Source organism: Ambystoma mexicanum, chromosome 2q, assembly GCF_040938575.1.
Source record: "Ambystoma mexicanum isolate Mex_15411 chromosome 2q, UKY_AmexF1_1, whole genome shotgun sequence".
Lineage (NCBI taxonomy): Eukaryota > Metazoa > Chordata > Amphibia > Caudata > Ambystomatidae > Ambystoma > Ambystoma mexicanum.
This window is the reverse complement of record NC_090924.1, coordinates 1,167,613,879-1,167,758,057: the sequence shown is the minus strand read 5'-3', so window position 1 is coordinate 1,167,758,057 and position 144,179 is coordinate 1,167,613,879.

Sequence of the window (144,179 nt, the reverse complement as noted above, 5' to 3'; positions counted from 1 at the left end):
CTCCTGTGCATCGGCACCACGATGATGTCCAGCCACATCTTCTTAATCCCCTTCATCTTCACCAGGTGGTAGCAGTTTAATGTCAGGGGGCAGGGGCACATTCCGGCAGATACACATATTGTGCAGCATGACACGTGCCATGATGATCTTGGCCACCTTCTCATGCCTGTAGAGGAGTGCCCCATCTGACCGGCTAAGGCAGCAAAATTGTGCCTTCAACAGGCCAAAGGTCTGCTCGATGACCACACGGGAACGAGTATGGGAACTATTGTAGTCCTCCTTGTGCCTGTTCTGTGGGTTTCAGACAGGGGTGAGGAGCCACGACTTCAAGGGATAGCCACTATCACCTGCATGAGAGGCAATAAAAGGTAAATGTTAGTTGATTCATGATGGACAGCTGTACTAGTCACACATGCCTGCACATTATCGTTGGCCACATACACATGTCCCGGATGTATTTATGCCATTTTCAGTCCCTCAATGTGTCCTGTGCCATGGACTAATGCTGTGGGTTGCATCTTCAAGATGATACATGGTGTGCACTGACGTCTTGTTGCACATGCGTTTACGCATACAGCTGTGTTCGTGTCAAATTTGTGATGTGTTGTGTTCTGTGAGATTTACTTAGAGGGCGCGTTGGCAGTAGTCAGTGTAATATTAGGCAATCGGCGCTGATTATTCCCATGGTGACATGCAGCACTCCTGTGACAGACAGTGGATTCCCTTGTTTGTTCAGTTCAATGCACTCCCAGGGATGCTTGTCCTGTGTGGTGATTTGCTGGAGACAGCAACATAGTGCATATGCACTGCATGTTGCTGGATGGCGTTATGGAGGGTGAGGTCCGCTGATGAGTAGTGCACGTGTTGTGGGATGTGGGGTGGTTTACTGTTAGTCATGTAGTGATAGGTGTCGACCTTACTTCATTCCTATGGGATTTGGGTGTCATGTACCATTTGTGTTGCTTTGGGGCACAGTGTTCGGTGATGTGCACACCGTGCAGTCACATCAACATTGACAGCACGGTGGTGTGTGCATCTCTCCCCCCATTTCAATGCCATGTGCCAGTCATGCAACTTACCAAGCAGCCAGGCACGTCGTCCAGCATGTCGCTCCATGAAGCATGGAGTTCCGCAGGACCATACAGTCATGAGTTGATCCAGGATATCGGGCACAACAATGTGTGATGATCTTGCTGGTGTCGCATACCATCTGCACATTGATGGAGTGGTATTGCTTGTGGTTGCGGTACACCACCTCCATGGCATGCGGGACCACCAACTCCACGTGGGTGCAGTAGAGGGCACCTAAACAATTTGGCATGCCTGCCAGTGCATGGAAGCCAACTTTTGTATCAAAAATCTCCTGGGGAGTCCGTGGTAGGTATATGTAGTCCCTTGTGTGCTTGAGGAGGGCATCCAGCACTTGGTTCAGAATGCGACAAAATAAGGGTTGTGATATGCCATGCATGTGCCCCACTGTGTGCTGGTAGGTGCCTGTGGCAAGGAAGTGGAGCACAGACACTACCTTCAGTAGAGGGGGGATGGCGGTGCGTATTTCAATGAGGCTGACAATGTCGTCGTGTATCATGTCCACGATGGTGGTGATGGTGTCCCGGTCCAGATGGTACAGGGTGTGGATCTGCTCAGGGGTTAGGTTGAAAGGACTGGCTCTGATGTGAGGGATTGGGGGCTGCCTGTGTGGTAATGCTGGCTGCACTGGTGGGGCATGCTGGGCCTGTCTCACCCTCCTTCTCCTCCTGCGTCTCCTCTGGGGTGCCGGCTGTTGTTGTTTGTTGCTGGTGTGGCAATGCAAGCATGTCCTCCAGCTCCAGTAATGCTACTACTATTGGAATCCTCTTGGTGTGGGAGGGGGTGTGCTCCTTTTGTACTGGGCCAGACTCCATTGCCTCCACCTGTGCTGATTGTGTGCACCTGTGGCAGTTGGGATCACTGCACATGGCATTTTACGGTTGGTCAGAGATGCCGGTATTTACGGCATGCCGGTAACCACTTTTAACGCCTTCATAATGCCGGTATTTGCATGTCCGCTTCACTTGTGATCTCCTCGAGTTTACGGCATGCCACTATTGCCGGCATGATGGCCCGCGTGCCCGCGCCCATGCCGCTATTAGAGGCACTGTACTTTACGATGCCGCTAATAGCGGTTAGGCTGGTCAGAATAGCCCTTAGCGGTAAGCAATGCCGGTAATCCTTTACCTGCAACGTTTTTCCCTTACCTCCAAACTCGGAATGACCCCCTTTGTCTTGACCGCAGACCATAGCTACCTTGATTGGTCTGACTTGTCCAGAGGTTATCCTGTTCCGAGAAACTAGGCTGGCCTTCTGAACATCTGGCCACCAGGTCAGAGTTTAGAAATCCGTCTTAACATGATGTCATGAAGTTGTACATTGAAGGATGCAATTTAAAGTGAATTAAACCCGAAGGGAGACTCAGCTTGGAAGAAGACGTGAGCATAGAGGAACTTAAGAGAGCTGCGTGTCACCTGAATGCAGGGAAATGTCTGAGTGCAGATGGTGGGCCTGCTGAATTGAACAAGGTTATACCAGATGAAGTATATGAACTAATGTTGGTCATGTTGCATTCCACAAAGAATAAAGGTTTGCTCCCTCCCACCACTAGACATGCCACAATTTCCTTATTTCTAAAGAAAGGCAAACCCTCATTGAATATAAGTAGCTACAGGCCAATGAGTCTGATTAACACTGACAATACAATCTTTTCAAAGGCCTTGGCTATGAGATTAGAGAACCTTTTACCCGAAATTATTGACCCTGAACAAGCAGGTTTTGTTTAAGGGAGACATGCATCCGAGAACATGTGCAGATTGATCCTGACCCTATATGAAAACCGTAAATTACCAACAGAGGTGGCAGTCTTGTCGTTGGATGCAGGGAAAGCGTTTGATCGCATAGAGTTGGAGTACCTCATGGCTGCCTTAGAAGGTATTGGACTGGGAGAAAACCTAATTCAGTGGGCACAGCTGTTGTACTCGAAACCAACAGCAAGTGTGACTACAAAGGGTCTGTCTTCAGAAGTATTTGAACTGAGAAGAGGAACGAGACAAGGTTGTCCACTCTCCCCACTGCTATTTACCCTTACAATGGAGCCGTTAGCCGCAAAGATCAGAGGGGATCCCAGGATTCAGGGGGTTCAATTTGGAGAGGCCTCACAAAAACTATAGCTACATGCAGACGATATGCAACTGGTGTTATAAGGTGTAGACACATCTTTCCCGGCAGCAATGAGACACATCGATACCTTCCATGATCACTCGGGATACAAAACAAACTGGTTAAAATCGGAAGCTATGCCAGCTTCGGAAGCATGTTCTAGTCAACGGCTGAGTAATTATGGCTTCAGATGGTGCCCAGAGAGAATGTGATATTTGGGCATTTGGCTGACAAAGGACGCAGATTGCATGATGGATGTAAATTTGAATTGTGTAACTGAGAATCTAAAGGATGACTTGACTAGGTGGAACGAACTGAGGCAGAGTCTTTGGGGGAGAGTGAATGCAATCAAGATGACATCTGCTCCACCTATTAATTACATCATGAGAATGGTTACTATGACGGCAAAAAAGAAGGCAATGCAGAAGATAGAGATTTTGATACAGTATTTCTTGTGGGACGGGAAACAACTGCGTCTGAAGTTGTGGAAGCTGCACATATCGACTGAGAAAGGTGATTTGGTAGTCCCAGATTTTGCTAACTAACACCTGTCCTTCGGGGCAAGGGACTTGCTTTCATTCATTGAAAATTTGATGGATGTTTGGATGCAGGCGGAGACGTGCAGGTGTACACCACTGTCACCCAGGGCACTGCTAACGTCAGAAGATGCAAATGGATGCAAATCATATGCGCCCACAAAATTCTTGAGAGAATGTTGGCATAGCCTTATGAAGCTGATCAAAGAAGATGTCTCCTTTTAAAATAAATCATCATTATGGCTGAACCCTTAGATTAAGTTGGAAGGGATAACGCTGTTCTGCCCAAATTGGTTTCTGAGTGGTATCCAATGACTGGGCGATCTATTTGAAGATAATAAATGGATTGTTTCTGATTGTTGAAGTGTTTCTCTTCAAAGGTCTATAAACACCTAGCAAAATACAAAGAGACTAATGGGAAGCTGTTCGATAAATGATCAGAAGTAATAGATTCAGAAATGAGTATGTGCAGGTGGAACAACTTATACAGGAATGTGACCTTGACATCATTATACCTGGGAGAAAGGGCAAAACAGATCAACATTTTGAACACAGTGTACTGGACACCGCAGAAACACTATGGAAGAGGTTTGCTAGAGTCAGAGGCATGGAGATGCAAACACAGAGTGGAATCGTTTGAGTATTTGATGTGGGAGTGTAGCGGTTTAAGGGAATTCTGGAAAGCAGTCACTTTGACTATGAACAAAGTTCTGATGCTAGATGTGGATTATGAGTTTACAAGCATTATCCTGGGGGAAGAGGATTTAATAGCAGATCTGACTTTCCCACAGCGATGTTGGTTCTTCAGGGCATCGTTATCTGCAAAGAAAATTATACTCCCGGATTGGAAGAGCAGCATGTGCCCTCTGCTTGGTTAAGGGATTCATAGCAAATGTCTGCAGTAGAGAGGGTGATCATGTACAGCAGTAAGGAAAGCAATCTTTATGAACAAATTTGGGAGAGTATCATGGAGTTGTAAAATCTATGCATTCAATGACCTTTATATTCAGAGTCATATAGCATGATGATATTGATGGAGTTACGTTACTGATGTTGTTATTCTTTGTTGGCCACAACTGTGAAGGAGGGTGGGTGGGAATGTTTGTGTATTCTGTAAAATGTGTCAAGTTCTTGATTTTAATGTTTATATATTTAATAAATATGTAAGTACAAAAGAAAAAATAAATTCCATTGTGAATTATGAATTGCACCCGGCTGCAGATCAAGAAAAGGTTCCTGTGATATAGCAAAGTGAATCATGTATTCAGCTGAGTATACTAATTCTACAGACAACTATAATATGTGATAATACATACTCTGCAGCTGCCTGTTTGCAAAACTATAGCTGATTATGCACCTGGAGGAATATATTTCTTTTTTCCCAAGCTATCACTAAATAGGAGGCACTTCCTTTTAAATCAGCATGATTTTCTGCCACCTGCAGAACAATATGGCTACCCTAGCCTACCTAACTCTTATTGCATTAAAATTGGTTTCAAACATTTCACTGTTTGTGCTCTATACAAAGGTCAACATAACACAAAATGAGGCTCAGTGTCATCCACATCGACACAGTAGTGGCACTTAATTAATTTGCAATATATGTTTGGAAATTGAGTATTCCATGTCTTCATCTCAAAAGTGCGTTCCTTTCATTAACCTCCAGCAAATCAAGGACATTTTCAAATGTTTGCATAGAGTTAAACGCTAGTCTCTTATGATACGAGCACTCGCACCTTGTTCCATGGCCATATGGAGTGCCTATTCCTTGTATGCGTCTTTTATCATCCTCCTGACCCCCAGGTCGTCCCACCAGTGATTGTCCCATAATTTAGGCAGTCAGATTATAGTTAACATAGTTTTTATGTAATATGCCCCTAGGCAAATCTCCTTCACCAATTGATATTGATATTTTATTTCTATCGTGCTCGTGCACAAGTGTTTCAAAGGTTGCCAGAAAATCCTTTGGAACATGGCAATATAGTAGCAGGTTCGCAATAGTTCAGGTTTTGGCCCAGTAAACAAGGGTTTATATCTGATCATTTAGTTTATAGCTAGAAACTCCAGTTCCATCCTTGTTTGACGTTAAGGGAGAACTATTTTATTCAGGTTATTTGAACCATGTTCATTCTCAGTCGAGGGTCTCCCACACTCTTGTTATACTTTCTTACTTTACCAACTTATGCTTAAATATTATAACCGTATTCCTAGAAAGTATACCAGACTGCTTCAAAAAAGTTACCTCACCAAAGGATAGGGATGTCCATCTAGTCACCACATTGTGTATAGGCGCGTTACAAATACCATATCATATCATTACCTGAAATATTGTTTCCGGTCATTCATATTCACTTGGTCGTATGACAATCTGGTATGTACAGACATCTGCAGCCACCTATTTTGTTCCTGATGTCTCACCAATGTTGCATTCTCAGGAAAAGGAAAATGACCAGTCATATCAGAACCTAAGGTCCACTTCCTTCTGCATATTTATCACTGCTACTTTTGTCTTTCTACCTGTTTTAAGCACTCATGGTATGCTAAAACCACACACCTGCACACTAAAACTAGACATCCCTGTTCCTCAACAGACACCCTGACATCCCCACAATCACCTACATTAGATCTCTCTGCCATATGAAACACTCTAGCCCTCCCTATATCATACAAACAGCTTATCGGAATCCTCATATCAGAGACACAGCCCCCCCCTCCATCCCTGCATCAGGCATCACACCCCCATTTTCCTCTCAGTCACCCAGGGAAACCCTATTGCCAGATCAGACATGCAGACCAACCCAATCCCCTATCAGTCATCCATGTCCTCTCAAATCCCATATCAGTCAGACAGGCCCACCAGTCTCAAACTCTCAATAGCCCTCCCAATCCCCTTCAGACCCAAACTTCCTCTCACTCCCTATCAGACAACCACAATGCTCTCCCTACAAGGTGCCTTAACAGTTACATAGGCTGCTCTCCCCATTTTACATCCACGGTGCTCTCCACAACAGGCACCCACAATGCTCACCCCATTAGACACCCACACAGCTCTCCTCATCAGATACGGCCAGAGCCCTAGGCACACCCTTCAGACATGCACACATCTCACAGCCCTTTTATCACCAGATACCAAAATCCCCAAATCAGACATAGCCACTAGACACACATAAATAACCTATTGCTAATATGACTTTCGGTAACTTTTTTACATGCATTTTCGTTCACTATGTATATGGTTTAAACATGGTAAAACTGTATGGTAATGGTCATTCTGGAAGTGCCCAAATATATTCTGGCATGCTACTTTAAATAAAATGTTTTATTTTATTTCCTTGATTTAATCAAATTAACGATTTTTACAAGCAAAAGAGAAAAGGAAACAAAAATGTCTAAAGTAAAAAGAAAAGAAAATATTTTCTCTACATGGGACACAAATTCAGTTTTTGCTTTTTGAGCAAATGCCCCACAAAGGTGTCTCAGTAGCTGTGCAGTTGCAATTGTCCAGGTTGTTTTTTCCCCACCAATTAATCTGTCCCACCACACAGATTCGTCTTGAGTGTAGGAAGAAGTCAGGTGCGCCAACAGGTATTTAGATCTTATAATCTTAGTTCCAGGGCAATTGAGAAGCAAGTGCCCTATTGTTTCGACCTGATCATCTTTTTTACAGAAACGGCACTTGTTCGAGATTGCCAAGCCTCTAACTGCCAGGATCTCATTTGTTTCAAGAAGGTTGAGGCAAGCTCTCATGAAGGTGTTCCTTACCGACTTGTTTGGGAACTTTTTAAAAGTAGTTCTGTACACAGTTTTGTTTCCTCGCCTGTGGAGGAAGGTGCGATGTCGATTTGAACTTTGTGGCGGAGTCCAAGGTGTTTATCCAGTCTAGTTCTTCCATTTTCCTTTTTATTTTCATAGGATTTTGGATCAGCTCTGCCTCGTTTGTTTGGATTTCATTCAGCTTTGCTTTACAGCCTTGTTCCCATGCTTTCAGCATGTTGCACCTCTTTCCTGTTGTTTCTGCTCTGATCATGTTTAGTATGCATTTTGTCAACAGCGTTTTTCTGTAGAGCATCATGCTGTTTATTTCAATGGTAGATTGGAGGGAGAGGAGGCTTAGTTCCCGTCTGATTAACACCATGGATGAGCATTTCGGGAGGCCCAACACAGATCTCCAAAACTAGCCTTCGAGCCGGATCCATATCTTTTCAGGTGTTTGAGGCATTGCCTCCATACGATAGGTTAGAGATGGAACCACCTTCGATCGGTAGAATCTGATCGTAGGAACTAAGGAAAAACTACCGTATTTCTTGTCCAGTGCTCTCGCTTGGGCAGTCAGCTTTCTCGTTTTATCAAAGAGAGCTTGTTGCATTGCCGTGTTTGTTCTTGAAGAGTCGAGAGTCACGCCAAGATATTTGAATGTGTGGACCTTTTCAAGTTCTGAACCTTCGAGCAACCATTTCAGCCTTTCACATCTCTTTTGCGATTTTTCCAAAAACAGGATTTTTGTTTTGCCGACGTTGATTTGCAAGTTGTTCGCGCATATGTAGGAGGTCAGGTTATTAAGTTGGCGCTGTAAGCCGATTGGTGTGTAGTCCATTAATATCAGATTGTCGGCGTACAGCAAGCGCGTGGTTTTTGTCGAGCCCATTGTGGGCGGAAAAGATCTTATGGTAGCCTCGTAGTCTTTGAAGTCACCTCTATATGCAATGAAGAGAGCAGGCGCTAAGGGGCAGCCCTGCTTAATTCCTCTCGCTGCTGGTATTTCCTTAGAAAGCAAACCCTGTTGGCTTAAACGCACCCTCAGTTTGGTGTTCTCATGGAGGGTGCGAATGGGTTGGAGGATGTCAGAAGGGCATTTCCACGCACCTAGTTTCTTCCATAGTGTTTCTCGATTGACCTGGTCAAAGGCTTGAGCCAGGTCAATGAAGGCCACGAAGACTCGAGGAGCCCCTTCAAGGATCTTGCTCTTCAGTGGGCTCATGAACATGATGTTAGCACTGGTCTTGATATTTTTGGTAAATCCTGTTTGAAATGGATCCGCACAATGTGCGGTGCTCGCCCAGACCTGGAATCGTTTTAAGAGGAGGGCCCCAAAGACCTTACCAATCACGTCTAATAACGCGATGGGGCGGTAGTTGCTTGGCTCTTCTTTACATCCCTTTTTGAATATTGGAACAACGATGGATGAAGTCCAGGATGTTGGTATAGACTTTAACTCCGTACATCTTTTGAAGATTGTGCTAATAAGAATCGCCCATTCCTCTGGATGCTGCTTAAGATCACTGTTTGTTATGCCATCCGGTCCCGGAGCTCTTGATGGTTTAAGTTTACGAATGACACCTGTTATGTCTTCTATATCGCCCAGGTCGGTCCATTGTTCAATTTGGCTTTCTTTCTCTACAGTTGTGGGTGTTGGGGTCCGTTGGAATAATGTTTTAAAAAACTTCACCCATGTCTCCTCGCCGATGTTGTTTAGCGAGGCTTCCTCCGCAGTAGAATCGACAGATCTGATTAGGGCCCACGACTAACGAGGGTTGTGGCCACTCACTTTCTCCAGCATTTCTTCTGCATTCTGCTGGTATAAACTTATGCAGTGGTTCTTCACCCAAGATGTGTACATTTTTACAGCTACACGTAGCTGTTCGAGGTTGGATGTATAAGGATGTTTTTGAGCCATCCGCTTCAATTTCCGAAGGTACCGTCTTTTCCCTCCCAGAATCTTACAGAACGCATGGTTGCGGGAATCTGAAGATGTTTTTTGTTTTTTGTCCGTAGATTTGTAGGGAACAAGGAGGGGCTAGTAGTCCGGCGATGTTGGGGCTTCTTTTGGGTATGGTGCCTCCATCCTCTTGAGATAATTTTTTGTTATGTCCATGATATATCTAGCGGACAGTTTAAGACGATTTCTTTGCAAGTTGCATTCTTGTCATTTGCAGTTTATGGGTTGAGCGAGATTTCCACGTGAAGGCCAGGAGGTTGTGATCACTTGCGTTAGACTTTATTATCTCAAACCAAACAGCTTGGGATGCTGGTGACCTTGTTGCAAAAATGTGGTTTATGTCTGCGTGGGAGTTGTCCCCGAACTACTAGACCAAGTAAAGGACGCCTGCATATACACTAAGTTGGATCTCCGGGGGGCATACCATCTGGTACGTTTGACAGAGGGCGACGAATGGAAGACTGCTTTTCGCACTAAGTATGGGTTATTCGAATACCAGGTGATGCCCTTTGGGTTGTGCAATGCACCAGCAGCCTTCCAATACTTCATGAACGATGTCCTTCGTGAACTCATTGACGTTTGTGTTGTCGTATATATCGATGATATTCTAGTGTACTCCTCTTCAGAATCTGACCATGTGAAGCACGTCCGAGAAGTCCTTGAGAAATTGCGCCAGCACAAACTATATGCAAAACTGGAAAAATGCATTTTTCATGCCACAGAAGTTGAATTCCTTGGATTTATCCTGAGTCCAAAAGGAGTCCGAATGGACTCACGAAAGGTGGACGCAATTCTTAAGTGGCCATCACCGAGTTCAGTTAAAGGAGTACAAAGCATGCTCGGCTTTGCTAATTTGTACCGCAGATTCATCCCGGATTTCTCACATGTTGTACATCCCATCACAGCACTCTTGCGAAAAAACAAACGCTTTATGTGGACTGAAGAAGCTGAAAATGCCTTCCAAGAGCTGAAAGCGAAATTCATGTCTGCATCTCTACTAAAGCAACCACGCCCTGAACTTCCATACATAGTGGAAACTGATGCATCCAGTTTAGCCAGGGGGGCTGTCCTGTCCCAAAAGTACCCTGAAACCGGCCAGCTTCACCCAGTAGCATGTTGGTCCAGAAAGTTCTCGGCACCCGAGTTAAACTATGCTGTTACCGACAAGGAGTTGTTATCCATTAAATCCACCTTCAAGGCTTGGCGGCACTATCTTCTCGGTGCCAGGCATACCATTACTGTGATCACCGAAACTTGCAGTATTTAAAGACAGCCAAGGCCCAATCGTCACGCCAACTCCGATGGGCATTATTCTTTGCCGAGTTCGATTTCGTGATAACCTATCGACCAGGTTGCAAGAACGGTAAAGAAGACGCCTTATCCTGAATAGGGATGGGAGAGGCAGAAGTGAACCCAGAACCACTACCTATAATTTCCGAACAAAGGATTCTTGGCATGACTACTCTACAGACACTAGAGGACATTCAGGTAAAGATCCAGCAACTCTTTGATTCCACAGCCCTGCAGGACTGGGTAAAGAAAGGCCCGGACTGCTCTGTCACCAATGACCTGGCTTATTACCAAGCACGGCTATTTCTGCCACACAAGGAACTACAAGAGCTAGTCATTTCCCATCATCATGACACCCTAATGGAGGGGCACCCAGGTATCGCAAAGACTGAAGCTAAAATTAAGAAACAATTCTGGTGGCCCACCTGGCGAAAGGATATTAAATCATTTGTAATGTCTTGTGGCATTTGCGCCCAAAACAAAAGTCAGAAGAGAAAACCAGCTGGACTCTTACAACCTTTGGACATTCCGCCTACACCATGGCACACCTTATCGTTAGACTTTATTACCGATCTACCTCCATGCAATGGTTTTAACACCATTCTAGTTATTGTGGATCTTTTTTCCAAGATGGCCCACTTTATTCCTTTAAAGGAATTACCTTCAGCTTCAAACCGGCCAAGGAGTTCCTCGAGAACATTGTTCGCATACATGGATTTCCGTCCGTATTGGTCTCTGAGCAGGGCAGTCAATTCAGTTCACATTTTTGGAGGAAATGTTGTCAATTGGTGCAAATCGATGTGAGGTTATCGACCAGTCACCCCCCCCAAACCGATGGTCAAACGGAGAGGACCAACCAGACTCTTGAACAGTACCTGCTTTGTATGTTACATCAGACAGAGTAATTAGAAAGACAATCTTTGGATCGCTTAATATGCATACAATAATTCAGTACATTCTGGAACTGGACAAAGCCCCTTTTATACCTTATATGAGCACCATCCTCGAACCTCGGACCTTGACTCACCCGAACACTTAGAAATGCCCGCAGTGGACCATCTGCACGCTACGATTACACAAGCCTTTAAGGAAGCAACTGCACATTTAAAACAAGCGAAAGAAAAATACAAGAAAAATGCTGATCGGCATAGAAGTGATACTCCACAATACCAGATAGGAGACCAAGTATGGTTGCCCACAAAACACATACCTCTAAAGGGAACACGGACCTTTAACCCCAGATATTTGGGACCTTACTCCATTAAGGCCATTATCAACCCAGTGGCCGTCAAGTTGGACTTACCTGCTAATATGCAAATTCACCCCGTCTTTCATGTGTCACTTTTGAAACCAGTGCACCCAGGGACAAGACTAACCAAGCCACCAGACCCCATCCTTATAGACGGGGAACCCGAATTTGAAGTTAAGAACATCCTGGACTCCAAGCTGGTGAAGTCAAAGCTTTTTTATTTAATCGACTGGAAAGGTTATGGACCACAGGAAAGGTCATGGGAACCTAGTGACCACGTTCATGCACCCCGATTGGTGAAATAATTCCACCGAGATTTCCCAGACAAACCAAAACCACGGGGAAGAATGACTTTAGGCAGGGTCTGGGGGGGGGGGAGTGCTGTCATGATGCCTACCCCCCAGGGATCCAGATCAGGTCCAGCAGCCCCGGAAGCAGGCATCAAGTTATTCCAAGCAAGCCCAACAACCCCTGCTAGGGGCCATTTGGGTGCAGTCCTGGTGTCTATGGCGCAAGGCTCATATGGAGAGTCAGTCCTGACGCCATAGGCACCAGGCTCATAGATTAAAACTTACCTGATGCAGACCATGCTGCAAACTTACCGGATGCAGACCATGCTGCAGAGCTCCAAGCCAAAAGAGGCTTGGAAGGGATTACTTTACCTAGGGACTATTTTTTACTCGGGTGGGGTCGGAGAGGAATACTTACCTGGGACTACTTTGGAGGCTATTTAAACCACGCCCAAACAGCAGCACACGCTTCGCGTTATTCTGTATCCAGCAGCGTAATGCTCACCGTGCCTGCAAGTCTGCATCCAGTCTTCTGCCATACCCGCCTCGAGTCTGGAGCTCCTAGAAAAAGGGAGAAAGAAGGAGAAAAGGTTAGAACAAGAGCAATACCTTTGATCCTTACCTGAATTCCCGATCCACCGCACCTTCGAGCTGGAAGAAAGAAGTTATTTTATGCGCGTCGCCTCGCCTGCTGCAGCGTCGCGCTGAACTCACCGGCCTTCGCAGCATCTTCACTATTCACCGCATCCTTCTGCATGTTCCCACCACACTCCAGCACCTAAGGGGAACACAAGAACAGCAAGGTGAGCCAAGGGAATAAACAGAGGCAATATTATTTACCCCCCATGGACTTACCGGATTTTACCGCTGGGGGTACTATTCCTCTTCACGGGTCGGCGCAGCTTCCACCGCATCTTCGCCGTACCCCGGCCCCTAAGGGGAAACAAAAGGACAGCAAGGTGAAACAAAGGGACAAACAAGGGGAATCCTCCTCACCACAATAGACTTACCTAATTTTACCGCCGGAGGCATTATTCCCAGAGACTTCATAATTTCTCTCAGCACCTGAATAAGGGAGAAAGCAACAGGCTACATACTGACATTATTTTATCGAACTGTGTTGGATAATACAAATCCTCACCTGAATGTTACCGGTTGCCACTAGGAACTCTTCGCTAGGGTCAAGCTGCAACCTGCAAGGAATCGGACAAGAGTGAAAGTCAGACATTTGAACTCTTACGAACTATATACCTACGGCGTCTTGCCGGAAATCTCAGAGTTAATATTGTTCTGGAACACACCTAGTCCTTCGAACCAGTGAAGCAACTGGTTATCTACGGTCCCCTGCGCTCAATGCAGGATGGAGAGCTCATCTTTCCAAACCATCAGGTGAGACTATAAGAGGGGACATTAAAGGTCATCAGTGGGGAGAACAGTGGGGGTGGGGGTTAACACTCAACTCCACGGGTGGTTAATTCCCCTTTCTCCATTTGCAGAAGAATACTACGGGCCAAGCAAACGAAGCTAGGTGGGCCAGTCCAGTCTGTCATCTCGGCACTACGTATCACATTGGTGGAGACCACAGCTGTCCAGTTCAGATCGACGCCCCTGTGGGAGCCAGGTGAGCGTAACACTGGATGGCCATAGAGAAGTTCAAAGGGACTGTAACCAACTCCCTCCTGAGGGACTTTTCTATATGCAAAGAGAAGGCATGGCAGTAGAAGGTCCCACTTTTTCTTAAGGGGTTCTTCTAAAGCACCTATCATGCTCTTCATAGTATGATTAAACCTCTCTACCAGTCCATTTGTCTGTCGATGGTAGGCTGTAGAGAACTTGTAAGTGACACCACCGTTTTTCCACATGGCTTGCATGCAGTGGGACATAAAATTGGATCCCCTGTCGGATATCACTTCCTTAGGAAACCCCACTCTGGTAAAAATACCAAGTAGAGCCTTAGCCACAGCCTGAGCCGTAACAATTCTCATAGGTATGGCTTCTGGGTATCTTGTAGCATGGTCTACTACAACCAGGATAAACCTGTTCCCTGAAGATGTGGGAGGGTCAAGGGGACTGACAATATCAATGCCCACCCTCTCAAAAGGAACTCCCACCACTGAGAGATGCACCAGGGGTGCCACATTCTTGGCTCCACTCTTGCCAGCGGTTTGGCAAGTGCGACAGCTCCTACAGAACTTGTCAACTTCTGAGCCCATCTTAGGCCAGTAGAAGTAGAGAGAGAGCCTTTCCTTGTTCTTTTTGAAACTCAAGTGACCCGCCAAAGGTATCTCGTAGGCTAACTGTAGGAACTGGAGTCTGTTGGCAAGGGGCACTACATGTCTTTTGCAGTCCCCAGGGGTAGACTCAGTTGGTTCACTGTAGAAGAGGCCATCTTCTCAGCTTAACCTGTGCTTTTCAACTTCTTGCCCATCAAGTTGGTTAGCAGCCTGTTGTCGAAGACCTTCAAGAGTAGGACACTCTCTCTGTCCTTTACTGAAGTCTGCCCTGTTGGGTCCACCTTCTGCTAGTAAAGACTGCAGCTCAGGATGTTCAACAGGGTCAAGATCCCCAACTAAGACAATGTCATCTTCCATATCTAACTCTTCAGATACTGGCTCAATCACACAAGGTTGCACCTCACACTCTGCCTCAGTAGGTGGAGGGATCATAGGGGCGATCTTGGACAATCTCGGTGATGTCCTTGTTTGTAGCACAAGGGTGCTGTCTGACTTGTTCCTCTTGGGTTTCCCCTTTGCCTCATTCATTCTAGAAATAGCAGTGAGCAACTCCTGTGGAGTGGGAGTGATAGTTTCCTCTATCAACTCCTCTTTAGATCCTCTCATGGTTCTCTCCCTTGCAGACCTAGTTATCTCCTGTCTCCTCTTGCTGGGAGGTGTAAGAGGATTCAATTCAACACTACAACTAAGTCAACGCTTAGTCTATAATACTGAATGAAAACCCTTATTGATATATCTTTAGGTCCAGTTCATGCGTTCTGGATGACTACCCCTATATAACACCCCTCTCTTGGAATCCCCCTGACCCCACTGAGCCAAGAAGTAGTTCTGTTTTGCAAGTTAAAAGGGTTTATTTGATAATTTAAACAATAGATATATATATGACACTTTATAATAAATTAATAATTGAATATCACACTTAATCTGATATGATACAGATTAACAACAGAGAATCTGGCACTAGCACACTTCTTTATAATTACTAAGGAGTTGAGATGAAATGGATAAGGTAGCACACTGGTAAATAGGTACAGAAGTATAATGTGGTAGAGAATGCTTTATATGGTTCAAGGAAATGCAAGGTTGAATGAATGAAATGCAGTATAGAAAACAACTTGATATGATTTCAGCAAAACAATGTAATCACTTTTCTCTGGCTATTCACTCCCCCCCTCTTTATGCAATGCAAGGGAATGGGAGGAAAGCACACAGTTCTCAGAAATGCAATCAATGTAATCAGTTCAATCCCCCCCAAGCTTAGACAACAGAAGTTTAAAACACAGATAGGAGTTTTGAAAACACAGGCCCAAATGCTTTGATATGTGCTAGCAATGGATGAGAAATATGCTGGAAATGCTTTTTAATTCCCTTTCAGAGGTTCAGGGTGAGTGGTATCTAGTTAATATTAGTCCAGGCTCACACTAGCAATGAGGCAGGGATAGTTAGCAGGTTAAACAAATTTCTGGCAAATGGAAGGCAAGCAGCAGCTGATTTTACATGTGGAGAAATTTGCAAATCGCGGCAAAATTCGCGGATGCGCCGAGCGCTATTACAGAGGAACCACAAGGACTATCTCTATCGTTTTGGGGTCCTAGGAAAGCCTAGGATCTCAGCTTCAAAATGAAAGTTACTGCAAGTCTCTAGCACAAACGGCTGCGGAGATATGAACGATTGAATAAAGGTCGTTTTTCAGATTTGAAATTTTAAACGCACACTTTTTCAGCTTGAAAAATGATGGCAGGATAACACAATTGCTAAGCTGCAGTTCTACTGAGGTTAAAAATGGATTGAATTATATTATTTTAACTAAGAGATGGGTTCTACACAGTTTTACTATGTACTCACACTATATTCTTGAATTAAATGGGCCTCATCACGGATCTGGTCAGGGTTTTAAACTGGACTCTGGTCTGGTCTGGTCTGGCCTCTGCACTTCACAGTGATCTGGGTCAGCTCTCTCTGCTGGTCTGGGTCTCTCTGGGTACAGCACTGCTTTCTCTCTCTGGTCTGGTCTCTAGTTTGGCTTTCTGGAGGTTTGATGGAGGTAAAGTATGGATTTTTCCGGCAGAGCGTCCCGCTGCAGATGGAATTGAAAAGTCCCTATCTGTCCTGTCTGTCTGCTTTTATGTGTTTAGAATGTGGGTGTGTTCTAGCATCACTGACCCTACCTCTCTCTCAGCTTCTAATTGGTCAAACTTCCATTTATCATTTGATTGGGGAATGAACTGTGAGTCAGAGGGATGTCATTTTATGGCTTGCAGATAGGACACTCCTCTGTCAGATTGCACACATTCTATATTTGATAATAAAAGACATATTTCAGAGTTACACAGTTGTTTGAAATTACATATACATGGTGTGGCTGAATTTAGCCATGTCTCTGTCCAAATCTGCTGTTTCTAAGAGCTTGCATTCAGAAATGGCACATAATTGACTTTTTAACTGATTTTTCAATTTCTGACATTGACCCAACTTTACATACATGTGCGCAGGGGGTAGGGGCATTAATTGATGAAGTTTCCGATTTTTAACATGCATACATTTAGAGTAATATCCACTTTTCCGCTAGCACCCCCCTGTACATACCACCGGTTCTAAAAACCTCTTAAACTGTGGGCAGAAAAATCACGAGAATTATGGTATCATTTATAAAATTTTCACATGTCCGCACCATGAGTTATTAATCTTTTTCTAAACAATATTCTGGCTACAAAGGGGTGTGGTTTTCTCTCAGCACAAGGTAGAAATACTGGTTAATCCAGTTCTGCCAAGCCAGCTTGCTCTCACAGGCAGTGCCCCTCCCAGCTCCTGCCAAGAGGAAGCTACATTTTACGACTGCGTAATAAAACCTTTGCCTGAGTGAAGAGGGCTTTGTTCACTCTCCTGCAGAGCACAGGTAATTCAATTATCAGATAGATGGCATATCCTTAGTGTGAGCAGCAAAAGGGCAGCTAGGCCTGGGAACACAGCTGTGACTCAAGTTTCACTCCTGATGGGGGTAGTTGCCAGGCAGAATTCAGTTCCTTAAGCCGGGTTTCAGATAAAATGTCACTTTTTGTTCCCCAGTTCCTGCATTCAAATAAAACTAAACATTTTTACATATGCAGCTAGAATGCTGATTCTAAGTGCAAAACTATGACATTTCAACAGTTACAAAGGCATGTGACACCAAACATAGGTCACTCATTTAATCTAAACATTTTCGATTTTAGTGTCTTTACATCCAGTGCAACTTAAACTGCTGACTCCATAGCTCAGCCAGTTTTGTTATAAGCATTGTTCTGGGCTCTTCATTTCCCAGATTTTGTAGGCACACAAAACTCCATTCTACCAAATGTCTGCTGGTGTCCAGTGAGTTTTTAGATGTGTTGCAATGTTTGAAATAGGCACTTTGGCTTGCCTTCAGAGAAACACCGGGTGGTTTTAAACTGCCGGCTTTTGGATAGTGGTGAGTACTGGTACTGCACCCCTTTTTGGGATTTAAGAAAATGAATTCCCAACAGTTATGGGTTTGCTTTTGGCAATCAGCATTGCCATTCCCAATGGTTTCAGACTACTGTGCGGGTAGTCCAATGGTGGTTTTAGGCAGTGTCCTTCTGTGCCCATAACATCGGCAAAAATGGGTGGCAGCCTATTCTTCCTGCATTTCCCTGTGCATTTTCTGGGAAGCTCTGGCCATCATGATGTTTTCCATGTCAGTACTGCACATTTTTGAGGTACGGCTCGGATGCATGGGTAAATACATCCCACAAGCCCCCCTCTTGCGATGGCCATTCTATTTCACGAATGGGACTCGCAAGACCTGGGATGTTTCCTCATCTTCTTCCAATAAATGGCACAGTTCAGCATCTTTTCCTCCATCCGGTCGGATCGATCGGTTCTCCTCGCCGGTCCTGATGGGAGTATTGGGCGGTCCACTGGGCCCATCGGATCTTCGTTCCCGGTCTCCGGATCGTCCTCCTTGGCCAGTCTCAAGGTCTTCTTTCTCCTAGGACGACAAAGGAAGAGCGGCAATACCTACTCATAGACGTTTTTCCACCACTGTTGAGATGGTGGGACAGCATATGCATTTCATCATGACGAAACAGTACATTCTTATTTAAAAAAAAAAAAAAAAACAGTATAACTAAGAGACAGTTTCATGCAAATCACAATATTTTAGAGACTAGATGTGGTATGTTTTATGATTGGAACAGAATTAGTCTGAGACAGTACCCGCTAGGATTCCAGAGGATTCCTCCAGTTGTTGCAGAGCGTGCCTGGGATGGCAACACTTCAACTGGTTTATGTGGACCCACTTGTCTTCTCCCTCTGCCGAACCGCCTTTGGGGATGCGGATCTTGTAGGCCACAGGGGAGATCTTATCGACGATCTCAAAGGGTCCCTTCCATGTAGGCAAAAATTTGCGCTGCTTGGCCTGGTTCCTTTGGAAGTTGTATAGATAGACCCGGTCTCCCACCTGATATTCCTTCCTGGAAGTTTTCAGGTCATAATGGGTCTTCATGCTATCAGCTGATCTTTCTAGATTCCGCTGAGCATAAGCAAAAGCATGTTGGAGGTGTTTCCTTAAATTCTCTACATACTCATGAGTAGTGGAGGCATTTATCAGTGTCTGCTCTTGGGTCCTGTAGAGCAAATGCTGAGGAAGCACCATCTTGCACCCAGTCATCAACTCAAATGGTGACATTTTGGTTGCAGATGAAGGGGTAGATCTGATGGCCATTAGGACCAGAGGTAATCGGATATCCCAACTTGGCCCAGAATCTGCCACAAACTTCTTTAATATGCTCACAATTGTCCGGTTATATCTCTCTACTGCCCCAGAAGAAGCTGGCCGATAAGCAATATGCAACTTCCTTTTGACCCCCAGTATCTCCCACATCTTTGTCATTACTTCACTGGTGAAGTGGCTACCTCTGTCTGACTCCATCCTTTGAGGTAGACCAAAACGGGAAAAGATGTGGTTAATCATCAAGGCAGCTGCAGTTTCTGCCTTGCAGTTTGGGGCTGGGAGACATTCCACCCACTTGGTAAACAAGCATGTCACAGTCAACATGTACTTATTCCCCCTAGCCGAGCGAATCACAGGGCCTACAAAGTCGATTTGTAAATCTGACCATGGCAGTGTCATCCCCCGCTTTTGTAAAGGTGCCCGGTGTGTGAGGGATGTCGGCTGAAATTGTGCACACACAAGACAACCCTTCAAATATTGGTTGAGGTCCTGGCCCATGTGTGGCCAGTATGCAACCTCTCTTAAGATTTCCAGTGTTGTGTGAAACCCCCTATGACCGGCGGTGGCCGCATCATGGGCGTGACTTAACATCAGGCTTCGGAATGAGGTAGGAACCATCCACTGATCGTGGCCAGCTTTGGATTTCCTTACCAGCAAACCGTCTTGGATCCGGAACATTTTTGGACATTTCATCAACGCTCTTAGGTCCTCTTTCCCAATGTAATCGTATCCGTCAGGGGAAAGTTCTCAGGGTCCTCAAGGTGCTGGTAAAATTTACCAATTATTGGATCCCCCTTCTGAGCGGTGATCAAATCAGCATCAGGGGTCTCCTTGCTCCATTGTGCAATTGAAAGGTCGTTGTGAGCATTTGTCTGGGACCTAGTGATAGCAGTGACCTGGATTTCCCCCAATAGGGACTCAATCTCAATTAGATCCCCTTGGATGGCCCCGGTTTTGGCCAGCTGATCAGCTAAGTCATTTCCAGTTTTGTCTGGTCCCTCTACTTTGGAATGACCCTTGATCTTTTTCCAATAGATGGTCATCTCATTCGAGGTGACCAGATCATCAATGTTTTGGATCAACTTCCCATGTTTCAAGGGTTTGTTGTTAGCACATAACATGCCTCTGGTTTTCCAATTAACCAGGTGCTCCACGAACCTGTTCCGTACATAATCCGAATCTGTGATTATGACCAGTTCATGGAGTTGATGCTGGACAGCAGTGAGGATGGCCTGATGCACAGCCATCAATTCTGCCACCTGACTACTTCGGGGACCAATTTTGTATCCAGCGGAGGGTTCCGGGGACTCATTCACCCATGCATTCCCTACGCCAGCCACCAGTTCTTTCTCCCCGTCGTTGTCAACATGGTAAGAGCATCCATCCACATAGACAGTGGGCATTCCCTCACACTTGTCCTCTTCAAAGACTTTGTGGGGGGAATTAAGGTATGCCTACATGTTGTCCTTTATTTTTAGACTTTCGTCCTCGAGACCGTTTTCTCTGGCACAATCATGCAAGTCAGCCAGACCTTGCGCGAGGGGACTCTTCTTGTTTTGGCCATATCGGACCTCCACAGGAAAGCCTTGCATTGACAGAATCCAGGAAGTAATTCGGGAATTACTCACATTTCCGGCCCGGATTCTGTCACTTTGGAGGTATTGCAGAGGCTGGTGTGGAGTCTCCACTATGATGTGTTCCCCCTGGATAAACGGGCGGTAATTCTTCAATGCCCACACCGTTGCCAGGAGTGCCTTCTCACAATCGTTGAATTTTTCCTCCACAGAGGATAAAGTTTTGCTCGCATAGGAGATTACTTTATTGACCTTGTCATGCTTTTGATATAATACTGCCGTCAAGCACGTATTAGAGAACCCTGTCTCCAGGAAGAACTCCTTGTTTCTGACCGGGTAAGCTAGGCAAGGCGCTTGTGAGAGGCTTCTTTTGAGTTGTTTTACTGCCTCGGCTTGTTCTGGACCCCATTCCCACTTGACCCCCCCCTTCAGGAGATGAATCAGGGGTCTGGTGATCTCTGCGTAGCCCTCAATGAACTTTCTGCTGTAATTAGTCAGTCCAAGGAGGCTCCTTAGTTCCCGCAGAGTTGTGGGGTCTTTCAGTTTCTGAAGTGCTTCCACTTTCTTTTCCTGGGGACAAAGACCCTGAGGAGTAATCTCATGCCCCAAGAAGTTAACACTGGTTTTACACCACTGTGCTTTCTGAAAGGAAAGTTTTGCTCCGGCGGCCCTCAACTGTGTCAGAACATAACGGATCTCCGCTATGTGTTCCTCCACAGATGAACTTTTGATGAGGACATCATCTACATAAGCCAGGTTACCCCTTGCACCCAAGTCGGGCATGGCCTTGTGTAGAAAAATATTGAACTCATTGCCGGAGTTGAGGTATCCGAAGGGAGTCCGGGTCCATGTGTACTGCTGGCCCCCAAAGGTAAAAGCCAGCTTGTATTGGTCCTCCCTACTGACAGGCACGGTCCAGTATCCATTGGTCAGGTCTATTGCAGTGAATACCTGTGACCCCTGAATCTGGGCCAGCCCTTGGTCAATGTAGGGCAGAGGCCATCGGGAAGTATGGACCCGTTTGTTGAGCTCCCTAAGGTCGGCGCAGAGTCTCCACTGGCCGTTTGGCTTCAATATTCCCAGCACCGGATTATTGAAGGTGCTGTGGACTGGACGGATTATTCCCCGGGACTCAAGGTTCTTAATTATTTCAGTAAGGGACTCCATTGATGCGAGAGGCAAGCGATATTGCTTCACAAACACAGGAGTCATGCCAGGGTCCGTGGGGATTGTTGTTGTGTGGATGTCAGTGCGACCACAGTCATATGAGTCTACCGCAAAGAGATCTTGGAAATCCAAGAAAACTTGTTTCAACTTTTGCTTTTGTTCCAGAGTCACACAGGCATCAGCTAGGTTGACTCTCTCTTCCACCATCTGCCTGAAGCCTGGAAAGACTTCTGGTTTGGCTATCTCCGCGGCCTCCTCCAGCTGGGTGGAGAAGTCCCTGGTCAGAGTGCTGATTTGGACCGGAGGCTTCAGGTGGGAAAGGCAGCCCTCATGTACCTGGAAAATCACCACATCCCTCCTGAAGTCACACGTCACATCTTCCTTACCATAGGGGCAGGAAGTGCACCCCAGGAAGTTCCCCCCATGCCGGGTAAAAATCCTGTCTGGTGTTGTATTGTCCTCACTGTCACTGTCAACACAGTCCTTGGGGATTGGTCCTAACAGTTCATTGACAAGATCAATGGAGAAATGTCGGTCATCAACCGCCATTCCAATAATGGTGCCTGCGGCTAGAGTAATACTCTTTAAGTCGCTGTTATCCACCTCTATTGGAATGGTGTCATATTCTATGTTGACTAATGGTGTTGGGTTTACCCCCAACCCTTGCTGTTGGAAAGAAGCATTTAGATGTATGTAAGCATCAGGGTTTTTCAAATGTTGTCCCCTTTTGACTTTCACTTCCAGGGAGACTTTTCGGGTCCTTTCTGGGATGGTGACTTCCTCTTTAACCTGAATTTCAACTGCATAAGGTAGCAATTGAGCTGACCTAAATGCTTTTTCTGGATCATCAAAGCCCATGGGATTATCCGCTAATCGGGACCAGGCTTTGAAGTTTATTAGGTCCAAACTAATGGCAAAGCGATTGAGAATGTCACTGCCTAAGTAAAAGGCGGCAGGGACGTCTCGCACGACCCAACAATTGTGGACTATGCTCTTGTTGCCAATGGAGATTTTGAGCATACACCTGCTTGGCAGGAGATGTTTGGAATTAGGTGCTTCCAGGTCCATTTCCCATTTGTCTATCAGTTTGAAGGTGGGAATGGCTGGATCTTTTGGGAGTTGGCGAAACATGGCTTCACTGATGAAGCTCTTACCGTTGTTCACACACACTCGAGCGAGAACAGAGTCCTTCCCATCATTTAACTGAACAGGGATGAACAACTGCTCTCCAATTTGCTGAATATCAGCCAGGCTCTGAGCTGATTTCACATCTTTCTGGACTATAGGAGTGGGAGTTTCTGATTGTGGATTAGTATAGAATCTCAGAGTGTTTCCTTCCAGCGTGGAGTACCACTTTAGATTGGAAGGAAGGTTGATTTTCAGAAACAGAGAGGACCCCCCATCACCAGTCTGTTGTCCTACTGCTATTACTGTCACGTCTGGAATTTGGCTATTCTGGAAGTGAAATTCTACTTGGTCAGATTTTTGTTCAACCATGTGGCAGGTGCCGTTTAAACTAACATGGTTGACACTCTGTTTTAATTTTATTGGTCGGCTAGTCTGGGTCCAGAGGACCTTGTTTACACAATCTATTAGGGGTGACAACCTTCTCAGGAGGTCATTCCCTAGTAAACAAGGGGTGCCCTCCGGGGTCACAACTATGACCGGGTGTTTCAACTTGTGTCGCCCAATTTTAATGTCCAAGTCTGCAGTCCCCTCAACGAGAATTTCCTTCCCGTCAAAGTTCTGCAGTTGTCCAGGAAGAGAGGTGAGAGGAATTTGGTAATTCTCTCCCCTTCCTGCATTCAGTTCATCAAAGGCCCTTCTGGACAGAAGGGTAGCTTGAGATCCAGTGTCCACCAGTGCCAAGATTGTACCCTGCCCCTGTACTTGTACCGGGGCATAATATCTTCCCTCCTTCTCCTCAAGGGGGCACAGATAATGCACATTTTTGGACAACTGGTGGGCTAACTTTCTGGTTTTGGACATTGCTAGCGAAGAGATTTGGGCAGAATTCTGTGGAGAGTCTTGGGAATCTGAAAGAAACAGTTGGCAACTGGAGATCAGAGCCATTGTGGGTTCCCCTGGCTCCGGTTCCGGGCCGCCCCCCCCTTTTTGGAGGCAGTCACCAGGATGGGTTTGAACCAGGGGATTTTCTTGCTGTTGGTTCTGGGATGAGATGGTGGGCGGCGGTAGCTCAGTCTCCACATCTCCCCAGTCTGGATTTGCATCCCTAGGGACCCATTTTTCTTTGGGAGGAGTTCCCCCCTCTCTGAAGGAGAAGATCCTTTTCCCAGGATCCTCTGAGGATCCCTCTCCCTCAAATTGGAAGACCTGTACCTCCTCCTCAAACTGAGTCTGTTTGGGTCTTTTGTTTCTCCCACCCCCCCTCTGCTCCTTAGGGGGCAGACTTTCAGGGGCAAGAGATTTCGTTTCCGGTTCCTGGGTTTCCAGGGGCTGTTTACAAGTGAGGAAGGAAGCTTCCTCCAAGGCTTTACACCCCCCTTCCCTTTGTGCCTCCTCCCTGGGAACCGGTGTGTTATCGGGGTGCTGCCCCCGTCATTGTTCTGGAGCACCAGGTCCAGAGTTGGGTGCGTTCTGCGCCGGCACGCCCATCTGAGGGTTCTGCTGAGCCCTCAGTATGTGACCCAGGTCCCGCGCCATGTTTTGAACCTGGCGCTCTAACTGGGAAACCCGCTCAGGCTGATACGGGGCCCTGTTTTCTCCCCTGGGCTGATCCCGGGAAGGGTAGCTGTCCCTCCTCTGGTGATACCCCGGGTTGGGAAGATTTGGGTACCCCTCCACCCTTGGCCTCCCCTCTCCCGGATTCAGTGGTCTGGGCTCAGGGAATTGGGGAAAGAAGGATGGATGGTTTTGGGGCTGAAAGTCGGGTGGATATCTGGGGAAAAAGTTCTGCCCAGGGTTTGGTAAATTTCTGCCCTCCTGTGGGAAGTTTGGAGGGAAGTTCCCTGGGTTACGTGCTTGGCTGGATCCCCCCCCTTGGGCTGGAGGAGTCCACACATAACCCAGGATGGGTCGATTTCCCTTGTAACGGGGACTTACATAATCCGGAGAGCGAGGGACCCCATTTGTGGGGCTGCCTCCTTGGCTCCCGGTCTGTGACTGGCCCGAGGACCTTCTGGGCCTAGCATTATTAGGTGCAGGTAGGTTTTTAGGCCCCCCCATCTCCAAATCCAAAACGGGGGTGACCTTTACCTCTGCCACCTTGGCAGCAGCAGGGGTGCTGTTGGCTTTGGGGTTTTTCTGGGCATTACTTTTGCTATCTATCGGTTTCTGCACCTCATAGATCCGGGTAGCCTGTTCAATGACCCAGTCTAAAGATCTTTTCTCGTGAAAATCCCTCACGAGCTGGGTCATGATATATTTGGGCAAGGCATGGAAAAACGTATTAATAAATTCCCTGCTATCCGTGCGCACCCTTCTTGTGGTCTGTGCAAAAGCACGCTTTAACTCCTGCACAAATTCTTGTGGGGCCTGATCCTCCCCACATTGCAAATTGTAGGCTGCCTTGCGAGCCTCTTGAGGATTTCTGTGAACAGAAAAATGTTTCAAGATGGCCGCCTTATAGGTGGACCATCTTAAATGATTTTGGTCCTCCAGCCCCGCAAAGAAACTGGAGTATTCCGGGGAGAAGGTCCACTTTACATATTGAATACAGCTTTGGCTGTCCTTCAAATGGAAAGTCTCCATCATTTGTTCAAACAACTCTAAGTGCTCCCAAACAGAATACTTAGCGTTCTTATGGTAAGGCGTGATGACGCTCCTGATCGCCTTAATCTGCTTTAAGGGGTCCTTAAGCAAGGCCCTTTTTGCCTTATTGGCCTTTTTGGTTCGGGTAACCCTTGTCCATTCTTCCTCGGACTCAGAGGCACTGCTCCCAGAGGTTCCCGTCTGTTCTTCCAGGTTTTCCCGGATTCTGCGAGCCTGGGAATGGCTGGCAGAATGTGGGGACCTGGTCTCCTGTGTCCTGCGCAGTTCAGAGGAGTCTTCAGATTCCTCCTTGCTGCCAGGATTTGATGGGTACCCCCTCCACTGACCTAACTGGGCAGAGGTTTTCAGGATGCCCTTAATGGGCCTACTCTCCTGGGGTTCCCCATTGAACTGTACTGTACTTGGGTGCCCATACCCGGATGCCCACCCCTCCATTCCTGAGTGGTACTGGCCTATGAGCCCCATACTCTTAGCTGGATAGTAATCTGCCATCCCTGTGGCCCTGTGCTCATGTGCGCCAGGGGACATGGGGGTGGTAGAGTCCAGGGACTGGGGGAGATGAAGGCCCCTGGTGTTAGGGCTCCTGCGGTTATGGTCAGGAGTCTCTCTTTCCCAGCGGACCTCATCTCTATCCGCCCCTGCTCCCTGTTGCAATGCAAGAGCCTGCATTTGTGCTTTCAGTTCCTCTGTTAAGGCCTTACTCGACTCTATCAGTCTCTCCTGCATCGCTACCTGTTGTTGGAGCCTATCATTGTGTTGACAGAGGGCCTCATTTTCCCTCTGTGCTTCCTGGTTGGTCCTGGAGAACTGGGCCAGTCTTTGCTGCAGGAGGGTTACCTCCTGAGCTGTGTCCCTATTGGCCTGCTCCTTTCTTGCTAGAGCATCCTCCACCCTCCTGGTGTGCTCTAGCAAGTTCTGGTGTTCTTTTTGGAGGTCACCCAGTCCCTGGTGGGTCAGGTGATTTTCTTCCATTTTACTTTTTAAATGGCAGACTTCCTGGCCTAAGGTATCCCTTTCCTGACTGAGAGCCTGCATCTGTGCCGCCAGGTCGTCCCTTTGCCTTTGGAAGGCACCAGCATTCTGGCGCTCCTGATCAAACTCTGCCTGGGTATCCAGATCTTTCAGAATTAGTTTGTTGCTCTCCGCCTTCACTCTATCTAGGTGGCCTTGCAGGGTGACTACCTGCTCAGCACATACCCTGTTGAAGTCCAGTTGTTGCTCCAGCTTTTTCTGGTTTTGCAGTAGGGAGTCCAAACCTTCTTGGTATTCCTTCTGCAAGGCCAGAAATCTGGTATTCTGTTCTACCTTTTCCTGTTGCAGCACATCCATATCCTTCTTTATTTTAATGATGTGCTGCCTACTATCATCTTCTGACTCCTGGCTCCTCTGCAGCCTCTGCTCAGAAGAGTCCAGATCAGATTGGGCCTTCTGTAATGCCATCTGTTGCCTATTTGCCAGATTTTGGCTTTCAGCACATCTATCCTGCATGTCTCCCATATATAGGTACAGGTATGCTGCTATCCTGGCAATCTTATTGTGTTCCTCTTTGGCTTTAGGAGCCATATATAGTTCACTCAGGGCCACATGTAAGGGACCCTGATCTCTATATATATCTGACCCTGTTTCAGTGACCTGTTGTGTGATGGCCTGCAACCACACATCCTGGCCCTGTTCGGTCCATTCACCTCTCACAAATAGCTTATGCAAGAGGTGCTCTCTGGCTATTTTCATGTCTACTAAGGTCGTCATTCTAGAGATTGGTCTCTGTCCTGACTTACAGAAGTTTGTATTTTATTTTTGCAGAACAGAACTTTTCTTGGAGTGTCCCTTTTGAGGAATGCTTCACAGCGTAATGCAGCGTGGTGATCCGACCGGATGTATGTATCCCGTCAGTTAGCACACTGTATTAAGCTGCACAAGTGGTAAATCTAACCCAACGTCTCGGCTCGAGCCCCCAATTTGTAAGAGGATTCAATTCAACACTACAACTAAGTCAACGCTTAGTCTATAATACTGAATGAAAACCCTTATTGATATATCTTTAGGTCCAGTTCATGCGTTCTGGATGACTACCCCTATATAACACCCCTCTCTTGGAATCCCCCTGACCCCACTGAGCCAAGAAGTAGTTCTGTTTTGCAAGTTAAAAGGGTTTATTTGATAATTTAAACAATAGATATATATATGACACTTTATAATAAATTAATAATTGAATATCACACTTAATCTGATATGATACAGATTAACAACAGAGAATCTGGCACTAGCACACTTCTTTATAATTACTAAGGAGTTGAGATGAAATGGATAAGGTAGCACACTGGTAAATAGGTACAGAAGTATAATGTGGTAGAGAATGCTTTATAGGGTTCAAGGAAATGCAAGGTTGAATGAATGAAATGCAGTATAGAAAACAACTTGATATGATTTCAGCAAAACAATGTAATCACTTTTCTCTGGCTATTCACTCCCCCCCTCTTTATGCAATGCAAGGGAATGGGAGGAAAGCACACAGTTCTCAGAAATGCAATCAATGTAATCAGTTCAATCCCCCCCAAGCTTAGACAACAGAAGTTTAAAACACAGATAGGAGTTTTGAAAACACAGGCCCAAATGCTTTGATATGTGCTAGCAATGGATGAGAAATATGCTGGAAATGCTTTTTAATTCCCTTTCAGAGGTTCAGGGTGAGTGGTATCTAGTTAATATTAGTCCAGGCTCACACTAGCAATGAGGCAGGGATAGTTAGCAGGTTAAACGAATTTCTGGCAAATGGAAGGCAAGCAGCAGCTGATTTTACATGTGGAGAAATTTGCAAATCGCGGCAAAATTCGCGGATGCGCCGAGTGCTATTACAGAGGAACCACAAGGACTATCTCTATCGTTTTGGGGTCCTAGGAAAGCCTAGGATCTCGGCTTCAAAATGAAAGTTACTGCAAGTCTCTAGCACAAACGGTTGCGGAGATATGAACGATTGAATAAAGGTCGTTTTTCAGATTTGAAATTTTAAACGCACACTTTTTCAGCTTTAAAAATGATGGCAGGATAACACAATTGCTAAGCTGCAGTTCTACTTAGGTTAAAAATGGATTGAATTATATTATTTTAACTAAGAGATGGGTTCTACACAGTTTTACTATGTACTCACACTATATTCTTGAATTAAATGGGCCTCATCACGGATCTGGTCAGGGTTTTAAACTGGACTCTGGTCTGGTCTGGTCTGGCCTCTGCACTTCACAGTGATCTGGGTCAGCTCTCTCTGCTGGTCTGGGTCTCTCTGGGTACAGCACTGCTTTCTCTCTCTGGTCTGGTCTCTAGTTTGGCTTTCTGGAGGTTTGATGGAGGTAAAGTATGGATTTTTCCGGCAGAGCGTCCCGCTGCAGATGGAATTGAAAAGTCCCTATCTGTCCTGTCTGTCTGCTTTTATGTGTTTAGAATGTGGGTGTGTTCTAGCATCACTGACCCTACCTCTCTCTCAGCTTCTAATTGGTCAAACTTCCATTTATCATTTGATTGGGGAATGAACTGTGAGTCAGAGGGATGTCATTTTATGGCTTGCAGATAGGACACTCCTCTGTCAGATTGCACACATTCTATATTTGATAATAAAAGACATATTTCAGAGTTACACAGTTGTTTGAAATTACATATACATGGTGTGGCTGAATTTAGCCATGTCTCTGTCCAAATCTGCTGTTTCTAAGAGCTTGCATTCAGAAATGGCACATAATTGACTTTTTAACTGATTTTTCAATTTCTGACATTGACCCAACTTTACATACATGTGCGCAGGGGGTAGGGGCATTAATTGATGAAGTTTCCGATTTTTAACATGCATACATTTAGAGTAATATCCACTTTTCCGCTAACACCCCCCTGTACATACCACCGGTTCTAAAAACCTCTTAAACTGTGGGCAGAAAAATCACAAGAATTATGGTATCATTTATAAAATTTTCACATGTCCGCACCATGAGTTATTAATCTTTTTCTAAACAATATTCTGGCTACAAAGGGGTGTGGCTTTCTCTCAGCACAAGGTAGAAATACTGGTTAATCCAGTTCTGCCAAGCCAGCTTGCTCTCACAGGCAGTGCCCCTCCCAGCTCCTGCCTAGAGGAAGCTACATTTTACGACTGCGTAATAAAACCTTTGCCTGAGTGAAGAGGGCTTTGTTCACTCTCCTGCAGAGCACAGGTAATTCAATTATCAGATAGATGGCATATCCTTAGTGTGAGCAGCAAAAGGGCAGCTAGGCCTGGGAACACAGCTGTGACTCAAGTTTCACTCCTGATGGGGGTAGTTGCCAGGCAGAATTCAGTTCCTTAAGCCGGGTTTCAGATAAAATGTCACTTTTTGTTCCCCAGTTCCTGCATTCAAATAAAACTAAACATTTTTACATATGCAGCTAGAATGCTGATTCTAAGTGCAAAACTATGACATTTCAACAGTTACAAAGGCATGTGACACCAAACATAGGTCACTCATTTAATCTAGACATTTTCGATTTTAGTGTCTTTACATCCAGTGCAACTTAAACTGCTGACTCCATAGCTCAGCCAGTTTTGTTATAAGCATTGTTCTGGGCTCTTCATTTCCCAGATTTTGTAGGCACACAAAACTCCATTCTACCAAATGTCTGCTGGTGTCCAGTGAGTTTTTAGATGTGTTGCAATGTTTGAAATAGGCACTTTGGCTTGCCTTCAGAGAAACACTGGGTGGTTTTAAACTGCCGGCTTTTGGATAGTGGTGAGTACTGGTACTGCACCCCTTTTTGGGATTTAAGAAAATGAATTCCCAACAGTTATGGGTTTGCTTTTGGCAATCAGCATTGCCATTCCCAATGGTTTCAGACTACTGTGCGGGTAGTCCAATGGTGGTTTTAGGCAGTGTCCTTCTGTGCCCATAACATCGGCAAAAATGGGTGGCAGCCTATTCTTCCTGCATTTCCCTGTGCATTTTCTGGGAAGCTCTGGCCATCATGATGTTTTCCATGTCAGTACTGCACATTTTTGAGGTACGGCTCGGATGCATGGGTAAATACATCCCACAGAGGCTTGGGGGTGCTGGACAAAACTCCAAGAGTTTTCAGGTCATTACTCAACAGGACTCTCCCAGGCACTTCACTCTGCACACTAACAGGTATTTTGACAATCATATCATTACACTGGATGAGAGCTGGTAACTGGGGAAGCATTTGCACAGGCCCTCCAGCTAACTTGGTGAGTTGTTTGGGTGCCTTAGCAACATCCTCCACCTTGAAAAATGATTCATCCACCACAGTTATGCTGGCTCCAGTGTCTCTGATGGCAGGGGTTTCCTGACCATTCACAAGAACACTATCTTTGTAATACTCTTTAGTATTATCTGGGATGGAATTATAGACATCTAAATGCTGTTGTTCCCACAAGCCCAAGGATACTAAAGAAACACTAGCTGAGACTCCCATGGCTTCATCAGCCAGTAGGTGAAAGTTTCCATTTGTCATAGGGACTTCTTCCTCTGGGGAGAAGGCTAAGGAGACAGTGTGGACCCCTGAAGGTTTACCCTTACATCTGGGATCCCCTTTCACATGGTCAGTTGACCCACAACCATAACATTTCCCAAATTCCTTAATGAATGTGGGTTTGTTCTGACCTCCATCTGGTTTGGGTCCAGATGGTACACTAGCCTGATTCGGTTTCCTTTGTGGTTTAGCCTTATGTTGTTGTTTGTGGCCCTCTTTTGGATTGGAGGTATTAGAATTCTCTTTGTTGTCCTTCTTTGGTTGTTTTCCCTCATCCTGTTTCTGAGTAGCCCCAGAATCCTTGGGAGTAGCCCTGTTGGCAACCCACAAGTCAGCAGCCTTAGCTAGCTTCTTTGAATCTATCTCCTTATAATCAGCCAAGTGCTGTCTGAGCTCAGGAGAGCAGACATCAAAAATAGACTCCAACATTACAAGATTTCTCATGCCTTCATAAGTGTTTACTCGGTAACCCTTAATCCAACCATCTAAGTTTTTCAAACAGTCACATACCCAGGTAGCCAAAGGGGCACCATCATGCTTTTTGAGGGTCCTAAACTTCTTATGGTACTGGGAAGGGGTCTTCCCAAATCTAGCAATTAAAGCTAGCTTAACACACTCATAATCCATCCTATCTACCTCCCTCAACTCCATCACAACATCAGATGCAACAGTGGGTAGCCTAGAGAAGAGCCAGGGAAGCAATTGATTCCCTGTGAGACCTTGAATACCATTGTTATACTCAAACATTGCCAACCAATCCAAAATAGCGGGTTAGGCTTCTCCAGGCATATGCCCACCGATACAGGCGCAGCGTACTGTACCCTGCAACAAAGCTAGCCGGCAGTCTGCCCCTCGCCACACAGGCGGCCACCTTCGGCACTGCATATAATCATTGAGTGCAGCACTGACGGTTTCCCAGGCAACGACACATACAAAGGCATGTCGCCACTCACCCATGCCCACTGGGGAGACACTAAGCATATACACATGCGCAGTAGGCTTTCCTCCCGCAGAGCTCTATTCTACATTGGAAGCCGAGAGCAGCGGATGCCGCGGAATTCTTTTTCACATCCAGTTCCCCAAGGTGAGCGCATTAACCCGTTACAGGGAGGAGGCTCTGCAGGATACTCTTAGCAGCCCTTCCTCCCTGCAGGCTCTGATCTCATCACGAGTCAGAGCAGCTCATCAGACTTCCTCCTGCCTGTACACCATGACTAAGAGAATAGACCCCTTGCTGACCCAGCTACCGCTGTGTGTCCCTTTTCTTTCTGTCTATATTCCAGGGCACAGATCAAAGATAGACCCTTTTAGCATCCTGCCACTACCATGGATGCCAATACTACTAGCAGACCAGCCCTACACTTGAAAGGCCGCTGCTTTGAGCATACCAATCATCACCAGGAGTGGAGTAATCCCCAAACTGCTCCTAGGAAAGGTCAGTGTCAAAGGCATAAAGGGCCTCCAGCCCGTCACTGGTGTTTTAACCCTTGCACCGAGTAGATGTTTTTAAATCTTCCATTACACTCTTTACTAAATACAGAAACAGCCATGTACTTATTACTAAGCACACATTTGTTCTTTGTCTATCTTTAGGGAGACCTACACAAGGCCCCAGAAGAAGGTTGTGAATTTCAATAACCGAAACGTCAGTGATCCTCATGGCAAAATAATTAGGACCACGGCTAAGGACCACACCAAACTGTCTTTATTTTTCTACAGACGTCGACCAGTCTCTCTTGGTCTTGGACCAGTTGTTGTTTGCTGGCCACTCCATAAAAATCGCTAGGCACAGACGGATGTAATTGCCCGAAATCTGTCGCAGCGCCTCCTGGGCAAACCAGCAGTGCTTATCACCAATAGACTTTATTCATTGAAGCCTAATTCACGGACACTGCTTGTATTTAAAAAAGCAGTTTCTATTAAGAACTAGGAGTTTTTGAACCATATGAAGCAATACTGTGCACATCTCTAGTTCTCCTGCAACTAATAGGATATGTTATGTTCCCACTTTTTATATCTGTCAATCAACTGTATCCTGCACTGTTCACCAATTTTCACATTGTCACAATTTTTTACTTATTGTTGTTATGTTTCAAAATAGGTTGTTTTCTTGTTCTAAACAACTCCTAGAAAAAAAGCTATAATAATAGCCATACAAATAATAAAAAGGCTGCTATAGACCAACCTCAAATGGTGGTTGTTTCGTCCCCTTACTATGAATATTGATTACTAGTGTATGGGGTTTTCAGGAAGGTGAAAATTATAACTGCAAAAAATGACTGCAGACTTAAATTTGCGAGGACAGGATTACCCCGTATATACAAACCGATCCAAAATAGCAAGCTTAACCTCATACATACCCACAATTTCTTTAGGCATACAGGGTCTCTTGGGACTGGAAGACCTAGAGGACTCTGGGAGAGAAGCATTTTCAAGAGACAATCTTTTCATTTCTAGTTCATGATTCAACTCCATTTCTCTGAGTTTCAGTTCTTGATGTTTTTGTTCAGTTTGAACATTTAAACGTTTGAATTCCAGTTCAAGTCTCATTTTCTCTAGAGCAATGAATTCAGGACTGAGTGTAGGTCCTGTAGGGCTCCCAGTGGACAAGGGTTGAGGTTGCTGAGCAGGCAAGGGAGCAGAGATACCTTCATTAGGAGACACATCTACCTCTTCCAATTCATCAGTAACAGATACATTATCATCCTCAATACTTTCCACATTTGCTAAGCAGTCAGACATTTCAGACCCACCCCCTAGACTTGGACTCTTTAACAATTTTTCAATCAATTCAGACTTTTTGCCTTTGGCAGAGAGTTTCCTTTCCTTACACATGTTTCTTAACTAATCAGCAGTGTAACTCAGGAGGGTCTCCTGACTGTGGCTTTCCATATCAGACATGATTGATATTGCTTTTAGTGATGTTATCCTTGTGGTTAGTTGATCCAAGGTAATAGCAGCACTCTAAGTGTAATTACTATACCAACGAGGAACTGGAAGAAGAGGACCCCTACAACGACTGACCCGCCCGGTGAAGCCCTGATGCAGGTCCGAATCTCCGGAATCCGACGACAGAGAAGATCCTCCAGGAAACCTCTTCCCTTGTTCACCCAAACTGCAAGCCAGGACCCCTCCTCTGGTCGAATTCGCTGTACAGAGCTACAGTGGGCCGGATAGCCAGGAAGGTCGGACCCTGCTTGGGTTTTAAGGAGCACACCTTTTGTTTGTTGCTTTGCTCTGCTGCTGGTTTCTTCCCTGGGTAGTGCAGGACCCTCCAGTCTTCCTTCTTCCGGTCAGTCCGATAGTCGCTTCAGGAACCTTGAGCCTGCAGCAGGGTCGGACTGGGACAAGAAATAGGCCCGGACACCCAAAAAAAAGTGGCCCACCCCTCGCCTCAAAAAAGTGGCCCACCACTCGCCTCACGACCCTTGACCTCTGATGACATTACCGGAAGTGATGTCATTTGACCCCACCCGAAAGTAACATCCTGGGAAACGATGAAACATGACCTTTCACCTCTTGACAAAACAGGAATTGGCATCAAATAGCATTGTTCCTAAGTACACCACGAAAAATATGGTTATGATTTCACTAATGTGATCTACATTTCAAACAAGAATGGATCACCATATGTATCATTAATATCTGTATTTATAGATCCATATTGTCAAATTACTTTAAATGCAAGCAGACGACCAAGGCCAAATGATAATATGTTATTGTATAGCACTTACGCTTAAGCTCTTTTTAATAGAACAAATATGCATACAATATCACCCAGCCTGTGTTGGTACTCATTTATCGACCCAAGAAGGATGAAAGGCTGAGATGGCCTTGCTGGGATTCGAACCTGCAGATCCCTGGCCCCTTTGCCAACTTTGCAATGAACCTTTGGTGACTAACTAACCAAACCCACTGTACCATAAATGCGTTTCTGTCCGGCTGCACTCTTTCGTTATAACCCACAACCGTGAAATCTGTGCGCTTCCCAGCATTTATTGCTTCTCTCAATACCGAGACTGGGCAAAATATTTCTAAAACATAAAAAGGAAATGCTGCCGGTTTAAAGGTCCCCCTGGCGGAAGATATACTGTAAACTGTTCGTGTCCACACCAACAGCTAATCCAATCCTTTGCGCGCCGCATTCAAAACATACTCCCCCAACAATTCATAAAATAATGCCCTTTCATAACTCTCATGCCCCTTCTGAATTGCACCCAACAGCATGGTCTTCAATTGGCACTTCAGTAATTCTTGCTCCTATCAAAGTGCCAAGGACGAGTATGCTCGTCCTTTTTGCATAGACTTGCATAATAGCCTGGCACTTAAGGCCCTGCCAAAAGTAAACTACGCTTCTCCTAATGCAAAATTAATCCACACTCGCTATCTTTATAAACAACTGCCGGACCTGCTTCTTTGTCAGCTGTAAAAGCTCCCCCAGCCATAGAGGTTATGTCACTCGCCACCATTTTCCTTGCACCAAAGCGCCACAAATTAAAATTGTGATCTGTTACTATACCCGTTCGTTACCAAACCAATTTGAGTACATATAGCGCAAACATGCCCTGACAGACAGTGCAATGCGTGTTATAATACCCAGCTATGCCTAAGCACCCAGTACCCTGGAAAATCTGTTTGTCCAGATAATTTACCCTTCACGCTCTCTCGAGTGCAACTATACATACAACGTGCGTGGGAGCACTACACCATCAACAGACCACGACACAAGCAAGCAGTAAAGAAAAGCACTACTGGAATCTGACAGAGCAAGCACAAACAAGGCTCTGACAATGGAAAAAGACAGCGGCGCAGAAGTGTGCATAGAAGAGTAGTCAGCACCACAAACCCAAAAAAATTAGGGCCGCCCACGGATAGAGCCCCCTCTCTGCTGACAAACGTTTATCAGCGTGTAACATTGTCAAATATAAACGCCCCTCATAGCCAGTAACATAATAACAGTAGGAACTGAACTAGGATTGTCCCTAGCGTGGGGCTCTTGCTATTAAGGACAAGAGTGCATGCTTTTACCATGTAACCCGTATATTTACTTTCCCTTTCCTTGATACATAATCAAGAAAAACGTTTTCCTCTCAGAAACATATTTTCAGATTGCGTTGAGGTCCCTCAAAAAAGAACACACATTTGCAATAACATTGCCTTATTCGGTCATCTTTGGATGAGATGTCCTTGTGCAAATAGAACAAAGGATACATTCCTCGCAACCTCTACCTGCTTTATCCAGCCAACAAGGGCACGAAAGCCCCAATACACACACTGCAGTGTGTGTACCGGTCAGCAAGAGGAACTGTAGCCACTCCATCCGCCGTACCAACAGGCAAATCCAGAACATCACGCACACTCTATGGAAAGAGCACATGGTGCTCCAACCGGTCCGCGCTTAACCAGCAGCAAAACGGTAATTTACTGTGCAAAACGAACGTTGAAGGCCCCATTACTTTCACAAAAACATTCCTGTCCGGTTTGTGTATTTGCAAGCACAGACTATGGCAGTCCATTGCTGCAGCCACCTAGGCGTAAGGGATATTCATCTCACTTAGGGGCGGCTGCCATAAGGTTTGGCCCTTGCAATTCATGTTGGAACAAGACGAAATGCCCGGGCAATTGTGTCATCCAATGCACTGTTGCAGCGGCAGCTAATGTAAATGTCTAGTATAGCAGCGGTCTCTTGGCTCTACACATGAGTGCAGGCATTACCAGAAGTTGGGCTTTGGTACCTTTGGGATGCACATAAAAGAAAAGTAGGAGTGAGTTACATTTTGAAACCGCAAGCGCTCAACCCGCTGAGCTATCTTTTCCAGCACTGCCCACCTGGTCCCTCAGCAAACCCTACCATGGCGATGCACTAAAGCATAATCTCACACTCAATGAACCATACTGAATCCGTACGTTAACAAAAACCCTGCCATTTACAACGTGTCTGTTCTGGTAAATGACCATTAGCTAACCACGGCCGCACAAGAAAAAAGGGCAGCATTTATGATATGGCATTTACAATGCGCTTATACACAAGTGTTTCAAGGCGCGATTTAATGGAGTTTAGCTAGCCAGCAGCTGCACCAAAAAAAGACAGGCATGGTGTACCTCATATTATATTTTTAGAACCCAACCTTACTGATATTGCCTAGCGCTGAGCTGAGGCCTGCTCACAGTCTTCCAGCAGTCCCTCCATCGTAGTCACCACTTCCTTCCTTGGAGTCCAAATCTGCTCTCAGTCAGCATGTGCTGGGGTATGGTGGCCGCACCGTGACCCAGCCCATTATGCTCGTGGGACATCCACAATGCGCACGTGATTGGCTGCCTCAGCCTGTTGCTACAGCAACACAGCCACACAGCCCCCCTGGACCTGCCCCGAGACGACGGAGCTCAAGTCAGGAGTCAGGCAGGCTGCAGCCACGGGCCAGCCCCTCCCCCCACCCCAGGTAGCTTGCACGCCTGCAAAAGCAAACATGGACTGGACTCGAGGCTCACAAGCTCAGCCTCAGCTCACAAGACTGACCCACCCCCACCCCACCATTTGTTGTTGTTCTTGAGGGAGCCGGAGCAGGGGTAGGGCGGGGCTGCCTGCCTCCTGGCTGGCGCCACGGAGGTGACACTTCCAGCACGGCCTCTATTGTGTTGCATTCATTCATAAAAGCAAAGTAAACACTTAGAAACTAAGTGTTTACTTTCTTTTATGAATGTGCAGTGTACACGCATGAATACATCCATCTGCGTGCCACTGCGCAGCGACGGCATGGCAGGCAACATCATTTATAAAATAAAACCGGCCCCAGAAGTGGCATATGAAACCGGCCCAGCCATTCCCAGGCCAAAGTATTTCGGCCACGGGCCGATCGGCCGACGGGCCAATCCGCCCCTGGCCTGCAGGAACTACCAGGAACTTCTGCCTCAGCTACAGCTCCCTCTCCGTTTTAAGGTACTGTGCAAATCCGGTTGTGCGTTTCGTTCAGCCGCGGTGAAAGTGTTTGAAATCTTTCTCCAATCCGAGATCTTGTCCTTCTCTTCTCTTTGAACTAACTTTTCTACCAACCAACCTCGTGCCACGAACCTTACCCCAAACTACTCTGAACTGTATTATCTTGAGCCAAAGACTTTTGAACCATTGACTTTGGCCCTAAGCCTTCTCTATCTCTCTTGTTCGATTGCCCTGAGTACTCACTTGTTGGTGTGATTCAATTTCTGTTAACTTCTGTTTTTCCCTCCCTTTTAATTTGCTGGTGTGCCATTTTGTCCCACTTCATTTTGTGAGCTTAACTTGCCTAGAATTTAAAGGAAGCTGTGTGGTGTATTAAGAGTGTGATTTTTAAACTGCTTAGAAAAGTGAACTGTTATATAACTGAAGAGTGAAATAAATGTATATTATTTTACTTGAAAACATTGAGTCAGTGTTTGCCTGAATCATAGTAATTGCTGTCCTTTGTGTAATTATTTGATACTGCTCACTTACTCTTGAGATAAGTCTGGCTGCTCCGCTACTGCTACCACTATAACTGTGTAGGACAGGCTTGTACCAAAGGTGAATTTGTACTGTCACCTGTAGTCTTAATTGTGTGTAGTGTTCCGAAAGGGTACTGCATATAATTCAGCCTAACAGCTAGGCTAGCTTTCCACGCAGCCTTATCTGCAGATACACACTTGATGAAGCCTGGTTGTAATAAACATGGCTACATCCCTCACCATCAGCTTTATTTCTGACCCAAAGCTAGATAGCATGAGCCCATACTGGCTTGCAGGAAGCTATCACAGCTGTCATGACACATTGCCCACTAGAAATGTGGAACCCCTTTAATGGTCCTCCACATTGAGCCACCATAACTAGCCCCTTGATATGATATGTTATGATATGGCATTTATAACGCGCCTATACACAAGTGTTTCAAGGCGTGACGAGGCAAGGGAGGGGGAACAGAGGGAAGATAGAGACAACAATCTTACTGGGCCAGGTGACATTGAGATCACGCAAGTGCAGGGGGAGGGGGAAAGGGCAAGTGCGGGGGAAGGGAGAGAGGGCAGTGCAGTACATAGCATCAACAGTAATAAATACATTAAATAAATAAAAATAGTAGGTAAAAGTGCAGCCAGCTAGTGGCAAGTGCAGAGGTAAGTGCCGACATCAAGTGTCAAGAGCTGGAGGTGACTGTAGGGATACAGAAACAGCCCCCAAGTGCAGGGGTTGCCCGGGAGGCAGTGCAGGTGTGCAGCTGGTGGGGAGGGGTCCTGGGCCCAAATCAGTAGGAAGCCAGGTGACCAGTGCAGTTTCAGTTAGGAGTTCAGCAGGGAAGAGGAGGAGAGAAAGCAGAGCAAAGAGGAAGGTCTTGAGGTGCTTCCAGAATCGGAGATGGTTCGCCTCAAGATTCAGGGAGGCAGGGAGGCTGTTCCAGAGAGAGTCCCAGCCAAAGAAAGATCTACCACCAACTCATTGCTTAGAGAAGCGATTGACCCTAAGGTAGTTGGAGGCGGATGAGCAAAGAACTTGAGAAGGAAGATATTTAGGAAGAGAGAGTTGAAGGTATTGAGGCCCCAGGCCTCAGAAGGCCTTGTGGACAATGCAGAGGGTTTTGAACTTAATCCTTGCAGCCACTGGGAGCCAGTGCAGAGATTTCAGTCCTGAGAGATACGATCCCTTGGCATGAGGCCAAGGACAAGTCGCACAGTCCTGTTCTGGATGAGTTGCAGAGGGCAGAGTGTAGAAGCAGGCAGATTTAGAAAGAGGCTGCTGCAGTAGTCCAGCCTAGAGAGAACATGATCTCTGGAGACAGTGAGCTTCTGGGGGAAGGAGAGGAAAGGAAGAATACCTCTGAGGAGGTGAAGCTGGTAGTGTGACTTCCTAGAGATGTCAGAGATGTGAGGGGAGAAGGAGAGTGTGGAGTCGAAGATGACCCTGAGGTTTTTAGCCTCACAGGTTGGGGAAGGAAGAGGGCCCAGGGAGGCCGGCCAGAGAGCGATAGGAAAGGAGGGACCATGTGTGCCGACAAGGAGAATCTCAGTCTTACTGGCATTAAGGCAGAGATCATTGACGGCACACCACTCCTGGATAGCAGAAAGACAGTCAGAGATGAGAGAGGGAGAAGTGGTGGAAGGGAGCCTGAAAAGGAGCTGAGTGTCGTCCGCATAGCACTGAAAGTTGGGGCAGAGAGCGTAAATGCGGTGGGCAAGAAGTTCCAGGTATTGGTTGAACAGCCAGGGAGAGAGGTTAGACCCCTTGGGAACACCACATGCAGAGATAGAGGAGAGGAAGGACCCAAGTTGGACCTGGGAGGGTCGATCGGAGAGGTCCCCCTTCCTCTAAGCCACCCAATACTGGTCATGAAACTGACTGTTCACTAGAAGCTGGCAAATCGTTCATCAGTAAAATACTTTTTAGCATAAATTATGTATGGCCCTCAAACATGTAAGACTTCAATATGTTGTTAGTGCAGTCAACGCCATTTGGTGATATGGCTGTGAAATGAGGCCTATGAGGTTTTTGGTTGGACCTCATCTAGGATATCCAAATGTGCTTTCCAAAACATTCTTAGTGATACAGCCGACTGATTGAACAATTTTGTTGCTGTGGACGATGCGCAGGTGCAATGGTGAATACATGATCTTATAATTCAACCCCAATCTCCATTGTACTTAGTTCTGATTCAAATTCATGAAAGTCTATGCCTACCGACTGGAGAAGAGGCAAGTCTCCCTTTGAGTAACACAGCCCCTCCCTGGTGGAAGCACATTGTTTGCACAATCACTGTTAATAGTATTCCTCTACTGTAAAAGGTAACACACCAATAGGAAAATCAGATACTAGTGAGAGCATGACTCCTAGGCCCATGCATAGTCAACCTCTTCCACAGACAGCGACTAAGCCTAACCCAGAAGCCTGAAGCCAGGCCACACCACGAGAATCACCTACCCCAGCTGATCAGAGTAATACAGTGGTTCAAGCAAACCATAAAGGGCAACGCCCAGATCACGAGTAACCAAGCACACACTTATGGATCACTAATCTTTTTTTTTTTTTAGATTATTGCAGTCAACTACTGTAAAAGTATATCTTGAAATGATTTATTTATTTGCACTTTTAATGCGCTCACACAGCCCGTGGGCATCAAGGCGCTGTTACAGGAGTAGGTTATTTTTTTGGTTGCGTAATTGTTTTTGTCTTAGTTCATATTTATAACGCGCTTAAATACCCAGAGGCTTTACCCAGAGGTTTCTAAGCGCGGCGCCGGGGATCGAACCTGTGTTGCTTCCTGTCCTCTTGCTTCCAAGGCGAACACGTTGCCGCTGAGCTATCCCCCCAGGACAAGATATTTTGATGCAAGATATTTTTATAAATACAAATTGGCCAACATTTACTCAAGTTGAAGGTTATCCCTCATTTGAACCTAAAGGCCATTGCACACTCCTAATGATGTCAGCTTATGCCCAAAAGCGTTCCTCACATCTTTGCAAGGCATGTAACTCTATCACTGCTCTTCCATCACTCTACACATGTTCAGTAGATGCATAAGGTAAGGTCGGGCAGATGTGCCCCAAATTTGAAATTAGTATTGAAGGTGGGCCAATAACCACCCTAACCTGAACAGCCAGGAGGCAGTAGAGGACCACATCTGTTAAATGGGGATAGACTGGTGAATGTTAACGGGAGTATTGCAGCTCCCCAACAGAAAATGCAGGGCCCCCAAAAGCCACCCTGTAACTTTCTTCCCCAATAAAGTAGTCACACATTCTCTTAATTATTAATGCAATGTACCAAAGGCAAAAGGCAGAAAGAGGGAAGCATGCCAGCTGCTGCATGGGGCCTTGGGTGTAAGTAGCCGGGTAGGGTGTAAACAGGCAGAGGCCATGTTTGGGAATGGAGGTCGAAATGCGGGGGAGCGGAAGTGAACATTAGGTGTTAGGACAGAACCCCTTAAAGCCCTATGGTGTTACCATTCCAGCAAGATGTTGTGCCACTAGATTCACTATCAACAATGAACAAGATCAGTGCAGCATCATTAGTCCATAAGGCGTCCTCTACAGTGGGCGCCATAGCTTGAGTGAAAGGTTTCATTGGCCAGAGTGTGGTCCGCTCTATCCTGAGGCAGCACGCTGTTGTGGTCCCATTGCCTTAGGCCACTTTGTGCCCTTTTATTGTCTGGCCAATGGCTCGACCGCTCCTCCAGTGACCCACAAGTTCCCAGAAAGATAAAGGCTGTGAACCGCACCCTAACATGGTGTATGCACACTCCAAGACGTGCAGCAGAGATACCAAAGACCAAGCAAACTCTTGCATGTGAGGCCAAGAACGCTGCCAGACCACAACCAATGGTGCTGGACTTGAGCTGGTGCTGGAGTTGTGCTGTGCTTCTGCGGTGTCCCTGGAGACTTCATTTAGTGCATCAATACTGGTACCATCAGGAACTAGAAGCCAAAGACTCAGTTCCCCGAGTGGCTGGCATCAGGTTCCTATGATACATCAATTCCCACATTCCCTAAAACATAACTTTTAAGACCTGTTAGCATTTGACCTCAAAATAAACACGGAAAGTGTTCTTTCTGGGATGTTTCTTCTGAGGGAAGAAAATGCTGTTTGCATTGTGTATTTGCCCACACATCAATGTAGCTAACAGCGCAAAGCTAGGAAGCAATACTTTGCCGTGCAGCAGATTGTCTACTTAAGAGAAACACAGCTACCCAAAAGTAAAACATTAAATGGGGAAGTGAAGAGGGCCTTTTGCAAGAAGAAACTACAACTACAGCACTTCGAACACACAACCTCAGCCAATTGGCCACTCAAGGACAAAAGGTCATCAACCTTCAGAGAGAGTCACTAGTCAGCAGAGTAAATATTTCCTGAAGGCTTTGCACACAAACAATGAAAAGGCCCAGGGCAACCCGCTGGTTTGCTGCTGGGAGAGTACCGACCTCTACAGTACATTCTTCAGGCACAATAGCAAGAAAAACATCTCCCAACTCCCCCCCTCGGAAAACCACCTAAGGGAAACCTAAGACTTATTTTCATAAACGTAACCTACAATTAACAATTGGCATTGGTGAGCTTTGCATCTCAGCCTTAAACCTCGCAATGTCAGTGAGACAGCAATGACACCAACATGGCACGTGTCCAACGCTTTGCCTACTGGTCTTGAACTTTCAGTGACACAGGACTGCCAGAAGTTCAATGCCAAGAGATTAGAGCAAGTTAGCATTGTATGTAGTAAACACGCTGATCCCTCATGCAGCGCGCTGAGGGATTTGAACTCTGCTTCAGAATGCCAGAAAGATCTGTTTACAGGAGACGCACAGAGGGTGTCACGTCTCTCTTTTCCACTTCTCCAGGGCTCTCTATTATTAAGTTCTTTGAATTGTCAAGAAAACACTCCTGGGGCAATGTAATGGTCGCACAATGTAACAGTGGGCAGATGAGAGGAGACCAGCTCTCAGGGCAGGCTTTGCATTACATTCAAAGGGAGGGGACTTTCAGTGCCAAAGGTCAGCATGTGGGGGGTGCTCCATCCACTCACTACCTAACTTTGTCTATCAAAGGGCAGAACAATGATGCCCTGTTCAGTGGAGGAGTGCGGGGTGTGGTGAATACAGTTTAGTATATTAAGCAAGTCAATTAAGGCGCAATCTGATTATCTATGAAAATTAATTAGCTATGCTCCTGATGCAGCTAACTGTTCCTCAAATTCAAGGTAAGGGGTACATTTAAAGGATTTAAGAGATTTCAAATAGGCAGTTTCACATGTCTTTGTTTGCAAATGTGTGGAACCTTATGGTCCAGTTCTGATTTCTACCAAAACCAGGACAGCTGAACTTGAGGACCTCATTGTCAGGCAGTTTTTCATCAGTGTAAGCTGGTTGTTATGCATCTTTACCTGCCGTTAAGGACATAAAAGTACCAGGCAACCACAAGTCACATCCACATTGGGGAAGAGCTCAAAAGGTGGCTCTGACGGGAGTGTTTCCTTACTTCAGCGAACAAAGTCTTGGGGTTAGCAGCCAGTTTGCAAAGCTAACTGGACTTGTTGGATTGCACTGAGGTCCCACAACATAGGGACAAGGCAAGTGATTAAATAAAAATAAACAAATAAAATCAAACCAGAGGAAGCATGACATAGCAGAACAGATATATGATAAATGTAAAGTCTCCATGGTCTATAGGGGGCTGGCAACATGGGGTACTTGCCACGGGAGGCTGATGGTGTATAGCAGAAAGCATAGTGGTTAAGCCTGCAACTGGATGTGACCAAAGGCTCCGGAGCTTGAAAGCGTACATAAATCCTTGTACTTGTCTATTGTGGTGGTGGGGGCCTGAATGTCCATATGCTGTTTCTGTGACTCTAATGAGTAAACAAGTGCTTCACGCCTATAGAACTTGACTGCATGCTCCACCCAGAATCCAGAATTTTCGGTGTCAGGTAGCACCTTGAGATGGTTGACGACTGGGTACTTTCTGTGCAAAAGAGAAATGTATCCTGGTACTGGGTGATCACAGAGAACAGAGGATGGAGATCAATTATTACTATTTTCCTTATCTAATTTATTTGAATTTTTGTTTAGTGCTGGAACTACCCAGAGGGTCTTGGAGCGCATTACAAGGTTCTGGGGTTCAAAAGATGGTAGGTGAAACAGAAGATACAAAACGTTTCCAGGATAGGTGTCATGCATCACGTCCCCACACCCGCTAGGTTCCCTGCAGCACGCCCAATTCCAACATCGTCCACCTCTAGTACATATGCAGGACGGGGGCCGTGTGAGCAGCTTGGGGCCCGTAATCCTCGATTATGGTATTTATTTATTGATTTTTTATATTTTAATTTTTTACATCTTTAAAGCGCTCACACAGCCTGCGGGCATCAAGGCGCTGTTACAGGAATGGTTTCATTTTTGTTTTTTTTATAGTTGCGTAATTTATTTTGTCTTAGTTGCGTATTTATAACGCTCTTAAAAACCTAGAGGTTTCTAAGCGCTGACCCGGGGATCTAACCTGTGTTGCTTCGTGTTGTCTTGCTTCCAAGCTGTGCATGTTGCCTCTGAGCTATCCTCCCGGGACAATTAATAAAATATATAGTATGCTACATTACAACAGCGGAGGTCATAATCGGTCACGTTTGTTTTCGTTCCGCCATTGGCAACTGCCGTGGCGCATTGGGTCAAGCAGAGTCAGACGGTCACATTCGTTTCCGGACCACGTGACAAGGAGATCCTGATCACGTGACCCTGTTTTGGCAAGGAAACAGTGCCCACGTGACAGGCTTTCCGTGACAACGGGAAAAAGCAGAGTTCCCGCGATCACACATTGCTTCACAGCTGTTTCTTCACGACTCTGTTTGGCGTTTGCAATTCTACCTTGATTCTTGGATAACTCGAACACGGACCTCGAAATACGGACTTCTTTTGGCTTTTCCTTCTGATTTGGCGCTTTTCTTGTGGATATCTGGCTGTTTTGACCTCAGGACTGTCTTACCGGACCTCTTTTGCTCTACCCTGGATTGATCTGATCCTCTCACGAACTTACCTGAATCCTCGTTTTTTGCTTGGATCATTCATCTGGTTGTTTATTTTGTTTCATCAAGGACCACGCCAACAACTGCAGGTGTGCCCAGTAACTGGTGTTCGACATACAGAGCGGTGACCACCCGAATTACCTTTCCAAAGTCACCATTTATTTTATTTATTTACATTTATATAGCGCGCAAGCAGCCCAGGGGCATTGAGGCGCTGCTACTTGCAATAACTTAGTTACATGGTACAGGTATGGTAGCGATTGTTGACACATTATGAATGTTACAGGAAATCATACTGTTATTACAGATATTGCTTTTGGTCATATAATACAGTATACATGAAAAGTATTCGTGCTGATGTGTCTGGTCTTATGTGAAGAGGGTAGTCTTCAGCGTTTTGCGGAAGGTGGTGAGGGAGGCCTCACCACGGATAGTGGGTGGTAGGGCATTCCAGTGAGAGGGCGCGAGATAAGGGAAGCTGGATCCGCCCGCTTTTACTCTTTTTACTAGTGGCACAGAGAGCATGTTGGTGTACGGTGATCTGGTTGGCCTGGTAGTGGAGACGGGGTGTATCCTTTGTGAGAGGTATGCAGGAGCAGTGAGGTGAATGCACTTGTGGGTCAGTGTCAGGGCTTTGAATATGATTCTTTCTTTTATTGGGAGCCAGTGGGCTAGTTTTCTGGCCTCAGAGATGTGTTCTCTTTTAGCAATGCCTTGGGCTGCCCGGAGAGCATTGTTCTGTATTACTTGTAATCTCTCTAAGTTTTTATTGGAGGTTCCTAGAAAGAGTATGTTACAGTAGTCTAGCCTAGAGCCGGTGATGGCTCTGGCTATGTTGGAGCAGTTCTCTTTGCAGAGAAAGGGTCTGACTGCATTGATAAGTTTGGCATGAAATGCAGCTGCAGAGGCTATTGCATTGACTTGTCTGTCAATGGATAGGCTGGAATCCAGATAGACTTCCAGAGTTTTGACAGAGTTTGAAACTGGAATTTTAATGGAATCAATGGTGAAGTGGCTGAATTAGGCATCTAGATTTTTTAGAGTGTCGGGAGAACCAACCAGGAGGAGTTCCGTCTTGTCAGAGTTGAGGCATAGTCCGTTGTCTGCCATCCAGGCTTGGATGGTGTTGTAGAGGTTGTTGACGGTCAGGGAGTCAGTGTTGTAGTTACCTGTGAGAGTGAGGAGGATCTGAGTGTCGTCGGCATAGTTGGTGTAGGAGATGCCCATGGCGTCGAGGATGAGGAAGAGGGGGCGTGTAAAGATGTTGTATAGCGTGGGGGAGAGGCAGGAGCCTTGGGGCACCCCACAGAGTATAATGGTTAGTTATGCGGCGGCTAGGTCAGAGAATATTTGCATGGTTCTGTCTTGTAAGAAGGAGGTGATCCACGCTGTGGCTTCTGGGGAAAATTTGGCAGTGGAGGAAAGGTGGTGGCATAGGACGCCATGATCCACGAGGTCAAAGGCCGCTGATAGGTCGAGGAGTAGTAGAAGTGCTGGTTTACCCAAGTCTCTAGTATCGCCCATCTGGTTTTTCAGTAGGGCTGTTTCTGTCCCGTGTCTGAGGCAGAAGCCAGATTGGCGGAGTCCAAGGAGGTTGTTCTCTTCAATGAAGTGTTGAACCTGCAGGTGGGCTGCTTTGCCCAATATTTTGAGGAGGAAAGGGACAGTGGTGATGGGTCTGTAGTTGTTGGGGGAGGTGGGATCGAGCGTTGACTTTTTCAGAAGAGGGCGGACCCAAGCTTCCTTGAGGGAGACAGGGACTTTCCCTGTGGCAAAGGAGGCATTTACAAAGGCTGTTAGGAAGGGAGCTAGTGTTTCCGTGCAGTCTTTGATAATGGAGGCTGGGCAGGCATCACCTTTGCAGTTAGAGGGTTTGATGTTCCTCATTATGTTGATGATGTCTTTTTCCTGAATGGGTTTGAAGGAGAAGGGTAGGGGGGGATCAGGGGCAGGCGGTGGGACCGGGATGTGCTTGTTCAGTAGGGCTTGTTTAGTGGATAGTATTTTGTTTTTGAGGAGGCTTAATTTGGTTTGCATGGCCTTTTGTATTTCGTCACACCAGTCTTTGTCTTTGGTGAAATTCTGGGGGGCGGGAGTGGGTGTCTCGAGCTCTCTGAAAATGGTGAATATTTCTTTAGTGCTAGATTGGGCTTCCGAGATTCTGGATTCAAAAGATTTGGCCTTAGCTTGGGTGATTGCCTTTTTGTATTTGGTGGAAAGGGCTTTAAAGATCATCTTATCTTTTTCAGAGTGGGACGTTTGCCACTGTGTGAGTGCGGCTTTTTTCTCGTTGCGGAGTGTGAGGAGGACAGGTTTGAACCAAGAGTTGGAATGGGTAGTGAGTTTGGATTTGCGAGGTATGAGCAGGGCAATGGCGTTTATAGCTGCTTTGATGGAAGTATCATAGGTTGATGCGAGTGTTACAGGGTCTGAAGAAAAAGGTGGTCTGAAGGCTGGACCTTGGAGGAAGGGTCATTACCATCAACTGAGGGTGCTGCTCACGCGCCCCACGTAACTGTATCTCAGGCCCCTGTGTAGTTAGCAGTGACCTTACTACTACACTTAGTTAAGCATCTTCTCTGACATTACTAGTCCATTCTGTATACCGTTACTGTGATTGTTTGCACGAATAATTGCTTGCCTTACAGCGGCCTTGGGGTTTCCAGTGTTACGTGGTTCCGGCATTCCAGCATCTCCCACCTGTGGCCTCAAGGATCGCATAGAGAGTCATTTTATCTCTCCCTGTGTGGTACTTGGGGACGGAGGCCCCTCTAATCTTCACAACAATCAAGTCTTGACAATAGGATAGGAAGATTCCCATAGACACCTGGTAGCAGGGGAAATAGAGTGGATGGATTATTTGTGGGGAAAGAGATATATTTTGAGGCTGTCTCTGAAAGTGGTGATGAAGGGTGTGCTTTAGATGTGGAGTGGTAGGGTGTTCCACACTCTGGGTGCCCACTGGGTAAATCCTTGTTTTTGTGCACGTTAGTTTGCAGAGTGGAAAGTGTACATGGTGTGTGTATGGTATTAGTGTGGGTGATGGACACAGAGTTGTAAACCTTGAAAGGCAGAATATTTCTACGTGTGGAACACTGGTGAAAAGATAATAGTCAAATCTTCGTTGGGGATAAAGTGTCTCTTTCTATAATTCCTTAATAATGACAAGGCTGTGGTAAGTTGGGTATTCTGCTTCTAGGATGGAAGCACGGATAATCTTTGTGAGAAGCAGAACAACTCAGGTTTTAATAAAGGCGGTGGGATACATTGACCACTGACATGGATAGTTTCTTTTTTCAAATTTCTTTCCAATCCAAAGCTCTGTCACTTACAAAACACGCATTACCAAAGCCAGTAGCTTCATTTATAGGCATTTGAATCATATGATCACATGCTCACACAATTTCTCAGCTATTGCTATCAAATGCCCAGGGAAAGAAATCTATAGCCGGGTATTGCCATGATATGGCTTGACACTTATATGGCAGGTATTGTATACAAGAATGAAACTACATGGCATGGTACTCACCCCATGTCAGGAATACTGATCGAATTCTACTCACAAAGCATGCCATTTATTCGGAGAAAATGTCCAAATGCTCGCAAAACATGGTAACATGCCAGGTATCTATTTGAGTGGCATAAGCTCACCCTCTGCTAGGTATCCTAGTATTGTTACTAAATGCCCAGAACTCACATCATTTCACAGGTATTTCTATCCAATGCCTAGGTACTGAATTGCCATGGGTTGCCAACTAGTGGCCCAGGGTGTGTGATGGGATGATGTATTTTTGACAGATTTGTTGGAGAAGTATGACCCTTAGTTCAATGATGTGGTCCTGCCCTGCCCTGATTGCACTACTACTGCTGCAAAAACAGGATCTTTGTTACTGAATATGTCACAGCTAAAGATAACAAAAGTGTGCATTTGGGAACAGAATAGGCCAGAAGAAAAGCAGGCATCTGGTTAGATAATATTTACTGTTTTGCTTATTGGTCATCTGCAGTCATTGAAAGAGGGTATGGCTATTTAATGACACATATAATGTATGACCTGACTTTCTCGCGTGTATCATTACCTCTACTCTTTTCCCCACATAGCCATCTCTATTATACCTTTACTTGTTCACTGCCAAACATCTACACTAACTGAATCTTATTGCTTCTCTGTCACGGCCCCAATGTGTATTTACTCATTTCAATGACGTACTCTGTCCCTGTGCCTCTGATCCTGCTCTCAATTCTACACCCTTTGACCTTGCTTCATACTTTAATTATAAGATCAAGAATGTCTGCCCTTCCTTCTCTTCCTCACCACTGTCTTAATCATTACCCTTTCTTTATGTTTCTTCTTGTTTTCCCTATTTCACCCTTCTCTCTTAGTCTGGACTCAGCTGCTACAGCATGCTAACTGCAGATCTCCAGCTTTATACCCGCTCCCATCCTTACTCAACCTATATGTACTCCCACCCTCATTTACGTAGCTTTCCTTTTTTTAAATCCTTGTTCCCCAGCAGCACCCTTTTATGCACACTAATATTCGCCCATTTTTCTTCTTTTCTTTTCTCTCTAAACATCTTGAGCATTCGGGCTACAGTAAACATTCTCAAAGCCTAACAATACTTGATCAAACTAGCTTTTGCCCTTATCAGTCTACCGAAATGGCTCAAATGCCTAACAATGTTCTCTCTTGATCCTTCCCAACCTATTCCCATCTTATGATATTGTTGATTACTCAATTGTTTGCTCTATTGTTTGCTCATCTCTCCACACAACAGATATGTCTGGCTCTCTCCTCTCTTGGTTTTTCTTCTATCTTTCTGACCCTTCCTCTTGTGATGGGAATACTTTCTCTCCAATTTCACAACATTTTTGTGTTTCACAATTTTCTGATCTGGACCCCTTCCTTTCCTGTCTTTACACCATTACTCTCCCTACTATTGGTTGATCCTTTGGCTTGAAATGTTTCTTCGATGCTGACAATTCTCAAATATTCCCCTCCTCTTACTCTTTCACTCACTGGCCAATAATACTCCTATGTTTCTAATTGTCTTTCTGTTACCTGTGAAAGTGGATTCTTTTTCACTTGAATTCAACCTAAACCAAAATCCTTCTTTGCCATTTTTCCACTCTTGCCTGTATCCTCTTATTTTTGTGCATATTTTCTCTCATCCTGATGACTGTTCATCCCTCCCTCTTGCTTCTCTGTACTGGCTTCTTTTTTCTACCCAACTTCCATTTAATTAGCGGTTCATTGTATATAAATGTGTACATGGGATGGCTCCTTCTAACCTGTCTTCTCTTTTAACCCTATAGTCCCCTTTTGTTCACTGTGTACTGCATCCCAACTCCTTTTAGCCACTTCTCCCCATCTCCAGCACTGATGTCCTTCTTTCTTGGCATGTTTTCAAACTTGGTAACAACTGGCACAATTCTGCCCAATCTGCTCTATCCTTGTCATTTCCTCTTCTTTACTTAAGTCCAAAGGCCGGAAGGATAGCTCAAGCGCAACAAGTTTGCCTTTGGGACTGGACAATGCAATGGTCCATGTGTTCTTGGTAGGGAGAATGTAGCCCTTCACCCACCTTAAACATTCCTGGTTGATAAACTGAGTACCACATTGTGGGTAATAAAGATGGCAATATGTATTTTCAAGCACTCTAAAACTGAATTCCTGTTGGAGGTAGAGGCTCTATATAAAACACTAGAATTTTTGTCATTACATCTTTTATACTCTTCTTTCATCATCAGTAATTGGTAACTCTTTGTTTCTGACATTTTTCTTATTTATTTTATTTCTTATGTGGCGTTTTGTATCATCAAGTATAGTTCTTTGGTGAAAGTGCTTTAAACATTTACGGAAATAAATATGTGACCCTATGGGTATTTTGAGAAAATGTAATCAGGTCACAAGGAGAAACCTTCTAAATCTACTATTTGAAAGACATTGGGCCTCATTCCAAGGTTGGGCGAGTGGCAAGAAAATGGTGGTAACGGAATTAGGAACACTTTTACTGCTCTGCCTAATCCCAAGTTTGGCTATGAAGTGCCATGGCCATAAAGGGGAGCATATCCCTCAAACCTAATGCTGGAGGAAAATCCTCCACCTTACTGCTGAAAAATCGGCAAAATTGGCAGAAATCCCCATGAAGTCTTATGGCTTTAAAAAAATGGGGACTTACATTGCCTACGACCAATTGTAATCTCGCAGTAAACTCGCAGGACCAAGTGGCAGTAATGGTAATTCCATTTGGTGGTAGTTTGGCAGAGTTACCCCCGAACTACTGCCATACTCGTAATGAGGGCTATTGTCATGAGACAGATAAAAGAATGAACACTGGTAGGGAGAAAGAGAGAAAAGACACTGAAAGGAAGAACAACGTCCGGGAGACAGAAATAAACATATAGGGAAATTTAGTAGGATGAATAGTGACAGGAAATGAGAGGAGGTGGGAAACTGAAGGGGAGGGGAGGAGGTACATGTAAGGAAGTGAGTGTGGGTGTGTTTGTGTGAGAGATAAAAACAAAGGAGTAGGTAGAAGGTGAGAAATTGACATGGGTGGGAACAGGAAGGCCATTAACGGAGAGCAAAAGTGTCAGAGGGACAATGGGGGTCATTACAAGGTTGGAGGTAGCCATGGTGCTAATAGCGCCATGGCTACCCCATTACCGCATAACGGGTCCAGGTTCCCTGAATGGGGAATTACCGGGCCATTCCAACCTTGGAGGAACCGGTATTTCCCCATTCAGGGAACCCATCCCCATTCCCGCTTGAGCCCCCATAGGGCTCAATGGGAATGGGGACCATGCTAACAACGGGCCCGTTGTTAGCATGCTGGTCCTTTAGCGGCTCCTACTAAGGGCGCCTGGTAAAACCAGCTGCGCTTAGCGGGACACGCTAAAGGACCTCGTAATGCAGCGGTAAGGGGTTAACGGCACCGGCACCTTTACCGGCGCCATTAACCCCTTCCTTCCAACCTTGTAATGACCCCCTAATGAAGGAAATTTACATGAGGGACACAGTGCAAACGAGCAGAAGAGACAATGACAGGGCAACAGTATACAGCGACACGGAAAGGGAGAGCAAGCAGGAGGGTACAGATTGGGTGAGAGAGGCAAAGAAAGATACTGAGAGGTACATAGTATCAGGGACACTAAGGAGGGAAAATCAGAGGAAGACATTGGGGGTCATTACGACTTTGGAGGCAGCCATTGTGCTATTAACAGAATAACAGTGAGATACTTCGACCGTGTAGGGGCAGTCTATGCAAAATGGAAGCGTAGTAAACAAGGAAGAATGCTGATTGTCTATTAAAAGAGCATAGATTAGGATCCATAATGAAGTGTGCAAGGTATGCATAAAAAGGTTGGGGATACACGAAAGAATACTTGAGAAAGTGAAGAAATGATGGATAACATGGAATGGACATTGTGGTGCACAGGGGACATGCAAGGATTCAGGTGAAAAACAGAATGGGCATAGCTGACTCTGAATGTTATTAGAGAATGAGAGTGCTGGCAGGATTCTAAATTTGAAGCTAGGGCATTAATCAGTAAGAGGTGAACTGAGGCATACTAGAGATGATCGATTTAAGTAATAGAACTGGGCAGTGCATGGTATCTAAAACATGGCACTGAAGCTTCGCCCTCTTTGCATTTCGGATCGTTGATGATGGCAGGATAGACAGAAACCTTGCTATATTATGTCCCTGACAATGCAAGTACAAATCCATACAAAAATAACTTTCAAGGAAGCGGTTTCACACAACATCGTTTTCTTGAACTATTGTATTATTTGAGGGCACGTGCAATCCTTTATTTGCGATAAAGTTATGCATCAGCAAGTTAAAGATACATCATATCAGATTGCTGTTACACATCGGGGTGCAATTGCCCTTATCATTGCTAATGTAATCAGTCACATTAGTTAACTACATAGTTTCTACCCTGGTCCCATGTAACATTTTCTGCCACCACTGAACCAACGCCACAAATCCTTCAAGAGCAAGGCTATCATTTTCATCAATCTTGCAGGATCATGAGTAAAGATGGATGGGTTGCGTGAGGTGAAGCGGGATACCAGCCTCCCCAAACATGTGTCCAAAAACATGACAGCACATCACTGGTGAGGCAATTACAATGCAATACAATACAAGGCACTTTATTAGCTTGACAATTATTGTCAAAGAAAATATCAAGGATATACCAGGTAGGTAGAGAGCGCAATGCCACCCTTCAACAAATCACAAAAGACGGAGAAAAGTGAGCGCAAACACTACACTGGGTATCTTTGTTTTCCAATACCTGTGGCTTCCTTTGGCTAGAGCCCATGTTTCAGCAAGTAAAACAGGTTGTCCGGAGGAAGAAAAGTATGGCACATGAGCAGCTGGGTGAGGTTAGGGCACAATGCAAGAAGCATTGTCTCTTTACTTTTTTTTATGACATTTGCATGGTAAGGTCTCTTTCCTTTTCATAACAACAGAAATCAGGGTTGGGGGTCGAAGGACCAGTATCAGTTAATATTATCCCCATCAATAATATCGCTGTATATATGGTCGTGGGTTCAGGCCATAGGCAATATTATTGGTGGGGATAATGTATGGGGGTTTTGGGACCGGGAGTTGCGGGGGTGGCCCCGCTCCATTAAAAAAATGATGGGGAATGCGGGGGTGTCCCTTGCAGGTTCCATGGCTTAATATCACCGCAAAAATATGGCAATATATTTGTATGGCGATATTTTTGCGGGGATATTAACACATGGAACTGAAGGACCTGAGTTTCTGAAAAAATATTGGTAAGGACTGTGCCACGGTTCCCTGTGTTAGTTCGGAGAGGATTGGGATAATCAATCAGCAAATCAGTATTAGGCTATGTGGCCATGTCATGTGTTCATGTGTCCATGTCATGTGTCATTAAAAAAGAAAACTATAATGACCACATAACCAAAGCTAACTCCAACACTAAGGAACTCTTCAACAATCTGAAAGAGTTAGAATCACCAGCCCCACTCCCAGACACCTGTACCAAAGATACTCTGTGGTGCACGAACATACAGAATGCACTCCAAGATAAAATCACTTTGCTCCAAAGCAAAATAGAAACTAAGAAAACTCTTATTAGCAATGCTGCTCCAACTCAGAACCCAGCATCCTCTAACAGGAACGCTCAGACCCAATTTAACTTCACTCCCCTCTCTATCAAAGAGGTTGAAATCATCATTCTAAAACTCAAACCGTCAAACTGTCTGGGTGATTCTTGCCCGGATCCTCTCATTAAGGAGGCCGCATAGGAACTGGCACCCTTTATCACATCTGTAATTAATGCTTTGTTTAAATCCAGCATAGTACCTAACAACCTGAAAGACGCATGGGTACTCCCGCTCTTAAAAACAACTTCTTTAGACCCTAACAATCCATCAATCTACAGACCCATCATGATGGTACCTTTTCTGTTAAAAATCCTGGACCGAGCAGTTTACATGCCGATTCAGCAATACCTCGAATATAACAATCTGCTAGGATTTAGACAATCAGAATTCAGACCCAGACATGGGACGGAAATTGCGCTGATCGACCTTAAGACCCAAATCCAAACTTTGAAAGACAAGGGAAAGATGACACTACTTCTACTCGACCTATCAGCGGCATTTGATCTGGTGAACCATAAAATCTTATGCAAACACCTATCATCTGCCGCTCACTTCTCTGACCAGGCAAACTCTTGAATTGAATCCTTCCTAATAATAGATCCATGAGGGACTTTGCACCTTCAGCCTCCACCACACCTTCTCCGGTCACCTGCGGTGTCCCGCAGGGGTCGTGAGTGCTTGTATTGGTGTGCTTACATCATAATGTTGTCTTCAGGGCAAAGTATCTGTGGCAAGGACAATGGCGTAGTGGATTCTTTGTCTTGTTTTCAGTGGCAGAGGTTATGTGGGTTGCCTCTGGAGGTGGACAGGGAGGCGGTGCATATTCCAGAGGCGGTGTGGCAGCTGGGAGACTGAGGTAAAGAAGCCCTTTTCAACATCATTGTGTGCAGGATTCGAGAGATCATAGTTGTGGTATGTAAATGGTGGTGCGCGGCACTGGAAAGGTTGGGCATATGCAGAGAAGAGGAGAATGGATGGAGATTAGGAGAGCGGTTTGTAAAAAAATGGCAATTGTGGGAAAGCAATTAGGAATGTCCTTCTATGGTAAGTCGTTTTGGTATTTTCAGCCTGTTGGGAGTTACATGTCCAGGCCAATGCTAGGTGGGCAATGAATGCCAAAGGCACAGGGGGGAGGAGGTGGCAGTGCCAAGAGAGCCAGTGTTGTTTGTTAGTTAGATGAGTTGGGGTGCTGGGGGATGTTTATTGGTCTGAGTGGGGACAACTCTGGGTAGGATTGGAATCATATGGTTGTTCTCTGGGTCAGAAATAGTGTCGGAGTTGGTGGCTTGCAGAGATGTGGAAGGTTTGCTATGGGAGGAAGTGAAGGAAGCCAGAGGTGAGCTGGACATGTTCATGAGGACACCCAAAGTGGACCTGAGAGGGGTAGAGGTTCGGCCTCATTGGAGCAGGTGAAGGTGGAGCAGGTGAAGGAACCTATTTCATGCCCATTTAAGGAGGGGAAGAATTTGATAACTGCGAGTTGTATGGGTTTGGTCAAGCACAAGGGGGGGTGTTATTATAGCTGAAGGTTTTGGTGTGGATGGTAGGGGTTTTGAACTCACTTATTTAGGATAAGAGTTGTCTGTCATGGCAGGCATGGTAGGCGATTGGACCTGGGTGAGTGGGAGCAAAAGTGGCAAAAGTGGTAATTAGGAAATTGGGAGTGGCGAGGATATGGGGTCTGTTGGGAGAGAGAAAGGGGAGGGATTGGGATTCGGAGTTGCTGGTAATGATTTTTGTCTCCAGATTGCTCTGCAGGAACAGATGAAAAACTAGAGGCATGGGTTTGTTGGGACTTGTTGGTGAAGTGGGCTCGGCATCATGCAGAGAGGAGAGTGTCAGTGGTAAGATGGACAGGATTTTAGGGTAGGAGATGGGACTAGTTGCTTACCATGTTGGTCAAGATGAAGGAGGGTCTTTGGGAGCCTGTGTCACGCAGCGCGCGCCACTCACCTGTTCTGGGGGTCGGGGTCCTCAGCTGCGGCGGTCTCCCTCCTGGAGATTGTTTCCGCGTTGGCGCCTTTCTCTATGGCGTACCGCGGTCCGGGCTCCTGGCTCCCTGGGCGCGGCCATCTTGAATGTCTTGCGCATGCGCGGAACATCAGTATCCAACGTTTCGCGCATGCGCAGTGACAGCGGCTTGCGTTCCAAGCCTCGCTTTGGTCCCAGGCTATAAATAGCCTTCGCAGACCCGGAAACAACGCGTCTCAACGCGGTTTGTTCCGTGTATACGCTCCAGGAGCCCTACTTTGCCTGAGTCTCTGTTCTGCTTCAGTCCTGTTCCTGTTTCTTCCTCGTGCTTAGCCCAGCGCTCCTTATCCTTTGCCTTGTTCCTTATGCCCTGCACTGCCTTGTTCCTTGCCCTTTTGGGTTCCAGTCTGGTACTTGGTCTTTGGGGTTAGGTAGGTCCCTGCCTGGGTTCCTCTCTAGTCCTCACCATTCCTTGGTTGGGAAGGGGTCCGGTCCTGGGGTCTTCGTTCTCTTCCCCTACTCTTTCTTTCCTCCTTGAAGGGTCTGCCACCCCATTTCCTTTTCTACTGGTCTTGTGCCCTGCCGGTATCCGTGCCATTACTACCACCAAGGAATTACCGAAGATCTGTCCCTCGAACTGCTGGTACCGAAGTGGACTTCACCTGGCCTTCTCTGTCAGTGTTTACACTGTCCTGACAACACGCAAATACAGAGAAGTGCTACCCGTGACGTTGGGAGCTGGTTCAGCTCAATCCTGTCCTTTATTGTCAGGAGGGTGTTGGGTCAGTTCCCCGCGTTGCTCTTTCATCTTTGCGAAGATTCATCGACAGACTGGCAGCCTCATCTCCTCGCTCCCCAGGAAGAAAAGGTAACCAGCGATCTCGTGACGCCTCTTATAACAGATTGAGATGCCTTTCCCCCAGCTCCGACATGGCAGACATGCAAGAACTACGTGAGGAATTACGAGCCATGCGTCTTGAGATGACCACCCTTCGCCAGGAGAATGACACTCTTCGGCAAGCAATGGGTCGAGGATTGAATGTTGCTCCACAACCTGAGAATTCTATGGCCCACACAACTCCTATGAAGTTCGATGGTGATCCACGTCGAGTGGCGGAGTTTTGTACCCATTGCCGGATTCATTTTCAGTTCCGATCAAGCCATTTCAATCAAGACAAGGCCAAGATAGGGAACATCCTAGGTAACTTGACCGGCAACGCTCTAGCTTGGGCTGCTCCCCTGGTTTCCACCGATAGTCCCTTGTTGAGTGATTTTGCTGCTTTTGAAAAGGCCTTTCTGGATATCTTCAAACCACCAAACCTGGCTGCCGTGGCCCAGAACCAGCTGATGGAAATCAAACAGGGATCTGGTGACATCATTAACTACATTAGTCGGTTTCGGCAGCTTGCAACTCATTCCCAATGGCCCAAAATCACTCAGAAGACTTTGTTCCGTCGTGGGTTACGAGACGAATACAAGGATGAATTGCTGCATATTCCTGAACCAGAAACCCTACCCGCATTGTTGGATCAGGTCCTCCGTATCGACCACAGACTGGCTGAAAGGAGAAGTGAACGTCGTCGAACGGAAAGATACCATCCGGGTCTCTCAGTACACCCTTCAGGATCTACAACCCCAACTGACGCGGGTCCTGAGCCCATGCAACTGGGAGTTATTCGCGGACCATTATCTGAGGCTGAGAAGAAGAGAAGACGTCAACAAAACCTATGTCTGTATTGTGGAGGAACTGGACATTATCTAGGTACCTGTCCTCTACGTCCCTTGAAGAAGTCGGAAAACTAACGGGCCCGCTGTGTGGTGAGAAGGCAGCGGTGGGCCGCTTTCCTGATTCAGACCTTCCTCCCATGCACTCGGTGCCTTTGTTGGTCTTGGAAGTCGGTATTGCATGGCAAGGGAAATGCATTACGACCAGGGCTCTTCTGGACTGTGGAGCATCAAGCAATTACACTGATGCCTCGTTTGCGGTTTCCAATGGGATCCACCTGTATCCAAGGAACATCCAGCAGTGGTTGAGGTAATCGATGGTACACCATTGTCTTCGGGTCCTGTGTGCCAACATTCCGGTCAGTTATGGCTATCAGTGGAAGAACATCTTGAACGGATTTCGTTGGATGTGATCAAGTCTCCCTTCTTCCCTGTAGTGCTCGGCTTGCCTTGGCTGCTTTACCACAATCCACAGGTCAATTGGACTTCCCGAACCCTGGTCTTTTCTTCTGCACGTTGTTCTCAGGAATGTCGTTTTCGTGATACCCTTCCGGCGAAATCTGGTTTGGGGCTACCCACTCCTGGAAACACCTCTGTCCGCCTATGTGTTACTCAGTCCATACCTCAGGAATATGCTGAATTTCTCAAAGTATTCTCCAAACCAGAAGACATTCCATTGCCTCCTCACAGACAGTTCGACTGCTCCATTGATATTCTGCCTGATGCAGTCATTCCTCATGGCAAGATTTATTCTTTGACGCAATTAGAAAAGGGTGTCCTGCAGGAGTACATCAAGGATTGCCTTGATAAGGGCTACATTGTACCATCTAAATCCCCCGCGGGTTTTCCGCTTTTCTTCGTCAAAAAGAAAGAGGGTACTTTGCGCCCGTGTATTGATTATCGCCAGTTGAATGAAATCACGTGCAAGGACCGATACCCCCTGCCACTCATCCGGGACATCATTGAATCCTTGAAATCTGCTCAGATCTTCACCAAGTTGGATTTAAGAGGAGCCTACCACTTAGTGCGGATTAAAGATGGTGATGAGTGGAAGACGGCCTTCAAAACACCTTTTGGGCATTACGAGTATAGGGTAATGCTGTTTGGACTCTGCAATGCCCCGGCCGTCTTCCAACGGTTCATGGATGTTGTCTTTTCAGATCTTGTAGGAGTGTCAGTATGGGTATATCTGGACGACATCTTGATTTTTTCTTCTACTCGCATGGCTCATGTTGAACATGTTCAGGAAGTCCTCCGTAGATTATCTGCCAATCATTTGTATGCCAAAGCTGAGAAATGCCAATTTCATCTGGAAAGTGTGGAATTCCTAGCTATGTAATCAGCAGCACAAGAGTTCGGATGGACCCCACGAAACTGCAAGCCATACAGGAATGGAAACAGCCCCATGATGTTAAGTCACTGCAACGGTTCTTGGGCTTCGCTAATTTTTACCGACGTTTCATTCCTCAATTTTCTCACTTAACTGCCATGTTGACTCGTCTGACCAGCAACAAGATTCCTTTCTTTTGGGATTCTCAGGCAGAAGTGGCATTTCAGGAATTAAAAAAAGCCTTTATGTCAGCTCCTATTTTGAATCATCCGGATGACAAAAAACCATTCTTAGTTGAAACGGATGCCTCAGACTGTGCAGTTGGTGCAGTCCTGTTGCAGCATGATCCAGTTACGGAAACAGAACATCCTGTGGCCTACTATTCGCGGAAGCTGTCACCCAGCGAAAGAAACTACGCTGTGATCGAGAAGGAACTTTTGGCCATAAAAGCAGCCTTCGAAGAGTGGCGACATCACTTGCTGGGTGGTAAATATCCAGTGGAAGTGCGCACAGACCACCGTAACCCTCAATTTTTACGTTCCTTGCAATGCAGAACCTCACGGCATGCACGTTGGGCCTTTTTCTTTTCTCAGTTCGATTTCGTGGTGACTTAAATACCTTGCTCTCAGAACATAAAGGCTGATGCCTTGTCCCGATCCTTGGAGGACGACATAGACAGAGCCAAGATCAAGGAACCCTTGATTGCTTCAAAGCATTTTCTATCGATGTTGACTCCTCAGCTTCAGCAACTCTTAGATGCGACTCGGGCGGATCCCTCCAGATCCCTGGTATTGTGACATTATGACATCTGTGAACGCGACGGATTGCTTTTCTTCAAGGATCGCCTGTACGTCCCCACTTTGAATCTGCAAAGGACTGTCCTACAGAATTGTCACGATCCTGTTGTCTGTGGTCATCGTGGGGTCAATACCACCCAAGAATTGGTTGCACGACAATTCTGGTGGCCAGGATGGGCCAAACAAGTCAAGCAATATGTGGATTCTTGCCCTGTTTGTGCTCAGGTGAAGGTTCCACGCAAGAAACCCCTTGGTCTACTGCGACCTACGTCTACGCCACCGTACCCATGGCATACTATTGCCACGGACTTCATTGTTGAATTACCACCCTCTGGTGGGAATACGTGTATCATGGTAGTGGTGGATTGTTTTTCCAAGTTGGCTCACTTCATACCTTTTCCGAAGCTGCCCACTGCCTCCCAGATGGCTCGACGTTTCTTACATGAGGTGTATCGCCTTCACGGTCTTCCTGAGAAGATTCTGTCGGATCGTGGTTCGCAGTTTATTTCTTCTTTCTGGGATCAACTGTGTCGTCATTTGGACATTCAGCGCGCTCTGAGTTCCGGTTACCATCCCCAAACCAATGGGCAAACCGAGCGTACTAATCAATCCCTTGAACAGTACCTGCGATGTTACGCCAATGCCACTCAGGACAACTGGTCAGATTGGTTAGACACCGCGGAGGTGGCTTACAACAATGCTGTTCATTCTGCTGCCGGACTCAGTCCCTTCGTTTGTTCTGTTGGTCTGTACCCCAAGCTGCTGCCTCTTCGTCCGATGCCTCCTAGTGCCGTTCCGTCGGCTGATGCCATGGTGGCTCTCATCCGTGATCAACATCGCCTGGCGGCCAGTACCTTGGCAGTGGCACAAGCACGTATGAAGGCTCAGGCCGATAAACGGCGGAGTCCTGAGCCCGACCTTCGGGTTGGCGATATGGTTTGGCTATCTTCCAAGAATCTGCCTGTTCGCAATTTGCCCGTGAAATTGGCTCCCCGCTTTTTTGGGCCCTTTCGCGTCCTTCAACGCATTTCCCCTGTTGCCTTTCGTTTGTCTTTGCCTCACTCTTGGCGGATACATCCTGTTTTTTATATCTCTCTTTTGAATCCCTGTGTGCCCGATGTTCTTGGCCGTCCCTGTTCCCTTCCTGCCCCGGTGTTGGTTCAGGGGGTCCCTGAGTTTGAGGTAGAGGAGATTTGTGATTCGCGGATTAGGCGTGGGGTGCTTCAGTATTTGGTCAATTGGAAGGGCTATCCGGCTTGTGACCGCACTTGGGAGCCTCGCTCCTTTGTGCATGCCCCGCGCTTAGTTCGGGACTTCTTCCGTCACTATCCCTGGAAACCTGGTGCCCCGGGGTTGTCCGGGAGGAGGTATGGTGTCACGCAGCGTGCGCCACTCACCTGTTCTGGGGGTCGGGGTCCTCAGCTGCGGCGGTCTCCCTCCTGGAGATTGTTTCCGCGTTGGCGCCTTTCTCTATGGCGTACCGCGGTCCGGGCTCCCGGCTCCCTGGGCGCGGCCATCTTGAATGTGCTGCACATGCCCGGAACGTCAGTATCCGACGTTTTGCGCATGCGCAGTGACAGCGGCTTGCGTTCCAAGCCTCGCTTTGGTCCCAGGCTATAAATAGCCTTCGCAGACCCGGAAACAACGCGTCTCAACGCGGTTTGTTCCGTGTATACGCTCCAGGAGCCCTACTTTGCCTGAGTCTCTGTTCTGCTCCAGTAATGTTCCAGTTTCTTCCTCGTGCTTAGCCCAGCACTCCTTATCCTTTGCCTTGTTCCTTGTGCCCTGCCCTGCCTTGTTCCTTGCCCTTTTGGGTTCCAGTCTGGTACTTGGTCTTTGGGGTTAGGTAGGTCCCTGCCTGGGTTCCTCTCTAGTCCTCACCATTCCTTGGTTGGGAAGGGGTCCGGTCCTGGGGTCTTCGTTCTCTTCCCCTACTCTTTCTTTCCTCCTTGAAGGGTCTGCCACCCCATTTCCTTTTCTACTGGTCTTGTGCCCTGCCGGTATCCGTGCCATTACTACCACCGAGGAATTACCGAAGATCTGTCCCTCGAACTGCTGGTACCGAAGTGGACTTCACCTGGCCTTCTCTGTCAGTGTTTACACTGTCCTGACGTCACGCAAATACAGAGAAGTGCTACCCGTGACGTTGGGAGCTGGTTCAGCTCAATCCTGTCCTTTATTGTCAGTAGGGTGTTGGGTCAGTTCCCCGCGTTGCTCTTTCATCTTTGCGAAGATTCATCGACAGACTGGCAGCCTCATCTCCTCGCTCCCCAGGAAGAAAAGGTAACCAGCGATCTCGTGACGCCTCTTATAACAGCCTGCAGTGATTGTATTGCATGTTTGGGAATATTACCTGGCAGAGGACCTGAGTGCTGCACTGACCAAGAAGATGAAAAGGAACCTACTAATAATTGGGAAAGGCTGGCCAAGGGACAGGATATGCTGAACAGATGTAATGCAAGGGCACCAGCGCAAGGCCTTCAACTTAGACAGGGTGAGATGGAATCTAAATAGGTAAATAAGGAAATGATGTAGGGTGTGGGAACTAAGGGTAATGGTGCATCCTAAGAGTAAGTAAAATGCAAGAAACCTGTTTGTAGAGGAATGTGTGCACCGTTCCGTGATGCAGTATGAGCTTTCTATTGTACCTCTGAGGATGGCTTTGGAAGAAGTGGAGCAGAGGTTTCTGAAGGAGAGGGATGGATCAGAAAAAAAAACTCTGGCGGAGGAGTATATTGCATTTAGCTACCCATGAACAGTCACCTCCTTAGACGTATGGCCTAGTGAATACATTCTGTGTTTGTAGAATTGAACATCAGGTAGGTGCTTCTCATCCATGATTGAATGGAAGCAAGTCCGCTCTGAGGTTTGAGCTGCCATGCTGCTTGGAAAGATGCCTTGACTGTCAATGTGCATCTTTGCAATGAAGAAGTCATTCAAGTTAATTGCCTAACATGTTTTGTAGAACTGGAGATTTCTGGTTTAGGTAGCGGCTTTGAGCAGTGCTTGGCTGCCATGAAAAGAGCTTTGATCCCGTTAACTGCTTTTGTGACCGTTGTGGAGGAAGGGTGTGGGCAACATGGATGGGGTGAAGGTGTGGTCTCTCCAGTCAAGTGGAATACGGTTGAGGCATTTGACTACCGGAGATGCATCGGAGATCAGGTCGACTGTGTTGGCCCTAACTTGACTAGGGTTCAAAATAAGCTATCTTAGGTCCATTAAGTTGATGAGGTTAAGAAAAGCCTCCATAGCTTTTAGTGGCACAGATTTCTGGTTAGTTGAAGTCATTAACGAAGATGCTTATTGAGTGTGGGACTAATGTTGATGAGGTTAGTGATCTCATTGTGGAATGCACCACACCTGGGAGGTGTGAAATAAATAAGGAAGGGGAAGTTGCATGTTAGGAACTCCATAAGGTGCATTGCCAGATGTCTCTCTACAGCACAAACCCACTCATGTGGTTGGCATGTCGAATGCTGCTCCCAGGCAGGACAATAATGTCTAGCATGTGATAGGAGGATGGAGAGAACCATGTCTAAGTAACAGAGAGAGCATTGCACTTGTATGTGGTGATGAGGTCAGCGATATTGACGGCGTGAAGGACACCTGAGTGAGTGTTATTAAAAATCAGGTGATGAGAGAGCAGTGAGTATGAAGGTGTTGTGGAGATGTGTGGGATTTGGATATGGATTAAGAGGATTCACTGTGTGATGGTGCAGTGAGTGTTTGTTGGCCTGTTTCCTTGTGATCGCATTATGAAAACTGCAAAAACATAATAATATGCACCCACGAAAACAAACGCTGCAAGAAAATGCAGAAATCTTTTCCATTCCTTCAAACACTACTGCAATCACCTACCGGAAGCCGATATTCCACAATTAGTACAATAATGTCACACCATAAACAGGTTTATAGTGATAAAACACCTGTATAGTGATAAACCAAATCACAACATATTTGACACATATCAGTTGCAACGCAGCCACCCTCACAGATCCATCCTTTCAAGGAAAGAATATGGTGGTCAAAATGTATGTTCCTGTTGGCCACTGAGCTCTCCCGCATCCTCTCATTTCTCAAACCCCCAAATACAAGGATGACGTCCTCCTCTCTGAGATCATCATATTAATCCTGAACCAACTACTCTTGCACCTCCTTCAAATTATTTATCCATCCCTTTTGAAAGGGACCGTCTCCTTTATCTCTCAAAACAGACCTAATACTTCCCATCTCAGAAAAGCTGATCTGGTCCTGGGTAATCCCACAAACTATTTGCCCATTACCAGCCTTTCCTTCCTAGAAACGATCACTGGAAAGACTGTAGCCTTACAATTAAAAAGAAAGGCCAACGGGGGTGCTGTTGTGCGCATCAAGCATGGCAGCCTGAAAGGAGAGCTCCGGCTCTAACGAAAACTCCTGGTTTTAAATATCCTTCCAGTGCCCCTCTACACGCTGTAGGAACAAATATTCCTGTGCCCGAGGGTCTCCTGCACAAACCCTGAATAAATCGGGCGAATCCGTGGCTGGATTGCCGGGTTATCCTACCCGGAAGGCGAGGCGGCAGGGTGGAAGCGGCGTTGCAGCCCTGCAGCTCCGCAGGATATCTACTGGAGGCCAGAGGCGGGATGGGGAAGACCCGGCCGGAGTGGGGGAGGGGCACAGCGGTGAACGCTGTAATGCGGAGCCCCTGGCAGAGGCGGAGTGACTCAACATCCTGAGTCCGGTGCATAGGGAAATTGTTGCTGGTGGAGCGCGCGAGGAGCCAAGCCGGATCGTGCTGTGAGGGGGCTGGTGTGGACATCGGATCGAGCCACCGGCTGGGCTGTGAGCGACTCTGGCTGGCACATAAAGCTGTGTCGGCTTTCGGGGGCCGGGCCTGCTCCCCAGCTTGGGCGCTCCTACGAGGACACACAGGTACGGCACAGAGACACGTGGAGGAGTTCACTCCGGCCCCGAAAGACAAGTAAATGGGGCGGGGCAGGTGAAAGGCCCCTGCCACTGCAACAAAGCCCGAAGCAGAGACGGCACCGGACACGGTGTGAGACACAGGGCAGCCCTGGCGGTGTGGTGTGGGCGGGACCCACGGCAGTGCATGGACGATCATAAGGCCCGGGGGAGCACAATAGAATGCACGTTGTGAGGGAACAACATGGGGGGCCTGAGTGACTAGCAAGGGGCTGCGCGGGCACTGTCAGTGGGGCGCCGAGGACTGCTCTCCCCAGCGTGAGGTGAAACACTGACACTTGGTCCACGAGAACCCCAGCGGTGGCACGGAGGGGCCACTGATAACCTAAGAACGCTCAGGAGTATGAGGCTTGACAAAAACCCAATCTACCCTCCGGAGTGGGCCAGTGAGGTGCCCCGCTGAGAACTATAGTGCAATACCCACCCGGATCAGTCGGGGAGGGTTCGCCTGGTGCAGTCCCTGCTCGGATAGCAGGAACAAGAGAAGAGTACAGATACCCGGTGCAAGCAGGGGGCGAGGAGAATTTAGAGCCTCCATATAATCCGGTTCCTTCCAGCGGAACGATACGTGGGAGAACACAGTCCACTCTAACGCCGTATACTAACCTACATGGGCCGCACCGAGAAGAAGGGTACAGGAGGGAAAAAGACCAGCCCAATGGACTCCTTCGCCAACCCCCAACCATGCAGGGCGCCCGACGGGACGCAACAACCATCAGACAGGCAGGGTGAAGACCCATTAGAGCGCCTGGCAACACTAGTCCAGAACGGGTTTATGGCAGTAAATGTCAAATTGGATGACATAGTGGCAACTATCGGGTCCCTGAAGGCTAGAGTGGAGAAAGAGAGAGCTTGCATATTATGGAAACGGAGAATAGAATCAGCGCCAATGAAGACACAATATCGCAACATGGCCGCGACATAGCCCAGCTCCAAACAGAACTTCGCAAAACTCAAAGTAAATGCAAGGGTTTAGAATCAAGATCTTGTAGAAATAATATCCAGATTGTTGGAGTTGCGGAAACCTTTGGTAAGGGCGACATGGAGCGACAAGTGGAACACCTTCTAAAGTATATCCTAGAGGCTGAGTCTTTCTCAGAACATTTTCGTGTGGAAAGGGCACTCCGCACTCCACACAAATCCGGGGCGCCACCTCGCACCATAATAGCGCGTATCCTTAACTACAGAGACAGGGATGCCATCCTCAGACTTTCCATAGAGAAAGGCACGTTACACTTTGAGCATAACAGGATCCATACATATCCGGATTTCTCTGCTGAGGTGCAGGCGCAATGTAGATCCTACGAACCGGTGAAAAGACAACTAAGGATACGCAATGTACCCTATGCACTCATCTTCCCTGCGAATATCAGAATCCAACATGGTGGGAGAGCCCACTTTTTTGAAAATCCTACGGAAGCCATTACATATGTAGAGGCCTCCATCCCTTTGCCTCCCAGAGACAGAGCAAATGATCAAAATGCCGGAATCCAGCCGGGAGCGGAGAGGCTTGACGCTGCAGACTGACGGGACTACGCCATCTAAGCCCTGTCACAGGAAGACTGGAACAATCGCAGAGAGTGGCCTGGACACAGATTTAATGTAGCTTCGAGCCATGCGCCCCCAGAAAGGTGGCCAGATGGCTGCAGCAGGCTACCCTCAGGAAGGTTCCAAAGTTGGGGGGAAATGCCCATCGGGAAGGTTCCGAGAGTTATTGGGCAACATCGTCGTGTTGGGGGAGATGATGCGGGTGGGGGTCAATTTGTTATGTGAGACTGCATTATGTTGTTTTGTATGGGATTCAAGTTGGGGGGGGTGTTTCGGGAACCCAGTTGGAAGGGTTCTGCAAGTTAAAATTGATGGTCGCGTCGCTGCACATGACATTCTTCCGAACAATACCTGGGACAAGAAGCACGATATTAGCACACAGTCATGACATACACCCGAGCGGGGAATAGGGGTTTGAAGTTAAAACTCCTTACATGGAATGTCCGAGGATTGAACAATCGAACCAAGTCAAGCAAGGTGGGAGCCTACGTCACTAGGCATCATCCACAGGTGATCATGCTGCAAGAAACCCATGCACTCCGAAAGGTAAAAACAGACTTTCTGAAGAGCTGGAGGCAAAATAGATACTATACAGACTACTCCACGCAGGCAAGAGGTGTTCTCACTCTTATACACCCTTCTGTAGGCTTTCGCTTTAGTAGGAGCAAAGTGGACACTCAAGGACGCTATGTCATAGTATGGGGTAGCGTTGCGGGGAGGGAGATGGTGCTGGTAAATACCTATGGTCCGAATTTAGATGACCCTGAGTTTTACATAGACGTGGTACATGAAATAGGATACACAGGGTTTGAACCGATCCTGTGGGGGGGGATTTTAACACCATCCTGGATATCACACTGGACTGTTCCAATACAAAACACTGTGCTCCCTCTAAGGCGGTAGCGATGTTACAACAGATCCTATCACAGTTGACAATGGTCGACGCATGGAGATCGGTACACCAACATAAGAGGCAATACACATTTTATTCATCGGTGCACAACACTGAGTCCAGAATAAATTACTGGTTGGCCTACACAAGCGTGATGAATCAAATGGATAACTGTGAGATACTCCCCCACACCTTATCAGACCACTCCCCTGTCAGAATGGAAATTACATTGGGAAGTATAAAACCCCCAACTAGGAGATGGAGGATGCCACCAGACATCCTCAAGGACCCAGCGGTAGCTGATGCATTGCATATAGAGGTGGAGCATTTCCTCGACATCAACAGGGGTTCAGTGGATAGTTACCATACCCTTTGGGAGGCCTTCAAGGTATGGGTGAGGGGAATACTGATTTCCAAGTCCACAGGCATGTTGAAAGCGGTAAGGGTAGAGCTAGAGGAGGTGGAAAAATGCCTGGGAAACCTGGAAGCACGATACAAGAATACACATGATAACAAAACTCTTGCAGATATCAACTGTAGCCTATTGGAATTCAATAAACTAGCTACTACGGAACTGCTTTATATGTCATCCCCTCATAGAGCATGCAGATATGGAGAGGGAAACAGAGCAGGTCGTACCTTAGCCAACTTACTAAAAGCCAAATGAACACACGCGCCAGTCTCCAGCATACTAACAGGGGAGGGCACAGTGGTTACTAGTGAAGATGGGATAAATAGGGAATTCACCCTGTTTTACTCAGACCTCTATTCTAATCATGATTCGAAGTCAGCCGAGGACGTGAAAATGTACCTCGACAATATCACTCTCCCAACGCTGCCCATGGAATACAGGCTCGCACTAGACCAACCCTTGACTACTGAGGAGGTCGTAGAGGCGATCAAATCATTGGCCAGTGGAAAAGCACCGGGCTCGGATGGACTAGGAGTAGAGTTGAATAAGGAACTACATGAGGAACGGGCCCGATGCTGCTGTTGGTGTGGGAGGAGGCTACAGAACTGGGTACCCTGCCATCATCAATGAGAGAGGCCATAATAACATTACTATTGAAACCTAGACGACCACCTAACGTTATGTCCTCATACCGACCCTTGTCCTTGATAAACTGCACCGCTAAAATCTTTGCTAAGATCCTGGCCTCCAGACTCCTACCACATATGCCCACATTAATACACCCGGATCAATGTGGATTTATCCCCACTAGATCAACGGCCCTAAATCTCAGGAGACTGTTTGGAATCATGGCCCAGATAAAACCAGAAGCCCAGGCGGTAGCTGTATCACTCGACACTGAAAAAGCATTTGATTCAGTATCATGGCTGTACTTGTTTAAAGCGCTTGAAAAATTTGGCATTGGCCCATACTTTCTGAGATGCGTCGGTATGTTGTACTCTGACCCTGGAGCCAGGGTGCTGACTAATCGCATGATGTCCGACTGGTTTGGGCTGGGTAGGGGCACGCGACAGGGTTGCCCATTCTCCCCAATTCTATTTGCTCTCATGATGGAACCAGTTGCGGCAGCAATCAGGGAACGAGGGGTATCACGATGGCCGGCCTAACCCAATCAATTTCCCTATATGCAGATCATACATTGCTATATATCCGAGAACCAGATATACATCTGGGTCCGGCGATCAAAACCATTCAAGAGTTTGCCGAATACTCGGGCTATAAAACCAACAGGTCCAAAACTGAGATATTTCCACCTGACCCCCGCCACGCGATGCCCGATCAACACACATGGTCTGCAATGGTCCCCTACTAAAATAAGATATATGGGAATCATCATGTCCGGTGAAAAAGCCTCCCTTTATGCCGACAACCACGAACACCTGTTAAGTAGTATATCCACCAAACTTTGCTTATGGGCAAAACTCTCCATCTCACTTATTGGTCGTGTAGCCATACTGAAAATGGTAATTCTGCCAAAACTACTATATATATTTACTAACATACCAGTGTGGCCGGGTGCACAGTTTTTCACAGCCCTCCGATCGTTGGCGGTGGAGTTTATGTGGAGTGGGGGAGTAGCCAGAATGAAGTCCTGCCCCAGACTTTGAGCTATACTACCTAGTGGCACAGGCCCAGTTTATTAGATACTGGTATGACGAACTGAACACGTCCCCTCACGTTGGCATTGAAAGGCATGCAGCTCGCCCAACTGACCTACGCTCCATAATTTTTAAAAAGAAACATAAGGATGATTGCCCATTTGATCCGGTCAGCACAACAGTGCATGCATGGTCTAGGCTCTTTCGTAGACTTGAATTGGAGACCCCCCTATTATTTGGAAGCTCCCTTCTGGAACTTCCCCGGTATAGCACCATCGTACGACCCAGATGTCCGGACATATTGGGACCCAGAGGGGGAATTCAAAATTAAAGATATCTATCCCAAGGGCAAATTCATAACATTAAAGGAATTTAAAGTTGGGATGGGGAGGGATCAATTGAAAATATTACAATATCATCGGATGCGGATGGCCTTTAAAGCCAGATGGCTTCTGTTCCCCGACGAACCACCCCCACACCCATGCCTCGCGGCTTTGTCTACTCAACCGGGAGTCAGTGTCTCAGGGCTCTATGCAGTTGTGCAGGCAAAAATTCCTACGACGGACAAGATTAAACTCTCATGGGAGGCTGATCTAGGAACCACCATTTCAGATAAGGCGTGGGAAAGATACTGTGATCTGACCAAAAGGGTGTCCATTAATGCAGGCCTCCGCCAGATTCAATTTAAGGTATTAAATAAGCTGCACTACACACCCGAGAAGATGGCTAAATTCACACGAGATGGTTCTGACAGCTGCCAGAAACGTGGGAGCGAACATGCTGACTCATTCCATATGTATTGGAGCTGCCCACCCATACACAGGTTCTGGGGTGAAGTAGCAACTATCCTAGTAGAAATCACACAAATCCCAGCAGACTTAACACCCCAAAAATACCTATGCGGGGACATTGGTAAGACCTCGGATGTGACCAGACGATTATTCAATGTAGCATGCATAGTGGCTAAAAAATGTATATTACAGCAATGGAAGAGTACACACGCACCGCGTGCAAATCGTTTTCTTAAAGAACTGTCTTATGTCAATGAATGTGAGGAACAGTATGTAATGTCACTCCTGAGGTCATGCAAGCCTAAAGACATCTGGGCTCCGTTCAGAGTATACCTGTGCGAATCGCGGTCGGCTAGTAGCAGCCCAGCTGGACCTGGAAATGCACTGACTATGTAAACTATATATGTTTTTATTGTGTTTCGATATGTTGATAACCAAATTATTGAATTGTATGGGATGTTATGTTGAGGAGGCGACGTGTACCACAAACAATTAATAAATAAAGTTTAAAAAAAAAAAAGAAAGGCCAACACAGGTGGCTGCAGGACTGCGAATCTGGATTAGGACCCAGGAAGTACAGCAACAGCAACCACATAGTTTGTCAAAAATGCCTTGCATAGTCTGGACAAAGGCGACTTTCATTTCAGCTTAACCGCTCCTTAGCTTTCAATGCAGTCGACTAAAAAAACACTACCCACACTTCTTCGCATGCCATGAACAGGGTTTACAAACTGTCATTAACATGTTTGCCTCCTATCAGACAAACACCAAAACTATTTGGAAATGCAGGTCAAATGTTTAATTCTGCCACATACCATGTTCCTCAAAACTCTGTGATGTTTGTGTTCATTCGGTCATGGATGAGCAGCACATAATTATGACTCTACTCCACCAAACCTGACTCTGTGCTCCTAGACAATCCAGCTAAACAGCTGCAGATTCGATCATGTATATCCGTCATGCATCTCAAAGTGCTCACTCCGAAACTACCCCTCAGTGGCAAATCAGGGAGTTTTACCACCAACGGCAACTTCTCATGCAAACAGCACATGAGAACTGTACAACCACTGTCCTGTCCCTAGTACTGTCCTCCTGAGATGGAGGAAAAGCTCTCCGGTGCCCCTGCCTCAGACCTTGCACAACTTAAAACATTACAACATCTTTCAGCCCAACTTATCGCTGGCATCACAGGTATTAAGTGTATCTCCCTAAGGCCCAGGGAACTACACTGACTGCCAGATCCAGCCTGGATCACCTTAAAAATAGCCAGCATTGCATTCAGGTCAGTCTTTCATAGCTGGAAAGCAAGCCATTTTCAGGGACCCCTGAAATCCAGAGTTCACACCATTGCGAAAAGGGAAAACAGAAAATATTGTAAGATGCCCTCCCGGTGCCACAATATCTCAACAGCAATACACTTACAGTTCAGAAAAGAACTGAAGACCTTACATTTTAAACAGTTCCTCACTAGAGAGCCAGCCCAAGTATCTCCTACTGCTTCCTTACCAGTTAAGCCCACCTCTCCAAAGCTCCACTCGTAAGAAGTCATTGTTTCTCAGACACGTTCACGCTTTCGAAAATGCGTACGCACATATGTGAGAAGGTTTGAGATTGAAGAGGACAGGTACAAATCCACTTCTAAAAAGTGGGAATTGGTTTGCGAGCCTAGGTCACAACCATTGTCCAGAAAACTAAAAACAAATATGTAATTTAAATTTGAAAGGCAACACAGTCTACAATTAAGATACCATACTCCTACTATGCCACCATATCAAATGGTTACTACTGTCTACTGTCGACTGATGCTCACCTGACATATACAACTGTTATTTTGTCGAAATGCATGTGACTGTTCTCTTGGTTATAAAATTTCATAGAGAATCGTTTTTATATTTGTAATTTACAAATGATTTTCATAGCATGGACTTTTTGAAAGAGACAAATTTACTAAATAAGTACATTGTTGCTACTTCTAATTGCTAAGAGTGTGTGGGCTGCTGCTGTCTACACATGTTTTACTCTATAAGAGTTTTCTTAGGGTGACATGTATTTCAAATGATTGTTTCAACACATTAGTAATAATGTTATACTCTGAAAAGATCATTGCAGTAGACAAAATATATACACAAAATATTTGATATTGGGTGAAATAAAAGTAAAGTTGGTCCCAGTGAAAAGAAAAAAAGAATCACAGAGACAGACACAGAACAAACAAAATGGAAAGCTAAAATGATGTGTCATTTGTTGGTTGTCTTGCTATTGAAATAAAAATAACGCGGTACCTCTGGTTGGTCAGTTAACTCACACATATCTTGTGCTTAACTGTGTGTTGAGTGGATTAATCTTAATAGGTTTATCAAATTGGGTGCAACCAGACAACAGAGGTATAGACAAATTCCAATTGTAAAGTATTTCCTGTTGGAAAACAGAAAATATTATTGATGTGATCATTTACTAAGATTATTTCACACTACGTTAACATCGGAAGTATGTCATTGTTTTTATGATTCACCTATACATTTTGGTGCCGTTTATCACTGCTAACTCATCTATAACTTTATTAAGTTCCAAATACATTTTCATGATGCTCATTGCCAAAACTGTACATTACATAATGCCTGAGATCAACGTAATTTTAAAGGTAATAAATGTAGCATAATTTGTGCTAGAAAAATTTTCGCATAACAAAGAAGAATATATGTGACATTTGCCCGGTTTACTAGTGTCATAATCCAGTAAAACTCAAGAAAGCATGTAAGTTATTTAGAGATTACAGGAAAGGCAAGATCTATACCTTTTAGCCTAAGTATGATATGCCCAACATAAAATATAGTTATAGAGACAGCACCCCTACCACCTCACCTAAAACTCAGACCCTGAAAGCATGGACACGGGTGATGAAAATGAAGAAGGCACTTCAAAGTCAAATAATACACCAGTCACTACCATTACAAAATATTTTTTGGACAGAAATCAAGAGATATTACAAAGGCAACCGAATAAAGAGCACACAATAGGTCAGATTACAACAAACAATACATATCAAGAGGCAAGAGTAAAGAGGAACATGGAAGATGTGGAGAAACAAAAAGAGAACAGGGAGTTACTGCAAGACCAACATGCAGACAGAGACAGGGTTATCAGAGATCACACAGCTGGCTAGAGATAAACTAATCATGCATTGCAGACATCCTAAAGTGAAAGATGCATAGCAGCTTTGCAGATTCTCCAAACTGAATGAAACCATCACCATGGATAAAGGACTACAGCAGTCTTTGGGATTTATGAAAGAGGTGAGAAAGACAGAGCAGCAAGAGGAAGTGCGTGTGTGCTGTCCAAAGGTTTTGAGCCAGGAGAAGGGACCAGCCGAAGACCAAGACCAATTCAATTTGACAAAAAGCATAGTGTGAAATGATAAATCACAAGAGAATGATATACATAAAGTAGCCAAATCCACTTATGCACAGAAGAGAATGCCTAGCTAGGGATGAAGCCTGCACCGTCTGCAAAAAGCATTGAATATTAAGCAAAGGTATGTCATACTAGGAAAGCTAAGGAGAGAGGCACTTGTTTACCTTAAAGAGGAGTCTGAACCCAGTTGATCCTGCATGTATCTTGGGGGGGAGGAGGGAGTGTAAAAAACTCAAGCCATACTGTGCAGTTAGTTTGGACAGCGTTACTGCCAGACCTATGATTCTGCCAATATACCTGAATGCATATTCATGGGCATGTTTTCGCAAACCCTATTGGCTCTCCTTCAACCCGACTTATGTCCTGGCGATTAAGCTGGACACAAGATAGAGCTACTGGGATACAATATATGCATAATGTTATTCAAAGATAGGCAGACTTCTGTGAAAGTTTACAGCAAGTGTTTGCCACCATGTGTGGACTTGTGCAATATGAACCTAAATGTAATTGCGGATCACTACCCATTGCCCAAAAGCAGGTACCCGATTGTGTAGCTTGGCAAGGCCTCATTCCTCCCTAATTCTGATATATGCAGTGCATACCAACAGGGTCAACTGCTCTACTCCTTCAAAACCCTTATAGCCTTTGTGAAACCACTGGACCCATTCCGTTACACCACAATGCCATTTGAGTTTTCAGCGTTGGCCAGTACTCCAGCCGTTAATGGCGCACCTTCTCAGAGGTGTTATGGACATCCTATGTCTGATTGCAGGAAGAACATCTCCTCAGATGGGAAAAGTACTACACAATTGCAGACAATTGATCTTACATTACAAAGCAGGAAGTGCCCATTCCCGCAGCGACAAGCAGAGTAAGTATGACATTTCATATCAGATAAAGGCATCCAATCGAAAGACAGTTTAGATGGTTCCATCAAAAATGCTTCCAACCCTACAAAGAAAGACCTATAGAGATAATTCCAGGGGCTTTCAGAGATGTCATTTGTACCACACTTCTTTGCAAAAACCTTAAAGCATGCACACATTTCTCAGGGAAGAGTCAGTGTTTGAAAGATTTGAGATTAGCAAGATTGACACAGGGAGGTTCTTTGGGGGTCGCCAGGGGTCACAAACACGACCCCTGTGGACTTCCTTGCTACCCCTTGATTAAAAAATATATATGGGATACATTACTCACCGTAAACGTATTTCTGATGCTTGTATCTGCTTAGATTCACATGCTGTGCATAGGCCGACATCTAGTGGAAGCTGCGGAGAATTACAGTTTGTTTTTCGAAACTCGAAAATGGGCATCGACACAGGGCGTGCCAGTAATACTATCCCTAGTGTGACGTCCACTGTACCCATGATCCCTCACGCGTCTAGGACCCTCAAATTGTATTTTGTCTGACATGAGGTAGCATGAGGAGTAGCGTGAGTACAGATAATCCAAGCAGATAGATAGATAGATAAGACTACAAGCATCCATGCACCTTCTCTCAGAGGGGAGGAAGGGTGGGTCGCATGTGAATCTAAGCAGATACAAGCATCAGAAATACGATTACGGTGAGTAATGTATCCCTTCTGAGGCTTGTGGAATCTGCTTAGAACACATGCTGTGCATAGATTAGCGATCAGTGTTAGAAGAAGGAGGTGGGATGTGAGAAGGGTCATGAGCAAATAAATGTCTTCGAACCGCTTGTCCCACTTGAGTATCTGTCTTGGAATGGGTGTCAATGCAGTAGTGCTGAGTAAAAGTGTGAAGAGAGCTCCAAGTAGCTGCTTTGCAAATGGTGTCAAGGGGTACATTTGCAATGAAAGCCAGAGTGGCCCCAATGCCTCTTGTAGAGTGGGCTCTTGGCGTGAAAGGCAGAGTTTTTTCAGAAAGAGAGTAACACAGCTGGATAACAATCCACTTAGAGATAGCACCTTTAGAGACACGATCTACCTCTCTGCCTGTAGCTAAGGAGACAAACAGCTGATCTGTTTTCCTTAGCGGTCTGGTTTTATTTACATAGTAGAGGACCGCCATACGCACATCTAGGGTCTGTAGTTCACCTCAGCCGAGCTTTGTGGGTCTTGGAAGAAATCCGGAAGCTCAATGGACTGGATCACGTGGAATTTAGAAATAAACTTAAGTGAGAACCTAGGGTGTGTACGTAAAACCAGTTTATCTTTATGAACTGTAAAGAATGGATCCTGCACTGACAGAGCCTGAATTTCACTGACCCTTCTTATAGATGTTATTGCTACTAAGAAGGCTGTCTTATAAGTCAGGTGTTTGAGACTGTTTTTATGCATGGGTTCGAATGGGGGGCCCATGAGTTTAGATAGCACCACGTTAAGGTCCCATCCTGGTGGTGGGTTTGAAATAGGAGGGTGAAGTCTCTTTAATCCTTCCATGAAAGCTTTAACCACTGGTATCTTCCACCACAACACCTTGTTATGGGATGTGGTGTATGCTGAGAGCGCTGCTAGGTGTACCTTCAGTGAGTTAAATACCAGTCCTGCATCCAGCAGGTGGAGCATGTATGTGACAATTGTGGAAGGAGTGCAATCAACTGGGTTGACTTGCTTATTCTGCCACCAGATAACGAATCGTTTTCATTTGTCAAAGTAGCAGTGCCTCGTGTTTGGCTTCCTAGATTCTTTTGGGATGTCCATACATCTCTGTGGTAATTTGAGATGTCTGAACTCTATGACCTCAGGAGCCATGCTGCTAGGTTCATTGAGATGGGTTGAGGATGCACTGTTTGACCTTGGTGCTGGGACAGTAGGTTGTACCAGCCCGGGTGTTTGATGGGTTCGCTCACGGCTAGTCTGTAGGTGTGGGAACCACGGTTGTCTCGCCCACATGGGAGCAACTAGGACGCGCGTCATTGATTCTCTGTTCATCTTGTTGACCACCTTCCTGATGAGAGGTGTTGGTGGAAAAGCATACGCAAACATCCCTGACCAGTTCATCCACAGGGCGCTTCCCTGGGAGTATGGCTGGGGGAACCTGGATGCAAATCATGGGTACTGTCTGTTTTTTTCGCTTGTGGCGAATAGGTCTATAGTAGGGAAACCCCACTGAGAGAAGATATCTTCTACGATTTCTCTGTGTAGACACCATTCGTGTTCCTCTGGGAGGGGATCTCTGCTCAAAGCATCCGCCAGAGAATTGAGATCCCCTGGAACAGGTTGAGATGACAGGAAGATTTTCCGTCTGAGTGCCCATATCCAAATTTTCTGGGCAAGCTTGGACAGATTTGGCGAACAAGTCCCTCCTTGCTGGTTTAGGTAAAACATGGCTGTAGTTCTGCACTGACAGATTCAGCAGGTAGGACTCGAACGCTTGAAGCACTCTGAATACTGCCAGAAGCTCTAGCAGGTTGATGTGATTCTTGGCTACTGAGTGAGACCAGAGACCCTGAGCTGTGTGGTGGAGGTGGTGAGCTCCCCACCCTGTCAGGCATGCATCGGTCGTGACTACCGCTTGTATCTCGGGATCGTAAAAGGGTTTCCCCTTGGACAGATTTTCTCTTGTCCACCAGTGAAGGCCTTGTACCAGTATTGGCGAAACGATCACTAGATCGTCCCACTGACCACTTACCTCAGACCACTGTTTCGCCAACCATTCCTGCATGGGACGCATGCGCAGGTGCGCGTGTGGGACCAGGTAAATACATGATGCCATCATGCCCAGCAAACGCATAGCTTTGCGTATCGTTATCTGGCGACCGGCCTGATATTGCGGAATTTGCAGCAGTATATTCTGAATTCTTTCCTCTGATGGAAAGGTGAACCCCTCTTGCATGTCTAGGATAGCTTCTAGGAACTGTTTGGAGGTGCTTGGCACCAGACTTGACTTCTTCTCATTTATTGAGAAACCTAATTCGAAGAGGAGGTCGATCGTCCTTTGAATGTTTGTGCTGCAAATTACTGGGGTCTCCCCCGTGATGAGCCAGTCGTCCAGGTAAGGGTACACCGGGATTGCCTCCCTGCGTAGGTGTGCTGCCGCCACCGCCAGTACCTTGGTGAATACCCTTGGAGCCGAGGCTATCCAGAAGGGCAGTACCTTGAACTGGTAGTGCCAACTGTCCACCTTGAAGCGCAAGTACTTTCTGTGCGCTGGGAACATGGAAATATGAAAATAGGCATCTTTCATGTCCAATGTTGCCATGTAATCCCCCTTTTTTAGGAGGGGGATTACCTCTTGGAGAGTAGTCATGCAATATTTTTGGGGCTTGACATACTTTTTTGCAGGCCGTAAGTCCAATACTGGGCGCATTGTCAAATCTTTTTTTGGCACAAGGAAGTAAGTTGAATAAATACCCTTATTTACCTGTTGTCCCTGGACAAGTTCTATCGCGTCCTTTGCTACAAGATTGACAATCTCCTCAAGGAGGATCTTCTGATGGTCCAAAGAATGTATTCTTTGTCGTGGAGGGTAGTTTTGGGGACGCTCTAACAGTTCTATGCAGTATCCTGCGGACACTGTGGACAGCACCCATCTGTCTGATGTGATCCCTTCCCAAGCTTGGGTGAAGTTGGAAATGCGTCCCTCTACTGGGGATGCGTGAGAAGGGACCCTAAACGGAGGGTCACTGTTTTGGTGGAGGCGTGCCGCCGCCTCTACTGGGGCTTCCTCTCTTATTACCCATGCCATAACACTGGGTAGACTGCTGGCTGTTGTTGTTCCATTGTGTACCCTGCCCCTGGGAATAGTTAGACCATCTCTGGGAATTTTGTCCACGTGGATGACGTAAATTGCTATTCCCTCTCTGGTTTGGGGGTTTATTGGTTAGTTGGCCTAGGGATTTGAGTGTCTCATACTCATCCTTGTCATTTCTCAGCGCGTCCTCGACCGCCTTTCCAAACAATAGATCCGGCTCCACCGGTTTATCTATCAATGATGCTTGGGTTTCGGCTTTGAACCCAGACTGTCGCAACCAAGCATGCCTTTTGATAACAGTACCTTCTGCTATCAATCTGCCGGCGTTACCCGCGGCATCAAAGGTTGCTTTTAATATGCAACTGGACACGGCTCTTCCTTCCGCCGAAACTCACGCCAATTGGCTTTTTAAGGGTTCTGGGGCAGAATCTATGAGTGCCGTGACTTCTTCCACTGGTGGCAGTTGTAACTTGCCAGCAGGGTGGTGGAGTTGGCAATCCTTGCCTGGTAGGCGGAAGTGGAGGCTACTTTCCTGCACAAGCCATAAATCTTCTTGCTCTCCTTGTCGGGAGGAGCTTCCGACGATGACAAGGGTGTTCCTGCCCTCTTACGGGTGTTTGTAACTACCAGGGAGTCCGGTTTCAGATGCCCTCTCATGTACAGTGGGTCTATTTGGGCTGCCCTGAAAAGCTTCTCAACTCTGGGGTTTACCGCCCTAGTGAGATTGGGATTAACAAGGGAAGGGTATATCCTTCTTTGTATTGACTTAAGGATAGGGATGGCCTGGGCAACAGTTCTCCTTTCTCCCACTAACTCCTCGGCAAAGTCCCTCTCTTCCTGAGCACCCTGGGTGTCAATGTGGAAGTGTTCTGCCGCTCTGGACAGCACTTCATTCAAGAGAGGCTGGTTGTCGACAGGGGAGTCGGTAACCGGGGGTTCTTTATCTACCGGGGAATCTAACCTGTAGGTTTCTGGGTTGTCCTTCGCCTCCTCTTGGTCCTCGTCATCCCCATAGTGGCCCGTCCCAGTTTGTTCTTCCAACATGCCCAAATCTGGATCCTCACAAAAGGATGGATCTCCCTGATATTGAGAATAGTGCTGTATATTGAAGGGGTCTGAAGTAGCAGCTTCAACCCGGGACTTCTTACTTGGGGGTATAGGATCCTTAGAGCCTGAGGGAGTTGACACGTCGGGGGTAAAAGAGAGAATGTGTTCAGGGTTTTTGGCGTAGAAATCTGCCAATGATGACATCCTTGACATGACTCTGTCTATGTCATCACTAGACCATTCTCTTGAACTGGGAATGATTCTTTCTTGGAGGTCTTTCCCTGTTTTATCTTGACTAGACCTACTGGTTTGAACAGGGGTCTTTGGGATAACAGAAGACCGAGACTTGTCCATCTGTTTATGTGGAGTAGAATGTTTTTGAGGTGTAGAAGGAGGCTGGTCTGCTTCCTATGTTGTTTTTCCCCTTCCCCGTGGGTGGAAGAGTGTTTACCCTGTTTTTCGCCCCTCTGGAGCCTTTCAACGCCTGGCGCCGAGGTTCGGGGGTAGTGTCCCTATCTCTGGAGTGTGGAGGTTGGGACTCGGGAACAGCCATTGCGCGGCCTGTTGACACCGACTCCTGGAGTGCAGTCTGGGGATAGAGGTCGGCTTGGTCTTCCGACGATCCAACCTCCGTTACCTTGGGGAGTGAGGCACTCTTGGCAACAGTGGATGGTTGCCTGGAGTCATGCGGCGATCTAGATTGAGAACGCCCAGAGGACACTGATTCGGACCATTCTCTATGTGCCTCTTTCCGAGTACTCGACGTGCGCGTCGAGTCTCGGTTGGACTTCATGTGTTTTAAGGAAGTGCTGCGGGTAGCGCTTGTGTCGCCGGGGGTCTTCCCCATAGCCGCCCTGCCGGACGACCTTCCGAGGTCGGGGACTTGTGCTTGGCTGTCAATTGACGCCACGTTGCCCTCGCCGTCCGAAAGCATGGCGTCGCTGCCATCGCTAAAGGCGCCCTCCGCTGCCATGGCCCCTTGACGACTGGCATGGTGGGCCCAACGCTTGATCGAACGGTCCTTGAGTGTTTTCGGTTTGAACCTACTACACGCCCTGCAGTTATCCTCGGGGTGGTCCCTCGGTAAGCAGAGATTACACGTGGCGTGTCTGTCAACCCAAGGGTACTTGCGGTTGCACTTGGGGCAAAATTGGAAAGGGGTATCTTCCATATGCACCTTGTGGCAGCGGGCTAATAAGTGTAGGAATATATAAGAATGTACCTATATACCAAAAGAGTGTAGAGTATGTCCACCCCCCACTCTCCCTACTTGCAGGGCCGAGGCCAGAGGCCTTCCGAGGCACGGGCCGAGGCCAGAGGCCTTCCGAGGCCCAAATCTGTCATGCAGCTCTCGACGGACGATTCTTTCTCCGGGCCGGCGTCAAGTGTGGGTGTTCGATGACTCGACGTTGGGGTGGAGAAATGGGGAAATATAACAATATTTTAGCAAAAGTATGGCTAAGGCCAGGGAACTATGTGGAATGCTTCCGACCAGTATGGTGTTAAAAAACAATCTGAGGGTCCTAGATGCTTGAGGGATCATGGGTACAGTGGACGTCACACTAGGGATAGTATTACTGGCACGCCCTGTGTCGACGCCCATTTTCTAACTGTAACACTACGCAGCTTCCAACAGATGTCGGCCTATGCACAGCATGTGAATCTAAGCAGATTCCACAAGCCTCAGAAATATATATATATATTTTTTAATGTAGCTCCTGGGCACTGGAGCAGCGGGGGCCCACCACACCAGGTCTGGTCGGGGGGCTCAGCCCAGTCCTTACCCATCTGGCTGATGGCTGAGCCGGGATATGAAGCGCAAGAAAAAAGGACTCACTAGGGTGAGCTGACCATGACATGTTTGCACATGTTACATGCCACGTTCAGCTCCAAGCCCTTCTCCGACTTCTTCACAGCTTATATACAGAAACCAGGAAGCTCTCCCTGCTTCCTGGTTCCTGTTTGTGAGCAGCACGGAGGAGTCGATGGTAGCCTGGAGTGACGGACCAAAGCTGAAAAAACAGGTAAGAAGGCTTTTTTTTTTTTAAATGTGATGTGTATTTTGCATGTGTGAAGTGTGTGTCAGATGTATGTATGTGCTATGGGTCAGTGAATGGTGGGTGAGTGAGAAGAAATTAGATAGAGTGTGACAATTAGGTGCTCACCAGATGGAAAAACATCCGCAAGAATCGATATTGAGGTGGGTGTTAGAAAGGGTTGTACCCTTGCGCCCATCCTGTTTTGTCTGTTTATTAATGGGGTTATTGACCGCCTGGTGGGCGAGCAGAACGATGCTCCATCCCTTGCATGTGAGCCAATACCCACCCTCCTATTTGAGGATGATGTGGTTCTCCTCTCACGGACCCCCCGGGGTCTCCAAATACATTGACAACCTCTGAAAGTTTTTGTGAGGAAAATAGGCTCGCAATAAATATGAAAAAAACCACAGTCAATGGTATTCAGCAAAAAAAGGGCCAGGGAAATCCCCAGGCTCAAGGTTTGTCTAGGCAGGGGTGCATCGAGCAGGTAACAACCTATGACTACCTAGGGGTCCGAGTGACGGCCAACTGTGCCTACACTAACCGGGTAAGAGGGGCGGGCCTAAATCTGACCAAGAGTGGTGGAGCTGTACTTAGATTCACGCAGGCCCATGGGGCGGGCCCAATTAGTGTTATCTTACAGATCTATATGAGCCAGGTACAGCAGGCAGCCCTCTATGGGGCCTAGCTTTGGGGCCTGAGCAATTTAGGCATGTTACATGTGGCAAGAGTTGACATTTTTAAAGTCCATACTAGGGCAGCTGGCAAATGCGCCAAACATCCCGGTTTTGTGGGAACTGGGCTTATAGGGCATTGGTTTTGTCTGTAAAACCTCGCCAGGAGCTCACTCGAGGAGAGGGCAGGAGCCCCTCCTCATGCGCAGCAGCATCCGCATCCAGGAAGCAGCTCCAGCACACCACGTGCTTTGGCCTTCTCATCTACGGCTCCGCGCATCCACAGCCACGGAAGGCCTGCTGTGTTTGGGGTAAGGCCTAAACCCCCCATCCTCACCCTCCCTCCACCTGCAACACCGAAATCTTGCTGCCAACGGGCAGAACTCCCTCGATCCTGCACTGCCTGACCCTCCTGCCTGACCTTACTATGCCGGGCGCCGTGCGGCATGAAAGCGAGGCTGAGGCCTCATTGCTAGGATACTAGCACCAACTTCTTCTCCACGTATCCGCCGGCAGGCGGAAGCGCCGGCCACACGAAGGCCCATACAAAGGCCCCTGTTTGCCCCTGGAGCCCAGTCACCTCGCCAGGAGCTCACTCGAGGAGAGGGCAGGAGCCCCTCCTCATGCGCAGCAGCATCCGCATCCAGGAAGCAGCTCCAGCACACCACGTGCTTTGGCCTTCTCATCTACGGCTCCGCGCATCCACAGCCACGGAAGGCCTGCTCTGTTTGGGGTAAGGCCTAAACCCCCCATCCTCACCCTCCCTCCACCTGCAACACCAAAATCTTGCTGCCAACGGGCAGAACTCCCTCGATCCTGCACTGCCTGACCCTCCTGCCTGACCTTACTATGCCGGGCGCCGTGCGGCATGAAAGCGAGGCTGAGGCCTCGTTGCTGGGATACTAGCACCAACTTCTTCGCCACGTATCCGCCGGCAGGCGGAAGCGCCGGCCACACGAAGGCCCATACAAAGGCCCCTGTTTGCCCCTGGAGCCCAGTCACCTCGCCAGGAGCTCACTCGAGGAGAGGGCAGGAGCCCCTCCTCATGCGCAGCAGCATCCGCATCCAGGAAGCAGCTCCAGCACACCACGTGCTTTGGCCTTCTCATCTACGGCTCCGCGCATCCACAGCCACGGAAGGCCTGCTCTGTTTGGGGTAAGGCCTAAACCCCCCATCCTCACCCTCCCTCCACCTGCAACACCGAAATCTTGCTGCCAACGGGCAGAACTCCCTCGATCCTGCACTGCCTGACCCTCCTGCCTGACCTTACTATGCCGGGCGCCGTGCGGCATGAAAGCGAGGCTGAGGCCTCGTTGCTAGGATACTAGCACCAACTTCTTCGCCACGTATCCGCCGGCAGGCGGAAGCGCCGGCCACACAAAGGCCCATACAAAGGCCCCTGTTTGCACCCTGTTCGCGACATGGAGCGTCAAGGAGCAGATTAGGAGTCCCCCCTCGCCTGATACTGACGCCTCTGCCTTCCTGCATATGAGCCCGTCACCAGTAAGACTCTGCATAACTGTGATTACCTGAGCTTAAAACCCGTACTACTGTATGTATGCTCTTCTATAAGTAGCTCAAACGAACCCTTGTCTTTCTCTATCTGCATTCTGCGCAGGCATCAGCTCCCTGAAACTGCACCCCGCACCATCAGGCAGTCATCTCCTAATTCCGCAACCCTGTTACTACCCTGCCCCTTGTTGCTTTGTCATTGCTGAAGGCCTGCCACATGCCTGATATTTTGATGTATGTCCTGCATTTTTGCGCCACCTGCATCCATGACCTTACTTGGCCCAAACCTAGGCATCACCCAATGCAGCCGATGTACTATTCTGGACCTAGATGCTGCCACATTGCATCATGTGTTGCACTTGATTTGTGTTGTGCCCTATGGTCGCGAATAGACCTCTCCCGATTTGTGTTGTGCCTTACGGTCGCTAATAGACCCTTTTGATTTGTGTTGTGCCCTTTGGTCGCGAATAGACCTCTCCTGATTTGTGTTGTGCCTTACGGTCGCTAATAGACCTCTCCTGATTTGTGTTGTGCCTTACGGTCGCTAATAGACCCATTTGATTTGTGTAGTGCCATTTGGTCACGAATAGACTTCACTTGATTTGCATTGTGCACTTTGGTCGCAAATAGACCTCAGTTGATTTGTGTTGTGACTTACCTGTAGTTACTACTGCACCCTTGCTCACAACCTATGAACCTCACTGCCCCTATTATCAGAGCTAAGCCACCTACAATGGCCACATTTAGAGGCGCCACTCTAACTATGGCTACCCTCCTCCCGTTGCTCCGCGCCCACACAACCACACCACTTTACCCATACTTACTATCTCCAATAGAATGGATAAACAGATTCGCCCGCCCACCTTCACCATGCATACCCTGTCCCACACCCCTTAGGAATACAAGACTAGGTTCCCGCCTTGTTGTACCCACTACCACATGCCTGAACGCAGCCCCACTGACCATGACTAGAAACGATAGACTCAGCTATCGTACTAATCTTGTCACAAAGCTCACTAGAATACTCACCAATCAGACTACGAACCCCAAGCAGCCTACCACACTTTCTGAACTCTCACCTAGCCACAACACTACTATACCGCACTCGCCACCTCACACAAAAACTAACCCTCCACAGACCTCTATCAAGGGAGCCCTCATCAACGCTCGCTCATTGGTTGCCCACGCTACTGATATTGCCGACATTATTTCCACTAACCACCTAGACTTTATCGCCATCACGGAGACGTGGCTCCATCCAGCAGCCGGTCCCACAATACCTCTAGCCACTCCAGACAACTACAACATCATCCGAGCTGACAGGAAAATTGGAATAGGCGGAGGTATAGCAATTATTGCAAAATCCACCCTAAACATCAGAGAAGTAACCAGCACAACCCTATCTTCTGCCGAACTTCTATCCGTCAAACTCCCATTATCTGACACACAACCCATACTGCTCCATATTATATACAGACCCCCAGGACCCCCCCTCCACCTTTGAAGAGGATATCTCTCTCCTACTCACCACCAATTTGAAACCGAAATCCCAAATCATCATTCTGGGAGAACCTCAAACCTTTTCTCGCGCGTATCAGTAAAGCTAATGTACCCACACAAAAAAAACAACCCAGCAGCCTTAGTAGACCTATATAACAATACTTTAGAACTAGCCCTCAACCAGATAGCTCCTCTCAAACAACGAAAAGCCAAACCTATTGCCCACTCCAACAAATGGTTCTCAGCAGAATTAAAAACTCTCCGTAATATTAAAAGAACTGCAGAAACTAGCTGGAGAAAAGCCCCTTCTCTCTCCACTAAAGACAAATTTGCTTCAGCTGCCTCCACCTACAAATCCGCCATCTTAAATGCTAAGAAAGAGACCTACAACCTGAGAATACAAAATGCCAAATCTGGTACCAAAGAACTCTTCGCTATACTAAGAGAACTTGAATCACCACTGCCCCCTGCAGAGGACTGCATCAAAGACAAGGCCTGGTGTAACAATATCCAGCTCGCCCTTGCTAACAAAATTGCCCTCCTACAAACCAAGATAGAAGCTAAAAAAGCTAGCATTGCCTTCAAGCAGAACCCCAGCAGCAAAACTAACTACACTACCCCTATCTGCCCATCTTTCCACTTCTCACCAGTCACAGTAGAGGAAGTAATCAAGATAATCGCCAGCCTCAAACCATCCAACTGCAAAGGTGACATTTGCCCAGCATCCGTCATCAAAGATGGTGCTAATGAGTTAGCCCCTCTCATCACCTCTCTGATCAACTCCTCCTTCAAAAACTCAGTGGTCCCCAACAACCTTAAAGAAGCGTGGGTCCTACCCCTGCTAAAAAAACCTAACCTAGATCCCAACATCCCCACAAATTACAGGCCCATCACCACAGTCCCATTTCTTCTCAAAATCTTGGACAGGGTAGCCTATCTCCAAATACAACAACATTTGGAAGAAAATAACCTCCTAGGCTTGCGACAATCTGGCTTCAGACCAAGGCACTGGACTGAAACTGCCCTCTTGGATCTAAAAATCCAAATGGATGACGCCAAAGACAAGGGCAAACTGGCCATCTTGCTCTTGTTGGATCTCTCTGCTGCCTTTGATCTGGTTGACCACCAGATCCTCACTCAACACCTCTCCTCGGCTGCTGCATTCTCTCAGAATGCCACTAAGTGGATCCAGTCATTCCTGTCTGACAGGACGACTAGAGTCTTCGCCCCCACGGCGGCTGCGGACCCTATCCCAATCACATGTGGAGTGCCGCAAGGCTCCTGCATTTCTCCCACACTTTACAACATCTTCACGAAGCTCCTATTTGACCGTCTTGACGATCTGGGTGTCAGCTACACTAATTATGCAGATGACACCCAGGTCCTCATCACGCTCACTGGCAGCTATGAAGAAGATGCTGCAAAGCTTAATGATATCTATTTAGAAATCCAAGCCTGGATGGCCACACACAGTCTTTGCCTTAACGACGATAAGACAGAATTGCTTATCGTAGGCTCCCAGGCTCGCCTCAACAAACTGGACCAAATGTACCAATCCTTTACCATTGATGGCAACATCATAAAAGTCTCCAAAGAGGTTAAAAAATTAGGTGTATACCTCGATTCTACCCTATCATTAAAGAAACAAATAAACTCTACCATCTCAGCTACCTCATACACCAATAAATTGATCAATGCCTGTAGGCCTTTCCTCTCCACCTCTAGCTGCCTCACCCTATCTAGAGCGCTGATATTGTCTAAATTAGACTATTGCAACACACTCTACTTAGGCACTACCACTAAAAATTTGAACAGACTCCAGATCCTGCAAAATAATGCACTAAGATGTGCCCTCAACCTCCCGCGCAAGGCGCACATATCCACGGTTAGAAAAGAAGTCCACTGGCTCCCGATCCACGACAGAATTAAGCTAAGAACACTGGTCATCACCCACAAGTGCCTATCACATACTGCCCCACGATACATTTCTGACAAATTCGTTAGACACTGCCCCCTAGACCCACCAGAACACCTTACCTACACCAACTAAAGATCCCTAGTTATAACCTAAAAACAGCAGGGGGCTCCAGTTTTCCAGTGCTTGCAGCACAATGTTGGAACACCCTCCCCACTAAAATTAGATCTGAAGCCGCATTCCGGCCATTCAGAGCCATGGTAAAATCATGGCTACTAACCTAAACAGCCAGACTCTCACTGACATGACTAGCTAGCCGCCGCTCTCTACCTGTAGTAATGTTCACTCCACCTACAGCCTACTCAGGACCAACCTGTAACCCGGTCCACTTTAGCCACTGTAACTTTTTTTTTCTTTTTTGCATATTTTCTGTACATACTTTTCTTGGTATATTCTACTCTTGTATGTAACATTCAGAGCCTGGACTAATGTACGTTCTGTCTGTTGTACTATGATGCTCGTGTAACGATATGTAACTCTGCTGTACACATGATTATGCGCCCAGTTACCTGAGGGTTCGGATGCGCTTTATAAATAAACAAACTAAACTATACTAAACCAAAGCCAGTATCCCTATGGGCTAGAGTATGGTCAATAGTAATCTGGATCACTATAGAAGGGCCCTTAGGGATGTGTTGACTCACCCGGGAGTGCATGAGCTATACTGGGATCAAGCCATAAGAAAGGAGCTGGTTGCAATGGGTTTGGAAGGATACTGGCTGCACTCTTAATCTATTCCAGCAAATTACAAAGTGTTCTTTGAAAAGGTTAATGCAACTAGATGGGAGAGAGAGTCAAGAGCAAAGCTGACATGATCAGCTAGTTTGACCCCCTATCTATCAAGGAAAATTGCCCCGGGTCTCGAAAGCTATCTGGATAGCATGCAGGGGAAGTTAATGAAGGCCCTATATATGAAATTGCCTATTGGTATATTACCGTTGGGTAGTCTAAAGCACACCTGCAACGCAAGTGATCCAGAAATGTGTCCCCTCTGTCATAGCGAAGAAGAGAGCACAGTGCACTTTATCATGTTCTGCCCAGCCTATACCAACATCAGGAGAAACTGGCTGTTACCACTATTGAAGCAATTGCATGTGAGAAAGGAAGAAATGGTCATGTGTCTTTGTATGGCGGGAGAAAGTTAAACATTGTATTGTATTGGGACTTTTTGTTGCAGGCTTGTAAAAGGAGATCTGCATTCTTAGCGTCACCAGCAAGAGATCCATTGGCACAGGACCCCTAACATGGCCTTTTACATTTATATTTATATTTGAATGTTTCTACCTTTTAAACTGAATTGTACTCGTTTTGCATAAACACATTTTACCTGTGTTGCGTCGATGATATTGTTTTTGTATGTGACTTTTATGATCCACCAGGGTAGAAATAAAGGAACTCATTGATTGATAGTGTGTGTGTTTGAATGTTCTGGGTGGGTGTGTGCCTATTTGGAGAATGCAGTGCGGAGAATGCAGTGAGAGTGGATGTAAGAGAAGGTGTATGAGTGAGTGACTGCTGAATGAGTAGGAATGTTATAGTGTGTGTTTGAATGTTCTGGGTGGAAACACCAGTGTTAGACGCATCTGAAGGTTGTGTGCCATTCTTTCCCGTGATGTCACTTGGGGCGAGGTCAAATTACCTCACATTCTGTGATGTCATCAGAGGTCATGTGTCATGTGATGTCACTTCTGTGAAATGACTTCCCTGAATTGGCATCGAAACTCCTGGAATTCACCTTCATCGTTTGGCATGTTGTGGGACTGTGTAACAATTTGGAAAACTCTCTCTCTTGCCTCACCTTGGAGTCAGAAAATTAAGCAGAGGGGGACAAACACAACAGCAGAGAGGCCTCCATACAAGATGGAGCTGAGGAAACAAAAGTTCCATTGATTGAAGATATGTGGCCTCAAGGTACAACAGAAGGTCGCATTCTTCCAGCAGTAAAGTGCAATACTAGAATCACCTGCCTCATGATAAGGGTCAGCAGAACATAAAGGTTGCTCTGATTTCCCTACTGGAAACTGGGGCATGTGACAGACTATGATTGTAAAGTTTCTGCAAGAGATTGCTATTTTATTGTTTCATGTTTCATATATTTCTATTTGCATTTAAATCACCTTAAGAATATAAAATGTAGTTCATACTTTTTATCAGATGCCAACCATCCGAGCTGCTGCACACCTGGCACATGATGAAGGAACTTACTAGATGTGAACATACTAAGACCACTGATTCCTAATTCTGCGGACTATTTAGGTTATCATCCTCTACCAAGCCACAAATCCGCAGACACAAGCCCTACAACATCACATTTCCGTTAGGCGACAAACTTGAATTCATGTCAGTTAGTATGTGGAGAACTCCATTTTAACTTACACAGTGGAACATTCTTCTGTTGACGTTAGTAACTCCCGCCCTGAAGAAGGCATTACTTTTGTTGATGCCTGAGCATAAGAAATGTTATCGTGGCTTAGATCTAACAAATTTTAATTCCATTGCACCTCTTTTGCCCCAAGTTTTAAATTGTGTGAATTGTTTATTTTGTTGAATGCCTGTGTAAAGGAATTATTTTGAATGTAGGTTTTGAATGTTGAACGCATATACAGGAGACCGTTCCATAACAATAATTGAGATTTCTTTATATGCTTGCAGTTTACTTTCTTTATTCTTTCTGTGCCATTTAGTGATGTTATCATGCTGTATCTGCTATGTATAACTAATTGTAGATGTAGGATCCAAATGCATACTCAGTAATAATTGATCTTTATTCTGTGTTGTCATAGTGATACTGTTTGGACTGTACGTGCAAGGCATTTCTATATTTAAAGTATTGCAATTTTTGAGATAAATTAGGAAGAAACAAATGTGATAGTAAATGTTATCTATTGTGAAGTGTCAACTAAATATCCAATATAAAGATGATTTTATGGTTAAGAGAAATATGTTAAATCCACCTTGAAACACTACAATAGTGACTCTACAGAAACTGTAAGTTCCTCCCATGAAGAGTCAAACTGCTCTTCTGCAACCCACTGAAAGGTGGAGGCATGACCCTCTGTGGAATGCAATCACATTTTATAGAATGGGTTATTGTTCCCCACTTGGCTTTCAGGAAGTATCTCTTGATTTGATGCATGGAGCCCATTCAGGCATGACACTTACAAAAAGGTGGTAATGAAATCAGTTTTGGCGACAAGCGATGGACTGGGAGGCTGAGTGTCAAAGGTTATATTACATACATTTTGCACTGGAAGAATATATTACTTGCACTTGGGAAAATTTTGCTTTAGTTCCAATACCCTGCAAAATTGTACATTCAACGGTAGAAAGCTTCTGTAATACACCCCAAGTTGATAAATGCATACTCTGCTGTGAGAGTGAAAAATACCTCCATGCCACCTCTCCACTGGTGGCAAGCATGAAATGGCCACTTGGTATGATTGTAGTAGACTACATTATCCCACTGCACTATCGTAGCCCCAAAAGAAAAGTTACTGGCTACACCCAACTGTTCTTCCAAAATGGTTGAAACTCACTTTCCTGGAGGAACTGACCATAAACTCAACTATTGCAGCACTGAAAGGTATCGTCCACAGTAGAGGATATCTGAGTCATGGTCTCAAGGCAACCTGTGTTCAAAAACATGACAGAGGTATTACTAAAATATGACATCCAGGAGAGAGGGGTTTCACTGCATCACACATGTTAAAAGGGACAAATCCAAAAAAATAACCACATAATTAAAGAGGCACTGATATCACACAGTGGTAAGGATTGCAACTACATGCTACAAAAAACAGTAGCAGCTCACAGAATACTCTTAATAACACTTAAAGAGAAACTGAGCTACTACTACCAGATGTAGGTCAGGGTGGGAACACCAACAAAGCAAAAGTGGGAAACATATCTGTGTCTAACACACCCAACACACTAGATTGATTACATCCCAGGTGGGCCCATTACAACACCTTACTGTCCATCAGCCATCAAACCACCAAGTGAGGTGATCTGGTTACTGTAAAAATGTCCAAGAGACCCAAAGACCGGGAGTGCAGTACTGCTGTCAGCCAGTCACACCTTTCAATGGCAATAAATGGAATGTTTCATGTGTTGCCATTAACAAATACCTCATAGCTGTGCAGGGCCTATGACTGCTTCCCATCAAAGAGATGACGGTGCATCGGATACTGTTCTACCTTGCCCTCTCTCTCCTCCTCTGCCCCTCCTAGGGCTCCTTCTCCTCTGCAGGGGATATCTCTGATCTATACCCCTTCCCGGAACCTTCTTCATCTTGCCACTCTCAACTCTATCTCTGCTCTTAAACACTCATCTGGCATCTGCCACCTCCTTGAAGAACGAGACCTTGATGTCCTTCGTCTTACTGAGACATAGTTCACAGCCAGCTCTGTCACAAGCTTTGACGCCCTCCTCCCTGATGGCTACAGTATCTTCTCCGCACCCAGATCCTCCCGGTCCAGTGGGGGGTGGGTAGACCTGATATTTCCTGAGTGGATTCCTGCCTCTATCATTCCCACTCAGACCTACTCATCTTTTGAATGCCTTGTCTGTAGGCTCTCTCTTTCTCCTATCCATTCTCTTACTGTGGCTACTATCTACCGGACTCCTGGTCAAATCACCTAATTTCTCTGAGTGGGAGGACCTCTCCTCCTCCCTCCTGGCCACTACCACTCAACTCCACCTCCTTGGTGACCTCAATATCCATTTAGACTCTCCTTGTGCCTCCTCTGTACTCTTCCGTGACCTCTGCGACTCCCTCTTCCTGTGCATCCTCCCCTCTGGCCCGACTCACTCTGCAGGGCACACACTCCATGTCTTGATCTCCTCTGACCTCCCCCTCTCCATCCCTCTGACAATTCCTCTCTCCTGGAGCGATCATTCCCTCCTCTCCTCTCATCTCTCCCTCTCTCCCCCCCCAAAATAAGCCTACCCCAACATTGCCACATACCTACTCAGACATCCGGCCCATGAAGCATGTGTCAGTTGAGGCTTTCACCGCCACCTTTTCCCCCTCCACCTCTGGCTGACTCACATCCTGACACAGCCCTGTCTCAGCTCTACTCTTCTATTTCTGATAGTCTTGATGCTCTTGCCCCTGTCATGAGGATCCGTTTGAAGTCCAAAGCCAAGTGCAATTCCTGGTATGACTTTGCCCTAGCAACACCTAAAAGTAAGTGTAGGGCAGGTGAGAGGAAATGGAGGGCTTCTTGTTCAGCCTCTGACAAACTGGCCTGTCGCCTGCTCCAAAGGCAATACCGACTTTCTGTCCTCACCAAGAAGAGTGTCCACATGCAACACTGTGTCTCTGCGGCATCTAGCAACTCAGCCAAACTCTTTAAAATCTGCAAGGAGCTGGCCAACCCTGCTGCAACTCCTGTTGCCTCCCAGGCTCATTGCAAAGCCCTTGCCCCTCACTTTATCTCAAAAATCCAGAACATCCGGTCCACCCTCTCCTCCCCTCCCTCTCCTCTCCCCTCTCTGTCTGTGCATGCTGACCCTCCTTCCCCCACCCCCTACCCTCTTTCTCCTCCTTTCCTCCTTTCTCCCCTGATGAGGTTGCTAGACAAAGCCTCGTCAAAACATGTTCATCCCTGACCCTCTAAAACCATCAAGGACCACATTGTTACCCTCGCTCCGTACCTTTCTGATTTTTGCAACCTCTCCTTTACCTCAGTATCCTGCCCCTCCGCTCTGAAGCACTCCCTTGTGCATCCTCTTCTCAGGAAACCCACAGCTGATTCTTCTTGTCTGGCTAACTATCGTCCAATTTCCATTTCTCCCCTTATGGGCAAACTCCTGGAAGGGCTGGCCATCTCTCAGCTTAACCTTCATTCCGATTCTGTTGCCTGGCTCCAGGACCACCAGTCTGGCTTCAGAGCTGCCAGAAGCATGGAAACTGCTCTCCTGAACATCCGTGAAGATCTGCTCTCCAACCTTGACTCTAAAATTCCCTCTGTCCTCATCCTACTCGATCTCTCTTCTGACTTCGACACGGTCAACCATACCATCCTGCTCAACCATCTCCGTGATAACTTGGGTATCACCGATCAGGCTCTGGACTGGCTGAACTCTTTCCTCTCTGATCGACCATCCCAGGTCCAACGTGGGTCCTTCCTATCATCCATCTCTCTCTCTACCTGTGGTGTTCCCTAGGGGTCTAACCTCTCGCCCTGGCTTTTCAACCAATACCTGGCAACTCTCGCCCACTGCATTGCCATGTTCTGCTCAAATTTCCAGTGACACTCAACTCATTTTCAGGCTGCCCTCGGCCACCTCTTCTCCTTCTCTCATCTCTGATTGCCTAACTGCCATTCAGGATTGGTGTGCCACCAACAATCTTTGTCTGAATGCCAGCAAGACGGAGATCCTCCTCGTCGGCACACCTTCACCATCCTATCCCCTCATTCTCTGGCCGTCCTCCCTTGGCCCTCCTCCTACCCCCACCTGCGAGGCTAAGAACCTCGAGGTTATCTTTGACTACACACTTTCCTTCACCGCCCACATCTCTGATGTCTCTAAAAGGTCAAATATCCGACTGCACCTCCTCAGAGGTACTCTGCCTTTCCTCTCCTTCCCCCAGAAGCTCACTGTCTCCCAAGCTCTGGTTGTCTTTAGGATGGACTATTGTAACAGCCTCTTTGTAAATTTACCTGCCTCTACTCTCCGCCCTCTGCAACTAATCCACAACAGGACTGCAAGACTTGTCCTTGGCCTCAAGCCCTGGGATCGTATCTCTCCAGCTCTGAAATCTCTCCATTGGCTCCCAGTAGATGCAAGGATTACATTCAAAACCCTCTGCATTGTCCACAAGGCTTTCTGGGGCCTGGGTCTAAACCACTGTGAAAGAAGCAACCAGGTGACTACCTGCATTGCAGGCACAACGACCCCCAGAGTGGAGCAGATCAAGGCCAGTAACCTGGGTCTTATGGAGACCCGCATGAGCTTGCACTCCCTTCTCCTATTAGCAATGCTCCATGGAGCTCTTCCCACCGGATTGCTGGATTAGCTTCCTCCACAACTCCCAGAGGCACACATTGGGCAGCTTGCAAAGCCGGCAAGTCCCACAAGTAAGGCCCCTGCCTGTCTGTGCCTGTCCGGGCATGGGCGGGCATCCCATTGCGGGGTGTACCCCGTTCTCACTTTTGTTACACTCCACTTCTACTACCCACTCTACCCTCAACAGCCTATTTTGCCAAGATAAGACAACCCTCTGCCTCTCTCTCAAAACCAGAGCGATCGCGGATCATCCACAGCCAGCTCCTCAGCCAACTCAAAACAGAAGGTAAGCACTCCACCTATACTACGAGTTGCAACTTGTTCTATCTCTATAATTTCCCCATTGTACCCAATCACCCCACCCCTACCTCCATTATCTTCCTGCCCCCCAGATCTACTCCATTCATACCGCCCATTGCCTCATAATCATACAGCGCTCACTAAGCCTATCTGCACAATGGATTCATCAACACTACCTGGCCCCACATACTTCCTACCTCCCCTCTTGACTATTCCTCCTCAGCCCAGTCTTCAACCTTCCTCATGCACTCTTACTACCCGCGCCACCTCTGTCCCTCTGCCCAACTCAACATATTTCTTACCTCCCTTCCTCATTACCCTGCAACAGCACACCCCGCACTTTCCTCCTTCTGATTCCTCTCACCTACACCTTTCGCCTACACCATCACTGCCATGTCTCGGCCCCAATAGGACAGTCAAACTAAACTCCCGTACCAAGCTCACGCCTCCATCCATTTGCAGACACATGCTTGCTACTGGCACCATTAGACTTCACGGCACGTACAGCACCCCACCCTTATCATCATACACATTTCTCCTTTCTTCTCCATCATTCAACCACTCCTCTAGCCCCACTTCCAATACTAACATCTCTCTTCTCAAATGTGTTCTTGTCAACACATGCTCTCTGTGCGGCCACGCCACACACGTCCATGACCTTATCGAATTCAATCAGTTAGATCAGTTAGATCTCCTTGCAATCATTCCTTCCACACTACAGCTGGCCCAGCCCTTTCCCTGGCCATTCCTCAGGGTGGCGGAGTAGCACTCATTGTCAACTTCAATCTATCTATCTATCAGAGAGATTCTTTTCCTGTCTTGTCTTGTCCACCCATGCCAGGCTATGAAATCCTACTCAACAAAATAAGTCTCAACCCCATCGTCAATATGTTACTTCTCTACCACCAGCCTAACCCGAAAGGCACACCCGATTCATGCATCCTCTTGCTTCTCCCCCGCCTCATTAAACCCTCCACCAAACTTATCCTACTCAGTGGCTTCAACCTGGGTTTCAACAACCCTTCTGATTAAAAAGTCACTGCCCTCGCTACGTCACTCTGAGGTGAACCTTACCCAATTGGTGTCCTCACCTACCCACTTCAAAGGCAGAATCTTAGACTGCATACTGACCATCAACGTTAATATCTCCATCACTGCACGTAACCCCTTACCCTGGACCAACCACTCCCTCATTGAATTCAGCATCATCCATGCACAGGACACTAGTAACCTCACAACACCACCCACACAGATTACAGCTTGCAACTACCGTAGACTCACAGAAGACATCCCAGCACCCACCCTGCTACAACTACTTACAGCCTATGGCCCCACTGTCAGTGACCTTTACTCTCCCATCACCCACTACAATCAAACCCTACTGAAAACATTAGACGTACACGCCCACCTGAAACAAAAAATCCACAAACAGGCTCAGCTTACTAACAAGTGGTTCTCAGAAGAGCTTCTCTCACTTCGCAAAAAAAACCATGCTCAAGAATATCTTTGGATGAAACACCCTACCATAGCAAAGAAAGAAGCCCTTTCCCCTTCAGGCTCCCTTACAAAAAGTTACTTATATCCACAAAAGCCAACTCTTAAAACAAGGATTTCTGAGGCCAGTTCCAATGCTCAAAAGCTCTTTGTCATCCTCAATGAGCTAGAGAACCCAGACAACCCATATCCCAATTCCCTAAAGACAAAGCCTGCTGCACTACCACACAAACTGCCCTCTCAGACAAAATACTTAAACTAAGAGACAAAACCACTATTGAAAAAAACAACTTGCTGCCAAACAGTCCATCATCGGGGCTCCCATACATACAGACCCTGAATCACCCACCAACATCACCCCCTTCCATTTTTTTGCCAGTCACCTCTACTGAAATTACCAATATCATCACGCATCTCAAACTGTCCAACTGCCAAGGCGACACCTGCCCTGCCCACATTAGTCAAACTATGCGCCAATACCCTTGCCCCTACCATCACTAATTTCATAAATGCCTCTTTTAATTCAAATACATTCCCCACCAGTATTAAAGAGGCGTGGATCTCCAACTACTCAAAACATCCACCCTTGATCCCATCCGTCTCAAGAACTACCAAACTATCACCACTGTCCCCTTCCACCTGCAAATAGTGGATCACACAGCATACTCCCAAATTCAATTATTCCTTGAACAAAACCACCTACTGGTATCCCCACAGGCAGGCTTTCGTCCAAAACACATCACTGAATTGGCACTCCTTGATCTAAAGATACAATTAGACAATATACATGTCCAGACAATCTCGCTATCCTACTCCTCGATCTCTCAGCAGCATTCGATCTTTTTGATCATAACGTTCTATGCCAGCACCTGACCTCCAAGTTCTACTTTTCCATGAATGCTGCCTACTGGATAAAATCATTCCTTAACAAGCGCACCTCAAGAGTCTTCATTGGTGATGTGGCTGCTGATCCTATTCCTGTCTCCTTCGGTGGCCCTCAAGACTAGTGCTTCTTACCCACTCACTACAACATATATCCCAAACCCCTCTTCGATCACTTAGGCAACGTAGGTATCCCATATTCTAACTTTACAGACAACACACGGGTCCTTTTACCTATTGCAGGTGACCATGCTCATGACTCTGCCGCCATCAATTGGATTTTTGGCATTATACAGAACTGGATGGCTAACCACCACCTCTGCCTAAATGATGACTAAACCGAACTACTTATTGTTGGCCCTCCACCTCGGCTAAAGAATCTTGACCCTGCTTTTTCCTCCTTCAACATGAATGGCATCACCATCCCCGTCTCCAAACATGTGAAAACTCTGTGTTTATCTGGATGCTGAGCTCAACATGACCAAACATGTGAATGCCCTACCATCATCTAGAGCTCATATGACCAAGCTTATTAACCTGTGTAGCCAATTTATGTCACAAGACAACTGCCTTACACTCGCCAGACCCACTATAGGTAATACGCTTAAAAAAATGCAATGCCCTGCTTATGGGTACTTCTGCCAAGCACCTTAACAAAATTCAGCTGCTACAAAACCAATCCCTAAGAGCAGCATTGGGCCTAAAATGCTCTGACCACATCTCACAGGTTAGAAGCGACGTTCCTTGGCTCCCCATTAAAGTGTGTATTTTCTTTAAAATCCTATCCATTACTCACTACTGTATCCACAACGCTGCATCCGTTTACCCTACTCATCGGATCTCCATAAAGTCTGCGTCCCACCCACTACGGACCTCCTCCACCCTCACTCTCCTTACTCCCAGATTCAAAAGCAAGTGAGTTCTAGCCCCATGATCACCACACCCACCTTATGGAACGCTCTACCCATCACAATAAAAAACAAACCATCTTACCAGATCTTCAGGAAATGCCTTAAAAGCTGGCTGTGCAACAAATATGAGTGAAGAAACCTAACATTTTACATGGCTTGTTACACCCTGTAGTTTTGTATTTCCCTTATCATCTTTCTTGCTATTAGCGCCATGGTTTGGGCGCTACAGAATGACATAAATAAAAATAGATAAATAAATGCTGGACTTGACTCTTGGGTGAGGGTAGCTTGATAAATCTTAAGTAGCAATGCTGTAGGGTGAACACGGATACAGACAGACACTGTGTCCATGCCATCCTGACACTGTACTACCCCTGCCCCTTTTACAACAACACAAATACATTTTCTAATACATAGACTCTGATACAGTGAAGGGAAAATAAATGTGTATTCATAATTCTATTAAGACATACTTATTTATCATCATTCATTTGAAGCAGGTTTGGTTAGTATATAGATATGCCTCTGGCAGTGCAAGCAGGTTCAGAAATGTACATGCTGAAACTGCAGAATGCTAGCGTGCAAGTAAAATACCCCTTCAGTGTGCCATGTTTCTTTTTTTCGTTCTTACAGCAAACATAACATTCAAAATGGGATCTTCTCTAAACTGCACTGGGCCTGGCTGCTTGACTATACTGCTTAGTTTTTTAGTATTAGTATACTGTGCTCATTTCCATTCACTTACAATTTCATTTCTCATCTCTTTTGTAGTCAACCATTTCCAAACAATTGCAATTTTTCTATGCAGTTGATTTTCTGTTACATTAACAGGAATCCCAGTTATCATGCTGGGCCGTTAACAACAAACAGCTGTTATTAAATATTGATGAGGAAGTAACTACTATCACGCAGGCCTAGTGACAGAGAGTGAGTGCAATGTAGGAATACAGCTAAACAAGATAAATTGGAGCCCTTAATTCGGTCTTGTCATGAAGACATTTACAATTTGTAAAGACCACTACAAGCAGCAATTCTATCTTTAAACCTTGGGAGAGTGCTCATGCGTGCATCTGATTTGTCTTTTGTAATATATTTTAAATGCAAAATGCAATACATTGTATCACATGCATAGTCAATAAATGTTTGAATTAATTTAGCATGTTGTGTGATTTGAAATTCATGCTAATGTTCACTTTAAACCTAGATTGGTCTATGGCTCAGGATAGCAGTTGGTTGGTGTTTCTTCTGAGTTTCTTTTAATAAATAAATATAGTGATAAAGCTGGAATGTGCTGATTTCCAGAAAGTGTGAATAAGGTTTTATAAACGTTCACATACTTCTATCCTTAAACGCTTACTTTCAGGGGAAATTTTGCATGTTCAGTACAGCATTCAGTTCCATTTTGCTCTGGGACTTGCAGTGCTTTATTTATAATTGTCCCAGGATATAAATAGTGACGCTTGAATGGATGGTATACCCACACATGATTTGGGGCACCATAAGAATTTTACACTTGTCAGTTCCATTGGATTTCTTTAGAAATAAAAGGGAGCTACTTTTTTTCTAAAATAAATATCCTACATATTCACGTTGGATTCAGAGAAAAGACTAACATTCTGGAAGATTCATTAAGGCCGCATTACAGACTGGTTAGATTTTTTTGGTGAAATACTGTTGAATACATGCACAGTGGCGCCCACAGGCTTTTCTAAAATGGATAACCTTTCAAATGGTGAAGTGAAGGATGGCTGGTAAAGATCATCCTCGCCGTGCTCAGAGTTCTGCTTTTTCCACAGCCTTTTGAGCTATACTGACACAATATGAACCTGGTCTTTCCTTGATTACTGATGGCTCGTTCGTTTAAGCTTGAAGGTGCACTGTTTCACTGGGGTATGGTGGTTGATGTTGGCTTTGAGGGTGGTGTTGAGTTCTTGGAGAAGCGAGTCACAGTATGGGTTTGTCAGAAGTAGATCAGTCAATGTGAGGTTAAGTTAGGCAATATATTCTGTGAGAGCCTCCACTGGGAAGTTCTTGAATGATCTGCAGGCTTGTTTTCTGGGTTTTCGATGTATTTCCTTGATTGGTGTGACTAATGAAGATTACCCCTGTTATCTGCACAGGGAGTATTAATTCTATTAAAGACTAGGAGCCGAGCATTATGCTTCAACTTCTGTTTATTACTACTCCTAAGCAGTTTCAACAAAAACATACAAACTCCGAAAATTGTCCAACAGTACTTTTCTTTCCAAAAACTACACATCCCAAAGTCTCTGTTGTCCATCCCAGTACAGCCCAGCTATGACATGCATCCTGTCTCTGGGCTCCTCCTCTCTTTTACGTGCTCTGAACTGTATCTTTAACTTTTAGAACAAAGTCCTGCCAACAGTGCTCAGACTCCTCAACTTGTCAGCTACAGTGCTGCTGATCGTACGGCCTCCTGTTTCACAGCTCAAACCTCGGTGGGCAGCACTTCCGCCTTCAGTTATTCTTCTGCTCTTCCCCTAGGGAACATACAACAAAGAAATTCAGGGTGGCGCTCATGTACTGTCATAATACATACATACATATCACATTATTACCAATACATGATCGGGTGGGAATTTAATGCTCGCCTCCTAGTCTTTAACAGAGTTAATACTCCCTGAGCAGATAGCAAGGGTAATCTTAATTCTATGGCAAGACTGGAGGCGAGCATTATGCTTGTTCAAAGCTTCCCCAAGACTGCCACCGCTAGGCTCTCGGTTGGCTTAAAGTAAAACTCTTTAAATGTACGATCACTAGCCCAATCTACTGCTACCATGATATCTCAGTTATACTCCTGTTATAAAGGCTCTCGACACCATTGCTCCCCGTCCTGAGTGTGCCTGTGATGAGCACTGCTCCCGAGAAGCCAAGTCAAGCCCAGCATCCCCGGAAGCAGGCTCACGACCCTCGTCCCCGGCTCCAGCAAACCCCTATTGGGGCCCTTTGGACCATGTCCTGGCGCCTCTAGCGCCAGGCTCATAAGGAACCTCAGTCCCGGTGCCAGGGGCGCCGGGCTCATAATTCTTGCAAAGGTGCTTGGGTGGACCTACCTGTAGCAGACCATGCTGCATACTCACCTTTGCAAATGCTGGCAGGATGAAGTCCCCAGCCTTCTGCTGGGAGGAACTATTACCTGAACTGGGACTACTTTCTTACCTGGGTGGGGCTGGTGCCACTCCTTAGCTCTGGAACACAGGAACTCTTTTACCTGGGCGAGGCTGAGGAAGAAGACACCCAATTACTCCAACACTATTTAAACCACACCCGATTGGGAAAACGTGCTTCGCGTTATTCTGCATCTGCAGCAGGACGCTCACCGAGTCAGCTCCAGCATTCCAGTGACATCTCCAGCTTCAGCTCAGCAACCTGTGGAAGAAAGACACGAGAACTATACTTACCATCCAGGAATCCTGACACCAGCAGAACCTGCAAGCAAAAGAAACATAAGGTTAGCAAGTTGCAACACGTTCGCAGCCGCGCTCGCTTACCTGATCCATCTGTGCTTTCACGGATTCTTCGCGGCCTTCTCTTCAGCAGCCTAACGGCACCTGTAAAGACAAAGAACATTGTTAAGTAGGAATCGGGTGAAGGCGGCCGCATTTACTTTTCTTACCTGCTTTTGTGCGCGTATTACGATCTCTTCAACCGCAGCAGCCCGGCACCTGAAAACAAGAAAAGACATTATTTAAGTGCCATTAAAGACTGCAATGTTAGAGCCGTCCTTGAAAAACTCCGCCAACATAAGCTTTTTGCTAAGCTCGAAAAATGTGTTTTTCACGTCACGGAGGTCGAATTTCTAGGCTTTATTCTGACACCCAAAGGAGTCCACATGGACTCGAGAAAGGTGGACGCTATCATCAAGTGGCCATCACCTACTTCCGTGAAAGGTGTCCAAAGCATGTTAGGTTTCGCCAACTTTTACTGGAGGTTTATTCCAGAGTTTTCACGAGTGGTGCAGCCCATCACCGCCCTATTAAGAAAAAACAAACGTTTCGAGTGGTCAACAGAAGCAGAACAGGCCTTTCAAGAGCTAAAAGCCAAGTTCACCTCAGCACCCATACTGAAACACCCACGCCCAGACCTCCCTTACATCGTTGAGACCGACGCCTCCAGCTTAGCAATGGGGGCGGTTCTATCACAGAGAGATCCGGAAACTAACCAATTGCACCCCGTGGCATTCTGGTCTCGCAAGTTCTCGGCGCCTGAAATTAACTACACCATCACAGATAAAGAGCTTTTAGCAATTAAGTCCGCTTTCAAGGCCTGGCGGCACTATCTCCTTGGAGCCAAACACACTGTCACAGTAATCACCGATCATCGAAACCTACAATACCTGAAAACCGCCAAAGCTCAGTCCTCCAGACAGCTTCGCTGGGCACTTTTCTTTGCCGAATTTGACTTTGTAATTACTTATCGCCCTGGCAACAAAAATGGCAAAGCGGATGCCCTTTCCCGGATTGGAATGGGAGATAATATTGTCAATCCTGAACCTGTGCCAATAATTCCAGAACAGAGAATCCTGAGCCTGATTTCTTCCCAATCCATCGAAGATATCGAAGCAAAAGTTAAACAACTTGTGACCCCTTCGGACTTACAAAACTGGCAACTGAAGGGAAAGGACTTCATCATAAAAAAAGACCTGCCTTATTTTCAGGGACGACTATTCCTACCACATGCCGATTTACAAAAACAGGTAATCTCTTGCTACCATGATTCCTTGATGGAGGGCCACCCAGGCATTGCCAAAACCTCGGAAAAAGTCAAGAGACACTTCTGGTGGCCGTCATGGAGAAAAGACATAAAGGAGTTTGTGATGTCCTGTGGTGTGTGTGCCCAAAACAAAGGTCAGAAGGAAAGACCAGCGGGTCTCCTGCATCCGCTAGACATCCCGCCACATCCCTGGCATACCCTCTCCATGGACTTCATCACCGATTTACCCTCCTGTTCCGGATACAACACTATTCTAGTAATTGTAGATTTGTTTTCTAAAATGGCCCACTTCGTTCCACTAAAGGGCTTACCTTCAGCTTCAGTTCTAGCACAGGAATTTCTTGAAAATATTGTAAGATTGCATGGCTTCCCTTCGGTTTTGATCTCAGATAGGGGGAGCCAGTTTATCTCTCACTTTTGGCGAAGTTGCTGTCGTTTAGCTCAAATCGATGTGAGACTTTCAACCAGCCATCATCCCCAGACCGACGGACAAACTGAGAGGACAAACCAAACTCTCGAACAATATTTACGTTGTATGCTACAGCAGTCGGAAAGTAATTGGAAAGATATCCTTTGGATAGCCGAATATGCTTACAACAACTCGATCCATTCAGGAACCGGAAAAAGTCCCTTTTACATTTTATATGGGATTCATCCTCGAACCTCCAATCTCGACCCGCCCCAAGATCTTGGAACGCCTGCCGTGGATCAACTTCACAATGCTATCACTCAAGCTTTCAAAGAAGCGACAATCCACCTACAACAGGCTAAAGAACGGTACAAAAGGGGAGCAGACCAACACCGAAGAGACGCCCCTCAATACCAGGTTGGAGATCAAGTTTGGTTATCCACCAAACATTTATCACTTAAAGGACCTCACACCTTCAACCCAAAATATCTGGGACCATATCCAATTACAGCCATAATAAACCCAGTGGGTGTCAAATTGGGTTTGCCATCCCACATGAAAATACATCCGGTGTTTCACGTATCTCTACTAAAACCTATGCAACCTGGAACCAGACTGAATAAACCTCCAGAGCCTATTCAAGTAAATGGAGAACCTGAATTTGAGGTTAAAAACATCCTGGACTCCAAGATCATCAAGTCAAAATTAAACTATCTGATCGACTGGAAGGGTTACGGACCTCAAGTACGATCATGGGAACCCTCTGACCACGTCTATGCTCCTCGTCTAGTCAGAAAATTCCACCAAACTTTTCCCAATAGGCCAAAACCTCCAGGGAAGACAAGTTTGGGAGGGGCCTTGAGGGGGGGGGGTGCTGTCACGAGCACTGCTCCCGAGAAGCCAAGTCAAGCCCAGCATCCCCGGAAGCAGGCTCACGACCCTCGTCCCCGGCTCCAGCAAACCCCTATTGGGGCCCTTTGGACCATGTCCTGGCGCCTCTGGCGCCAGGCTCATAAGGAACCTCAGTCCCGGCGCCAGGGGCGCCGAGCTCATAATTCTTGCAAAGGTGCTTGGGTGGACCTACCTGTAGCAGACCATGCTGCATACTCACCTTTGCAAATGCTGGCAGGATGAAGTCCCCAGCCTTCTGCTGGGAGGAACTATTCCCTGAACTGGGACTACTTTCTTACCTGGGTGGGGCTGGTGCCACTTCTTAGCTCTGGAACACAGGAACTCTTTTACCTGGGCGATGCTGAGGAAGAAGACATCCAATCACTCCAACACTATTTAAACCACACCCGATTGGGAAAACGTGCTTCGCGTTATTCTGCATCTGCAGCAGGACGCTCACCGAGTCAGCTCCAGCATTCCAGTGACATCTCCAGCTTCAGCTCAGCAACCTGTGGAAGAAAGACACGAGAACTATACTTACCATCCAGGAATCCAGACACCGGCAGAACCTGCAAGCAAAAGAAACATAAGGTTAGCAAGTTGCAATACGTTCGCAGCCGCGCTCGCTTACCTGATCCATCTGTGCTTTCACGGATTCTTCGCGGCCTTCTCTTCAGCAGTCTAACGGCACCTGTAAAGACAAAGAACATTGTTAAGTAGGAATCGGGTGAAGGCGGCCGCATTTACTTTTCTTACCTGCTTTTGTGCGCGTATTACGATCTCTTCAACCGCAGCAGCCCGGCACCTGAAAACAAGAAAAGACATTATTTAAGTGCCATTAAAGACTGCAAGAAAGCCTAACACTTACGTGTTTCCCCACGTGCATCCGCGACTGGGAAAACGCCCGCAAGGTCCCGACACCTGCAAATAAGAAAAGAACATTGTTAGAGGTGCTATAATAAGGTCACAGATCATTATACTCACGTACTTCGCACGTGCAACGGACGAAGAACGCCCGCAACATCTCAAGACCTGAAAACAGAAAACAAGGGACATTATTGAGTTGTCATTGAAATTCCCATACCTACGTACAACCGCACGTGTCACGCTCTCAGTGACCACGCCCTCAGCATCCAGGCACCTGAAAAAGACAATGCAAAGACTTCATTAAAGGTGCCCATCTCTTCAAGACTATAAACTCTTTATACCTACTGGCATCCGCTCGTGCAGTAACGGCGGCATCACCTTTTGGCATCTCAGCACCTGTGCCACTTCTAAGGCCACAAAAGACTTTGAGGACCTCCAGTGACGTAACTTTAACCCACGCACCCCTGCATTAGTCGCAGGATGGAGAGCCCAGCATTTATACGCCTAAGGTGAGAGCTCACCAGGACATTGGACTTTCGGAGAGTTGGCGATTAGTGGGGAGGAAGTCCAGCCAAACGGTCATTAACCTTTTTTTCTTCCGCCTGCAGAATCCTTACCCTGCAAGCCAGGCGGTCAATAAGAGGAAGCCCAGTCCAGAGAGTCATCCGAGCTCTACGCTTCTCAATTGAAGAGACTATAACAGTTCAGCCGGGACCAGCGCCTCCGTGGGAATCAGGTGAGCGTTACAGTGCCCCTGACATGCTTAAATCAATACCAGCTGCTAGCATTATTTCTTTGACCCACCGCACTATGGTGGCTCTCGTTACAGCGTGGAAAGGCTTTCTTCACGCTATTAGTAATTCAGAGGTACCAGATGGCCTGTACTCTGCTGTCCTACTCGCATATTCTTTGATGCATCCCACTACACACCATTTGGCATTGCTTGGGAAATAAGGATAATGCACCATAGTGGTCCCTGTTTTAGTCCTCTTAGCTATTGAAAAGGTCACTCCTTGTGGCCCAAAGTATCTCCTACTAATCTCAAGCGCTCTGAAATCCGATACTCGTTTGCATGATATTAGGCATAACAGCATTGCCAGCTTGCCCGACAGCTGCTTCAGGGATAGATATCTATTTGTCGGCCAGCGTTCTAATAAGAGCAGTACTATCGTCACGTCCCATACTGTATTGTACTTAAGCTCCGGGGGTGCTTTGAATCTGGCCCCTCTAATGAGCCTCACTACAGCTAGATGTTCTCCAGCTGAAACTCCCTCAATCAGCAGGTGACCTGCGGAAATCGCAGATCTGTACACCCCTATGGTATGAAATGTTCTCCCGTCTTGCAACAATTGTGCCAGGAAATTCAATATGGCCACTACAGGGGCTGAAATGGGATGAAGACTTCGTCCCTTACACCAACTTGTCCACTTGGCCCAAGCCGCGTCGTAGCTCCTCCTGCTAGATGGAGCCCAGGATTCTGCGATGCGCTGTGTAGCCTGTGCCGAAATGCCTGGCAGTGCCCAGCGTCTCCTGATATCCTGCACGCGACAAGCGGGAGAGTCCCCCTCACTCTTAGAGGATGACACGACCCAGCTGGGTCCATGAGCAGTCGGTCTCCTTCGGGCAGTACCCTCGGCAAATCCACTGCTAGTTCCATCAATGTTGGGAACCACACCTGTGACTTCCCCAGCGGTGCTACTAAAATTAGCTCTGCTCTCTCCCTCCGACACTTCGCTAGAACTCTGCTCAGCATCACGAAAGGAGGAAATGCATAGTGTGGTCCTCCCGACCACTCCTGAAGGAATGCATCTGTCTCTTGTGCATCTGGATCTAGCCTTCAGCTGAAGTACTCGTTCATCTGGGTATTGCGGCGAGACGCAAAGAGGTCCATGTGGACCAGACCCCAACTCACATTCAGACTCTGAAATACTGCTGGATCCAGTCTCCAGTCACTGGAGTCTGTCAGGTATCGCGAGTACCAATCGACCACTGCATTCAGGGCCCCGGGCATGTATTCTGCCATCACTGACGTTTCTGACTGGATGCAGAACTGCCAAAAGTCCTTTGCCAGTTCTGTTAGTAACTTGGACGTCGTCCCTCCTAGATGATTTATATAGCGAACTGCTGAAATGTTGTCCATTTTCAGCAGGACACACGACTTCACCTTCCCTCTCGTGAATGCCTTGATTGCAAATGATCCTGCCAGGAGTTCTAGGCAGTTTATGTGTAAGCAAAGCTCTTCTTCACTCCCTTTTACGCCCGTTTCCAGATCTCTGCGTCGGGCTCCCCAGCCTATGCGACTAGCATCTGATTCTATGATCAGGTCTGGCCGGTCTCCAAAGATGGCACGCCCATTCCAAGCGTCCATATTCTTCAACCACCTTTCCAGTTCTCAGACAGATTCCTGGTCCACGGCACTTGCTGATGATATCTCAAGCCTTGCTGCAAAGGTTTTATTTTTAGCCTCTGAAAGGTTTGGTAGTGTAAAGGACCTGGAAATATGGCCTTAATAGAGGCTGCTAATAACCCCACAATTCTTGCCAGGACTCTGAGGGAGATAAGCTGCTTGCTTAAGCAGGCCCTGATTTCTCTCTTGATGTCCCTTATCTTCCGGGCTGGCAGCTCCATTGTGGCTTTCTTGGTGTCTAGGATGAATCCCAGGAAATCTAGTCTCTATGCTGGCGTGGTGTCTGATGTTTACACATTTACTAGGAAGCCTAGAGATGATAGCAGATCTTGCACCCATCTTTTCTGGTACGCTAGAGTGTCTCGATCCTCCGCCAGGAGTAAGAGATTGTCCAGGTGTATAATCAGCCTGATCCCTTTCTCTCGAATCGCTGCTGCTACTGCCTTCAGTAGTTTGGTGAAAGCCCAGGGCGCAGATGCAAGACCGAAGGGAATTGCCTTGAATTGCCAGAGCTGCCCGTTACAGCGAAAAGCTAGGAACGTCTTGTAATCCTCCTGCACTGGAATTGTTAGGTAGGCATCCTTCAAGTCCAGTCTCGTCAGCCAGTCTCCCTCTCTCAGGGAGTCTCTGAGCTGGTGAAAACCTTCCATCTTGAAATGGCGGTATACAATCCACCCGTTCAATTCATTTAGATTTATCACTGGACGCACCTTCTCTTTTCTGTGCACTAGAAACATGTTGCTCACAAATCTGGGTTGCTCTGTGCACTTCTCTATGGCCTCCTTCCGCGCTAGTTAGGCTAGCTCGCAATCTAGGCAATCCTGCTCTGCTCGAGCTAAGCGCTGCTGGGGCGGCCAGGCTGTCTGCACTGGTGGTTCTATGAACTCTATTTGCAGACCTCTGATGGTTTGCAATATCCAGGCATTGCTGGAAAGTGCACGCCAATTCTGCCAAAACATACGTGGTCTCCCCTAAACCAGAGGATAATCTATTACTCTCACCTGGTAAAACCTTGGCCACGGCCTGTTCCTCTTTCTCTGCGTCCTCTGGGGAAGCGTCCCTTGGCCACGAAGAAAGTACCCTGCTGTTTGCTCTCCCAGTACTGCGCCCTGGGATTAGGGGGTCTTCTTCCTCCCTGGCTCCGACTGGCCACACGACCCCTGAAGCGGCCGGTCCCGGCAAAAACTCTGTTAGGAAATATTTTCCGTATGGAGGCCTGTGCTTTTTCTAGGGATGTGTATGTGCTGACGAACCGGCCCATTTCCTTCCCAAGGGTCTCTCCAAAAAGGAGGCCCTGTGCCGCTTCTCTGGCTTCATACGGTGCAAGGTTGCTCAGTTCCGGGTCGATCTTGAGCAGCAACCCTCTTCTTCTCTCCGAGGCTATGGCGCAATTGGCGTTACCTAGAAGGCACACTTCTCTTTGTGCCCAGCCTGCTAATGCGTTGGGATTCACTTCTTCCCCTGTATCCTTGGCCCTCTCCGTTAGATCCATTATCTTTGCGAGAGGGCCTGTCAAATCCAATACCTTCTCTTGATAGCTCCTCCATGATCTGTCAATCCCCTTGCGAGGATCTTTACTGTTCTTAGACACAAAGGTTAACATTTTAGGGTCTAGTTCAGGGGTCTCTGCAACCTTCCCCGGGAGGTCTGGCAGTGGGCATTCTGCGCGCAGGCGTTGCCGCAACACTTTATCGAGGGCCTTCCACAATCTCGATGTCATGTACAGCGCCACTCTGTGGGATGGCTGCCAGTCTGAGGATCTCGGGTTCCGGATGCTGTCCGGGTCAAACATGTCATCCTGCTCTTCCTCGAGGAGCTTTTCCTTGCAGGCTTTCTTACTCCCACTGGGTTTTGCCCATTCCTCCTCTGCTACCTCTTCCTCCTCTTGCGAGGAAAGGTCTCTCTCCGCTGCTCTTTTTCCGAGCCTGGGTCATCTTCTCCTGCATTATCATCCCCTGGAGTGGGGGTAGTGAGGTCTGGCACTGCCTGACGTTGCAAATAAGCTTCCTCCAGCTGAGTGAAAGCGTCGGCTACCTCTGGGGTCTTATCTCTCAACCCGTCTGAAGAGCCCTTGGGGTCGCAAGAGGATTTACTCTTTCGGGCTTGGTTACTCCACTTTGACCTTACTTTGAGGGTCCTGTGGCCGTGCGTTCAGTCTCTTTTGTGCTCTCTCTAGGCTGGACCAGCATAGCTTATAGGGACTCCAGCCTCTCCTGTAGGGGCCTCTGCCCTTGCGCCACAGCTTCGACTAGCGAGCTCCCCAGCACTTCCTTGAAGCTGGCAGCGAGGTCAGAGGCTGCTCCTCTTCGCTCCATTCAAATTCCGACATTTTGGAGGTGTGTTGTGCACCTGGTACCTGCAATAGGTGTCTTGGCATGCCCCCGCTCTTTGTGCGATGCTTTCTCCTTATCTATATATTGTGATTGTCTTTATTTTTAATATTATTATTATTTTTTTTTTTTCTTCTTATATGAGTCTCTCTCCTTTCCCTTTTGTGGCTTGCACCAGGCTGCTGTATTCACATGTGCCTTTATCTTTGGCTTTCTTCATGTAATCCTCCTCCCTGCGAGGCTCCCATGTCTTGGGCAGGGCCAGCTGATAGGAAGAATTATATGCAGTACCCTTTGGGAACACCACACACAATTAAGACTACAAGTGACAGTACAAATTCACCTTTGGTACAAGCCTGTACTACACAGTTAAAGTGGTAGCGATGGCTGAGCAGCCAGACCTATCTCAAGAGTAAGTGAGCAGTATCAGATAGTTACACAAAGGATAGCAATTACTATGATTCAGGCAAACACTGACTCAAGGTTTTCAAGAAAAAGAATATACATTTATTTCACTCTTCAGTTGTATAACATTACACTATTATAAGCAGTCTAAGAATCACACTCTTAATACACCACACACCGTCCCTTAAATTCCAGACAAGTTAAGCTCACAAAATGTAGTGGGGGCAAAATGGCACTCCAGCAATTTAAAAGGGAGGGAAAGACAAAGTTAATAGAAATTAAATCAAACCAACAGATACGTACAAAAGAATCAGGTTGAAAAGGCTTAGGGCCAAAGCCAATGGGTCAAAAGTCTTTTGCTCAAGATCACACAGTTCAGGGTAGTTTGAGATAAAGTTCGTGGCACGGATTCCGAACGAGGTTGGTTGATGGAAAAGTTAGTTCAAAGAGAAGAGAAGGAAAAGCCCTCGGATTGGAGAAAGATTACAAACACTTTCACCGCGGCTGAACGAAACGAACAACCGGATTTGCACAGTACCTTAAAACAGAGAGGGAGCTGTAGCTGAGGCGGACGTTCCTGGTAGTTCCTGCAGGCTCAAGGTTCCTGAAGTGACTGTCGGGCTGACAAGAAGTAGGAAGACTGGAGGGTCCTGCACTACCAAGGGAAGAAACCAGCAACAGAGCAAAGCAACAAATAAAAGGTGCGCTCCTTAAAACCCAAGCAGGGTCCGACCTTCCTGGCTATCCGGCCTACTGTAGCTCTGTACAGCAAATTCGACCAGAGGAGGGGTCCTGGCTTGCAGTTTGGGCAAACTGTTTGTTCCCACCAGCTCAAGGGAAGTTGTTTCCTGGATGATCTTCTCTGTCTTCGGATTCTGAAGATTCGGACCTGCAGCAGGGCTTCACCGGGCGGTTGAGTCGTTGTAGGGGTCCTCTTCCATTAGCTCCTCGTTGGTTCTTTCGTTCCAGTGGTGACTCTGCTCTTCCAGACCCAGAGACCTGCTTTTTATGCAGTTTTTCCCCCTTCACACAGCCTTGTTGTCAATCCCACAGCAGGGTGGCTGTCCAGGCGGGGACAGTCACCCCGGCAATCAAATAGGAGTGCGAATTGGGTTACCAAGGGAACCCATGGCAGGGGTCCTAAAACCCCTCCCTCTCATCCTGCCTACCCAGACTTTCAGGCGCATAAAGGAGGGCTTCTGTGCAGAAAATACGGTGAACAAAGGAACCAAACCTGGTTTGGCGCATAGAGACGAACACGAGAAAGACATTTCCAAAAAGAAATGGCGACTAAACCTGACCGAAGCAATATTAAAAACAATATGGTCAAGCGGATTTAAGTTCGAGGCTACCAAGATAGCCTAAAACAACACCAGGGTTATTTAAGATAACCGCGGTAGAAAAAATAGGGTAGTTACCACTGCCACCAGCAAAGGGAGCAAAACAATGCTCCAAGTGAAAAAGACAAAAAGGGATAAGTAGTAACCTTTTCCAGTACTCCATGTAAGATGGTTTGTACTGGGTCTGTGTTTAAAAGAGACTAGTAAAGTTAATGGCAACTTTACATGTTCTGGGAGACAGTAGTCAGCCCCAGAAAATGGAGTCTGAGTTGGGAAGTCTAAAAGACAACCCTGTGTTACTGCACTGAAGGTGCTGTGTAACACGCAGTAAAAAGATGATGCCTGTGGAGTAGGTGAGGCTCCACAGTCTATGAACACAAAAATGTCAGACACACACGGCAAAACTCATGTAAGAGTGGGAAAAAGGACTCTCATTCTTACCAGGTGAAAAAAATAAATCCTAGAAATCCAGCAAAGCTGCTGCGGGACTCACTAGGTAAGGGAAATTAGCCATATATGAGATTTCTCCCTAACACCAGCTGCCTGCTTTCGTATGAGGAGTGTCTTTCTCTTGCTTCTGTGCCTTCCGCCACTGCACAACTGATTCCTTCTGTGCTGGGCCGCTGCTACACGGCTTGCCGAGGGTTCTGACTACTTATTTCAATATGTATGCTTGATTTAATATCACACCGGGCCCGGCGTTCTTGTAACATCAATGTCGCAGTTCGAATGCGAGATCTTTTCCGCAATACGGATGCTCCGGCTCCTCCTCCCAAAGGGTGGGGGCCGGAGCGCTCCGTGTGCTTTCGTTCCGCCTCCGCGAAGGAAAGGGCAAGAGATGCGAGCTCGCGAAGCCGTGCTGAGGCCCCCCGAGTGCCGGTTATATGGCACGGACCGCTACGCCTCGCCAAATCCACCGCAGACGCCTTCACCGCACTTACCTGATACTCGCGACACCGCTCGTCGCCGCGGCCGCTTCTTGTCTCAACGCTCCAGGTATTACTGTGCTGAACGCGCGAGCGCTCCTCACTATAATGTAGCCTCAAACTAATTCCATACTCTATCTATCATGCTACATTTTCTTGTTATGCTCCCTACATAACGTTTCCAATATCCAGTCCCTCTCCTGAATATACCCCTATCTCTAGACAAAGGCAGTATATGGAGAGAAGAAAAGTGGTACTTATCTGCTGAAGAGCAGTAAAAGAAGAGGAGGAGCCCAGAGAGAGGATGTGTGTCATAGCTGGGCTGTACTGGGATGGACTACAGAGACTTTGGGATGTGTAGTTTTTGGAAAGAAAAGTTATGTTGGACACTTTTCAGAGTTTGTATGTTTTTTTGTTGAAACTGCTGAGCAGTAGTAATAAACAGAAGTTGAAGCATAATGCTCACCTCCAGTCTTGCCATAGAATGGCAAAAGGGATTGACAGATGGTCTGACCCATCAAGCAGGATTGGAGAGCTGTGATAGAGGGTGGGCTGGGCGATGATGATGAGGTCGCACATATTAACTTTCCTGTGAGTTGAATCATTCATGTGCTGTGCTGTGCTGTGCGGTCACTTTGTCAAGTAGTCAGTGGAGTTCTTCCTCCATTTACAATACACCCTCACACTATCATATGGCCTTCAACATTCATTCATCTTTAAAATCTTGTATTCATCAGGGCCGGAACATACCCTTATCCATTCATCTCTCCTTAGAATCATTCATTTTCACATCCTCAATCGCTCCAATTCATTCATCTTCGGATTTATATTCATTCCTCCATCCGATCTCTAGCCCCTGTCTGCTTTCCGTTCAACATATCCCTATCCCCCTGTGTCTTCGTGCATGAACTAAGGAAATGTTTTCATCCTCCAACAGGCAGAACTATTGGCTTTGTGGATCCTTGATTAACTTGTGGGGTGGGCTACTTGCAGGCAGAGCGAGGTGCACACCGGGCTGCAGAAATCTATGTCTTTTGTGTGTAAATGTCAGCAGGTATGATGAGCCTGCATTTCGAAAGTATGAACGGGGGCTCACTCAGCTTTTCATTATTCCATGGTCGGCAAACTGAGGACAATTACATTGGGCAATAGTGACATTATTAAAGCGATTAGAAACAGATGGATTCTAGTATGTAGTGCTGTATAAATACGTGATATTATTAGACTGACATTTCCGCTTAATCACACAATCTATGTTTTCATATTAGGTTGTAAACAACTTTTTAATTCCACGATAGGTAACTAACATCTTTCTTTATTTTGGAACAGAGCCCTCTAGTGACAATGTCTGCTCTTTACATGCGCAGTGTTTTCCGTCTCAAAGAATGGACCATGCAATTATGGAAGACGGATCAGGTGTCCTTGCGAAACATAGAAACAGTGTGCACAACGAGGTCAGTTCCCTTCCCTAACAATGACGATGTAATGACGCAGGACATTTTAGTTCCTTGTGTTTGTTTCCACTCCTAATCCAGCTACTGGGAGACGGCCATTGAGCCTAGGACAAACTGTAAACACGTTCCAATTCAGTAAACTGGCAACCCCAAGGCACAGGATGACTTAATTGGGGGTATTCTGTCACTTGCTATTGCTGTGCGTTCTGCCTAAGGCTCTTTGCTGTTTTACCCAAACCTCGTTTCACGATGGGTCGTCCGCAGCCTACAGTTGTTTGGAGTTATGTCTGAGTAGAAACTGTTTTAGCTCTCTTCAAGATCTTTAGCAGGGACGAACAAGAGGGAACTTGGTTGTTTAAAGATACAGAAATCAGTAAAGTTTTCAGTTGTTGCAATTCTGTGTCTGCCATATTGAACAGGCTGATTCCACTTATCTTCTCCAACAGCTTTACTGCATACACATTACCACCTTTAATATTTAATACAGCAAGTGAAAGGGGAGCACAGCGTTATTATCGACTCCGCTGAAGATGGCCAAAGAAGTAATAGCAAAAGTAAGACTACTCCACTGCTCTGATTGCTTACTGGTAATCTCCATTACTCCTAGTCTTACTCTTCCTTGTCACAGTATTTAACTTTGAGGCCTCACATCCCTCAAAGGAACTTGTTTTCTCTTTCATTTTGAAGGTATAAACCACTTTCCAATTTCCCAAACCAGAACATGGTACTGTCCACCTCCAGGGCGGGGGAGGTGGGTCGTCAGTATGGTGACGACAAAGAGTAGGACTATGAGCAATGAATATTACCAGTAAGTAGTCAGAGCATTACCGCCCCGTCCCCCTTCCTCATCCCAGTACTTACCTCTGAGGTATACCCAAGCGGAAGACTGTGGAAATATCCCAATGAGACATAACAAACCAGCTGCTGCCGTATCCCAACTCCAACTTTATTAAGTCAACAGAAAGCACTCCAACCCGAAAGGAACCATCCTTAGAGTTATCCACGTTCAATCAATAGTAACACATGAACGTGTTGTAATCAGCCCATGTGGCTGCGCTATCTCCTGAAGTGATACTCCCTGTGAGCCTGCCCAGGAGACAGCCATTCCCCTAATGGAAAGGCCTTACGCTTGCTCAGGAATGGGTAAGTGTAAGTGATTTCAATCTGGCACACACCTAAATTAATGCCTAGCATGCAAAACTGAAATCCTTATTTATTTGTGTCTAAAAGTTCTTTTATTCTGAACAATGTACCACTCATATCACGCCCCTCTCCTGGAACCCCCAGGTCACACTGAACCAGGAATTAGGCTGGTTTGCAAGTTAAAATATTTATGTATGTAATCACAAGTGAATCACACTATGTTTTAATGGGTACACAATGATCACCAATGGGGTGATGTAACACTAAATAATCTCTTTAATACACAAGGAGTAATAGCGAGCAAAACAATTCAGCACAGAAATAATACGTTTGTGTGTGTTCAGATCAAATAGCAGTGTGGTTACTATTTCCCCCTGCACTCCCCTCAACCCCCAAATAGGCAATGTAAAGAGATAGGAGGAGAGAGCAGGTATTAAGGAATGGCAGAATTCAAACAAAATATCAATCCCAATTTCCCCCCACCAACATAAGAGAAAAACAGAATTGATTGTTAAGTGGTCGGAACGGTTTTAAAGTTATCTTGAGAATGGACTGGGTGAAAACACTAAATATGGTTTAAATTGCTGAAATTGTTTAAATTCTTATAGGAGCCACTTTGGATAGTGACACACAAACACTAGCAATGATTTGATACTAAGAAACAATGTGAAATCTTAAAATTAAGGTCGGAAGCAATCAAAAGCTGTTTTACACGTGTCAGAATTTCCGTAAAACGAAATTCGTGTCAAACTTTTCAGCGTGCGATAATCGCAATTACGGGAGAACGGTATGGATTTGGGATGCGGTTTTAGATGCGAATTAAAGCTGTGGATGTTAGCTATAAGCAGAAGTTGAAATTCTGTTTCTAGCACAAAAACGGAGGACGTTATGAATGCTTTAGTGGAGGTCGTTTTTTCGAGATAGGTGCAAGAATGGGAAAACGGGAATGCGTTTAAAATGACAAAAAAGATTTTACACTAGAGGATGACTATGAATAAACGTATACCACACAGTAACACAGCCCCTTGATCAGGGCGACAGCCTGCAGTGGTCCCGCCTTCTTCAGATGAAAAATATCAGCGCAAATATAGTTTTAACAAAACTAGTACAGGAGGAAGATAGGAGGGATAGGATAGAGAGTTTAGACAATTCAAACATACTCCTAACAATATCAGGTTCTGAAGACAAGATAGGATGGATTTAAGATAAGGATTGGACTAAGCAAGGTACATATGCTAGTGACACAGTTCTATATATAGATACTCACTGGATATGTTTTCAAACAGAACCGTCAGGATTCTAGTCAATCAACATTTCTGGTCAGGGAAGGGAATCTGGTTCTGGGATAGACAGCTGGGCACATTGGATTGGACTGGGTCTGTTAACAGCATGGCACAGGACTGGATCAGATCTGCAATGGCTCTGGTCACAGCACGGCAGAGGACTGGATTGGATCTCTTGGTTCTGATGATAATTAGTTCAGCAGGCAAGCAGTGCAGCACAGCCCGGCTGTCTTTTTTTGATGCTCCCCTTCAGCTATGTAATGGGCCTTTCTGCTTTGCCAAGTTTCTAGAGTCTGGAGCAAGTAAGATGGATAATTCTGCAGCAGGGTGCTCTGCCAGCATTCGGATAGTGGGTGAATCTGTCTGTCTTTTTGAGTGCTGAGCTGTCTCTATTTATGCTTATGATAAAGGGGTGTGTGTGCTGGTTTATCCTAAACTCGCCCCTTTGACAGGGATTGGTCAAGGTCTCCTCTCTTCCTTGATAGGAGGAGAAAAACAGGGTGTCACCTTTATGGTGTCGGTTTATGAGGCTTAGAATCACCCCAAGCTCCTTGAACACAAAATCCACTTTTGGTACAATACATATTTCCACATGTGCAACCTCTATAACAATCATATATACAGATTACATATTTTGTGTAGCAGATACTCTTCCGAACCCCGTCGCTGTAGGATCTTGTGTCTGCTTTTCCCAGAATTTTGCCTTTTTCATCCGGAGCACAATGTCCAATTTAGGAGCAAATTTCTACAAATGTGCGTGTTGAACATGGGCATACGTGTATAAAGTTTCATACTATCAGAAATACATTTTGTGTAATATCACATTTTCCGCCGTTTCTTCCCAGAACATGTCAGTGTTCTGGCGCCTTTTCACCCGTGCATCCAGGAATTACATTAACAATGCTGTTATTCCTATATTTTGCACAATTTTACATAGTAAGTTATCAGTCTTTTTAAAATGTGTCTTTGGTCCTTCTTAAGAGCATCTACTCCCTGTTTCTCCTGGGCAGAGGTCATTTCTGACCCTTCACACTTAGCATTTCCTTTAGCTGGAGGATGTCTATTATCTTCTTCCCCACTGCATACCATGTTCTTCCTCCACCCTATAATCATCACTTAGGTGTGATTTCCTGCCGGAGAGGAGCTGGAGGGAGAGGCTTTGTTTCTGTGAGGAAAGCTGTTAATCCAGTTTGGGTGGCTTTTAGCCAGGCTTAAATTTAAATGTTAATTCTGATGCATTTTTTCTTAGCTTAAAAACAAACTTGTGATTTCAAACTAGCAGCTAGAATACTTATTTCAGATTCTAAAGCATGGGCTCAAACAATTACAACATAGGTTATTGTAAAGTAATAAACTGGGCACAACAAGTTGAACAAATAGTTTATTGCTTGTAGGGATAAGCTGGGTAGTAAAGACCCCCAACCATCTGCACAAGTAGACTGACTCCTCAAAGAATAACATTCTAACACAAAGCTCAGGATTGCTCTGATGTCATCAATAGCTAGGATTCCATCAGTAGAACAAGGAATGGGAATCAGATAACACATTAACATATAATAGAAAAGACATCAACATAACACACCCCCCTCCCTTATCTGAACACCAAATTTCTATTTACACAAAACAATTTATAATACATGTAATTCGAACGATGACATTATATAGAGAAAAAGGCGTCTGTTTGCTCAGCAATTTTACCTCCTCACCTTCGCAACCCTTGACAGGCTCCAGACCTGTCCACTCTCCAATTTCACAGAACGGTCAAAAACTTGTACAACCTTAACCGGATCCGAATACAACGGATCACCCTTTTTCTTTATAACAGCTTTGCTTATTCTAACTAGATCGCCCACTTCAACTATAGTCTTCTTTCTTGGAAATTTTTAATTAACTTTCTCAGCACACTTCCTCTTTCGTTCATCCATATTCCTTTTCACTTCATCCACCACCTCATCCGTTTCTCTGGCCCGGCCTAACCAAGCTGGGGATAACATCATGTTACTCCTCCGTCCTCTCATTAATTCAAATGGACTCACTCTTGTTTCGGCATTAGGAGCCATCCGCAACGCATACATTTGTTCCTTTACCGCAACTTTCCTGTCCAACCCACACGCATTGGCATTCCTAATACCTTCCATTATACAGCGGTTGACCCTCTCGATCATACCATTGGCTTGAGGGTAATACAATGCAGTCTTGTTATGCTTGATTCCACATCTGTACATGTACTCTTGAAAGAAACCTCCAGTAAACCGTGGACCGTTGTCCGTCAACACACTCCTTGGCAAGCCCTCTCTCTCAAATATCTCTTCCAGAAATGCTACAATAGATTGACCCGTGACTTCTCTCAATATTTTGAACTCTGTCCACCTTGAAACCATATCTACTATGGCCAACACAAACCTACCACGACCTCTGCCCATATCCACTGGGCCCAAGATATCCATGGCAAGGTCTTGCCACACACCCTTAGGACCTTCAACTCCTTTCACAGGTTGCACTACAGCAGATATGCTCTTCCCTGACTTTATGCAGTCTACACATCCTCCAACTGTTTTCTCAATCTCGCGGTCCATACCCGGCCACCAATAATCGGCCTTAATTACTCCCTTGGTTTTATACGTACCAATATGGCCTTGATGCGCAATAGCAATTAGTTTTTTTCTAAAACATACTGGAACCACAAGCTTATCCCATCGATATATTAGACCATTCTTCACAGATAATTCCTCTCTCACCTCCCACAAAGCCTGCTCTTCTCCAGATAACAATCTTTTCTCTGGCCAACCATCCTTGATAAAATTGGTTATCCGCCTCCACATTTCATCAGACAACAATGCTTCAACCCATTCTTCTTTGTGAAGTACACCTTCCACCGTAGCAAATACCATACTTTCAACTTCAACAGACTCCTTCTCATCTTCCTCATCACTAATCCTTACTCTAGATGCATGATCGGCCTGCACATTGTCCTTACCGGCTACCACTTCAATGTTAAACTTGTGACATTGCAATCTTGTCACCCAACAGGCAACTCTCCTTGAAACTTTGTCCAACCCTTTGCTTTCAAATATAGCCTTCAGTGGCTTGTGGTCTGTTCTTAACACAAATTCCTGACCCCACACAAAGTTTTTCAGTTTTTCTATACCCCAATGGCATGCCAAAGCCTCTTTTTCCAAAACCGAGTAGTTCAATTCAGGACCTCTCAACATGCGCGAGGCATGTAACACCACGGATTCTGCACCATCCATTCCCACTTGCGACATAACCACTCCAATACCAGTTTCACTCGCATCAACAGACAAGATTGTCCTTTTTTTAGTATCATACATGGCTAAGGGTTTTGCCATATCAATCTCAGACTTAATCTCAATAAATTCATTTTCACACTCTGCATTCCAAACAAATTCCACTCCTTTTCTCAACAATGCTCTCAGCAAGGTAACCTTATCCGCATATTTTTCAATGAAACAATGGTAAAACTCTATTGTCCCCAAAAATGAACGTAACTCTGCCTTATTCTTTGGAGACTCCATTCTTTTAATTCCATCTACCAACACTTTTTTGGGCCTTTAACCTTCCTCTGATATTTCGTGTCCTAAATACTCTACTACTTGAGTAGAAAAGACACATTTCTCACTTCGTAAGGTAATACCTCGTGTTCTGAAAATTTCTAAAACCTTATTGAGTTTCCTTTTTAAATCTTCTTCAGTACTGCCACAAACCAACACATCATCCTGGAAGCACCAAACATTGTTAATACCTTTGAATAATCCATCCATGACTTTTTGGAAAACTGATGAAGCTGATATTAATCCGAAAGAAGATGGTGGAAGGCTTCTTTCAGGGACCAGAGCACTCCTGTCTGTCCAACTCCCGCCCCCTTCCTTCCTACTAACAATAAAGACCTTTGGACATTCAGCGCCATGGTGTGAGGCTACGCATACTGAATGGGTGTGAACCTTTGATACCTGGGCCTTGGACAGCTGCCTGCTGTTCGGTTGTCTCTGAGGGAGGGGGTTACTGGCCCTCACAAAGGGAATCAAAGAGAGGCTGGGGCCTTTGGGTTCCTGTCCTGCCATTTGGCATTATTGGCCCGTCTGACCCGAATACACATTCCCTTCCACAGCAGAGCTAACTCACAGGAGCTGACACATGTTCAGTTCCAATTCGAATGTGCTGGCCATGATCATAAGTATGGCCATGCACTGTGCCCAAACTCAGGCATAACTTATTCTTTGAGATTACCCTGCCACCAGCATGGGGTACCCATGATCATCATAGTTTGGGTATAAGGGGCATATCTTAAAAGTCGCCCCTGTGCTGCAGTGACTCTGCTGTCGCTTAGGTGGTCGAGTGCGTATCGGGTATTAATATCGCCACATATATGGTCGCCGTAAATAATATTGCCGGGAAGATGTCGTGGCGATATTATTTGGGTGACCATATATGTGGCGATAGGGGCAAAAAAATAAATAATTAAACCACCATTTTTCGGCAATATTTTTGTATGGCGATATTTGTGGCGACATTATTACATGGAACCGTCGAGTGGGCATTCTGTAACCTATGAACCTTCCCTGTGCCATGAGCAGAGTGGGGGCTGAAGATCAGGCTACTGATGCAGCAGGGCATAAGTGAACTATGCTTTTGGACATGAAGTTGCAACACTCTCATCCTGGGCTGGAGCCCGAACACAGCAGCATCCGAGTCCTCCTATGACTCGACACCATTGCTGCAGGAGCAGCTGTACCCAGATGACATCAAGGCCTGCTGTGCGCCCGACGATCTGCGCCTGCAATTTGTAACAAATTGCACTCCTACAACATCCCAGCAAGCGCCCCCTGCGCCCTGCCAATCTTAGCACCCTTCGATCCTACATTGAGCCACGAGGAACCGCCAAAGCCGTGCATCAGCTGTGCACAAAATGGCCGCCGTCACTCACGACCGCCATTTGTTTACACTGGTTGCCTAGCAACCATCATACTCGTTTGGCCAAAGGAGGAGAGGCAAGCCGGAGGCGGAAGCCGGCCCACCTCGCGTAAGGCCCACAGAGGCAAGGGGCCCCTTCCTGTTCGCCCCTGTCCGCAACTGCGCTATGGCGTGGGACACTGCTCCGCAACACCTTCTCCCTGCGTCTGCTCGCATTCCTCGAGTCGCTGACTCTGCCCACCCCCAATCTGGTTAAGGCTCCTGAGGTGTACCTGCTAGCATTACAGCTCCTGTTTTGAGCCTGTTTTGCCGTCGCCGTCTGCCAGCCCCCCTGGCTCCTGCTCTTGCCCACCGTCAAGGTAACACCATCATCTTTATTTAATGCTCTCAATGCTCATCTGTTACCTAACCATCATCCTCGCACTACATTAAAGTTAATAGTGCCTCCCCCTATTGACTGCACGTGAGCCCTGTGCTGCCTGTTGCTTATTCCGTGCACTCGCCATAATTTGTCGGCACTAGACCCCAAGTACATTGCAAACGAAATCATGTGCAGGCATGCTGTCCCGCGCCCTAAACTTGACACTAGCTGCTGTACCGTACGACAGCCGCAGCGGCAAACACTGCTGAAGTCTGTCTATGTGCTGCCCGAGATCTGCTCTGTTGCCGTTAAGGCATACTTGCACGCACCGCTGCTTTCTTCCCACAGCCTACCACGACTCCCGGCCACAGCCTCTCACCATGCACTTCCTGGTGAACTAATCATCCAAATGCAGACGGCCCGCCCTGTACTTATTGCTGCACCTTACCATGCGCATTTCGCATATTCCTCTGTATTACCGCAAGCATGACCTTTTGATTGTGCCTACTTGCTAGCCATTGTGCCTTAGTCTGCTGACCACTGCGTCTCACTTTGATTGTGCCTACTTGCTAGCCATTGTGCTTAGCCTGCTGACCACTGGGCCTCACTTTGATTGTGCCTATTTGCTAGCCATTGTGCCTTAGCCTGCTGACCACTGCGCCTTACTTTGATTGTGCCCACTTGCTAGCCATTGTACTGACCACTGGGCCTCACTTTGATTGTGCCTACTTGCTAGCCCTTGTGCTGACCAGTGCCCCTCACTTTGAATGTGCCTACCTGCTAGCCATTGTGCTGCCCCTAGCCCTATTGACCACTGTGTCTGCCTATTGTACCTTATTCTGATTTTGACTACTTGCCTTCCTGCCTATCCTGACCCAGTCAGCTCCCTCTCCACCCCAAACTACTCTATTGCCATCTAGTCAACCTCACCCAATTACATCCAGGTCTCTCACTGACCACCCATGGCAAACCACTCTCAGCTGAACGGCCACACTAGCCTTGCTCCACCACAACAACACCACCTGCCACAAACCCCGTACACGATCACCCCCAACCCAACATCCCTCATACACCTCGACTATGGTTTTTTCGAGACCCAACATACTGACCAGCCTAACGGCACCCTCAGCCCCATAGAATGGATCCGCCGATTTGCTGCTCTGCCCATTCCTTGGAACGCATGCACATTGAAAGATAGAAACCTGATACTCGGCTCTCGGTTCATAACCCCCAAGACTCTCGCCAAAAGACACTCCCCTCATCCCACGCTCAATCAAGCTAACAGCGCTCAAATTTTGAATGTCACCCAAACAGCCCCCTTATGCTCCTCTGAACAGCCACTGATCAAGGGCGCCCTCATCAATGCCCGCTCCCTGGTCGCCCATGCGCTAGATATCGCAGACTTCATCTCTGCCAACAACCTGCACTTCCTGGCTATCAATGAAACCTGGCTGCACCAAGCAGCAGGCCCAGCTCTATCCCTCGCCATCCCAGAAGGTTATTCAATACTAAGGAAAGACGGGGACATAGGCAAAGGAGGATGAGTAGCCTTCATCGCCAAAACATCCCTTGGCCTTAGATTAACCCCACTGCCCAGCTTCCGGTCTGCAGAACTTCTGTCAGCCAAGCTCCAACTCTCTGCTACACAAACCGTACTATTACACCTCCTCTACAGACCCCTAGGCCCCATCACCACATTTGAGGAAGAGATATCCAACCTCTTGACCACCAACACCAAAACAGGCTCTCAAATTATCCTACTTGGCGACCTCAACCTTGCTCTCAGCGACCCAAACGATGCCAATGCGCTCTCCCTGGAAAGCACCATCTCCCAACTAGGGTTCAAGCTCAGAATCACAGACCCTACCCACAACAAAGGCAGGACCCTGGACTGGCTAGCGGATCTCAACTGCTCTACGACCATCACAGAAAACGAGCAAACTGCATGGTCTGACCACCACCCCATCTCCTTCTCCATCCAAGGGAAATCACAACCAAACACGCCAACCCCCATCATCCCTCAAACCCTCACCAGAAATAACCACAACATCACCTTACAAAACCTCCGCCCACTTATAGACAACATCCTTACCCCCACAAACTACGTTAACCTAGATGCGGAGAAACTTGCTGACCTCTACAACAAAACGTTAGAATCAGCAGTAGACACCATCGCTCCACTCAAACTCACCAAAGCCAAACCGGCAGCCCACATGAACAAATGGTTCACACCAGAGCTAAAAATCCTCCGAAACTCCAAACGAGCCGCTGAAGCCACCTGGAGAAAAACACCCAGCTTATCCAACAAAACACAACTCTCGATAGCAGCCACCACCTATAAAACCGCCATCCTCAAGGCCAAAAAAGAGACTTATGACAACAGAATTGAGAGCGCCAAATCCAAAACAAAAGAGCTCTTCAATATCCTCAGGGAACTCGAATCCCCCCCACCACACTTGCAGAAACCTGCATGAAAGATGCAGACTGGTGTGAGAGGATTCAAAAAGCCCTAGCAGACAAAAATCACCATGTTACAATCCAAAATCGAACAGAAAAGACTTATCCTAACCAAAAAAATAAACCATCCACCGTCCACCACTCCCAATACTCCCACTTGCCCCCTCTTCTCCTTCTCACCAGTATCCACTAAAGAAGTAGAAAGCATCATTAAGAGCCTCAAACCCTCCAGATGCCAAGGGGACTCATGCCCAGCTCCCATCATCCAAGAAGGCACCAACATTCTGGCGCCCTTCACAACAGCCCTTATCAATGCATCCTTCAAATCAAGTTCAGTGCCTAGCAGCCTCAAGGAGGCCTGGGTCGTGCCACTACTAAAAAAAACCTAATCTAGACCCCAATAACCCAACCAACTACAGGCCTATCACCACCGTTCCCTACATCCTAAAGATCTTAGATAGAGTGGCCTACCTACAAATCCAGAAGCACCTGGAAGACAACAACCTCCTGGGTCTCAGACAATCCGGCTTCAGGCCAAAGCACGGAACAGAGTCAGCCCTACTGGTCCTAAAGATCCAGATGGACGAGGCAAAGGACAAGGGTAATCTAGCCATTCTCCTACTGCTAGATCTATCAGCAGTCTTCGACCTCGTCGACCATCAGATCCTCACGGAACACCTGATGACCTCAGCGGCCTTCTCTAACCAGGCGACTGCCTGGATCCAGTCCTTCCTAGCCAACCGAACCACCCAGGTCTTCTCCCTGGGAGCCTCGGCACTCCCTGTCCCCATCACCTGCGGCGTCCCTCAAGGCTTGTGCGTCTCGCCGACCCTATACAATATCTTCACTAAAGTATTGTTTGACCACCTAGATAACGTGAGTGTCACATACACAAACTATGCTGACGATACCCAGGTTCTCATCACCCTATCAGGGTGCTACGATGAGGACTCCACCAGAATCAACAACCTATATTTGGAGATCCAAGCCTGGATGGCAGAGCACGGCCTATGCCTCAACGACGAGAAAACGGAGCTCCTTCTCGGCTCCCAACCACGGCTAAACAAACTAGACCCCCGTTACGCGTCCATCAACATAGACGGTAACCTAATCACAGTAGCCAAAGAAATTAAAACCCTTGGGGTTTATCTAGACTCTACTCTCTCGCTCAAATGACAGGTGAATGCCACAGCCTCATCCACAGCTCATACAAATAAGCTTATCAAAGCCTGCAAACCTTTCCTATCTCCGTCCATCTGCATTACACTAGCCAGAGCGCTAGTGCTCTCAAAAATTGACTACTGTAACACACTTTCTCGGCACATCAGAACGCAGCCTGAACAAACTACAGGTGCTTCAAAATAATGCCCTCAGAGCCGCCTTCAGTATCCCCCGACACTTCCACATCTCCAGCATCAGGCAAGATGCTCACTGGCTCCCTGTACGAGACAGAATCACTCTCAGATCCCTCGTCATCGTCCATAAATGCTGCTCCAATGACACACCCAAATACCTGGCAGACAAGTTCCACAATCACACATCAACTAGACCAACTACAATGCCATACTCGCATTGCCTCTCCATTCCCAAATTCTCCCAAAGAAAAGCAGGTGGCGCCAGCTTCCCGGTCCTAGCTGCCAAACTATGGAACGCTATGCCTCTAAACCTTAGAGCAGAACCCTCCTTTTGGATCTTTAGAGCCAATACTAAAACATGGCTTGCCAACAAAAACTCTGCTTAATGTACTTCTTCTCCACTTGTCAACCATCTTGTAACCTGATCTACTACACCGAATGTTGTTATTTCACAGTCTGTATTGTATATTTTTGCCATGTTGTAACTGTCTCCAAGTCTCCGGCTCCCGGTTACCCCAGGGTTCGGCGCGCGGAACAAATAAAGAAATTAAACTAAACGGGGATCTGGTTAGCAGATTACCCCATTGGAGAAGGAATCATTCGCAACATCTTGTGGACTGATAAAAATTCTTGTCAGTTTCCTTATTTTTTAAATTTGTTTGGTGGGTGAGACGTTCGTTCCTAATCTGTTGCTGTGTTGCAGCCAGGCCTTCATCAAGCGAAATATCTAGGAAGTTGTCTTGGAAACTGTTATGATGCACTTTAGTTAGTCAAGAAGTGTTGCTGTTGGCAACGCTCCACATAGAATGTTACTGTACAGAATTAAGTTTCCAGGCACATCAGTTGGTGGAAAGAGGCCAAGGGAGATGCTGTGCTGGGGATCTGATGCTGTATTACTTAAATAAATATGATATAAGCTCATCCATGTATCCATGGCTCATATCTTAATAGAAACATAAACTATTTATGTCTGAGGACATAAATACCTTTCGTTAAGGCTACTGGGTCTGACTTTGTAAATGTAGCAAGCAATAACTTCTTGTGTTGTGGGGTAAGGCAGAGTTCATGAATACATTAACCTTCTGCATTGGTTTTGCCAGATTTTATTTTTATTGTAAAGCAAGTCCCACCTACAGCGGCATCATTGTACTTTCATAATACTGGAGAAAGTGTCAGACATTCTCACACTGCATCCATTCATATTAAATTTAAATCCTATCAATTAAGTGAGGAATCCTGAGTTACATTTTTGGACACTTTCAGTCACCTATTAAAATGGACCTTTCCCTACCACAATTCATAGTAAGGCAGGAGGCCTCATTACGGGTTCGGCGTTGTGGCCAAAATCAGGGATAATGCAGTGGTAAAGGAGTTACCACTGCATTACCGCCACATTACGCTCCACTAACTACGGGTCTGGAGGTAAGGCGGAGGAAAAAGCTTCAGCAGAATGCTGGAGGTAAATACGTCTGCTTTACCACCTAAAAAATGTCCAAATCATCACAAACCGCTGGGATTAATCCCCCGTCAGAAATTCTACCAAAATCCCCATGGAGTCCTATGGACTCCGATAAATGGCGCTCAACACCACCTACCACCCCTTGTAATCTGCCGGTAATTCTGCTGAACCAAGTGGCGGTAACGGTAAATCCGTTTGGTGGTATTTCAGCAGATTTATGCCGAAATACTACCACACTTGAAATGCGACCCAGTGTCTGTGACTTGAAAAATATGGAATAGGTTATTCCTGAGAATTGGTATGGACATGAGCGAGTTCCAATAATGGTTCTACTCAGTGTTTATCACATCCAGCTTAATTGCAGGCGCATGTGGCTCTAGGTTAAGTTGCAGGACACTGGATCTAATTTCACCTCTGAAAAAAATTTCCTTTCCTATCGTGGTGTATGGATTTAATTGGCATACACAACAACTGAACCTAAACCTGGTTCTTCACTGCAGTGAAAACACATCAAATGTATTCACTGTTTTAATGTCACAGCAATGAATAATCAGTTGCATCTGACGCTAACAGAGCAGGAGCAGCATCCAGCTAGCTCGGCAGTGGATCTGTGGGTGTGACAGGTCTGCTGTGCGAGGCACTGTCCCTGCTGAGAGAGCAGCAAAAGTCTCTAGCATGCAGGGACGTCATTTGGGGGTTGCCAGGGGTCGCAATTGCGACCCATGAGGTCTCCCTTGCGACCTCTGTGGTCTCCCTTGCTACCCCTAGAAAAAAAATAAGAAAACATTTTTTTTTAAACTTGTTTTTTTTAAATGTAGGCGCCTGGTCTGAGGCTAGTGTCATGTGGCTCTTTATTTTTGGAGTGGCTGCCGTTCTTGTTCAGGCCTTTTTTTTTTTTTAAATAGGGGGTTGCACAATTGTAACACTTTGAGCAGTGACCCTAAACAAGAAATAATAGGAGTAATAAATAATTTGTCTTTCTGGAATTCTATCCAATAATTGCTAGACTCAGGTTTATTTCCAGGCACACTTCAGGTGGTGAGTCACTGATTTAGCCTGTTCTTAAACACTGCAACTCAGCCTTTCCCACTTCTGAGGACGATAAATGAGTACCAAAACAGGTTGGGTGATATTGCATATTTGTTCTCTATAAAACGCTTAAGTGCAAGTGCTATATAATAACATTATAATTTGGCCTTGGACGTCTGCTTGACTTCACAGTAATTTGGTAATATGGGCCTAAGCTCACTGATATTAATGATACATATCGTGATCCATTGTTGTATGAAATGTATGTAACATTATAGTGTTATCGCAACCATATCTCGTAATTTACTTAGGAACAATATGTGATGTCACTTCCTGTTTTGTCAAGGGGTGAAAGGTTGTGTCACATCGCTTCTTGTGATATCACTTCCGATACCCCTGGCATTTTGGTGAAATGACGCCCCTGCTAGCATGTATGTCACTATTCTGTCCTGATGCAGTGGCATGCGCTGTGTCAGACCTAGCACTGTATGGCATATCAGGAGTAGATGGAGAACTATGATTTTCTGCACATATTGCAAATCTCCATAAGGAAAGGCTGCGTATTCAATAATAATAAATATGCTCACCAACATAGTTTACGTCTGAGAGTAAATATTCTCTCTATGCAAATCCTCGACTTCATTTATTTTAATGGAATTCACAACCTTTCAGCTGAAATGCAACTTTATGAGACAAACCTACCTTCCCAAAACCCAGCTCCCTGTAACAGAAATCAAACAACTTTGTGACACAATCTCGCCCCTTAAATGAGCTCAGAGCTTCCAAGTAATTGGCACATCACTGCTTTCCATGCTGAGAGTAGCCCTGCTAAATTGAACAAAGAACTAATTGCAGTAACCAAGGTAGATACTTGTCATATTATTGAGAACAAAAAAACCTTAATATTGGTACTATCAATACTAAAAGTAACCAGGGTTATCCCATTCTTAAAGGAAAACATATTTAGATTCTAAATTGCCAGTCAAATTCGACTGACATCACTGCTTCCCTTCATGAAACATTATGAAGTACAGGGCAATTCCTGTTTGGACCAGGATGACCCAGGGCCCTAACCCCTGCTCAGACAGCAGGTAAGCATACACCAACATGCGTTTACTCCCTCTCTCCCCACAGGCCATCCCAACCCCCGCTGGCCCCCCTGTGATGTTCCCTTGTGCCCTCACCCTTCTTGCACACAGGTGTTGGGCTGTTTTGCTGGATTCTTCTACCCTGCTCTCCCTCCTTCCCCCCCAAGCCTACTTCTGCAGGAGTCTGTCCTGATACATTCTCGTTTGATCATCACTGTCTTGTGGCCAATGCTGGACTTGACTTTTATGGACTTCATTGATTCATGGTGCGTCACCCTTTCTCAACTCTCATGCTGGACTTCCTTTGCATCTTGTACTCATGGTGGCCCTGAATCATGCTGATCCATCTTCATCTGGTATCCTGGCTTACAACATTATGTGTTACTACTGACTTATGCAATTGTATTAATTCTCCCCTCTTGCTTCTCCACTCTTTTTGACTGCTTACACTCTGTTCTCTCCTCCCCTCCCCTCTCCCTTTTACTGTCTCCCCCCCTTACTTTCTTCTATGCACTTACTCTATCAGAATTGCCCCTGGACCTAGTATGATAGCAACCTCGTCTGTCTCCTCCCCACTCCCCTTACTTGTGCCCCCCACCCCTCCAGCACTATCTGAAATGTTGTCAAGCCTAGTACGATAGTTGCTTGTTTTGTTCCTCCCCTCCCTTTCTGCACCCCTCTCCCTCACCTTTTGTTTTTCTCCGTCTCCACCAGAAATGTAGGCAGGCCTAGTACGGTGGTCGCCTGTCTGTTTTCATTTCCCTTTCGCCAGGCCGAGTCCAATAGTTAATTTCACTTCCTTACTGTTCATGGCCTGTAAGAATGTCATTGTATTTTCCCGTGTTCCCTCCCTTGCCTTGAAGCGCTTTGAAACACATTGTGTATAGGCGCTATATAAATAAACTATCATATCATATCCTTGCACATAACAAGACAGACTTAATTCTGCAATTTTCCAAATCAATGATCATACTTCATGACAAACAAGGTGTGTGCCGACCTGTTGTTGGTAGGCCCCTTGCAGACTTTCTTGCACCCCTAGCACTGCAGTGAACCACAGAACTCGGCTGTGACACTTCTCTTATTTAACTGAATCCCTTAGCTTCTATCAGTGGGTCACAATTCTGGTAAACCTTGGCTTGTTAAAACCTTGATGCTCATATTAATGTTTCCTTAGCCATTTATTTTCCTTCCACCCATTAACACTCTACTGTTGCAGACATGACCCAATCAGAATACAAATGGTAGGTAAAAACCATGAAAATAAATCATGCAGTGGACTAGCTTTGATACACAGCGAACTATACAATATTGCAAATCTCACTATTAAATAGCTAGTTTCAAATCAGCTTGATTTCAAATCAGTGCGTTCCCTAAACAAACCTAATCTTCCTGCTATGGTACCACGTTCCGGCGAATGTAGCTGAATCTCTAACATCTTGGCCAACTTAGTGGCTGAAATACACTAGGACACTTAGCTTTATCCTACAAGTTCAGAGAGTCCTTTGATGAACACATATGCGATCATTTCATGATCCACTGCAATCGTAATAAGATCAGAGAGGAGCTGTGGGCTGTTTGTACGCTTTATAAATGAAATAAATAATTAAATAAAAATGAAGGCTTGGGCAGAAACTATGAGGCTGAGGCCAGGAGGACAAAGTCACTTGATTGGATGTTAGAGATGGAGAGGAGTTCAGTGTGAAATCAAGAACTGGGGTAGGCAGGTGAGTGTGAGGGAAGGAAGAGACGAGGATTCCATGCAAGAGTTCCAAAGAGATGGGGGAGGGGAGTTGTCACTAACATTACCTCAGTATTATCAGTATTGCTGGAGTCCAGCTTCAGAGAGTCAGATCTCATACAATCTGAGAAGTCCAGCATGCGGTTAAGTGGAAATGACAGGTGCGCTGTGCTAAAAATGAACAAGAGTCTGACTAATATCAGCATACACAAAAAAAAGAAAGACTTGAAAGTGGATAAGAGAATCAAGAGGTTAAAGAGACATATTGAAAAGAGAAGGCACCTTGGGGACGACCACAGTGAAGTGAAAGAAACCGCTTGAGTCCATTACGAAAGAAAGTAAGACAACCAGGAGAGAGTAGGACCATGGATGCCAACAGAGATGGAAAGCAGGAATGGACTAATTGATGATCTGGAAAGCTGTGGACGAAGCTAAACCAACCATGGCTGCAGCCTTCGGCTGGTCATCAGAAATATGAAGGATGTTGAGGGCAGCAAAAAGACAAGAAGTTAGCTTAGAAGGATGTAGACAGGAGTGGAGGTAAAGAAAGAATTGGAATTGGGAGGTGACTTAGTTGGAAGGTGACTTTGGCTTCAAGAATTTTGACGGAAGTATGAAGGAGAGAAATAGTGCCAACATTTGAAGAAACAAAGTGTCCAGGGAATGTTTTTTCAGAAGAGGAGAGACCAAAGCAGATTTAAATGAACAAGGACCTATTCCAGAAATCAAGAAAAGATCATCAGGGGAGGAAGGGTTGGGGCAAAGGAGAAGATGGACAATTTGCTGGTCTTCTCCCTGCATGCCAGTTTTAATCCAAGCCTTGCAATAAATAGTCTGGCTTCTGCAGGAGCCTGTGCCACCAGAAGTGGAAGGTTTGGCAGCAAGGCAAGCAGGTGTTTGTGCAGTGGTTGCTTGCATGTGATACAGGCAATTTGAAGAGAACCTCAGCAGGAACGGTAGCTCTTGTAAGTCTTGCAGAATCCGATGTTATGAGGAGTACTGGAGCATGATGGATCATCTTGAGAGGACTCAGGAGTACGTCAGGGAGCTCTGCAGGGAGAGCGTCCCCCTTTCAATGTGTGCAATCACAAAGGCTGGTACCGCGGTCCACATATCCTGTGGTGGGAGGAAGGTAGTAAAGTTTCCAAGCAGTGTGAGCTGATTCCAAGTGGTTTCAAGTTTCAGCATCTCGTTTACATGCTTTTCCAAGGCAAAGGAGACAGGTGAAGGGTCTACAGGTTTGAGGGAAAGAGGAATGTACTCCACTAGAACAATCAGCTAGGTAATCAGTTAAATAGTAACACAAGGTAGGGAATTCTTGAGGGAATTCAATTATCACTGCAAGCACTCCCTTTAGTGGATGTTATTGTTGAAGCATTGATGCGCCCCAAAAGAACCAGTGAATTCAGAGTGTCTCTAATAAATAAGGTAACACATTGGATTAACACTGGAATAACTAGCCCTAGTATTAATCCATCGGAGATTGTAATGGCAAGATGGGTGGTCTGGTTGGGCAACTCCTCTAGAAATGTAGTGGGTGACTGTATAGTAATATCCTCATTGCAACCATAACTTGCAGACCTTGTAATAAACTCTAATTTTGGAGCTCGCTCATTTACGAAAAAAATCAAGGGTATTACCTTTATTCTTTTTCTATCCACTTCCCCTTAAGGTCTGCAATATGGGCAACATTACTTGTACACACAACTCCCTACTGTATAGTGAAGAAAGTAGAACTACTTAAAAGATTCCAATACCATTGTTAGATCATCAAGTCTGAATGCTATCACTCACTTTTCTCTAATGGGAGCTCTTCCTCATGACCTATTGTTGGCAATAATAGATATGAAATTCTGAACATTCTCGACAAGATTGACCGACTAAATGAATCATACATTTTCCACCAAGAAACATATTTCATTCTCACTGACTCTTATTTCGCTACCTGTAGAGATGTTGGTTAATGCAGGGCTCGCGCTTGCCGTCGCTCGCTGTCCCGCATCACGTCTGCCTTAGATTCTATTGTGGGCGCGAGGCGAGACGCGAGTGACGGTTGGCGGAGCCATAGATTGATGTGTGCTCCCTGCGGGCCTGCTATGAAAATAAAGCTAAAGCTTTAACTGCTTAACTGCCTCGGCCCATTCTTTTCAAATGGCGACGAGGATGGGATGAGCAGGCCCGCGGGGGAATGGATGCAAGCGGTACCGCTCTTGTTTTTTTTGGCTCCTTTGAAGTGCTCTGTGGCCGCGTCGTGAATATACCTCCTAGTGTTAAGGATTGCGGAAAGGTCCGTCTGGGTTGACGGGGCCAGTGTTCCTCCCACTGCTGTGTGTCAGTCACGCCCCTCCCTTCAGGACATTTCGTGCAGAGGTGAGGAGGAAGACAGGAGGGAGGGGTTTGGAAGCAGAACATATCGAATGGGAGGATCTTGGCACTCAAAGTGCGGCCCTTTCTGAATGCTGTCCCTGGACATCTCAGTTACCGTATTACTGCTAGTAAGCGCTCAAGAAAAAAAAAAAAGAAAAAAAAAAACAAGCGTTTTTTGGATGGAATCCTGCCAAATTGGGGCACAGTGAGTGGTGATCTTTTGCTGTTGTGGCAAAGGCAGTGTTTTAGCTCCAAGGAGCGTTTGAGTGTGACAGATCTGAGTATTTGGAGGAAGGATACTCTTGTAGGATCTGATGACTGGAATTAAACGCTGGAGAGCACTATTTTTACATTTGGGTAAAAAGCCCACTGTTGACAAGAGTACATTTTAAAATTGGGGCGCTGTTTCTGATTCAAGTTAAATTCAAAGAACAGGGGCATTATGGCTGCGGCAAGTATGGCAGCACCCCCACCTTTCCTTCCGGAAGCAGGCACAGCCAATATAAGATGGGACAGATGGAAAAGGCTATTTGATACTTATCTCATCGCAATAGGTGGAGACAAATTTTCATCTGCAAGGAAGGAGGCCATCCTCCTACACAATTTGGGCGCGGAAGGGCGCAGTGTGTACGATGGGTTACCGGAACCGGCTCAAGAGGGCCAAGGAGAGGCTGACCCTTATGGCACGGCAGTAAAGAAACTGGAAACTCATTTTGAACCCAGGAAAAATGTTACGTTTGAGAGACATAAGTTCTTTAAAAGGGGTCAGGAGCCGCAAGAACCAGTTGAGAATTTCATAGCTGCGTTGAGAACTCTCAGTCATTCATGTGATTTTGGTAATCTTGCTGACTCATTAATAAGGGATCAATTAGTACGTTGTACTAATAGTGAAAGGATACAGGAGAGGTTGCTATCCAGAGATCTTCCACTAGAGGCGGCGGTAGAGTTGGCACGAAGTATGGAACAAACGACCAAATATATGTCAAATATGAAGGCGGACAAGTACGGGAGTGAAGTTGCTGCAGTTAGAAGTCCTACTCCAAGGAAACCAACATTTTTCAAGGAAATCAAATGTTTTAAATGTGGAAGCAATCGGCATATAGCCTCAAGTGTTTTCTGTCCGGCCAAGAATATTAACTGTTTAAAGTGTAAAAAGAGAGGTCATTTTGCAAGGGTTTGCAAGGAGTCAGGACAAGTCAACAGTGTGGAGATGAGCACTCCGGAACAAGAGGAGAGTCGTAGTGCACCACTTCAGGGAAGGCACGTTTTGGAAATTGCCGAATTATACCCTGAGGGGAGAGGTCCTACAGATGTTTTTTTGGTCCAGGGCAGAGTAGTAACAATGAAAGTTGACAGTTGTTCGCCGTGGACCCTCATATCGAGGAAGACGTATGAAGGATGTGTACAAGGGAAAGTGGAACAGCTCAGCGAACATGATATTGAGCCGTATGCTTATGGAAACATCAAGATCAAGGTTCTTGGAAAGTTTTGTGCGTCCATTAAATACAAAGGGCGCAGTTGCGATGCAGATGTGTATGTTACACATGAAGGTTCATCCTTGTTAGGGTGGGCAGAACAAAGGAAGTTGGGTATAAGAATCCAAGCTAATGCAGAGTGTCCTGTGACAGTGGCAGAAGTGAAGGATGTTTGGGAAAAAAAATATCCTAGGGTGTTTACAGAGGATTTGGGGGTATTGAAAGACTTTGAGCACAGTATTGTACTAAAGAAAGGTGCAGTACCCAAGGTGCACAAAGTTAGACCTATTCCACACAATTTGTATGATAAGGTGAAGCTAGAATTGCAAAAACTGCTGCAAGGTGGTATCATTGAAAGAGTGGAGAGCTCTGAGTGGCTTTCACCGGTGGTGGTAGCAGCAAAGTCCAATGGTGACATCAGGTTATGTGTGGACTTAAGGGACCTAAATAGAAACATTTTGGTTGATAAACACCCTCTTCCAAATATTGGGGAAAAACTGTCCACGCTTGAGGGTGCAACGGTGTTTTCTGTGGTAGATTTGTCACAAGCGTATCATCAGGTACCATTATTGAAGGAAAGTCAAATTTTAACGGCATTTGTGACTCCCTTGGGTACATTTAAATATTGCAGAATGCCTTTTGGGCTGGCGTCGGCAGCTGCTGTTTTCCAGAGAGTAATGGAAACTGTGTTAGAGGGTGTACAGAATGTAGTGGTTTTTCAGGATGACATTCTTGTCTATGCTGGCTCGGAGGATGAACATGATGTGATTTTTGCGAGAGTATTGGAGAGACTGGATGAAGCAGGGTTGACAGTAAAGAGGAGTAAATGTAAGATAAAAGTGAGGAGTGTGGAGTTCCTGGGACATGTAGTAGACAGTGGTGGTGTGAGACCTAGAAAAATTTTGGTAGAGTCAATCAAGAATGCGCCTAGACCCGAGAATAAGGAGCAAGTGAGATCGTTCCTTGGTCTTGCTGAGTATTATCACAAATTCGTGGAGAACTTCGCAAGCTTATCTACGCCATTGAGGTTACTCCTGGGCAAAGGGACAAAATTTTTGTGGTGCAAAGAGTGTGAAAAGGCATTTAAAGATATTAAAGAGGCAATAGTGAATGCACCGTCAATTGGTAGGTTTGTAGTCCATGATAAGTGTGTGTTGGTTGTGGACGCTAGTGGTGTAGGATTGGGGGCAACCCTTTTACAGTTTAACAAGGATAATGTGGAGAGAGTGATTGCATTTGCCTCACGGCCACTGAGAGGGGCTGAAACGAAATATTCAGTTATTGAAAGAGAAACGCTGGCTATGTTCTGGGCGGTTCACCATTTTAAATTTTTCTTGTGGGGTAGAAAGTTTGTAGTGAGGTCTGACCACAAGCCTATGGTTCAGCTTTTTGAGAGTGCAAGATGGGCAATGGGCTCGCCCAGGATTAACAGATGGGGTTTGGGACTGCAATTGTTTAATTTTGAGGTGAGTTTCTTGCCCGGAAAGAAGAACGTCGTAGCGGACTATTTGTCTAGGTTGCCAGGGAAAGAAGAAAGAGAGATTGAGAAGGGTATGAAAGAGGAGATATTGGATGAGGCAGTTGTAGCTGAGGTTGAGCAGGCGGTTACGCGGGATGTATGGTTGCGAGAAGGGCAGAAAGATGAAAACTTGGAAATGGTGAGGACATGGACTATGGAAGGATGGCCAGAAAAAAAAAGGCTAGACAGAAACTTCCACATTTGGTGGGACATTAAAGATGAGTTGTATTGGATGGATGAAAAGTTGTGGAGGGGAAAACATTGTATACCACCAGAAGGTATTAGGAAGTTATTGATAGATTTGGCTCACCAAGGTCATCCGGGAGAGGGAGCTATGAAGAGGAAGTTGAGGCAAAGCTATTGGTGGCCAGGTTTGGACAAAATGGCAGAAATGAAAGTAAAACATTGTGCAATGTGTCAATCCTGTGATAAGAGTAAAGTGGTTCGTGAAACTCCCATGATCCCTAATACTGTTCCTAGTCAGCCTTGGGTGAAACTGGCTGTTGATATTATGGGCCCAATTGCAGGTTTGGGAGAGAGTGATAAGTATTTACTAGTATTGGTAGATTTCCATTCTAAATGGATAGAGTGGGAGTCAGTGAGAGATGTGACAGCAAATGAGTTAATCACATTTTTGGAAAATATCTTTATGAGAGAAGGTGTTCCGTCTGAACTGGTAACGGACAATGGTGTGCAATTTGTTTCAGTGAAAATGAAGAGTTTTCTATCTAGTTATGGTATAACACACACAAGAACTGCGTTATACCATCCCAGAGCTAATGGACTAGTTGAGAGAGTAAATAGGTACCTCAAGGCCGGTATTCAATTAGCTTTGAACAAGGGGCAACCATGGAGAGAGGTGTTAAAACATGTGACGTGGAGCTATGTAACCACTCCACACTCTATTACTGGGGTTGCACCTTTTGTTTCGCTCAAAGGGAGAGAACCAGGGACTAAGTTGTGTCCAGGTTGGCTTGGTTTGGCAAGGTCGGTTGTGATTGATAGAGAAGAGATTATGAAGTTAATAAGGGAAGGTCAAGGAAGGAACAAAGAACATTTTGATGACAGGAAGAAAGTAAAGGAGCGTGAATGGTATGTAGGTGAAGAGGTATACATTAAAAATCCTAGGGTTGTGGAAAAATGTACTGAAAGCAAATTTATAGGACCTAAAATTATTTCTGCTGTAAGGAATGGTGTTGTTATTCTAGAAGGAGGTGAAGTTTGGTCAAAGGGAAGACTAGCAAAAGCTAATGAGATAGATCAACCTGAGGATGAGGACGTAGATTGCCAGTGCAGAATGAATGAAGAACTCGGGGGTCAGAGTGGGATGTATGAAGAGTCAAAAGATAAAGCTGGTTATGATCTGGAGCCGATGTGTGAGGGAAGTGAGAGTGTTACTTCAAAAGGAAGAATGGTTAGGAAACCAAGTTGGATGAGAGAATATCTTGGTTGAACTATATCTTGTATTTGATATTCTTGGAATTTCCTTTAATCCATGTATTAGTATAATAGAATTTTAGCATTGTTCATATACATTTGTTTTCTAGTTGCATTGCAACTAAATATTTTAGATCTTGTTGTTTAAGATTTTTTTTATTGGGAATATTACTTAGGGGGTTTTTCACATATGGTTTTGTTATTATGTTACTTGTTTTAAGGGGGGGAGATATGTAGAGATGTTGGTTAATGCAGGGCTCGCGCTTGCCGTCGCTCGCTGTCCCGCATCACGTCTGCCTTAGATTCTATTGTGGGCGCGAGGCGAGACGCGAGTGACGGTTGGCGGAGCCATAGATTGATGTGTGCTCCCTGCGGGCCTGCTATGAAAATAAAGCTAAAGCTTTAACTGCTTAACTGCCTCGGCCCATTCTTTTCACTACCCCTTGTCATCTCTTGATTTCTTGTCTTGGAATATAGCAGGTGCAGGTCCAGGGCTGAGGAATCCCGACATAAGGAGTTATCTAATTAAGTATAATATTATCCTCCTGCAGGAAACCTGGGCAAGTGAAGAACTAATGTCAGATGGATTTCGCAGTTACTAAATTTTGGATTTAAAAAATGCCAATGGGAGATGTTATGGTGGGTTCTCGATCCTTATAAAGTCCTCGTCAGTTTGTAAGGTACATACTATGGGTCTCTGACCAAACTTTGTACAAGCACCATATCTACATTTTGAAAGGGGAGAAAACATGGTTATTCTTAATTTTTACAAAAGTCCACAGAAACAAGATGGTTTTTCTTGTTATGTTTCAAGGATTATACGCAGGAAACTGTGTTGAAAGACCATTTAGCTCAGGATCTGACAATCTTTGATGGGGATTGCAATCTTAAATTAGGAAATTACCCCCTACAGGACTTATTGGAAGAGGAAGAAAATCTAGTAACGGGCATAGCAGAGCTGAATATGGTTGACCGTCGTGTCTGCTCAAATGGTCTAATGTTTCATACCTGGTTAATAGAGTAGGGACTTCGCCCCATTAATGGCCACATTTGGTGGACGCCAGAGAAAGTCCATAATCGACTTTTCTTATATTTCGGTAACTAAATGATGCCTCATTGAAAATGTTTTCATGGATCATAAATGATGTACTGATCATTTTCTCATTGCATTAAGTTACAACACCTACCTAGTGTGGAACTAAATGCAAGCAGTACAAGTAGAATTAAATGGGCAAACATAGATAATACAAAAATTGACCATTTTATAATAGCACCTAATATCTTGTCATTTTTAACCATATTGGATTTGAGCTCTGATCATCTGTTGTTTCTATCGACTTTTGACCTATTGATGAAAATCTTTTAAAAAACCTTTATAGTTAGCTCATCGCCTAATGGTACATCTCTGGTGAGCGGATGGTTTCATAAAGACTGCAGAGAGGCTAAGGACAATCTTCTCGCACTACGGAAAAAAACATTTTGGGAGCTAGTGGGTAATGGACCCAGTGGGTAATGGACCCCTGCACAAACACAAAATAACAGGCATGGAAACAAATGTGGTTGATCGTGCATGGGTAGATCACTTCTGTACTCTGCATAGTGATTTGGGGAAAACATCTACAGATGAACTAATCTTGATGAATTCATCTTCTGAAAACTCAAGTCTAGTGCAACATGCCAAATTCACCTCCTTAGTATTCCCTCTAGAGGACACCACTAAAGTTATTATAAATCTGGCACACAATCGTTCACCGGGCCCAGACAGAATTCGAGCAGACCTCTTCCAGCACCTTGTTGATTTATGGGCACCTTTGCTTACTATTGTTTACAACTGTATTATAGCACGCCAGAGGATCCCAGCCTCCTGGAAACTTGTGCTTATTTTTCCTAATAATAAAAAAGTGACAGAGGTAGTACAACTGACGGCAGACCTATTTCTCTCCTGGACACCGGATTTAAGATATTTGTCAATGCCTTATTTAAACATTGAATAAATGGACTGTGAAAAGTGATATTCCGAACGAGATCCAGCTGGGATTCCGTCCTGTTCTTGGAATCTCTATCTTACTCAGTCTATATTACGACAGAACCTATCCATGTGGATTTCATCGAGCTGAGCACTGCCTTTGACAAAGTCAATAGCTCCAAACTATGGCAGGTACTCTGGTTGATAGGATGGCCTTCTGAGATAGTGAACATTCTTATCAACATACATTTTGAGAGCAATATGGAAGTTAGACAGGGCAGCATTCTTGCTCATTTTTTTGTTTTCGTTATACATAAATGGCCTGCACAATACCCTGGTGACACTTGGAACTGATATCCAGAGGATTGGCAATAAGGTACTGCCAGTTTTATCGCATGCAGAGGATATAGTCCTTATGGCACGCACCCCAAGACCTTTGCAAACACTGATTGCAGACTATACCAGATTTATGAATAATTTAGTCCTGAATGTATACATTGTAAAGTCTGCTATCTTAGTTTGTACCCCGGGTAGAAACCCCACTAAAGGTCTAAAAATGTGCAGTAACAACTATCTTATTCCGCAGATATTTCAGTTTGATTACTTGGGTATCCGGTTTACTACTAACTTATCAGGAAATTGACATATAAACAAACAGACCCAAAGGATGAAACAGGCAAAGGGTGGTGTCTCACACTTCATGTCTACGATATGATAGGTTATTTATGGTGCACTTCATACCCAGATGTTTCTAAGCGCGGACCCAGGGATCAAACCTGCGTTGCTCCATGTCGTCTTGCTTCCAAGGCGAGCACCTTGCGCCTGGGCTATCCGCCAGAGACTATGAGCAAGGATTAATCTTTAAACATTGTTCTAGAAGTTTATCAGATAAAGTCTAAATCAGTAGCTAAATATGGGGCTTTATGAATGCGCCTCAACTACAAACTGTGGAAAATTATCTTTTTAATAAACTTTTAGCCTCGATTTGCTTCAAACTGTGCTGTACACTCACCCTTTTCTGGTGGATGAGAGGTCTCTGCAGCCTTTCCTCCATTGGCTTCTTGTAGGATATAATCCTGTGGCAGTTTTAATCCAATATATCATCCTGAATATTCTATCAAACACTGGTTTTTTATTGATTCCTTGGTTAAAATACGTAAACAAGTTTTTGTTCAACGAAAATCAATGATCCCTCACAGTTCATCTCATCCTCTATGTTAAACCAGACTTTGTATAATGACTATAAAACACGCTTGAAAAATTTGGTTACAGATAACAGAGAGAGCAAGGACATGTACATTCCTTTTAACACTAGATTCATTTTATTTGCAGACTATAGATCAATGATTATCTTTTATGGAATGATAAATCAACAGACCTATGGATTGTATTCCATTACATTGAATAACTGCAACATGGTCCGGTTCTTTGTTCACTTAGCTCCAATAGAAGATGTCCTTCATTTTATATTGTTTTGTTCAGTGTATTAGCACATCAGCGACCCTGATAAACCCGGTCAATATCCTGCCTCATCCGTGTTGCTGAATGCCCTCTGTGATCTGTAATCTGCGTATGAACTTAAGGTGGCTAACTGGGTGAAACGTGGACTTCCAGGGCACCAGCAAATTGGGTTTAAGGAGCTGTAAGAGTAATGCTGTGTCGGCAGTTGAAACCGTGGAACAAGCGTGGAGCCTGCTGGATGCGTGGTGCACAGAGGTTTAGCTGGCATCACTTGGAGCCGCGGTCACAGGGCGCCACCTGCAGGGACGAGGTCCGCTGCTTGGGAGCAGCTGCGCCTCCTACACCCGGAGGGAGTATGGGCAGCACCTCCAAACTCCAGTCAAGACCGGAGGGGCCCCACTGGCCAGCGGAGGGGACAGATCTGGATGACACAGAGGCCCGAGAGATGGTGGGGAGCGGCACAAGAGAAGCGCTCCGGGGGTCACTGCTGGACCGTGGTCAATCTCGATGGTGAGGCCCCGACAACCATGAGGTGAGAAGCCGCGAGTACCATATGAAAGGACAGGCACTTCACTCATAGGTGAATGCAAGGATGCCTTTGTACAGAGGTTTGTGCTGGGTGCACAACCAGGTCCCTGGAGTCCAGACTGGCAGCAGGGTGTGCGACTGGCTACTTTTTGGCACACGTGGTGGAGCAACAGATCCAGGAAGTATTTCTTGGCAGTATTGGAAGGACCCCAACTGGGCAGGCACTAGTGTCAGCAGAGTACGGGACTCCAGTGGCGGGGGAGTTTACTTGAGGAGGTGGATTCTGCCTCAGCAGCGCAAGGATGTTTGGAGAGGGCTGGTGCTCCCTGGTTACACATAGAGGGGACGCAGTGGGGAACACAACCCCATTGCCGGCTGGCGTGCCTCGAAGTGCTTTGCACATGTACACGTGCAGGACTGGCCTGGCTGTCCAGGACATCCGGGAAATGCTGAGGGAGACGCCAGGGAGCTGCAGGCTTTGGGTGAGGTGCTTGCAGTTCACAGAGGGACCGGCCAGTTAACAGACCTGCAATTGGACCGGTATCAAACTCTCACCGGGCGGGCAGGCCGCAACGGATGGTGGAAGCCATGTAGAAAGCACCAAAATCTGGGAAAAACCAGTCAAAACTGCAATTTGACCCCTCATCTCTGGCCAAACCAATGGTTGCCGAAGAGGGATGTCAAGAAGGAAACCAACAGTCTGTTTTGTCAGATCCTGCTGGAGTACTAGAAGATATTAAACAAATGCTTTGCCAAGTCCAAACAAGTATTTGGTTGCTGGACAGTAAATTGGACACCTTAACATGCAAGGTGGACCATATACAAGTTTGTCTGGATAGACACGGCGAACGCCTGGATGAGGTTGAGGGCAGAGTATCCACGGCGGAAGAAAGGGCTAACTCCGCAGCATGAGATGTGTTGGAGCTCAGGAGGGCAGTGAAGGAATTGATGGAAAAGCAAGATGACCTCAACTCCAGATCCCGAAGGAGTAATCTGCAGATAATTGGTGTCCCTGAAGCTGCATACCAGCGCAATATGGAGCCCATGGTGGAGAATCTACTGAGGGAGGTTTTAGGAGATGAGGGCACCTCTGCGGTATTCATCGTGGAAAGAGCTCACTGCATACCGAGTGGCAGGAAACCAATACCTGGAGCACCAGCCCAACCACTGATTGCCCCCTCGTTGAATTACTGTGACAGAGATATAGCCTTGTGGGAGGCAAGGGAGAAAGGCCCTCCAAGATATCACGAAGCACAGATCTGCATTTTCTCTGATTTTTCAGATAAGGTACAGGTCTCCAGAAAGACATTCCTCGATGTGAAGAGGAGACTCAGAGAAAGAAGTATCAAGTACCCAATGATCTTTCCCTCTAAGCTTTGGATCAAACACAATGATAGGGTGCTGTTTTTTCATACCCCAGGAATAGCAAAGTCCTTTCTTGAGACACTGCCAAGAGTTCCATGGAGCAAAGGCAATAATGACTGAGGAGGGACTTCCCCCAGGGGAACTGCCGGAGTGAACACAACCTAGGAACACTGATTAAGATTGGCGATACTGGCGGATGGGTTGACTCTATTGGTGAGGTCACGTGTTGTTAAAGCAGAGAGGGAGGGGGTGAACTGGCAGGTTGGGGTTGCTGGTGCGGGAGGAGGAGTGTGCAATCTGGCAGATTGGGGTTGCTGGTGGGGGTGGGGGGAGATCATTGTTGGGCTTGTTGTTGGGTTTGCACTGTTGAATCAGGAATTGCTCAGTCTCATGGAACAGAGGGGCAAGGCAATGCTATATGAGCTACATGATATGGAACATGACGGGGCTGAACTGTCCATCCAAATTCCGCAAGGCCCTTCTATACATGCAGAGGCACTGAGATGATGTAGCATTCATTCAGGAGATGCATTTAACCCTGGGTGAGTCAAAGTTTGGGAGGGATTGGGGCCGCCACCGCTATTTCTCATCATACTCCTCATATTCCGGGGAGGGTGTATTCTCCTACGCAACTCGGTAGGGTTCGTCACGTTGCCACAGTTAAAGACCAGGAGGGTAGGGGCCTACTGGTGTGGGGCACTATACACAGTCGACTATAGATGCTGGTCAATTACTATGGGCTCTGTGGAAACACTGGAATGGATTGGCATCCAACTTAAAGGGTCATCCCCGGGGACATCATATGGGCGGGAGACTTCAAGGCGATAATGGAACCCGACTGGGATCACACTCAGGAGGTTCATCGCCCACGACAGAAGGGGTCACGCAAAATAAAAGATATGTGCTGGGCCTGGGAGATCCTAGACATTTGGAGACTTAGGAATGCAGGGAAGAGGGAATACATGCTCCACTCATCAGTCCACAACTCTGCGTCCCAGCTGGACTACTTTTTTGGTTTCCCACATACTTACAAGCGCAGTGTCCAATGTGTCAATTTTTGCATGCACGCTGTTGGAC